Source organism: Rana temporaria, chromosome 7 (assembly GCF_905171775.1).
Source record: "Rana temporaria chromosome 7, aRanTem1.1, whole genome shotgun sequence".
NCBI classification, from domain to species: Eukaryota; Metazoa; Chordata; class Amphibia; order Anura; family Ranidae; genus Rana; species Rana temporaria.
Window position 1 is genome coordinate 172,259,120 of NC_053495.1, and position 131,010 is coordinate 172,390,129.

General features: G+C 44.1%; 2 protein-coding genes and 1 long non-coding RNA gene across 6 annotated transcripts in view; 2 read left to right on the forward strand and 1 right to left on the reverse strand.

Annotated features, from left to right (window-relative positions):
- The window catches only part of ORC1 (origin recognition complex subunit 1), a 38,213-nt gene extending 14,136 nt beyond the window's left edge, over nucleotides 1-24,077 (forward strand). Inside the window, exons 8-18 of one of the 2 annotated variants that reach the window (XM_040360470.1) lie at nucleotides 4,712-4,807; nucleotides 7,409-7,625; nucleotides 9,581-9,675; nucleotides 11,987-12,088; nucleotides 16,517-16,688; nucleotides 16,833-16,940; nucleotides 18,166-18,315; nucleotides 19,901-20,020; nucleotides 21,273-21,439; nucleotides 22,885-22,972; nucleotides 23,721-24,075. In XM_040360470.1, coding sequence (XP_040216404.1) covers nucleotides 4,712-4,807; nucleotides 7,409-7,625; nucleotides 9,581-9,675; nucleotides 11,987-12,088; nucleotides 16,517-16,688; nucleotides 16,833-16,940; nucleotides 18,166-18,315; nucleotides 19,901-20,020; nucleotides 21,273-21,439; nucleotides 22,885-22,972; nucleotides 23,721-23,915 — 1,510 coding nt within the window. In that variant the 3' untranslated portion in view covers nucleotides 23,916-24,075. Of the gene's footprint in view, nucleotides 1-4,711; nucleotides 4,808-7,408; nucleotides 7,626-9,580; nucleotides 9,676-11,986; nucleotides 12,089-16,516; nucleotides 16,689-16,832; nucleotides 16,941-18,165; nucleotides 18,316-19,900; nucleotides 20,021-21,272; nucleotides 21,440-22,884; nucleotides 22,973-23,720 lie in introns of both variants that reach the window. The other variant, XM_040360469.1, reaches the window with a different exon arrangement.
- A 5,970-nt stretch (nucleotides 24,078-30,047) lies between these two features.
- CC2D1B (coiled-coil and C2 domain containing 1B) lies at nucleotides 30,048-93,332 on the forward strand. 3 transcript variants are annotated; one of them, XM_040360473.1, is made up of 25 exons: nucleotides 30,048-30,152; nucleotides 45,537-45,665; nucleotides 48,644-48,782; nucleotides 51,504-51,613; nucleotides 51,695-51,844; nucleotides 60,599-60,721; nucleotides 61,526-61,769; nucleotides 63,496-63,605; nucleotides 64,455-64,530; nucleotides 64,609-64,671; nucleotides 65,556-65,680; nucleotides 66,764-66,836; nucleotides 69,790-69,914; nucleotides 73,060-73,210; nucleotides 73,311-73,483; nucleotides 74,432-74,557; nucleotides 75,561-75,619; nucleotides 78,490-78,606; nucleotides 79,690-79,763; nucleotides 83,517-83,575; nucleotides 85,691-85,742; nucleotides 87,006-87,105; nucleotides 88,715-88,808; nucleotides 88,910-89,038; nucleotides 91,819-93,332. In XM_040360473.1, the coding sequence occupies exons 2-25, from the start codon at nucleotides 45,597-45,599 to the stop codon at nucleotides 91,819-91,821; spliced, it is 2,544 nt and encodes an 847-aa protein (XP_040216407.1). In that variant the 5' UTR covers nucleotides 30,048-30,152; nucleotides 45,537-45,596; the 3' UTR covers nucleotides 91,822-93,332. The 3 variants fall into 3 exon arrangements, with proteins under 3 accessions (XP_040216407.1, XP_040216408.1, XP_040216409.1); XM_040360474.1 differs by having other exon boundaries at nucleotides 30,048-30,144; XM_040360475.1 differs by lacking the exon at nucleotides 30,048-30,152 and adding an exon at nucleotides 38,607-38,626.
- Nucleotides 93,333-118,989: 25,657 nt separating this feature from the next.
- Nucleotides 118,990-121,397, reverse strand: LOC120945915. The gene is made up of 2 exons (XR_005750626.1): nucleotides 119,989-121,397; nucleotides 118,990-119,941 (listed from the first exon to the last, which is right to left on the reverse strand). It is a non-coding gene; the product is annotated as an uncharacterized LOC120945915 (long non-coding RNA).
- Nucleotides 121,398-131,010: the final 9,613 nt, after the last annotated feature.

The following is a 131,010-nucleotide window of genomic DNA, read 5'->3' on the forward strand; positions in this document are numbered from 1 at the left end:
CCTCCCAAAAGGTTCGCAGTCATGTACCCCTTAGAGGAAGAGTTTTCAAAGAAATGGGCTGTCCCTACTGTGGACGCAGCCATCTCATGTGTCAATAAGTCTTTAACGTGTCCAGTAGACAATATCCACATGTTTAAAGACCCTGTGGATAAAAGGCTTGAGACCTTATTGAAGGCATCCTTTGCCACAGCGGGGGCAGTGGTCCAGCCGACTGTAGCCGACCATTGGCGTCTGCCAGGCTTTAAAAGACCAAGCAAAGCAGGCCCTAAAGGACCTCCCAGCCCAACAAGCTCAGGATCTAGCTGACCTACCTAGGGCCTTATGTTTCGCGGTAGACGCAATCAAGGATTCGATCCAACAAGCTTCTCGCTTATACCTATTTTTGGTTCATATGAGGAGATTGCTTTGGTTGAAAAACTGGTCTGCAGAAACCCCCTGCAAGAAACTCCTTACTGGATTCTCCTTTCAGGGAGAAAGATTGTTTGGAGAAGATCTTGACAAATATATACAAAAGATCTCTAGTGGTAAGAGCACCCTCTTGCCGGTTAAGAAAAGGTTCCGGGGTCCCTCTTTTAAGCGTCCAACCTCTCCAGTCCCAGGGCCCTCATTCTCTAGGCAGTATCGACGGCCTCCTGGACGCGCAGCTGCAAACAGGCCACAGGGGCAAGCTGCAGGGAACAAGAGACCATGGAACCGTAAGCCGGTTAAGGCTGCCCCTAAGGCAGCCTTGTGAAGGGGCGCCCCCACTCTCTCGGGTGGGGGGAAGACTCCGGTTCTTCTCGGAGTTGTGGGGGGCCAAAGTTACCGACCAATGGGTTCTGTCCTCAGTGACTCAGGGGTACAAGCTGGAGTTTCGGGAGTTCCCCCCTCCTCACTTTCAAGCGTCAAGACTTCCAGGCGACCCTCAAAAGCAGGCATCACTTCTGTCCGCCCTAGAGCGACTCCTATCTCAAGGAGTGATTATGGAAGTACCAGCAGGGGAGCAAGGACAAGGGTTTTACTCAAACCTCTTCATTGTCCCAAAGCCAAACGGCGACGTCAGGCCTATACTGGACCTAAAGTCATTAAACCGCTTTTTAAGAGTCCGGTCCTTTCGAATGGAGTCCATTCGCTCGGTGGTGGCCGCCCTTCAAGGAAGGGAGTTCTTGGCCTCCATCGATATAAAGGACGCGTACCTGCACGTTCCGATTTTCCCAGGCCATTACAGGTTTCTGCGTTTTGCCCTAAACTATCGGCATTATCAGTTCGTGGCCCTTCCGTTCGGACTAGCCACGGCCCCTCGGGTTTTTACGAAAATCCTGGCCACTGTGTTGGCCATCCTAAGGGAACAGGGCATTCTGGTCATGGCCTACTTAGACGATCTTCTGGTAGTCGACCACTCAGCGGCCGGCTTAAATCAGGCAGTGTTGCTAGTAGTAAACTGCCTAGAGTCCCTGGGTTGGGTTCTAAACCGGGACAAATCGGCCTTACAGCCCACAAGAAGGTTGGAGTATCTAGGTCTAATTTTAGATACAAGACGACAACGGATCTTCCTGCCCCAGTCCAAAGTAGACTCGATAAGGGAATTAATCCAGGTAGTCTTAAGCAGCACAAGGCCATCTATACGCCTCTGCATGCGCCTGTTGGGAAAGCTAGTGGCCACCTTCGAGGCATTGCCCTATGCCCAGATCCATTCTCGAAGGCTACAGAGAGCAATTCTCACGGCCTGGGACAAAAGACTCCAGGCCTTGGATCTTCCCATTTCTCTTCCCTATGCGGTAAGGCAGAGTCTGTGTTGGTGGCTAGTCACAAAAAATCTTCTGAAAGGAAGATCGTTCAGTCCCCCCTCTTGGAGGATAGTAACCACGGATGCCAGCCTATCGGGATGGGGTGCAGTCCTAGACGATTTAACCCTACAGGGGAAATGGTCAAGGGCAGAATCAGCCCTACCCATAAATGTCTTAGAGATCCGAGCAGCTCGGTTGGCTCTTTTGGGCTGGACGGAGATTCTGCAGGGCTCCCCAGTAAGGGTACAATCCGACAATGCCACTGCCGTGGCTTATATAAACCACCAGGGCGGCACCAGGAGTCAGGCAGCCCAGAGGGAGGTAGATCGGATCTTTTCATGGGCAGAAGCCCATGTCCCCTGCATCTCAGCTATCTTTATCCCCGGGGTGGACAATTGGCAGGCGGACTTCCTCAGCCGCCAACAGATGTCCCCAGGGGAGTGGTCCCTCCACCCCGAAGTGTTCCAGGACATTTGCCGGAAGTGGGGTACTCTGGAGGTGGACGTTATGGCATCCAGATTCAATGCCAAAGTAGCAAAGTTTGTCTCTCGAACGAGGGATCCATTGGCCTGCGGGACGGATGCCTTGGTGTGCCCTTGGCATCAGTTTGTGCTAATCTATGCCTTCCCTCCAATACGGATGCTACCCCGTCTTCTTCACAGAATTCAAAGGGAACGCAAGCCAGCGATTCTAGTGGCCCCAGCGTGGCCCCGAAGACCTTGGTACTCCTTGATAAAAAGGATGACGGTAGAGGAGCCTTGGGTCCTCCCTCTACGTCCGGACCTCCTCTCACAAAGGCCATTCTACCATCCTGCCTTACAGGCCCTAAATTTAACGGCCTGGCGGCTGAGTCCCTGATTCTCAGAAACAGAGGCCTTTCAGGGCAGGTCATTTCCACCCTTATAAGCGCAAGGAAACCAGTTTCCAGGTTAATATACTATAGGGTGTGGAAGGCCTATATTACCTGGTGTGAGACCAGGAAATGGGATCCCCGCAAATATACCATTGGGAGAATCCTGGAGTTTTTACAATTGGGAGTGGAAAAAGGTTTGGCGGTCAGCACAATTAAGGGGCAGGTGTCTGCCTTGTCGGTCTTCTTCCAGAGACCTTTGGCTGCCCATTCTTTAATGAAATCCTTTTTACAAGGTGTCATTCGGGTGAATCCCCCGATTAAAGCTCCCCTGTATCCTTGGGATCTAAATTTGGTTCTATCGGCCTTGCAAAGGCAGCCTTTTGAGCCCTTGTCCGCGATCCCTTTGGTCCTTTTGACTAGGAAACTAGTGTTTCTGGTGGCCATGGCATCCGCCAGAAGAATGTCGGAGTTGGCAGCCTTGTCATGTAAGGCACCTTATTTATTACTGCATAAGGACAGGGTCGTTTTGCGGCCGCTTCCGTCCTTCCTGCCTAAGGTGGTGTCTAATTTTCACCTTAATCAAGATGTGATTCTTCCATCATTTTTTCCAAAGCCTTCTTCTAAGGAAGAGAGGTTACTACATTCCTTGGATGTAGTTAGAGCTGTAAAGATTTACTTGGAAGCTACAGCCCAGATTCGTAAGACGGACGTCTTATTCATTCTGCCAGAAGGGCCCAAGAAGGGCCAGGCAGCGTCTAAAGCCACTATTTCTAAGTGGATTAGGCAGACAATTATACAGGCCTATGGCCTGAAGGGGAAAAGTCCACCCTTATCGGTTAAGGCTCATTCCACTAGAGCTATAAGTGCCTCTTGGGCAGCGTATCACCAGGTCCCTATGGCTCAGGTCTGCAGGGCAGCGACCTGGTCGTCTGTCCACACATTTGCAAAGTTTTATCAAATGGACGTTGGGAGGAACGCTGATTCAGCTTTTGGGCAGGCGGTTCTCCAGGCCGCAATTTAACCTCCTCCTGTCCGGTGGCACCTCCTGTTTGTTTTTTTCTGGTTGTCTCCCTCCCCTCATGGAGCATTGCTTGGGGACATCCCATATGTAATGGCTATGCTGCTCTGTGTCCCGTGATGTACGATAAAGAAAAAGGGATTTTTAATAACAGCTTACCTGAAAAATCCTTTTCTTGTAGTACATCACGGGACACAGAGCTCCCACCCCTCTTATGGGGAATTTTGGGATGCATATTGCTTGCTACAAAACTGAGGTACTCCCACTATGGGTGGGGGTTATATAGGGAGGGAACTTCCTGTCGGAGAGTGCCAGTGTCCATCACCTGAAGGTACACTATATAACCCATATGTAATGGCTATGCTGCTCTGTGTCCCGTGATGTACTACAAGAAAAGGATTTTTCAGGTAAGCTGTTATTAAAAATCCCTTTTTCTGTAGACTCGCCACAATACTGGTACTTCTCTAATTGCCTCTGTGTTAGAGGGTATTTTGTTGACGTTGGGAAATGCACTACTCTTTCCTGTTAGCGACCTTTTGTATGCCCACTTGTTTGCAGCATCTAAACTTGCATGGATACTGCTCATGCTTTCGTATTCGGCTTTGACTCAAGTGAAGTTTACCTTTACAACACTAAGGCCCCTTCCACACAGGGCGGATCCGCTTGCAGCGGTCCGCCAGCTCAGCGGGAGATCTCTCCGTTGTTCTCCGCTGAGCCGGTGAATGACGGGTCTCTCTCCGCTCACTGAGCGAGGAGGGGCTTGTCCAGCGCCGCTGCTTGCTATGGAGAGATCGGACGATAACAGACTACATGTCCGTCACAAGATCCAATCCGTCTGATTTTATCAGATGTCAGCGGACATGTCACCACTGACATCCGACACTCCATAGACAAGCATAGTTCAAGTCCGCCAAAAAAACTGACAGGCGGAACTGAATGGTCCGGCAGTGTGAAAGGGGCCTAACAGATGTGCAGTACTAAACAAGCAGGTGCATCCTCCTCCCTTTTACTATTGTTTTGTAGACTTTGAAAAATCTATCACAGCCTGAAATAATTTTTTTTTTTCCCTCTTAGGCCATCAGAAGAAATAAATGGTGAGGACCCACAGACACCACGATCGCGAAGGAAATCTGCACAGGTGTCTGTTACCCGGATTCGCAAACAGATAAAGTAATGTGTATATTTATTAATATGTAATCAGATTCGCCAAATTGTGTTTAACCTGAATTTTAATAGTCCTTTAAAACTATTTCAGGCATAGATATTTTGTTGGCTCAAATCTCTAGCCTTCCTTTTTTTATTTTTTATTCTTTTCCTTTTTTTGGGCTTTAGTTCTCTATTTATGGCTTATTGTGAACACCCCTGCTGGGGAAGGAAGTGGCTTAATCTGGATTGTTTGTCTACAGCCCTGGTCCAGGAGCAATTGTACCTGGTTTACAGAGCAACACACCACAGTAGTAGTGTTCAAAAGGGGCGAGTCAGGCGCATGCTCAACAACGTCATTGCACATGGGAGCCGTTTTTGTCTTTCTCTGAAATTTGAAGCCTGTGCGATCAGCAACTCCCGACTACAACAGAACACCGTTCCAGCAATGGCAGCACCAGCGCTCCACAAGTATTCGAACACTTGTGTTGTGGGTGACTTGCCACTTTGATGTCTGGCCTGAGCCAACATGCCTCTCGGCTGGGAGACTGCTTTCATTTTGGATCGACAAGGCCTACTTACCCTCTGCAGGCCTACTTACCCTCTGCAAGCTATGAAATTACACAGGCAGAGATGTGGATGAGGGAAGGATGTTTTGAGTGGATGCCGGCCCAGTAATTCCCATTCCTTGAAAGTCTTTTGTTCAGGGTGTCAGATTTCTCTGCCTGTGCCGACTTAACTTGGTCTTGTTATGCAGACTTCTCCTTTTTGAAACTTTCCAAGAGATTTCCTTGTCACTTTTTATGTGCAAGGTTGTCTTTTTGGTTGTCGTTACCACACCAGGATAAGGGGATATTGAGGCCCTGGATTTTTTTTTTTTTTTTTTTCTTTTTGTTCCAATACTATTCATTCTAAGAAGAAGGAGCTTTTCTCCTTGGATGTTCTAGCTGTTAAAATTATCTGAAATCTACCGCTTTATTTCAACAGTCTGACTGTTTATTCTGCCTGAGGGTCCTCGTAAGGGTCAGGTTGCATCTGCGTTCACTATTTCTGGGTTGAATCGTTGGTTTGTTTCTCTGACCTTGGTGGCATCCAGGGCAAGGTTCCTCCTGTTCCGGTCAAGGCTTATTCTACCAGCAGTGTCATTGCTTTGTGGGCAATTCAGCATCAAGGTTCCGTTCTAGTTTGTAAGGCTGCCTTCTGGTCTTCTCTTCACACGTTTACCAAATGTTACCTGGTAGATATTCGTGTCTCTGTGAATGCCAGTTTCAGACGAGACATCCTACAGTCAGCTTTGTAGTGGGGTGTTTTTTTTTTTTTTATTTTTTTTTTTTGTCAGTTGTCTGGTTGCTAGGTTTTCCCACCCCTCATGTTCGGTTCTTTGGGACATTCCAAGAAGTCATAAACATGAAGTACTGTGTGTCCTGTGATGTACGATTTAAGAATTTTAACCACTTAACGCCCGCCGCACGACTATTTACGTCCGCAAAATGGCACGGACAGGCAGATGGGCGTATATATACGTCCTTGCCTTTCCGCGGGTTGGGGGTCCGATCGGGACCCCCCCACCCCCCCCCCCGCGGCAGGCGGCTTACCTCGGGGAGCGATCCGGGACGACGGCGCGGCTATTCGTTTATAGCCGCTCCGTCGCGATCGCTCCCCGGAGCTGAAGAACGGGGAGAGCCGTATGTAAACACGGCTTCCCCGTGCTTCACTGTGGCGGCGCATCGATCGTGTCATCCCCTTTATAGGGGAGACACAATCGATGACATCGGACCTACAGCCACACCCCCCTACTGTTGTAAACACACACTAGATGAAGCCCAACACGTTCAGCGCCCCCTGTGGTTAACTCCCAAACTGCAACTGTCATTTTCACAATAAAGAATGCAATTTAAATGCATTTTTTGCTGTGAAAATGACAATGGTCCCAAAAATGTGTCAAAATTGTCCGAAGTGTCCGCCATAATGTCGCAGTCACGAAAAAAATCGCTGATCGCCGCCATTAGTAGTAAAAAAAAAAAAAAAAATAATAAAAATATTATCTATTTTGTAAACGCTATAAATTTTGCGCAATCCAAACGATAAACGCTTATTGCGATTTTTATTTTTTATTTTATTTTTTTTTCCAAAAATAGGTAGAAGAATACGTATCGGCCTAAACTGAGGAAAAAAAATAATTTTTATATATGTTTTTGGGGGATATTTATTACAGCAAAAAGTAAAAAATATTGAATTTTTTTCAAAATTGTCACTATTTTTGTTTATAGCGCAAAAAATAAAAACCGCAGAGGTGATATAATACCACCAAAAGAAAGCTCTATTTGTGGGGGGAAAAAGGCGCCAATTTTGTTTGGGAGCCACGTTGCACGACCGCACAATTGTCTGTTAAAGCGACGCAGTGCCGAATCAAAAGCAAAACCTGGCCTGGGCATTTAGCTGCCTAAAGGTCTGGGGCTTAAGTGGTTAATATGCTGGTATTTTAGGTACACCGATTCTAGTAGGAGCCGGATGCCTTTTTTCGGAACATAATTTTTCTGCTGGGTGGTTGGGGAAATTTAGAATTCAAGTGCAGGGTACTACTAATGACAAGCCTACATAGTAATATTTCTGTTTTTTTTTTTCCAGATTCCTGACAGAGAACGCCCTTGATGAAATGGATGAAAGCGAGGATGATTGTATTCTCCTTGAGGATTCAGCTTTGACCAGCAGCAGTGAGGATGAAAATGATAATGGAGAACAAAGTGATAAGAAAAAGTCTACCAAGAGAACTACTAGAAAAAGAGTAACTCCTCACACCCCATCTTCTTCTCGAAAAACCTCAGCACAAACTCCAAATAAAACTGTAAGTTCCAAGTATTCTGTAGATTTTAGAGAGCTAGTCCACCCAAATGTGGCGGGTAGAACTGGGTGGACTGAGTTGCCCACATACATTCCTAAGATGACTAATGCCGCGTACACACGGTCGTTTTTTGTGAAACAAAACAAAGTTTTTCAAACTTCATTTTAAAAAACGACGTAGCCTACACACCATCGTTTTTTCAAAATGCTCTAGCAAAGCGCGGTTACGTTCAGCACGTACGACGGAACTCTGTTCCATTCAAGCTCGCGTCATAACTTGCTTCTGAGCATGCGCGGGTTTAAAAATGTAGTTTTAAGCGTCGTTTTACCCACACACTATCATTTTAAATGACACAAACAACGTTTTGAAAAACGACATCAAAAATTGAAGCATGTTCGAATTTTTTTTTGTCGTTTTTCAGAAGACATAAAACTGTTTTCCCCACACACGGTCATTTTAAATGACGTTTTTAAAAATTTCGTTTTTTTTTCATCACAAAAAACGACCGTGTGTATGCGGCATTAGTATTAAGACATTATAAACTCGCTCATGGCAAAGCATGTATTAGATACCATGTGACCCCGGAACAAGAAGTTGCCTGTCCCTGGGGCACAAGCTAGGTGAATGAATACACACTAAAACCCAAAAAGTCACCACATTTAAGCTCATCATTACTAGGCAAGGCAAACAAATGACCCAGGCAATAGAGCTACACCAGTGCCTAGGTAAAAACAAAAACATTTAAAAGTGTACTATGCCTTTTAAGAGAGACCTATCATTTGAAAAAGGCAAGTGTAGATACCAAGATTTAGGAGTTAAAGGGGTTGTAAAGGTTTGTTTTTTTATTTTCTAAATAGGTTCCTTTTTAAACTAGTGCAATGTTGGTTCACTTTTCCTTCGATTTCCCTTCTAAATGTTTTTTTTCTTTGTCTGAATTTCTCACTTCCAGTTTCTCCTCAGAAAGCTTGCCCCCCATCACCGAGCCACTCTGGCTGGGGGTTAGTCGGCGTGCTCACCCCCCTCCCTTGGGACTACATCCCCACAGGGAGGGGGCAAGCACGCTGACCAACATTGCACGAGCTTAAAGCGGGGGTTCACCCAAAATTTTTTTTTTAACATTGTCATTCTGACAACTCGACTGAATGTAATCGGCTGTTTCTTTTTTAATTTTATCCCCGTACATACCGTACTTTCACCGCCGCTTACGGGTATGTCTTCTGTGGGACTGGACGTTCCGAATTGATTGACAGGCTTCCGACCGTCGCATACAGCGCGTCACGAGTTGCCGAAAGAAGCCGGACTGCGAGTCGGCTCTATACGGCGCCTGCGCACCAACATTCGGCTTCTTTCGGCAACTCGTGACACGCAGTATGCCACGGTCGGAAGCCTGTCAATCAATTCGGAACGCCCAGTCCCGCAGAAGACATACCCGGAAGCGGCGGTGAAAATACGGTATGTACGGGGATAAAATAAAAAAAAAAAACAGCTGATTGTCATTATGACAACTCGGCTGAATATAATGTTAAAACATTTTTTTTGGGGGTGAACCCCCGCTTTAAAAGGAACCTATTTAGAAAATAAAAAATGAACCTTTACAACCCCTTTAATATAATTCTGCTAAGAAGGTCCTCTTCTAGAAACCTTTCTTATAATGGAAATCTTTGCTGAACCATTTATAAAAATAGGCAATCAAGCGCTAATCTTCTGATGTCATTTCTGTCGGGCACTGACTCTGTAGTAAGGTCCAGAACAAGGACAAATTCCTGTTCTGCTTACTGTCCGAGTCGATGATTCAGAAAGTACCAATATGGTTAGGTCAGTATGAGCCAGAAAACTAGTGTTTTCTGTAATGTCCAGTGATATTTGCATACATATTTCTTTTAATACATGTTTTTAGTAATACTTCTGCCTTAATTGCTGTAAACATTTTATGTGTCTTTTGTGTGTAATCCTCACAGCCACGCTCCAAAAGCCATGTTGCAACTCCCAAAATCCCAGAGCGAAATCAGCCAATCCAAAAGCCTGCCAATGTTCTGGAGGAAGCCCGCATCAGGTGGGATGAATTTGTAGAGTTTATTTCTGAATTAGTTTAGTTGTAGGTTTTTCCAGAAAGTATACCTCCCATCTAAGGGGAGATGCTATCATAGAGACTTTAAAGGTTAAGTTTTCCTTCAGTTGTAACATTTTCCAGTAGCTGCCCCCCCCCCCCCCCCCTCACTATCTCCTGGTGACCGTGAGTAGGGTTTCTTTTTCCCTTGTATTCACTGTCGCATTCAAAGTCGTCAATCTGTGAATGAAGTAACAAGTTCCATCTGCCACATGGCAACCGGCTTGTAGTTCTCAATGGACTGCAAGGGCACTGATCAGTGGAAGTCCTGGTGGTGCACTGACACTTAAAAAGAAAGGGGGGGAAAAAACAGTAAAGTTAGCCCAATTTTTTTGCATAATGTGAAAGATGTTACATAGAGTAGATGGATGCCTAACATGTCACACTTAAATTGCATACGCTCATGGAATGGTACCAAACTTTGGTACTCTTATTCACCACAGGTGACACTTACATTTTTCTTAAAAGGTTGCATGTTTTGAGTTAGAGAAGGTCTAGTGCTAGAATTATTGCTCTCGTTTTAATGATTGTGGGAAAAACTGTGGTTTGAACGTCATTTACGAGAGAGCGCGAGAGAGAGATTTACTTTTTAGTTTTTGATGCTTACTTGTACGCTTTTATCATTTTTTTTTTTTTCACTGTTATTACTATTACAAGGAATGTACACATCCCTTGTAATAGGACTAGTGCATGACAGGTCCCATTTACAGTGAGATCTGGGGTCAATAAGTCCCCAGATCTCAACTCTAAGCTGGGAGCGCTGAATGGGAGTCGGTTGGATGATGGCCCCTTTTGCACGTATATGGAAAACCATTAAAAATAAGTGCCTGTACTGTTTAACCCCGTTGGCTTCGGCCCTTTATGGCTTTAGAATGCCGGGAGTGGGGCTTATGGCTGCTTGCCTGCCGTAATTGGCTGTCACGGTGGTCGCATGAACAAAAAACTCCTGATCACAAGCGGCGATCAGGTTTGCATTGGCTGCCGGGAGCGCGCTCTTGGCACAGCTCTATTGGCGCTATTGCACGCAAATATGCAGCCACTCAGCACCAAGGCCCGCTTGCTCTCTATTTTTTGCATTGTGCCAAAAATCCTAGCCGCTAGAGGCAAATCTGCTGGCAGTCTAAAGATTTAGGGCCAAATCCTCAAAAGAGATACGATGGAGTAACTGCTGTTACGCCGTCGTATCCCTGTTCCTAACTATGGAACTGATCCACAGAATCAGTTTCCCATAGTTAGGCAGAAGATCCGGCATGTGTAAGGGACTTACACTGCCGGATCTTAGGATGCAGCACCGCATCCGCCGCTGGGGGCATTTTGTGTCGAAATGCCGCCTTGGGTATGCAAATTAGCACTTACGGAGATCCACAAAGCTTTTCAGCTTCGTTTTTTCTCCGTAAGTTTAAGTTTGCATACGCAAAATTAGGGCTGCTTTTACATGGTGTAAAGTTAGTACACCATGTAAAAGCAGACCTTTCTGTCCAGCGACACGATTTTTTTTTAAATTTTGAATTTATTTTTTTCCCGCCGTATCTTTTTTTTTTTTTTTTTTTTTTTTTCCCGACGCAACTTTATTGACCCGTCGCAATCCACAAAGCTCGGCGTAACGTAATTTCGCGCTATGCACGTCGGGGAAAATGACGTCTCGAGCATGCGCAGTACGGACGGCGCGGGAGCGCCCCTAATTTAAATGGGAATCGCCCCCATTTGAATAGGAACGCCTTGCGACGGCGGAATTTAAGTTACACAGCCCAAAATTTCTAGGTAAGTGCTTTGTGGATCCGGCCCTTCGGTAGAAATTTTAAGGCAGTGTAACTTAAATGGAAAAAATTAAGTTAGGCACGATCTTTGTGGATTTGGCCCTTACTTCCTGCTCAGGGGCTCTGGGCTTCAGAAAAATGTCATCAACAATGTTGGAGGCAATTTTACAGCACAAACAAATTTTGTAGCATAATTACTAATGTTGAATGTATGTTCCTTGTAAAAGAATGTTGTGTGTGTGTGTGTGTGTGTGTGTGTGTGTGTGTGTTGTGTGTTTTTTTTTTTTTTATTGCGTTAAAGTTCTGCTTTTTAAGTCGAGAACTGTAGTGACAAATATACAAATCTTTACGTTTAATGCAAAAAAAAAAACCTTTTCTCATTTTGGCACTTTTACATTGTTTGAAAACATATTGGTATAAGCTATAATCTCCTTCTTGTAAGGTTTTGCTAATGTTTGGGATGAATGATCACTTTAACTTCATTCCGCTTCTGTTTGCAGGCTCCATGTCTCTGCCGTACCAGAATCTCTGCCTTGCAGGGAACAGGAGTACCAGGATGTGTACAATTTTGTGGAAAGTAAACTGCTGGATGGAACTGGTGGGTAAGTACATTTTTTAGAGATGGTAGTGCATTGCTTTTATTATTGGGTTTAGAGGGATTAACTAACCTATATTGGAATTAAAGCGAACCGGTGCGATCTTTTAGCATGTAAAGGTAGTGGCCTCTAAATGCTGAGTTTAAAATATGCGTCTAAACACCCTAATGTGCATGGACAGATAGGATAACATTGAACTGCTTTTACAGGCAGTGTTTTTTAAGCCCTGTGTGCATGGGCCCTTATAGATTAGTATGAAAGTCAGTAGAGAATCAATCATGCCATTTAACCACCTCAATACAGGGCACTTTTACCCCCTTCTTTCCCAGACCAATTTTCAGCTTTCTGTACTCTCGCACTTTTATTATTTTTTGTTTAATCAGTATTTATTTTGAGACAACAAATGACAAAACATGCCCAACAGATTATAAGGCGCAGGGTCGTAAAGTGATTACTGTATAGTAATCATGTTGAGCAAAGACACACATAGAAAGAAGCAACACCACAGAAAACAAATGGCAGAAGAACACACAAAAAAAGGGGGGGGGCCTGAGGTGGACTGACACCAAAAACGTGTAGGGGGTATGCCCCCATGGTCCGCGATGGGGGTGGGGGCCCCGATCGCCTCCATCTAGCTGCCCCGCACACCAGGGCCACCAAAGCGTGGTGACACACACCCGAACGGGACCACCAGCACCCCTCGGAAACATGGGGCCTGTCCCGCGGGTCCTAGGGACATGTGGGTTGACAGCCCTTAACAGGCCGGCAGGCGTTTCTCAATTGCCAACCATATGTAAAGGACAAAAAATAAATAAAAGGGGGGGGGGGGGGAGACATTCAACTCATAGAAAAGGACCAAAAGTAGGGGGGAAGGGAAGGTAGAGCAGGGGGAAAGATAGAGGGGAAAGGGACATAAGTGCCAGGTTACCTGCAAATTGGGAAAGGGCATCTTCCAAGTCCGCACCGAGCACACCATGCCAGACTTCAGTATCTGTAGACACCCACAGCTCACCAGCAGGTTATGTCATTGCCCCTCACGCTCCAGCCAACCTGAGAGCTTTAAGTGTGGGATCTGCTAACTCTAATAGAGCAACGTCCAGAGTCGAGGGCACATGAGCGGGGTCTGAAACATATTCAGACCAGGGAGCCCAAATGTCACGAAAACGGTCCCCAGATCCCTTAAAGGTAGCCCACCCAATCCTCAGCCTCCCGAACCGCGCTCACTCCGTTAATCCACTCTTCCCGAGAGGGAATCCTGGACGTCTTCCAATAAATTGGAATCAAGCGCCTTGCTACATTTAACAAATGGGGTAGCATGTTTTTTTTTTTTTTTTTATATTGACTGAGCGGGAACGGGGGGACATGGAGGAGAAAGTGACTTCTATTTCTGTCACTATTTTTATTTGGTCCCATAATTCTTCCCAGTAGGGTCTGATCAGGGGGCATTCCCACCAGATGTGAACTAATGTGCCCCTGTGTCCACACCCTCTCCAGCACAACTCGGGCGTTGAGGGGTAAATACACGCTAGATCCGCAGGTACCCAGTACCATCTGGCCAGTACCTTAAAGTTTGTCTCCTGAGTTCTGGAGTCTATAGAGGATGAATGGGTGAGGTGATATAGGTGGGATAACTGCTGGTCCGTAAAAATCAACCCTAGATCCGTCTCCCAACGCCGGATGTATGCAGGCGTGGCCTAGGGAGCAGCTGAACCCAAGAGTCGGTATAGTTCTGACATCAGGTGAGGTGACGGTTCGTCTGCAACAAAAATACGCTCAAATGGGGTGAGGGCCAGGGCCCGAAAAAGCCCATTTGTTCACCCGGGGGAAAACCAACGGAAACCAGCCAATGGAGACATAGGGGGGGCCAGCTTCAGCAGCGAGTTGATCCGATCCCATACTTGACAGTACCTAAGCCATCAGAGGGAAAGTCGCCCCCTATGTTCCTGGGGCAGCCAAGGTGCGTAGGATAAATTCCTACCCGCCAGACACTTCTCCAGTGAAACCCAAAGCTTCGAGTGAGCATGGAATCGCCAGTTGAGTATCCTCTGAAGGGCTATGGCTCTATAGTACTGTCTGATGTCAGGGATTCTCAAGCCGCCACCCCGCTTCGGACGTCGCAATAGTCTCATAGCTATCCTGGGTTTACGAGCGTTCCAAATAAAGTCAGACAACATGCTAGACAGTCGATCAAAAAAGAGTCTGGGCAAGGGGATCGGTAACAACATCTGTAAGTAAAAAAGTATACGGAGTAGGATGTTCATCTTTATGATGCTCACACGACCCAACCACGTAAAGGCCGTTCGTGTCCATTGTGAGAGGTCATCTTTGACCGCCGCAAGCAACGGGTAGTTAGCGGAGTATAGGGTATCAAAGCGATCCGTGAGTTGCACTCCCAATTATCGCAGGGACGACGTTGCCCAGACAAAGGGGAAAGCCCCACAAAGGGTCGTGGCCAAATGAGGTGCCAGGCAAATGGGGAGAATTTCGGACTTCGAAAAATGTATCTTAAAATTGAAAAGGGATCAAAAAAGCTTCAGCATCAGGCTGGGCAAGGAGAGCAGGGGGTCAGAGAGGTGAAACAGGACATCATCGGCATTAGGGGTGCAACGGATCGTCACCGATCCGTGATCCGAACGGGCCACCCCGTTCGGATCGGCACACCCCGCGATCCGCGGAGCGCTCCGGAGCCTAGGCCTAGGAAAGTCCCCGGCTTCGGCCTAGCTCCGGAGCGGCGGCCAGTCTGCTAGCCAGAGCCCAGCGTGACACGCCTCCCCGGGGAGGCGTGTCACGCTGTGCACTGGGCTCTAGCAAGCTGAATGGGAATGTTAGCAGTGAAGCACTGGTGTGAGAGGAGGGGGGGGGGGAAGGGGGAAAAAAGAGCACAATAGCAATTCACAGGGGTGGATTAAAGAGGAAGCAGGTGAGGCTGTTTGGGACTTAAAGTACAATCTTGATGTTTTTACAGCAAAAAATTATATATATATATATATATATATATATATATATATATATATATATATATTTTTTTGCTGTAAAAACATCAAGATTGTACTTTAAGTCCCAAACAGCCTCACCTGCTTCCTCTTTAATCCACCCCTGTGAATTGCTATTGTGCTCTTTTTTCGGATCAGCAAAAAAAAAAAAAAAAGTTCCTTTTTTTCATTGGTCCAAAAAAAAAAATATATATATATATATATATATATATATATATATATATATATATATATATATATATATATATATATATATATATATATATATATATATATATATATATATATATATATATATATATATATATATATATATATATATATATATATATATATATATATATATATATATATATATATATATATATATATATATATATATATATATATATATATATATATATATATATATATATATATATATATATATATATATATATATATATATATATATATATATATAATTTTTTTTTTTTTTTTTTTGGACCAATGAAAAAGCGGACCCTTTTTTTTTTTTTTTTTTTTTTTTTTTTTTTTGCTGATCCGAAAATGATCCGATCCGTGACTCCTGATCCGAGGATTGATCCGATCCGTGAGTTTTTTGATCCGTTGCACCCCTAATCGGCATATGCCGAAAGCTTATGCTCTGTCACCAACCAGAAGGCCTTTAATGTCGGGGGTAGCTCGCACTGTGTGGAGAAGAGGCTCCAGCACCAGGGCGAACAAGAGAGGTGAAAGAGGACACCCCTGCCTCGTGCCATTTCTGATGGGGAATCAAGTCGATAGGGTCGTGGAATACAAAGTTAGGATAGACGTCATCATCCGCGGGCCTAGCCGCAACGACCGGAGCACTGCTGTCAAATAGGACCAGTCCACGCAGTCAAAAGCTTTTTCCGCGTCAGTTGATAATAATAATGTAAGTGTGCGCATCGGGGCGGTTGCGGGCCCAGTGTATAAGGTATACCTCTCTGAGAAAATTGTCCCTAGCTTCCCTACCTGCAATGAAGCTCATCTGATCTAGGTGGACAATGTCGATTTGTGGGGAAATTTGTCATCACTAAAAGTAATGACAGTGACAATTCTGCAACTGAGCAACTTTCAGTGTTTTTGATTTGATTACATTATTGAATAATTTTATTATTATTAGTTATTGTTATTTATTATATTATAATGTATGAATTTGTGTTTCAAACTTTCATACCCGGGATGTCTACTAGACTCTTGGACAGATTTAAGTGAGTTATTCCTAAGAATTACAGGCCTACAATATAAAACGCCAAATTTCCATGCAAAATAATGGTACCGCTTTCAGCACCTAAAATCTGAAATAATCATACCGCCAGGGAGGTTAAATAGTTATGGTTGGATGTGCTTAGCACTAGACTCTTCAAAAGGCTAAGTAAAGTAGATTGAGATCACATTTCCTGTGTGTGCTTGTTAGGTGCATGTACATATCTGGCGTTCCTGGCACTGGGAAAACGGCAACCGTGCACGAGGTGATCCGGAGTCTGCAGCGGGCTGCAGATGAAGATGAGCTGCCGTCTTTCCAATACATTGAGATCAATGGCATGAAGCTGACAGACCCTCATCAGGCTTATGTGCAAATCCTGAAGGTGAGCGAGCCTTGCGGCACTGCAGAGGGCAAATCCACACAGCTGTTATCTATTGTGTAAAATGATTTAGCATGCAGTTTGTGTTTTTTTTAGTTTTTTTTGCTCTGGTGTTTGATATTCATGTTTATCAATATTTCATTTCAGCTCTTGACTGGCCAGAAAGCAACTGCAGACCACGCTGCTGCTCTGCTTGACAAGAGATTCAGCACACCTGCCTCCAAAAGGGAGACCACTGTATTGCTGGTGGATGAGGTAATGGCAATGCATCTGAATAAAAATGTACTATATGTAGCCTTTGGGCCAGTGGTTGCCTTCCGATACTTTTTATGTTGCGGTCAGAAGGGAAAAAAAGATCCATATTACTAGTCACATAGCTGCAGACTTTAGTGATCATTGTAGCTCTAATGCAATATTTTTGTCACAGAATTGCAGTTTCATGCATACTGATAAAATCACCTTTACCATGCCACTTATATCAAATGATAACCTTGGCTTGGGCAAGCTAGATTGCCTTGGATCTTTTCTATTTTTGAACATATATGAAATGTACACTACATTGCCAAAAGTATTGTGACGCCTGCCTTTACACACATGAACTTTAATGGCATCCCAGTCCGTAGGGTTCAATATTGAGTTGGCCTACTCTTTGCAGCTATAACAGCTTCAACTCCTCTGGGAAGGCTGTCCACAAGGTTTAGGAGTGTGTCTATGGGAATGATTCAGCATTCTTCCAGAAGAACATTTGTGAGGTCAGGCACTGATGTGGACGAGAAGGACTGGCTCGCAGTCTCCGCTTTAATTCATCCCAAAGGTGTTCGGATTGAGGTCAGGACTGTGTGCAGGCCAGTCAATTTCCTCCACCCCAAACTCGCTCATCCATGTCTTTTATAGAACTTTCTTTGTGCACCAATCCAATTGATCTGTTTGGTTCACAGAGGAGAATGATGCAGTCTGAGTAATTGTGCCAGTTACAGGAAGGCTCATCTGCAGCCAAGGAGAAACTTGCTTTCTCTCCTTGTACTCCTAGCCGATATTAGAGGTTGGAGATCTGTGCCAGAGACCTTTACTGAACAAATTAGTGTAACATTTTTGATGAAAATTAGGCTGCCTGTCCATTAACAAAATCTATGCAACAGTTTTTGTGTGCATTTGTGACCCCTATGCCTGTAAACCTTGACGGCAAACGAAGACCGCTTTGTACAGGCCTTTGACAGAATTTCCTTTGCATATGACAAACATTAATCTAAGACACATTTTCACTCCAAACAAAGGCGCCATTAACCAGTCAGGTTCAGGTATTACTCTTTTTGCAGAGTTACCTTAAAACAGCTAAGGGGGAATTTATGAATGGAAGCTGCCTGTGTATAATCTGACTCCATTCTTTCTCAGATTTGCCTAGCTGCTTCTGTTTAGCATTGCCCAGCGGTGCAACAACATTGATAAATGATCCCTAATGTGTTTAATATTTATTTTCCAGTTGGACCTTCTTTGGACCAGAAAGCAGAATGTTATGTACAGTTTGTTTGACTGGCCCACTCGGAAACAAGCAAAACTGATTGTACTGGCCATTGCAAACACCATGGATCTGCCAGAGAGGATAATGATGAATCGGGTAGCCAGCAGGCTGGTAAGAGATGCTTTATTTCTTTGTAGCTGGTGAATTATTAAACCAGATGCTCATGGAAGACTTTTACTGTCGCCTTCTTTAGAAGGAAAACTTTAGATCTCAAAAATAATTACCGTACCAAAGTATTGGTATTATGACTTGTGTCAACAGGCTTTTGTTTGCTTAAAGCGGAGTTCCACCTAAAAATGTAACTTCCGCTTAACCCACTCCTCGCCCCCTTACATGCCACATTTGGCATGTAATCTTTTTTTGGGGGGGGAGTGGGGGCTTCAGGAGAAGGGGACTTCCTGTCCCACTTCCTCCTTCTGCCGAGGGGCTGGAAAGGCGATTATCTTAATCGCCTTCTTGCAGCCCCTCTCTGTAGGCGAGCGCCTGTCCAATCGGACCGCGCATGCTCAGTGCCTCTCGCGCATGCGCAGTGGGTGCCCGGCCGTAAAGCCGAAAGCTGTCACTGCCGGGTGCCCACACTAGGAATGAAGACGCCGGCCGGCGAGGAGCGGAGCACCGGCCGGCGCGTCGCTGGAGCAGTGGAGCAGGTAAGTGTCTGTTTATTAAAAGCCAGCAGCTACACTTTTTGTAGCTGCTGACTTTTAATAAACTTAAAAAAAGGCTGGAACTCCCCTTTAAGGCAGGTTTGGTATCTCCATACAGGTCTATAGAAATGCAAAACCTACTGTTTTTTGAAGGGGTAAACTGCAGGCCAAATGCACCTGTCTATAAATTCTGAATGATCTCAGTGTCTCGCGCTGATGCCATTGACACAAGCCCAAAGCTTGTTGACACAGGCCCTTAAAGAGGTTGTAAACGCAAAAAAAAGCCCACTGTAAGACAAAGGTATAATGCATCGCATACTAGCTCATTATGAAACACTTACCTTAGAACGAAGCCTACCAGTGGCGCTCGCACACCACTGAGACGGCAGACATCTTTCCCGGAGTTACTTCCGGGTTTGCAGACATGGGTGCTGTGAGTGGCCAGAGCCGCGATGGCGTCACTCCCGTGCGGAACCTGCTGGTCATGGCACAGTGCTCAGAGGAATGGCACCCTTGGCCGTTCCTTCAGAGTGCATGCGCAAGTGATGTCAGTGGCTGCTGCATGTAATGTAAATATATCCTAAACCAGGGGTAGGCAACCTCGGCTTTCAATCTGTTTTGAAACTACAAGTTCCATGAGACATGGCAAGACCCTAACAATCACAGGCATGACTCCTAGAGGCATGATGGGATTTGTAGTTTCACCACAACTGGAGGGCTGAGGTTGCCTACCCCTGCCCTAAACAGTACATATTTAGGAGATATTTACACTATCTATAGTTAAGCCTTAATATAGGCTGGTCTATAGGTAAATGTCAGCAGAGGAAGTTTACTTCCTCTTTAAGACAGTGTTTCATGTTCTTGTACATAAAATGTACATCGCCTTGTCATTCTGTATTAGACTGTAATATGGAGTATGTTTGCATTCTTTTTACTGAAGAATCATCTTCTTCTAATAACATAGAACATAGCATGAGCTATTTTATATAAAACATGTCTTAATAGTTTAATCTTCTGCTTATTTTCTATCATTTGCTTCTCTCATCTAACAGGGCCTCACAAGAATGTCATTCCAGCCTTACACTCATAAACAGCTGCAACAGATAATCACCTCTCGCCTGAACCATGTCAAGGCATTTGATGATGATGTCATTCAGCTTGTTGCCAGAAAGGTAGAAACTTAAAGATCATCTCCTCTATGTACTGTTTGCACTCAAACTGCAAACTGTTTTTTGATGTAACCATCATTCATGAGGCAGGGTGCAGCAAAAGTACCTGTGTGTGGTGTTCTTCCTTAATTTGTCATAGAGTAGACCTTAGTAACAGACCTATGAACCATAGGATCTTTTCCTCTTCTACATTTGATGACAGTAATGGTGGACTGATGAAATGAAAACAAAGTAGTCATTGCTGTCAGCCTACAATTTTAAAGCACCAGCTGGCAACAACACGCCATGCCTCTAAATACCTCAGACTGTTTGTTTACTTTCCAAATGGGTCATTTGGTGGATATTTTGTCCTGTCCTTTTGGGTCTCTTAAACTGTCGGTACATCAGGATTGATCGCTTTTCAGAGAGGTTATATATATTCTCTCTCTGATCTCAGTGTTTGTGGACTCTAACTTCCCTACAGACTAAATATATGTGGGTTATTTTTACCGAAGAAATGTAGCAGAACACATTTTGTCCTCCATTCATAAACGTTATTCGTATGCAAATTGTTTTAACCTAAGCAAAGATAAATGTATTTAACCCCCCCCAAAAAAACACAGTGGTGATTATATACCACCAAAAGAAAGCTCTATTTGTGTGATAAGTTAATTTCATATGGGTACAGTGTTGCATGACTGCGCAATTGCCATTTTAAGTACGACAGCGCTGAAAGCTGAAAATTGGCCTGGGCAGGAAGGGGGTCTCTAATTTTCAGCACTATTTGAAGCCTGATGGCTGCTTGTTTTAAAATGAAATCAGCACTTTATCCCCAAACGAGCCGAAAAAAGTGTTTTTTAAAAAGCTTTGCAAATCTTACAGAAAGCTTAAGACGCTTTCTACTCGCACTACTCCTTATACAGGCACCCCCTCTCTTTGGAGAACTTTCCAATTGCTTCCTGTTGTGCATCCAAAAGAAAGTCGGAGGAAACCCTACCAACTCTATACACGGCAAAAAAAAAAAAACTTTAAACATCATCTTCTCTATCCAAAAGAGAATAATTGGCTTTAGATGTACTTTTGATTTAACCACTTATTACAACATGAACAAGCATTTTTGGATTTAACAGTTCTAGGACAGGCATTATATGTAGCCTAAATATGCTATAGAGCCAAATTGGTGTAACTGAAGACTCAAATCGTCAGTGTCTTTTACCAGCAATGTAATGTATGTGATACTAAACACTTATGCCCACTTTTTGTTCTGTTTCTGCAGGTGGCTGCATTGTCTGGTGATGCACGTCGCTGTTTAGACATCTGTCGCAGGGCAACAGAGATCTGTGAGTTCTCTAGCAAAAAAAGTGAACCATCCTTGGTAAAAATGCCACATGTCATCTCAGCCTTGGATGAAATGTTCTCCTCCCCTTACATCATAGCAGTCCGGTATGTACCATTGTAAAATGAAACGGTGACCTGATGTTTCATTCTGCTTTTATTGTTTTATAATAGAGTACAAAAGACAATATGAATAAGTACCCATTGTGTGTTTATATATATATATATATATATATATACATATACATATACATATACATATACATATACATATACATATACATACACACACACAGTCACACTGTCTTCACTATTGTGTCTAATGGAAACTAGGATCATTTTTCCAGCATCTGCAGAAAAATATTCAACATGAAGAATTTGGTGAGGTAAATTACCGTATATGGCCCTCCAATGGGTAGGAAAACAAAGTGTTGTAGAGGTGCGCATCTTCACTGGTCTCACGATATCAATTTTCGATTATCTGGTCAACGATTTGATTCGATTCCACGATGCATCACAATTACTGACAATTTCCATAAAAAAATCAAGCTTTCAGAAGAACTTCATTTATTATTTTTAGCTTTTTAAAAAGGACACTCCATGCATATAGCAGAGAGTGCCTAGTTTTGCCAGGTTCCTGCTCCCACTTCTACTCGGGCCACCTAGGCGGCCCCTTCCTCCCTGCAAACTTCTGGAATGTGTCACAGGTCCCTGAAGATTGCCCGGCCATTCAGGACAGGCTGTGAAGCTGCAAGCTGTCACAGCTGGATGCCCACAGCAGTATTGCCGGCGCTGTGGACAGGCAGGGCAGAGAATGGAGGGTTTGGGCCGCCACGTTTAATTTGGTCCCTGCTGTCTTCTGGGACCTGTCTCCCCCCCCTCCCCCCCCCAAGAACACAGCGCGGGGAAAGGACGATTTGCTGAACATGTGCGTCCAATTTTTCCTGGAAAGTGGGATTAGATACCTGGATTTGACAGGTATGTGACCCCCCCCCCCAAAAAGGTACAAAGTGTGACATTGGAAGGGAGGAGGAATATTATATTTTATATTCATTCAGCCCCTGGAATTGTATTTAGGTTTATTAACAGCTGAATATTTAGGTTAGCCAAATAGCATAGGTTTTACTACTCTGGCTAGTATTTATTACTATTGCACAAATAACGAAGCTCTAAGCTGTACCCACCAATCCAGCAGAAAAGTGTAGTCCTAGCAGTGAAAAAAATATGAGGATTAATGTGTGTGAGCTGCTGCATTTGATGCTAGTAACCATTAGAGAGCTTATTATTGTCCATGCTCTCCCACTGCTCGGCTATGCTGTCAAAGCTTGTCTGTGCAGGAAATCACCAGGGCTTGAGCACTATCGCATGAGGAGCATACCATGAATGGATTTTGAATGTGAAAACCTAAACCTTCACATGAGTTTTGAATTTTAGCTGTGAATGGGGGCAGCAAGATAGAATTCCAAGTCTGACAGTAGAAATAAACTTGTTTGTGCTAAGCATAAGATACAAACGTATTGTATATTTTAACTTTGTGAACTGTTCCTCCTTAGGAGCTCTTCTGTATTGGAGCAATGTTTTCTCAAAGCCGTCATTGCAGAGTTTAGAAGATCTGGTCTTGAAGAAGCCACATTTCAGCAGGTGTGTTTTGTAATGCTTATTTTGTGTTGTGCGTTTTTGTTTTATTTAACCACTTAAGGACTGCCCACCACATACTGCTGCAGGACAGCCCTATTGCGCAAAATATACTGCGCAATATACTGTGGCGGCTGCACAACGGGGGAGCCAATGCTCCTCAGAGGCAGAACGGGGATCTGCCAATGTAAACAAAGCAGATCCCTGTTCTGACAGGGGCGTATAGTGCGATTGTCTGTTAGTGATCAGGAACAGCGATCTCTCTGTACTCCAGGTCAGTCCACTCCCCCCACAATTGGAGCACGCCTCCCTAGGACACACTTTCCAACCTCCCCTACCATGTATGTTTAACAGTTCCCAGTGTGGTCTAAATAAAGGAGATTTAGATACTGACTCGCCTACGTTTCAGGTCATTGAATAGGTCCAGTAAATCTTCATGACGTTGCGTAACCAGCGTAAATCCGATAAAATATAGGTACTGTGGCTTGAACACCCCCCTCTTAATTCATTTAGCCATTTTAGATTTAGATGGAGACATCTCATTCCTGGTTCCATTCAGTAACCTTATGGGGGCAATGAACCTGTTGGGACATTTAGAAAAGGAATTACATTTTTTCTTTTTATAGGAATGTTCCAGTTTTAGCATTACCGTTTCAGGTTTTCCCAATATTCCTTCATGACATTCAAATTGCTAATTTTATTTTCTTTCATCCGTTGTTTAAGCTAATGTGACACACGCTGTTTTTGTATGTAGGTATACCACCAGCATATTGCACTGTGTAGGATAGAAGGACTGCAGCCCCCTACTATGTCAGAGACCATGGCGGTGTGTCTAAGACTAGGAGCCTCGCGTCTCCTCCTGGTCGAGTCCAGCAGGAATGACTTGCACCTAAGAGTGAGGATCAACGTCAGCCAGGATGACATTATGTACGCCCTCAAGGACGACTGATCACTTCCACAATTTGTCTAGCTAAAGTTTTTCTAAGAAAGGTTGTAGATAAAATGTGCATCATTTGGTAATAATGTTATTGTGTATATAGTGTTTTTAAAAATGTTTTAACTCTTGTCGTATCCTAATTAATTTATAATAAAGATTTGTGTATGTTTTAAATAGTGGCTATATTTCATGCTGTGCACATTCGCTTGAGTAAATGGCGGTGTATTTAGGTGGTGTTCATATGTTGGAAGTCAGACAGCTCGTTTGCTTACAGGAATAAAACCCTTAAAAAAATGTGCAGCTCCATCGACTCACTGATGAGGAGACACTAATGGGCAGCACCTATGGGCAATGATGGGTAGCACTAACTTAAATCGCTGCTGGGCACAGAATGGCCTCGCTGCTGGGCACAGAATGGCCTCGCTGCTGGGCACAGAATGGCCTCGCTGCTGGGCACAGAATGGCCTCGCTGCTGGGCACTGTTGTGGCTGCACTGATAATTGGGGCACTGAATATCTGTACAGTTCTCCACTGTGAGGAGATGCCGCTGATCAGATCTCCTCAACACTGTCAGTGTGAGGCGAGGAGAGCCGAATGCCGGCACTTCCTTGTTTACTTGTGATCAGCTGTGGTTGGACACAGCCGATCACATGGGTAAAGAGCCACATCCGACTCTTTATCGAGATCAGGGTCATGCAGTGTCCCAAGGACACAGCGCACCCACGATCTGCCTACGATTGTGGTCAGATTGGGTGATGTCACATGTCCTTAGCCCAGAACAAGAGGCATTACCACCTGCCGTGTTTGTCTATACGGCTGGTGGTTGAAGCAGGGACATCTAAACGCAAAAAAAAAAGTAATCTGGGAAGCAAAAAAGTTGTTTATGTCCCAGATGACTTTCCTATTTTTAGAATGGCTAAACAGCACCCTCTTTCCGTTCTGCAGTGCTGTGTTTTCTCACTTTTCACAGGGTCTCTTCACAGTAGGGCTTTGTGTTTGGGCATATTTGGAAAATCTACACGCAGCATTGTCTTTGCATATCCAAGTGTTCACCTCCCCGGTGTAGTATGTGATGTTCTTGCTTGGACGTGTTTGCTAAATGATAATTTTGTTTGGGTACAGTGTTGCATGACCGAGCAATTGTCATTCAAAATGCGACCGCTTTGAAAATTTGGACAGGGCAGGAAGGGGGTGAAAGTGCCCTGTATTGAAGTGGTTAATCATAGGGACAGACACTCCACGATTAAAGTGTTACTAAACCCAAAACCGTAAAATCAGTCTGTATATGCAGTAAAGCATGCTTGTTATACTCGCTGTGAAACCTAAGGGGTTAATCCTCTGCATTAAGGCCATGTTGGTACACCCTGCACTGCTCAGCGGTAAACCTTTTAGGCTTTCAAAATGACCGTAAACATCACCAATGCAAATCTACTATATTTATTTATTTATTTATATACATTCACTTTATTGCTAAACTTGCCCTGAAATTCAAGACGTAGATGAGTGTAGTAAGATGTCCGCTGCTTTCTTCTGACTGCAAGTGTTCTGTCAGATTAGTAAACCTGGTAGCGGTGGACGCATGTGACGGAGCGTCATTTCCGTTACTGATTCTGACGAAACACTTGCCCCCTACATATAGGTCACTGATATCACACTTCTTGGAGGAGACGAAGAACCTGATTCTTAAACACTGGAGAACTTCTAGACCACAATCATTAGAAGAATGAATATTGCAAGCTGATGATGGAAGGGAGCAACATTCCTAAAGCCCATCATTAGGCAAATCATGAAGCCCCGTTGTTAAAGTCGGTAATGCCCTGTACACATGAGCGGAATTTCCGTCGGAAAAAAAGTTGGATGGTTTTTCCGACGGCATTGACTTGCATACACACGGCCACACACAAGTTCTCTGAACTTTCGAGCGTTAACACAGTCACGTACAACACTACAAGGCGAGAAAAAGAAGTTCATTGCTTCCGAGCATGCGTCAAATTGTTTCGAGCATGCTTGTTTGTTTTTTGTTTTTTTCCCATCGGAATTCCATACAGATGAACAGATTTTGCCATAGGAATTTTTTCCGTCTGGAAAATTGAGAACCTGCTCTCTAAGTCCGTCGGAAATTCAGATGAAATGGGCCATACACACGGTCGGAATATCTGATGAAAAGCTCCCATCTGACTTTTTCCATAGGAAATTCTGACCGTGTGTACGCGGCATTAGAGTAAAAATGACCCCCATGGTTGGTGCCTGTGGGATAAAATCAGCCCCTATACTTTTAAATGGGAGTACAAGAAGCACCATCATTGGTGTCAGTGGGATAAAATAATTCCTATTGTTAATATAAGTGGGAGTAAAATCATTCTCATCTCTGATATAAATGAGATAAAATAATTCCCATCGCTGATATAAATAGGATAAAATAGCCATAATTTAGATCGTTGATATAAAATAATTCCCGTCAATTTTATAAGATATAAGAAAACAAAATCGCCATTGTTTATATAAGTGGGATAAAAAAAACAAAACATTAATATATATTTATCAGATTTGGCGACCCTTTAGATTAGGTAACGGAAGTGACGTTCCGTCAGCTGCGCATGCATCCACCGCTACCAAGTCTGCTAACCTGACAGAACACCTGCAGTCAGAAGAAGGCAGCAGCGTACATCTTACTACACTCAGCTATGTCTTGAATTTCAGATATTTTTAGCAATAAAGTGAGCGTATATTAATAAATATAGTACAGTGACAACTATGATGCTGTTTTGATGTTATATTTTGAAAGAAGCTGGACGCCAGTGTTTCGTCAGATTTGGCGACCCGTCAGATTTTGTTAACGGAAGTGATGTTCCATTGCCACCATCTTGCTACACCCCCTGCACTCGTCCACAGCAAAGATACAGTGAGAAGGTGGCAAGCGGACATCTTGTTACACCCACCGGAGTCTTGCATTTTACACTTATTTTTAACAGTAAACGGAGCTCATACAGGGACCCCCGAGTTACGAACGACTCCTACTTACGAACGAGGTGTAAGGCCCCATTCACACCTGAGTGTAGCGTTTTTGAGCATTTTGTCGCACGTATTCGCACTTTTGCGTTGTCCGATGTTTTAGAACTTCGTGGTTTTTATTTTAGCCAATAGGAAAAATGATAATCTCTTTCATCATTTGTTGCTATGTTTGTAGATTTTTTTTTTTATCTTCTTCCTGGGTGAATATTCTATTTCACAGAACAGATTAAAGCGACAAAACGCTCGTTGTCGCGCTAGACGCTTGAATCGAGCGTTTCCATTAGTTTCTATGGGAATTCAAAAACGCACACATCGGCACAATTCGCGCGGAAAAAAAAGGGTCCAGAACTTGTTTGAGCTTCAGGCGTTCAGCTTCAGGCGTTTTGGATTGGAGATGTGAACCATCTCCATTGACAATAATGGATTTTTTCCCCTCTAGCATTTTGTAGCTTCAGGCTACAAAACGCTCAGGTGTGAATGAGCCCTTAGGCCCCTTTCCACTATTTTTAGCGGCGCTATACCGTCGGATTTGCTGCGGGATTTGGCCGCTAGCGGTGCGGTATTAACCCCCGCTAGCGGCCGATAAAGGGTTAATACCGCCCGCAATGCGCCTCTGTATTGCCACGGTTTCCCATTGTTTTAAATGTGAAGGAGCGGTATACACGCCGCTCCTCTCACCGCTCCAAAGATGCTGCTGGCAGGAGATTTATTTCCCTCGGGCTTTTACATTGAGTAGGCAGTGCAGGAGTTTTTCAGGCGGTATAGCAGTGCTATTTTTAGCGCTGTACCGCCTGAAAAACTCCTCAGTGTGAAAGGGGTCTAAGTGAGGAGCTCCAAGAATCCTGCACTCCATCCTTAGCCATCGTTGCACATAAATGCTGAAAAACAACCTAATTACCTGCCTGCCTGTTCCTCTCCATACCCTGCTGTGTCCTATGCCTGTATTGCGGCGATCCAGCACACCCGGTGCCGCCACCATCTTCCTGTCCTGTGCCTTGCTGGAGTGAGCCATCCTGCCTGCCCATCCACAGGCCTGGTACGGTCCGGTGGCCTGCCGGGCTGCTAAAACCGCCTGGTCCGGCCTAGTGTAGCCTGCAGATCACCGCTCTTTCCTGCGCCGCTGTTCCGAATTACAAACAAATTCGACTTAAAGTGGATGTAAACCCCCAATTTTTTTTTTTTTTTTTTTTTTATGTCACAATGTAGAGTGTAAGATTTCCTATCATCAGTGCCCAGTCTTGCCACACAGAGTTAATCCAGCTCTGAGCAATCCTCTTTTATTGTTCAGTAAAAAATTAACAGACTTCCAGATAAAACCCTGTCTAAATAAAAAGTCCTTTCCTCTCTTCTTGCTTTGAGTGACAGATTATTTACATATCTAGCTTGGACATGTTTATCATATGTTATGTTTATCATAATATGTTGCGACCAATAAATGTATAGTGAAATTCTGTATTTTTAAATCCGTCTGACAATTTGGATGTTGAATTTTAAAAGCAGCGACAAGCCTGCTGATCTCACAGGTTTGCAAATGTCACAGAACACCGCTGCTTTGAAAATTCTACATCAAAACAGTCAGACGAATTTCAAAATACGGGGTAGATTCATAAAGAAGTTACGCTGGCGTATCTATTGATACGCCGTGTAACTTCTAGGATGCTCCAGCGTATCTTTTTTCTGTATTCAGAAAACATGATACGCCGGAATTTGGCTAAGATCCGACTGGCGTAAGTCCCTTACGCCGTTGTATCTTAGTTGCATATTTACGCTGGCCGCTAGGTGTCGCTTCCGTCGATTTCCGCGAGGAATATGCAAATCAGGTACATACGGCGATTCAGAAACGTACGCCCGCCCGGCGCATTTTTTTTATGTCGTTTACGTTAGGCTTTTTCCGGCGTAAAGTTACCCCTGCTATATGAGGCGTATCCTATGTTAAGTATGGACGTTGGGCCAGCGTCGAATTTTGTGTCGATTACGTCGTTTGAGTAAGTCGTTCGCGAATAGGGCTGTGCGTAATTTACGTTCACGTCGAAAGCATTGGCTTTTTGCGGGTTAATTTGGAGCATGCGCACTGGGTTTACGTTCACGGACGGCGCATGCGCCGTTAGTCAAAAACGTCATTTACGCGAGGTCATGTTTTATTTACATAAAAAACGCCCATCTTTTCACAATTTGAATTAGGCGTGCTTACGCCAGCGGAATTTACGCTACGCCGCTGTAATTTAGGGCGCAGGTTCTTGGTGAATACAGAACCTGCCTCACTAAGTTACGGCGGCGTAGCGTATCTGAGTTACGGCGGGCTATCTGAATCTTGCCCAATGTTTTTTTAATCCCACTGGATTAAAAAAAACATTGTTGATATAAGTGGGATAAAAAAAAAATCACCATTGTTGATATAAATGGGATCAAATATTTCCCATAATTCATATATTTGGTATAAAATAGTTCTCATCATTGATAAAGATGGGATAAAAAAAAAATCCCATGGTTGATATAAGTGGGATCAAATAATTCCCATAATTAATATAAATAATTCTCCACTCTGATATAAATGTGATAAAATAATTTCCACCGCTGATATCTATGGCATAAAATAATTCTCATCGCTGATATAAATGGGATAAAATAATAGCCATAATTTATATAAATGGTATAAAATATCCCATTATCGATAAAGGTGGGATAAAAAAAAAAATTTTTTTTATTGAACACGAATGTTTAGCATTAATCGATCGCCCTCCCTGTCCCGGATCCTGAAGGACAGACCTCTGGACACTGCAGGAAAACATCAGAAATCCCTGAACTGTCCTACGGGAATGTCAGAACTTGGCAACTTCATGGAGAGGATCCCAACTACATGGAGGGAACATTGGAGCAAATATGGATGACATTTTAATTTTATTTTATTAATGGTACACAGTGCCGAATGCCATTGATCTTGGGTGGTATAAAGCACACGATCTCCGACAATAACACAGACAGTTGTCACAGTACACAGAGAGGAAGCCGCTGTCCGAATCGTGCCCCCTCCTGTCCCCGCACACAGGTGTCACCGAGAATGACATATTCCTGCAGGTGAGCACGTGATGTTTTCCCGGGCGGAGCATGCGCGCTGACTGCAATCACGTGCCGTATGACAGCCGCTCTCTGCTTCCGGGATCGCTCCTCCCAGCAACCCATGTTCCTCCTGACACCCGCCGGTGTTCCGTGCTGTGCTCTCCGCTGACAGGTACTGAGGTACGTTTTACTGACCGGAGACCCCCCTTCCCCGGTACCCCACCACCAAGCATGTGTATCCCCTGTCCTGTCCCACCTGTCACCCTATAACACCCGAAACAGCCCCCCTATAAATATGACATGTACCCAGAACAGTCCCCCCCCCCCCACTATAAATATGACATGTACCCAGAACAGTCCCCCCCCCCCCCACTATAAATATGACATGTACCCAGAACAGCCCCCCTTATAAATATGACATGTACCCAGAACACCCCCCCCCCCCCTATAAATATGACATGTACCCAGAACAGTCCCCCCCCCTATAAATATGACATGTACCCAGAACAGCCCCCCCCCCTATAAATATGACATGTACCCAGAACAGCCCCCCCCCTATAAATATGACATGTACCCAGAACAGTCCCCCCCCTATAAATATGACATGTACCCAGAACAGCCCCCCTTATAAATATGACATGTACCCAGAACAGTCCCCCCCCCTATAAATATGACATGTACCCAGAACAGACCCCCCTATAAATATGACATGTACCCAGAACAGCCCCCCCCCCCTATAAATATGACATGTACCCAGAACAGCCCCCCCCCTATAAATATGACATGTACCCAGAACAGACCCCCCCCTATAAATATGACATGTACCCAGAACAGCCCCCCCCCCTATAAATATGACATGTACCCAGAACAGCCCCCCCCTATAAATATGACATGTACCCAGAACAGCCCCCCCCCTATAAATATGACATGTACCCAGAACAGTCCCCCCCCTATAAATATGACATGTACCCAGAACAGCCCCCCCCCTATAAATATGACATGTACCCAGAACAGCCCCCCCCCCTATAAATATGACATGTACCCAGAACAGACCCCCCCCTATAAATATGACATGTACCCAGAACAGACCCCCCCTATAAATATGACATGTACTCAGAACAGACCCCCCCTATAAATATGACATGTACCCAGAACAGACCCCCCTATAAATATGACATGTACCCAGAACAGCCCCTCCCCCCTATAAATATGACATGTACCCAGAACAGACCCCCCTATAAATATGACATGTACCCAGAACAGCCCCCCCCTATAAATATGACATGTACTCAGAACAGGCCCCCCCAAATAAAAATGACATGTACCCAGAACAGACCCCCCCCCCTATAAAAATGACATGTACACAGAACAGTCCCCCCCCTATAAATATGACATGTACCCAGAACAGTCCCCCCCCCCCCCTATAAATATGACATGTACCCAGAACAGCCCCCCCCCCTATAAATATGACATGTACCCAGAACAGACCCCCCCTATAAATATGACATGTACCCAGAACAGACCCCCCCCCTATAAATATGACATGTACTCAGAACAGACCCCCCCTATAAATATGACATGTACCCAGAACAGACCCCCCTATAAATATGACATGTACCCAGAACAGACCCCCCTATAAATATGACATGTACCCAGAACAGCCCCTCCCCCCTATAAATATGACATGTACCCAGAACAGACCCCCCTATAAATATGACATGTACTCAGAACAGGCCCCCCCAAATAAAAATGACATGTACCCAGAACAGACCCCCCCCCCTATAAATATGACATGTACCCAGAACAGACCCCCCTATAAATATGACATGTACCCAGAACAGTCCCCCCCCTATAAATATGACATGTACCCAGAACAGACCACCCCCCTATAAATATGACATGTACCCAGAACAGTCCCCCCCCCCTATATATATGACATGTACCCATAACATCCCCCCCCCTATAAAAATTACATGTACCCAGAACAGTACCCCCCTATATATATATGACATGTACTCAGAACATCCCCCCCCCCTATAAATATGACATGTACCCAGAACAGCCCCTCCCCCCTATAAATATGACATGTACCCAGAACAGACCCCCCTATAAATATGACATGTACCCAGAACAGCCCCCCCCTATAAATATGACATGTACTCAGAACAGGCCCCCCCAAATAAAAATGACATGTACCCAGAACAGACCCCCCCCCCTATAAAAATGACATGTACACAGAACAGTCCCCCCCTATAAATATGACATGTACCCAGAACAGTCCCCCCCCCCCCCTATAAATATGACATGTACCCAGAACAGCCCCCCCCCCTATAAATATGACATGTACCCAGAACAGCCCCCCCCCCTATAAATATGACATGTACCCAGAACAGACCCCCCCTATAAATATGACATGTACCCAGAACAGACCCCCCCCCTATAAATATGACATGTACTCAGAACAGACCCCCCCTATAAATATGACATGTACCCAGAACAGACCCCCCTATAAATATGACATGTACCCAGAACAGACCCCCCTATAAATATGACATGTACCCAGAACAGCCCCTCCCCCCTATAAATATGACATGTACCCAGAACAGACCCCCCTATAAATATGACATGTACTCAGAACAGGCCCCCCCAAATAAAAATGACATGTACCCAGAACAGACCCCCCCCCCTATAAATATGACATGTACCCAGAACAGACCCCCCTATAAATATGACATGTACCCAGAACAGTCCCCCCCCTATAAATATGACATGTACCCAGAACAGACCCCCCCCTATAAATATGACATGTACCCAGAACAGTCCCCCCCCCCTATATATATGACATGTACCCATAACATCCCCCCCCCTATAAAAATTACATGTACCCAGAACAGTACCCCCCTATATATATATGACATGTACTCAGAACATCCCCCCCCCCCTATAAAAATGACATGTACACAGAACAGTCCCCCCCCCCTATAAATATGACATGTACACAGAACAGTCCCCCCCCCCCTTATAAATATAACATATACTCAGAACAACCCCTCCCACCAAAAATATGGCATATACCCAGAACTGACCCCCCCCCCCCCCCCTGTTTTACATGAAAGAAGACTCGCTCATCCCTAGTATAAATCTCACTCCTTCACCTACTTCTCCCCTCTACAATCAGCATTTTATCTCTGATAAAGGGAACTTCCCTTTCCTGGATTGCAGTGAGTGTATACTGACCACACTAGGCAGTGATTTCATGTGACGGACAGTTTGTACAGCAGAGTGATGACATTTATCTATACTTGCCCCATACTGTACATTCTATCTGACCGTACTGTATTCTTCTTATAGCAAAAGGCTGCTGGAACCTTAGGGACACATATGCTGTCGCCAAACGCCAGGCTTAGAGATAAGTATGGGCGTGTACAGACAGCATACGTCCCTTGGTATTGAGTCCTTGTTTTTCCTTGAATGCCCCCTATGGTCACCCATGGCACACGCTTCTTTGATGCACACAGACACCTGTGACCTTTCCTAGTCATTTGATTAACATCTTAAGAGACCTGGAAGGCTTGTACCTTTAATTCAGGGATATGCAATTAGCGGACCTCCAGCTGTTGCAGAACTACAAGTCCCATGAGGCATAGCAAGACAGCCACAAGCATGACACCCAGAGGCAGAGGCATGATGGAACTTGTAGTTTTGCAACAGCTGGAGGTCCGCTAATTGCATATCCCTGCTTTAATTGGACAGCATCCCCTGAAGAAGCCTGACATATGGGCGAAACATGTTGGGCACTCCATCTCACAGTGCTGTATCCATAAAACTCTATTGATATGTACTTTGCCAGTTGTTCTCTTTTAACAATTTATTCTCTTGTATTTATTTAATCAAGGGATGCGGTGCTAATAATAAGTTGGCGTGCCTGTAGTTATAAAGTCCTTTTCTTCTTATATCATATTGTGTTTTGATTGTATTTTTGTTTTGTTTTTGCAAATGGTGAAAATTTGATATTCTTTAAAGCGTTGTGTTGGTAAATTCTGAAAATATTTCCTGCTGCTCTGTCAGAAGTTGGGTGGCACATAGCAATCAATCGCAATCAATAGCCCAGTGTATTTCATTTATTCTTTTTCATAAAAATATACTTAAAGGGTTACTAAAGGAATTTTTTTCTTTTTTAGCTTTACCTTACTGCAGTCCTGGTTTCATGTCCTCATTGTTCATTTTTGCTTTGATGTTGCTGTAATTCTTCTCTGTTCTGGACACTTCCTGGTTGTCTGTTTCCTGATCACCACAGTACTGGGAGATTTCTCACTGTGGTCACTAATCAAGGAGGTGTGATTACTGTGTGTCAGCACCAATCCAGTTTAGTTTTACAATCCATCACTGCCCTCTATTGGCTCTCTGGCTCTGTACATCAGAGAACCAGGAAACAACAGCAAAAACTAAACTAAACTGTAGGTACATTATATGATTGATTTTTATCTATTTTTAATCATTTTTAAAAGGAATCTGTTAATTATTATGTCTCTATACCCCGTACACAGTCATTTCAGCTAAAAAATGTTTTCCTTTAGTGACCCTTTAACCACTTGGGATCCGCGCTATGGACGAAAGACGTTTACAGCGCGGCTCTCAAGTGCCGGGTGGACGTCCCTGGACGTCCTGTTGTTGTGATTCCCCGTGCGCACCGCTGGGGGCGTGCAGCGGGGAAACAACGTGCCCGGCGCATCACTCGGGAGCCGATGCGTGTGCCTGGTGGCCGTGATGTCCGCCAGACACCCGCGATCGACAGTGACAGCAGGGACGTGGAGCTCTGTGTGTAAACACAGAGCTCCACGTGCTGTCAGGGAGAGAGGAGACCGATCTGTGTCCCTTTACATAGGACACAGCATCGGTCACCTCCCAAAGTCAGTCCCCTCCCCCCACACAGTAAGAACACACCCAGGGAATACATTTAACCCCTTCCTCACCCCCTAGTGTTAAAGGAACACTAAAGGTTTAGATCAATTGATTGCTGTAAGCTAGAGCATTTAAATATCACTTACCTCGTTTTTCCTTTTGACCTCTAAAATACAGTAATCCAGGTTTGAAAATGCCATTTCCTGTCTCTCCTGTTCTTGCTTTCCACCAGCATCTGAGCCGTTTTGCATGGTGGAAAGCAGAATGTGCGCACCCCCTCCCTATGACTACAGCCCTGCGGGAAGATGCTCTCTTATCCCTCACAGGCATGGAGGCTAAGCCTAATGGGAACTGTAGTTCCCATTAGGCCGTGATGTAGCCAGAATGAATGCGCACCGCAAACCAGGAAGTCAGTGAGAATAATGATTCAGGTGTGACGGAGGTGAATAAAACAGCTCGATTTCAACAGGTATCAAACTAGTTATAATGCAAAACATTACTTTTTACTTTATCAGCTACTGTCAGACTTTAATTTAACAAACCCTTTAACCCCTTCACTGCCAGTCACATTTATACACTAATTAGTGCATTATTATAGCACTGATCGCAGTATAAATGTGAATGGCCCCAAAATTGTGTCAAAAGTGTCCAATACGTCCGCCGCAATATCGCAGGCCTGACAAAAAAATCGCAAATCGCCGCCATTACTAGTAAAAAAAAAAAAAAAAAATCATAGATCTATCCCCTATTTTGTAGGCGCTATAACTTTTGCGCAAACCAATCAATATACGCTTATTGCGTTTTTTTTTAATTGGGATATTATTATAACAAAAAGTAAAAAATATTGTGTTTTTTTTTCAAAATTTACAGTTTTTTATGTTTATAGCGCAAAAAATAAAAATCGCAGAGGTGATCAAATACCACCAAAAGAAAGCTCTATTTGTGGGAAAAAAATGATAAAAATATAATTTGTATACAGTGTTGTATGACCGCGCAATTGTCATTCGAAATTTGTCAGCGCTGAAAGCTGAAAATTGGTCTGGGCACGAAGGGGGTTTAAGTGCCCAGTAATGAAGTGGTTAATGCATCTTTTTCTTGTTTATTAAGAAAAAAGTATATTTTTTGTTTGCCAAATAGAAGCCAATATTCACAATTTTTTTTTTTAAGCCTTTCTTGCATGATATGTGCCATTTCCGATGTCCCTAGGGGCGGTAATAAGTGCAGTTGCCATTATTTCACAATGAGATTTATTTTTATTTATTTTTTTATGAGAAGTTTAGCTTATCTTTCTTAACCACTTATCTGCAGGGCACTTTCACCCCCTTCCTGACCAGGCCAATTTTCTGCTTTTAGCGCTGTCACACTTTGAATGACAATTGCGCAGTCATGCTACACTGTAACCATGTGCACTTTTTATAATTTTCTTCACGCAAATAGAGCTTTATTTTTGTGGTATTTAATCACTTCTGTTTTTATTTTTTATTTTAAAAAATAAATAAAGGCCCAAAATGTTGAAAAAAATGTTTTTCTTAGTTTCTGTCAGTAAATTTTGTAAATTAGTAATTTTATTCTTTCACTGATGGGCGCTTATGAGGTGGCACTGATGAGGCGGCACTGATAGGTGGCACTGACGTTCCCTGATAGCTGACACTGGTGGGCACTGGTAGGCGTCATTAAAAAGCGGTATTGATGGGTTTTACTGATGGGCATCACTGATATGTGACACTAAAAGCCAGCACTGACTGGTATCACTAATGGGCACTGATTTCTGGCCGTGGTGGGCACTGGTTGCTGGCACTGGTGGGAAATGGTTGCTGGCACTGGTGGCGCTCTAATGTAATCAGGGCACTGATCATCAGTGCCCTGATTACATTTCTCACTGTCCCCTGCGAGGAGATGCCGCTGATCGGCTCTCCTCGCCACACACTCTGCCAGTGTGAGGCGAGGAACGCCGATAACCGGCACTTCCTTGTTCACATGTGACTGGCTGTGATTGGACACAGCCGATCGCATGATTAAAGAGCCGCGTCGTCGGGTCTTTACAGAGATTGGGGTCGTGTTGGCGGCTATTTACAGAGATCGGGGTCATGCGTCCTAGCAACATGGTGCGATGTCCCTGCGGGTGCACAGGAGTGACCATTCTTGTGCACCATCATATGACGTCCACCCAGAACGAGAGCCGCACCGTCCCGCCATCATTTGGCGGTGGGTGATAAACAGTAGATGATCCGATTGTGTCTGACACTCCTGTGATAACTGTTGTCCAATCAGGCTGTTTTTGGGGGGACTGGTACCTTGTTTACATTGGTAGGGCTCTGTCCTGTGTAAATTCATGACAATTGCTGGGTGCCGTCGGTAATCCATTGGCCGGTGTTCTATCGAGAAGTGCCCGCTATCGAGAAGTGCCCGGCTCGAACTGCACAATGGCTGAGTTTAGGATCAGCTGTTGTGTCGACGAGACGGCGCCTGCACACAATAGCGGCCACTTCTTGATAGCACACAGTGCGCTGCCGAGGCACGTTCATGTCGATGAGGTGCGGATTTTTACATGCTGGGGCCAGATTGTTAAATGATGGGCAGTGCTGATAAAATGGGGGCGGATTTTTAAATTCTGCCCATTGCTGCAAAACACGTATTTTTCTGATACAAAAACCCGCTCTTCAGTTTACTAAACACTAGAGGTCGACTGATATATTGGCCGATATTTGGTCATTTTTGATAAATCAGCATCGGCCGATTATTATCAAAATTAGGCCGAAATTTAACACCGACCGCCGTTCCTCCTCCCACTCAGCGGCTCTGGCACGCATCAAATGCCACGCTGAGTGTGTGAAACTGACAAGTAACAGAGAGGAGAGAGAGAGGAGCTGTCAGAATTGACCTCGATGTCGGGGATGGGTGGGACCCGGCAGCTATCAAACACCAGCCAATGGGATGGTATCTGGGCGAGCCGATATGTGTAGGTGGCCCCGCCCCCTTTCATAAGAAATCCAATCATTGGTGCAATATAGTTCCAACTGCCAGTGCCATCTGTCAGTTCCAAACCAGTGCCACCTGCCAATGCCATCTGTTCCAAACCAGTGCCACCTGCCAGTGCCAACCAGTGCCATTTGTACTGAGGACATCAAGTGTGTGCTAGAGTGACAGGACCAAGCAGGAAGGAGTGGAGTGGGTGTTTTTTTTTTTTTTATATCGGCCATTGGGCCGCCCCAATCTGCTATTGTGCGCAGGCGCCGTCTCGCTGCCACAACAGCTGATCGTAAACTCAGCTGTTCTTGGCACTATTCGATGGGGGGGCACTTCTCGACAGAACATTGGTACCCGGTGATCATCATCTGCTGTGTTTAATAACAGCGTGGACATGCGCGCGCCCCCGTACCTGGAAGTGTCAGATCACTTATACTGGATACGTGATCTGATGCAGCCGATCCGCCTTGCTGCCATATATCTAGACTATACGGTTGGCAAGCGGTTAATAAACTGTTTAGTGTTAAAGCTGGTGGGTCGGTATGTCCTCCTGGTTCTAGTGTTTGTAAAAGGAATAGTTCTCCATGGCAGCACCCATGATTTCCTGTAAACAGAACCACCCATCTCCGCCGCCTCTGTTTTCATTGGTTACAAAGATTCTTAGCTGAGCTGTGATGTTTGTGGAGCTGGTGCATTGAGATTGTCGATGTCTGTAACCATTGGTTATCAGTACTGTATTAAGACTAGAATGATTGTACAACTGAACCAATAGGCCGATATAAGAGGTGAGTACCCCCCCCCCCCCCCCCCATTTTCTGAATGCAGCAAAATCCTGTATTTCTACTTTCCATGGACAGAGACCTTCACTAATCCCTTTACAAAGGTTTTTATTAACAGAATACAAGAAAATAAAAGTTTACAGAGCCAACGGACCATAACCATCACCCAGAGTGCAAAGCATAATTCCGACGTTACCTCTGGGATACATTAAAGGTGCTGTAAAGGTACAATATTTTTCCCCTAAACAGCTTCCTTTACCTTAGTGCAGTCCTCCTTCACTTACCTCATCCTTCCATTTTGCTTTTAAATGTCCTTATTTCTTCTGAGAAATCCTCACTTCCTGTTCTTCTGTCTGTAACTACACACAGTAATGCAAGGCTTTCTTCCTGGTGTGGAGTGTTGTGCTCGCCCCCTCCCTTGGACTACAGGAGAGTCAGGACGCCCACTAACACACAGCTCCTTTCTCTATCTGAAACGTAGAGGGCGTCCTGACTCTCCAGTAGTCCAAGGGAGGGGGCGAGCACGACACTCCACACCAGGGAGAAAGCCTTGCATTACTGTGTGGAGTTACAGACAGAAGAACAGGAAGTGAGGATTTCTCAGAAGAAATAAGGACATTTAAAAGCAAAATGGAAGGATGAGGTAAGTGAAGGAGGACTGCACTAAGGTAAAGGAAGCTATATAGGGATTTTTTTTTTTTACCTTTACAACCCCTTTAAGTCTTTGACTTTGTATATTATTGTTATTTCAGGTTCCTAACCTCATGTTTTGCAATGCTGATTAGACTTTACTTTTGAACATATGATTGTCTTTTTGAAATTTGTTGGCCGCATGACTTCTTTTCTCCCTCTTCTTTTTCTTTTCCTCCTTTTTTTTTTGCTCTTTCTTTCTTAATTTGCTCTTCTTTTTCATCCTGTTTACTTCTGGTTCTACTTTTTCTTTTAAAATACTCTCTTGGTCATTTTTACAATATGCATAGTTGTTTTTGGATGCTCACAGGTTTTTCTTGTAGCATGTTATTATGATATTTGTGTACAGTACTATACCCATCTTGTCTATATTTATCATGATACCCGCTGTATCTGTGTATACTCATTTTCTGTGAAGCTGTTTGTTCTATATTTCATTTTGGAAATTTAGAATACAAAGCTATTTCCAAAGACTGGAATAGTTGCTCACAGCAACCAACCAGATCATTGTTTTCTTTTAGCAGCTGGAAGGGCTTTTTTTTCCTTCAGTTTCATGCACTTATCTTTTCATGATCCTTGTATTTGTGTCCTGAATAAATTCCACTGGATTAAATGTCCATGTGACCTACTTTCCTATTTCCTGTTTCTCCTCTGTCACATGTTAGTAAACTGAGGTTTGTGACCGGTTTTGTCAGACCGGGAAAAAGTGCCATCCCTTTTACATGGATGTAACACAGACGGGACTGTGATGGGAAGGGGACTGCACTGTATGGGGCACTGTGATGTAAAGGGGGCTGCACTGTAAGGTAGAATGTGATGGGAAAGGGGCTGCACTGTATGGGGCACTGTGATGGGAAAGGGACTGCACTGTATGGGGCACTGTGATGGGAAGGGGACTGCACTGTAAGGTAGACTGTGATGGGAAAGGGACTGCACTGTAAGGTAGACTGTGATGGGAAAGGGACTGCATTGTAAGGTAGACTGTTATGGGAAAGGGACTGCACTGTAAGGTAGACTGTGATGGGAAAGGGACTGCATTGTAAGGTAGACTGTTATGGGAAAGGGACTGCACTGTAAGGTAGACTGTGATGGGAAAGGGACTGCACTGTAAGGGGCACTGTAATGTCAAGGGGGGCTGCACTGTAAGGGGCACTGTAATGTAAAGGGGGGCTGCACTGTAAGGGACACTGTGATGGGAAAGGGGCTGCACTGTATGGGGCACTGTGATGGGAAAGGGACTGCACTGTAAGGGGCACTGTGATGGGAAGGGGACGGCACTGTGATGGGAAAGGGACTGCACTGTATGGGGCACTGTGATGGGAAGGGGACGGCACTGTGATGGGAAAGGGACTGCACTGTATGGGGCACTGTGATGGGAAGGGGACTGCACTGTATGGGGCACTGTGATGGGAAAGGGACTGCACTGTAAGGGGCACTGGAATGTAAAGGGGGGCTGCACTGTAAGGGACACTGTGATGGGAAAGGGACTGCACTGTAAGGGGCACTGTGATGTAAAGGGACTGCACTGTATGGGGCACTGTGATGTAAAGGGGGGCTGCACTGTAAGGTAGGCTGTAATGATTGCAGTGCAGTCTCCTTTATATCACAGCTGCCCCCCCTTTCTCTCTAATCACAGTGCCTCCTTTCACTCTCTACTTCCCCTTGTACACAGTCCTACCTTTGACAAGGGCAGAGGCAGGATTCAGCCTGTGTCCTCTCCCACCTTTCCCAACTATGTCATCCTATTAACAGGACAGGCGGCGGGAGGAGCTGCACATCTGAATGTAGGGTGGGAGTTCCCCAACTTATCATAATATTAATGATTACCCGCTTGTAACATGAGGAGGAGGCCCCTTTCACACTAAGGCGGGAGGTGCTGTGGTGGTATAGCGCCGCTATTTTTAGCAGCGATATACTGTCGGAATTGCGGCGGTATTCGGCCGATAGCGGTGTGGTTTTAACCCCCGCTAACGGCTGAAAAAGGGTTAATACCGCCCGCAATGCACGTCTGCAGAGGCGCATTGCTGGCGGTATAGCCGCGGTTTCCCATTGCTTTCAATAGGAATTGGAGTGGTCCTGCTAGCACACCGCTCCAGTGTAGGTCCAGTTTGCAGGCGATATTTTTAGCGCAATAGCGCCTGCAAACCGCCACAGTGTGAAAGGAGCCATAGGTATGGCCACACAGCAGGAGGTGAGTGGTGACTGCAGGTCTGTGATAGCCCTGTCCAAACCTCGATAGCTGCTCACCTCCCGCTGTGTGGCCCGGTTATCAACAGGTCATGTACCGGTCCATGGTTTTTGGATGCCCACTTCTTGCGTCATCGTCCCCCCCTTTGCCATTCAAAAACACTTGATTTCTTTATGGAGTGTTCACCATAAACCTGTTGTAACAGAGCTAAAGTTTCACTCGCAATTTAGAACATGTCGGAGCACGCCTGAGTGCGAATGGCTGTGTGACTCACCACCATTGTGATACGCTGTGGACATTCCGGGAATAAAGTGTCACACCTTATGATATGTTATAACAATCGATGCAGTTAAGCAGTCGCTAGATCGTTATCACAAGCAGCAGAAGGGGACATTCCTTCTGACAGCAATAAAAGTGATCAAAACATTTTTTGTTAAAGGGACAGTGTAAAAATAAAATAAGAAAAAAAAACTAAATTTAAAGTGCCATCGTGCCTCCGTGCTCGCGTATAGAAGTGAACGCATACGCAAGTCGCGCCCCCAAATGTAAACCATGTTCAAGTCACACATGTGAGGTGTAGCCACGATAAGCACAAGAGCAATAATTATAGCACTAGACCTTCTCTGTAACTCTAAACTGGTAACAGTAAAAAGATAAATAAAACATTGCCTATGGAGATTTTCATAGTTTGTTCCCATTCCACGAGCATGCGCAATTTTAAAGCATGACATATTGGGTATCTACTCGGTGTAACATCATCTTTCACATTATACAAAAAATTGGGCTAACTTTTTTTTTTTTTTTTTTTTTTATTCATGTATTTCTTTGAAAAAAAAAAATGCATTTGAAAGACCACTGCACATATACAATGTGACATAATATATTGCAATGATCACCATTTTATTCTCTATGGTCTCTGCTAAAATTTTACATGTACAGTAAAACCTTGGATTGCGAGCATAATTCGTTCCGGAAGCATGCTTTTAATCCAAAGCACTTGTATATCAAAGCAAATTTCCCCATAAGAAATAATGGAAACTCAGATGATTCGTTCCACAACCATTTATTTATAAGTCCTTCAGTTTATACTCCATATAAAAAGATTACAGCAAAGTGATAGGTTGTGTAACCATAAAATGTCCATCCACAAGGAGATTAGAAGCAAAATCCAGCAGGAGCTCCAGAGTATAAAAGAGAAGAGAGGCACCTCTAAGTGTAGCAATAAGTTGCTAAATGTTGTACCTTCATTAAATGTAACCATTTTGCTACACTTAGGCCCGGTACACACGAGCAAACATGTAAGATGAAACCGGTCCGTCGGACCGGTTTCACCGTACATGCCTGCCAGAGGGCTTCTGTACGATGGTTGTACTAACCATCGTACAGAAGTCCGCGCGTAAACAATACGCGGGGCGTGTCCGCGTCGTCGCCACGGAGACGTGGGCGGGCCTGCCATTTAAAGGCTTCCACGCATGCGTGGAAGTCATTCGACGCATGCAAGGCATGGCGGGCGCTCGGTCATGTACGGTAGGTCTGTACTGACGACCGTACATGTCTGAGCGGGCAGGATTCCAGCGGACGGTTTTAAAACACGTTCAGGAATATTTGCCCGCTGGGAAAAGGCCCGGCGGGCAAATGTTTGCTGGAATTCTGCCCGCTCGCGCCTACACACGACCGAACATGTATGCTGAAACTGGCCCGCGGACCAGTTTCAGCATACATGTTTGGTCGTGTGTACGGGGCCTCAGAGTCGGTTCACACTTCCGCGGCACGACTTTGGGGTGACTCTGCAAGTCGTCCTGAGGATGACTTCAGAGGCGATTTACAAAACGACTTCTGTATAGAAGTCAATGTAGGTCGCCCCTAGCCGCCCCCGAAGTCGTACAGGAACCTTTTTCTAAGTCGGAGCGACTTGCGTCGCTCCTATTAGAACGGTTCCATTGCATTGAATGGGACGCGACACGTCAGTTGTGTCGCCCCAGTGTGAACCGGGTCTTAGAGGTGCCTCTTTTCTCTATACTCAGTTGTGACATGACACTACTTGTATATCAAGTCAAGATTTATAAAAAAAAATAAAAATAGCTTGTCTTGCAAAACGCTCTCAAACCAAGGTTTTACTGTAATTTTTGAGGGGTTCGAAGTAATTATCTAGCAAAAAATACAGATTTCTAACTTGTAAGCAACTAGGGGTGCTGAAATTAATTGATGCATTGCAATTTGGGTGTCTCCGATCCGGCATCGATGCGTGTGACCTGAATACTTTGAAGTGCAAAGGAAGTATTGGAAGTCTTTTAGACCTCCGATCCCTCCATAAAGAGTACCTGTCACCACCTATTACTGTCACAAGGGATGTTTATATCACTGACTCTCATTAAAGTGGAGTTCCACCCATAAATATAACATTACATCAGTAGTTTTAAAAAAATGTCATTAGTCCTTTACGAAATTTTTTTTATTTTTTTAGATGCCTTCAAAGTGTTGTTGCTAGGCAGAATAGTTAATCCTCCCACTTCCTGCACCTAGGTGCTTAATGCTTCCTAACCTACACCGCACAGACTCCTGGGAATGTAGTGGGTGTAACTTCCCAGGAGTCTGTGCATTCCCCAGTCTCAAAGAATCATGTGACTTGGACAGCACAGGTGCTGAAACCTGATCTGACACTGCTTGTGCAGCACTGAGCATGTGTGAGATTTGCAAGGCTGAAATCCAGGAAGTCATACAGTCTGGCTTCATGATGCCCACACTTAAGATGGCCCCAGTCAATTTCTATTTTATAAAGTGTCTAAATGCTGTAACAACCTAACAAAACGGACCTTAGTTTACAGACTAACTTTACTAGAATACATTAAGCTTGTGTATTACAGGGGTATTTATATTTAAAAAGTGAAATTGTGGCCGGAACACCGCTTTAATAGAAAGAAGGGGCCAGTAAATGCAGCCCCCTCTGCCCCTCCTATCCAGGTGTACAGGGGGCCACATGGTCTATTGAGACCCCTGTATATACGCCCCTGATGATGGCTTATCTGCGTCTACAGCACAGAAGATGAGAATTACGTTTGCTAAAATGACTGCAATGTGTATAATTGACTTTGGATAGTATTGCTTTCACATTAGTGTCCCTTATGGGACAGTGGGTAAGGCTTCGCTCATGCGGATGTGTACACCTGTGTAAGGGCCACGTTGTATTTGCACAGAATGCACAGGTGTTTCATGCATCTCCTTGCAGGCAGCCCTAATCCTGTCATTTGGGACACAGCGGTTGCACAGGTACAGCCACTGCTCCCAATTTGACATCCATGTGGGTGCATGCCCCTGAATGTAGGCAGTGTGCTTGTCACTGTGTCTGTGCAACTGCTACACCCCAATTGACTAGAATGGAACTGTCTGCATGGGGATGCATGGAACACGTCTTCATATCATGCAAGCATAACAAGGCCCTCACAGGGTTGTATACTTAAGTACACCCATTTGAACAAGGCCTAACTGTTGCAACCCTGGTTGATTGATAGAGTGGTTGCCCAGCCAGCATGTGTCAAGCACAGGTGGCAACTGGCGGTTCTCCAGCTGTTGCGGAACTACAATTCCCATGAGGCATTGCAAGGCTGACAGTTAAAAGCATTACTCCCACAGGCAGAGGCATGATGGGACTTGTAGTTCTGCAACAGCTGGAAGGCCGCCAGTTAGAGGGACATGAGATTGTCACCTGGTGGGACTGAACCATCCACACTGGGCAACTGTAATTTCATATTTGTTGCCAGTTCCACCTGTGCTATATGTGAGATTCTCTAACATTGTTTGTGCCCATGTACATTTCTTGTGTATATGACATTATCGCCAAGCTCTTCCTTCAGGAAGTAAGTTGCATGTTTTTTAGAACTGATGTAAATGATGATCAGGAAACGGCAAGGCTTTAAACCTGTCATTATAAATAACATAACTTTCCTTTTTTGAATCCATAATCCTCTGCAGTGGGAACCTGTTCAGTATTTTACTTCCCTTTACTTAAACTCTTCCTAATAAGCTGTTCTGTTTTCACAGGGCCCTTTGTGTAAGACGTCCGAGACACCCTGCCTGGGGGCAGAGCTTCCATGAGCCGCAATGCTGGGCAGAAGGCCTGGCAAGAAAAATGCCCCAGCCAAGGGCAAAGGAGTAGCTGCAGCCAAAGAGGTAATGCGTGCGTCACCCATATGATGCTAAAAAGTGTCAGAGATTCCTGCATCTGAAGGAACAATACTAACCAGAACAGTTACATTCTAAAAAATCGTCTTCTCATACTGTACCGGGAATCTAAGGGAATAATATAATTGGCTGTTATAGGAAAGTCCCAATCTCCCCGCTTCAGTTTTCCGCACCAGGGATGGAGGCACACTATACGTGAGCCTCATTTTAAGTCCCAAATTCCCCCCATTTTTCATTTATACTAGGGATGGAGGCTTTTCAACAGGGCTGACAGTGTTCCCCTGCCACCCAGATGTTTGGTTTTTGGTTGTTGCTTTTAACCCTGGATGATTTTATACCAGTCCAGGTTTTACACACTTGGTCACGGAGGTCATCTGTGCCCTAGCAACTACACAGCTTGGTCATTATGTGGTATTACCACGGGGTTCGAGCGGTGGTCTCTGCATTTCCAGGACCTCCTTTAGCCTGTTGCTCAGAAGCTGTGATGCGCTCTGTGCGTCCCCCCCTCTCCCCCGGCCCCTCCCCTGGGGCGGGGGGAGCTTCCTGGGGGGGCGGGTGGCGTCCCACAGCGCATCGGCGTCACACAAAATGCCTCACGTGTGTCGCCGCTCTGGCGTCACTAGCGCACGGCATGAGTTATTCCAACTTGGCCGGCATGGTAGAGAAATATGGGCGTCTCTGTGGGCGGGTTTCAGCGGCAGAGCCCCGCCCAGCCTGTACCATGCCAGCGTGACGCAGGTATTTAAGTCAACGTGCACGTGTGTGGGACGGCTATATCCCACCTCCCCCTACCCAGTCTTGTTGCTATCACCCTTAGATGATACACCTCATTGCAGCAGGTCATCTCCTCCAGAAGCTCCACAGGCAAGTCACTTCTAGGTCACTACATATAACAACAACATGTCAATTTTTTGCGGCATACAATGACATGGTGACAATAGATTTTTTACTCTTTTAAGAACCTTTGTGATAGCCATTACGGTTTATCACCAAGACTCCCTACAGTGGCTATCGTTATATCATGCCTTCAAGGGGAAGGGGGTCTTTGTATGCGGTGCCGCCCCCACCCAGCGCACAACTCGAGTATACCTCTGCTTCCGGGACAGACTATTTTACTGGCCCTGGACCTACAGTCTCCACAATTCCCTGCATGAACTTTATGTATTTACTCAGGGTGGGCTATTTTGCCTTTCCCTGGGACCCCTTACCATTTGACCAACTTATTTATTATCATTTTTTGTAGACAATTCCCAGCATCCGCCCCTGAAGAGTGTTTATACACGAAACGCGTCGGGAAATAGGGATGCAGTTTCAGGTCAACACTACATTATCTACTCAGAACATCATCTGCCTAATGAATTTTGGTTTTACTGTTTTTAACATGCTCACCCCTTATGTCATGCTGCTCAGATGTTTCATGATTGTGTGTGTATGTGTGTATGTATATATATATATATATATATATGAAATAGTTTTTTATGTTATTAAGCTATTTATACGACTACGTGATGCCATGTTGATATATTGTGTATCCCTGACATTTTTAACACACACACACATATTATGTGTGTTTGTATGGATTGACAATTATCCTTAATGTTTTTCTCTGTATATGGTTTTGTTTGCTTACATGCATTCTATCCAATTTCTTATACTCAATAAACATACATCTGTATGCAATCTACCATCACCATGTTGAAGAGCCTCATTTAAAGTCCCAATCTCCCCGCTTCAGTTTTCAGTAACAGGGATGGAGGCACACTATATGCGAGCCTCATTTAAAGTCCCGAATTCCCCCCATTTTTCATTTATAGGAAACAGGAACAGTTCTTCCATGTAATGATTTTATGCTCTTTTCTGCACTCAAAGCTGAGCCCCAACCTTATCTACAGTACTGTGATAAAATATATAAGGAAAAGCGCCAAAAGACAGTGATGCAGATACTAAAAGATAATGATAATAATAACTTTGTGAAAATGTCATGGATAAGAAAGATTATCACATGACTGGAGCAGCTTCAGTGTAAATTGATAAATAATAAGGAATAAACCGCGCTAAATGCTACATACAACAAAGTAAATAATGAATCATTAAAATAAATGATGAAACACAAAAAAAAACACTAAAAAACAACAATCGCTGGAAAAAGTCCCCAGTGAAAAAAGTGTTTGTGCTGTTGGAACAGTGTTGGAAGTCTCATACACAGTGCTGTGACTTGAAATATGGATGAAAAAATCCCGTGCTCTTTATGTGCTTAAATAGGGTGCCCCCCTAGTAGATGTGCACGCACCCTTGGGATTGGACCAACTATCGCTAGTTGGATCAAATGCATTTGTGGGGCGACCCCTGTAGGTATCCTCTGGACCGGCTGGGTTCACACTATTGTGAATTTAATGCGGATTTCCCCTCATCCAAATTGCATGACAGGAGATTGTGACTCTCAATGGAGCCGGTTCATCTCTAGAGTGACCACGGAGCGCACTGATGAAGAGTCCTGTGCGTCTTTGGCTTTGTTTCAGGTCCAAATTCAGCTACAAATTCGGACCTGAAATGGTGAATGAGGACGCACTAGACCCCCTGGTGCGAGCGGCGCCGCACACAGTGTGAACCCAGCCTGATGCATATGGCCAGCCTTGGCGTCTACCCCATTTTGCAGTCTTATTTCGCTACCACAGCTGTAAAGACAAACAATAGAATCAGTATATGTGTATAAAGGATGGCAGCTTCTTTCGTGGCACACAAATGGATCTGTGCAGCTGAAACCGCATATGTGTATAAGTATATGTTCTGTGTTTTAGGTTATTTTCTGTCCTATGTTTGTTCTAAAAGCTGATTACTGTAGAGTTTGGTAGTGGTTAGAGAGGTCTGTCATTACAGTTCATGATGGTATACCACTGATTCCATGTGCTTTTAGTTGTTTAAATTCTTGTTTGAGTGTTTTCTTCTCTTTTTTTCCCGGTGTGTAGCTTGGCTTGTTTGTAGACTTCAATCCGGAGGATATGATGATGGGAATCCCAGATGATGCAGACGATGGAGACCTTGAGGCAGAGCTGGCCGCCCTTACTGGTGGGAAAGTGGCACCCAAGGCAAAGCCTAAAGGAAAAGGTGAGTAGAGCTTCAATGGCACCCCTCCTCACCCACTGCCGCTAATTATTTGGGATGGGTAATTACTCTGCCAACTGCATGTGGTCAACTACTTTTACATGTCCAACATTAGAGGTAGGGGTTGCACTGATACTGAGTACTTGCACAAGTTCTCATACTCGTGCAACTGCTCCTGATACCAAAACCAATACTTTTGTGGTGCGATTTGAGCCCATACAAAATTAATAGGCTCATACGCACTGCAAAGAATTGCATATGATTTGAACAGGAATGTGGTGCGATTCCTGTCTGAATCGCATGCATTTTCCTGCGCTGCTCCAGTGTGAACCCAGCTTACCATAGTGACTTTGAGCCTGAGCTGAGTTTACACAGGAGTGGTGCGGGAAACCTCCCTGCATGACAAATTCCACCATCTCTGGCTCCTGATCCTACTGTGTACATGAGCGGCTGCAGCTTGGGCTCCTCCTGCCTCTCCCATGGCTCCCTCCCCCCAGCCTCCAGCAGTTTCAGCCATCCACTGGACCCCCCCCAGACAACAAAAAGCAGCTTTACAGATCCAGGATTTGAAATCCCTCCTCTCCTTGCAGTGCTGTCAGTATGAAGATAGCTTCTGATTGGTCAGCACCTTGACGGTTGGCATGCATCTTTAAGCTGTGTGCCTTTTTGCTCTTTGTTGTGTTTTTTTTTTCACTCTGTGTTATGCTTCTCATTTGCATTGAGATACTTGTTGCATTGCTTGTATTTAAAGCGGAGGTTCACCCTTTAAAACATTTTTTGACACTAGACAAAGTCGTGCCATCCTACCGACACAAGGACGGTGTTTTTTTTTTTTTTTTTTTCAGCACATACCTGTTAATCCCGATTTTCACCTCACGGCGTTCCCGCGGGAGTGGGCGTTCCCAAGCACTGCCTGTGATTGACAGGCTTCCGAACGGCGCATACTGCGCGTCACAGGTTGCCGACAGAACCCGAACGTCGGTGCGCAGGCGCCGTATAGAGCCGCACCGACGTTCGGGTTTTTCCGGCAACCTGTGACGCGCAGTATGCGCCGTTCAGAAGCCTGTCAATCACAGGCAGTGCTTGGGAACGCCCACTCCCGCGGGATCGCCGTGAGGTGAAAATCGGGATTAACAGGTATGTGCTGACAAAAAAAAAAAAAAAACACCGGCCTTGTGTCGGTAGGATGGCGCGACTTTGTGTAATGTCAAAAAAATTTTTAAAGGGTGAACCTCCGCTTTAACTGGAAAATACTTAAAGAAAAATAAAAAAATTACTAGATTAAAAAAAAAAAAAAAGTGAAACTATGGGCAAAATCAAAAATGTCATCTATGATACAGTGTGCTTCTAGCATTAGCACAGCAGTTTTTGTTTTTCCGAGTCCCCCATGTAACATAGTTTTCCCCTTCTGCCCATTTTCACCTACCCCAGTCATGCATCCACAGCTGTGTATCTAGCGCTCCATACACACCCTTATCTATGAAAAAATGGTGACCATTGGGCACCCCTCAAAATATTTATATGGTTTGTCCGTACCCCTGTATCTGTCATAACGAAACTAAAGGTAAAAATAATTGTGACTAGACAAACTCTTTATTGCAGAAGAGATATGCAATGTCTCTTCTGCGAATAAATAAAGTTACCTTCTATCTGCAGTCCTCTGCAGAAAGTACTCTGATCTATGCATGGGCGGCTCAGTTTACATTTCTGGAAGGTTCCAGTGTGCAAGGGTGAATGACTCCCACGCATTCATGGAAGTGATGTCATCCTACACAAGCCAATCATGTCGTCCGAAGACTAACACTTGGAAGAAGCTGGCGAGGAACCATGCAGGTATCAGACCGTTACAGCTGAGGTAGGTATCTCTGCCTTTAGTACACTTTAACAGAATATAATGGCCCAGATTCACAGACAGCGGCGCACATTTATGCCTCCGTAGCGTATCTCCTGTACGCTACGCCGACGCAGCGCAGAGGGGCAAGCATTGAATTCACAAAGCCAATGCTCCCAAAACTGGGCTGGGTTTCCAAGGCGTAAGTAGGCGTAAGTGGAAGTGGGCGTGAGCCATGCAAATGAGGCGTGACCCCATGCAAATGATGGGCCAAACGCCAGACAGATACGTATAATGAACGGCGCATGCGCCGTCCCGTGGACGCATCCCAGTGCGCATGCTCACAATCACGTCGGAACAACTGCCTAAGATCACTGCCTACGGCGTGAACGTAACCTACACCTAGTCATTCACGTCCAACGTAAAATACGTCGGCTTAAGTTCCCTGGTGCAGACCTTTGCATGTCTGCTGCTGAGTTACACCTCCTTTATGGGGCATAACTTTACGTCGGACGTACAACTTGCGCGCACCAGTCGTAGCCTGCGTCGTGCGCACTTACGTTCGTGAATCGCCGTATTTTCCTCATTTGCATATTTGAATACAAAATCAATGGGAGCGCCACATGCGTCCAGCATAAATATGCGCCCACTCTACGCCGGCGTAGGCAAGTTACGCCGGCTGGATGAAGCCTATTTTTAGGCGTATCTTACTTTGTGGGTCCGGCGCACAGATACGACGGCGCATATTTGCACTTACGCAGCGTATCTGGAGATACGTCGGCGCAAGTGCTTTGTGAATCCGGGCCAATATGTTTTGCTATAGCGGTCCTTTACATGCACGCCAGTTCTGTCACTGTGAAAGTCTGTTCTTTATCACTGAAATATCTCTACAGCTCCAGTTCCTATGGATCATATAGAGAAGATGGCACAGGAGTGCATGAGAGACCTGGATGCAGAGGAAGAGGTGGGCGATGATGATCTGGAGGATGACGACGATTTGCTGGTGAGTTTGACTTTTGGTTTTGGTTAGCAATATAGAGGTTACATGTTCGCCGATATATCTTGGTGTCTCTTGTGGTTTTAGGCTGAGCTGCAGGAAGTGATGGGGGTGGTAGAGGATGAGTCTTCTACTGACATACAAGATGTTGAAGAGGCTGAACTTCAGCAAGTGGAAGAAGCAGAGCCTGCCAAACAACTTACCTCTTCAGCTGAGGACCACAAAAGTCCCTCTAAGGTAACATACCTGCACAAGCAGATACAGTCAGATAGACTGAGACTGATGATTGTTAGGGCAGATGTCTCCATAGATTTTTGTTCTATTATCTATAATATTTGCTTGTAAGACTAATTCCGCATACACACGATCGGAAATTCCAACAACAAATGTTCGATGTGAGCTTTTTGTCGGAAATTCCGACCGTGTGTAGGCTCCATCGTACATTTGCCGACAAGAAAGATTTGAGAGCTGGTTCTCAATTTTTCCGGTGGGAAAACTTAATGTCCCCAATTTCAATCGTTTGTATGCAATTCCGAAGCACAAAAATCCTACGCATGCTCGGAATCATTGAACTGCATTTTTCTCGGCTCTTCGTAGTGTTGTACGTCACTGTGTCCTTGACGTTCGGAATTTCCAACAACATTTTTGTGACTGTGTGTATGCAAGACAAGTTTGAGCCAAAATTCCGTTGAAAAAAAATCCACGTTTTGTTGTCGGAATTTCCAATCGTGTGTACGCGGCATAAGACTAAATTTTGCTTGTCTTGCAAAATGCTCTCAAACCAAGTTACTCTCAAACCCAAGGTTTTGCTGTATATGTATCATTTCTGTTGTTCCTAGAGTGAATTAAATATTTTGTTCCCCAACCATATAGTTATTTATATTTACCACTGCATATAGATATTCAAGAACTATTATTATTTTATTTTTTTAAACTTTACATATTAAAGCGGAGCTCCACCCTGAATTGAACTTAATCTCAATATTAATAATGATCCTACACAATGCTTAATTGGATAGTTTCATCTAAAAAAGTTTTACAATACCATCTGAACTAGATAGGCTTCCGGTCTGCAGCCCCTCAGGTTTCTGTCGGGTTTTCTGTTGTTTCCTGTCCCGCGCTGTGTCTTCTGGGTGCTTGAGTCATAGCTCCCTAATTATCATATTCGGCCCTGTTACAGCAAACATCGCGCGACTTCGTTTAGCAGAAAGTGACGCGGATGTAAACAAAAGAAGGAGGGTGGGCCTTTTCAAAAATCTACATTATAGCACAGATACTGATCCTGTAATGAGAAGCATCCAGGGTGGTAACGCCAGCCGTTACTATGGGAACAGAGACGCTGACGCCGCCGCTCACGGGTGCCAGTGCGCATGCGCCAGATCGAGCGGTGGATGCTGGGATTACAGCATCGCCGCATCCAGGAAGTCTCTGCTGGTGGGATTCACAATGCCCACAGCGAAGATGGCAACTGCTGACGCCTGAAAATATAACTTATTATTACAGACGGCTAAAGATAGGGACAGACACTAAACACCAGAAACGTGAGTTTATTTTAACAATGCCATGTACTGTTTAACTAACCCCCCAAAAAAAAAAAGTTTAGGCATGGGAGATCCGCTTTAACTAAATTATACAGCAAACTTTTTTCGATGTTTTTATATGAGTAATCGATTAATTAAAGCAATAATCATTATTTGCCGCCCTAGTAGACATCTGCTTAGATAAAATAAATACATAGGGCTAGATTCAGAGAGAGTTACGCCAGCGTATCAGTAGATACGCCGTTGTAACTCTGAATCTACGCCGTTGTAAATTTAGGCGTATTCTGGAAACCAGATAAGCTTAAATTAGGCTAAGATACGAGCGGCGTAAGTCTCCTACGCCGTTGTATCTCAGGGTGCATATTTACGCTGGCCGCTAGGTGGCGCTTCCGTTGATTTCGGTGTAGAATATGCAAATGAGCTAGATACGCCGATTCAGAAACGTACGTCCGCCCGGTGCATTTTTTTACGTTGTTTACGTTAGGCTTTTTCCGGCGTAAGGTTACTCCTGCTATATGAGGCGTATCCATTGTTAAGTATGGACGTCGGGACAGCGTCGAATTTTGCGTCGTTTGCGTAAGTCATTCGCGAATAGGGCTTTGCGTGAATTACGTTCACGTCGAAAGCATTGACTATTTGCGACGTGATTAGGAGCAAGCGCACTGGGATACGTTCATGGACGGCGCATGCGCCGTTCGTTAGAGACGTCATTTACGTGGGGTCATGTTTTATTTACATAAAACAAGCCCACCTCTTCAAAATTTGAATTTGCCGTGCTTACGCCGGCAGATTTACGCTACGCCGCCGTAACTTAGGGCGCAGGTTCTTTGTGAATCCAGCCCCTGCCTCACTAAGTTACGGTGGCGTAGCGTATCTGAGATACGCTACGCCGGCACAAAGTTACGGCGGGCTATCTGAAGCTAGCCCATAATATAAAGGTAGATTAACCATATTTGCATTTCTTTTGTAATAATAATCTCTTGCTAGTATATGTGTCCTAGAGATCCGAACGTCTTGGATCTCTGTGATTTGTCATAGAGATCCATATGTTTTGGAATGAAGTAAATCACACTGGCTGTTTGGCCGTCACACCCCTCTTTTGTTTCTTTCAATAATGGTGACTTTGCAAGTTAGTTGACACACACACTGACCTATGTTTATGTACTTTTAGTATGGCGCTGTCTCATTGATACTAAATAAGCAACTAATAATGAAGTAAACAATATGGTCAAATGTTTGTGGACCCTCACACCCACCTATATGAGCAAAAGTATGTGGACCCCCCTCCAAATTATTCAGTACAGGTGTTCCCAGTGAAGGGTCCTTCGAAATTTTACAACATACACAGACATTTTAGACAATTGTGCACTTCAACCTTGTGGCAGCGGATTAGTGAAGGCCATTTTCTGTTTAAGCAAGACCGTGTCCTTGAGCACAAAGCTAGGTCCATGAGGATGTGGTTTGACCAGTCTGGTTGGAGAACTACTTATGCATACTCCTGACCTGTTGAACTTTACAGCTGGTGAGTTAAAAGACCGATTTCAAGCCAGGTCTTCTCATACATACAACCTTACTATCTGACCTTAAAAGACACTCGTAAATCTTGTGCCTTCCTAGTAGGGCGGAGGCTGTTATAGCTGCAAAGGGAGGACCAACTCTGTGATAATACCCATGGTTTTGGAGTACCATATCCAACAGGCTCATACTGGTGTGATAGTCAAGTATCCACAAACTTTTGGCATTTATTTTTTTAGGCTTTTGAATGCGTGTTTGCACCATCTGTGTGGGTGTCCTCAGTGAAAGATTTGAATGTGTGTCTTTTGCCTTCTATATTGCTTGAAGGGTATGTAAACCTTAACAATGAACTTCCCTTATTTTCTCTTTTTGGACTATTGAGTATACCTGTTTAATAAGGGCCAGAAAAATCTTGTCAATTGATAACGTCCCATTCTCTTTGCCTGTGTGTAATATACAGCAGGGGTCCTCAACCCCCGACCCGTACCGGTTTGTGGCATGTTAGACACTGGTGCCGCACTGCAGGAAGTGTGCCAAGTGGCTAGATTTTTCATTTACAGTTGCTCACTGACACGGAGGAGGGCGCTGTGGATGATCGCTGGAGAAGGGAATGGTCTTGAGGACACCTGCTGTGTACATGAATGAGCGCTGCACAGCCCTGCCTCCTCTGGTACTAGCCGCCCCTGTGCCTGGCATCAATCTCTACCTCCACCCCATGTGTCCCACCCAGCAGCTTTCGCTCCTAGTGATACACCTGCTACAGGATAGGGGACAGAGGCAGTATGAGATTACAGAGCAGAATGAGGACTCCACTGCTTAACTCTATAGTGGCCGTGTTTTTGCCAGGACAGGGTATCGGCAAGAATAGGGCACTGCCATGGCCCCTACTCGGGTATTGTGTATGCACAGTTCGGCTCTCATGTTAGCCCTCACTGGTGCCACAGGGTCTTATTGTCTCCACTGCTGTATAGGCAGCATATCAGTATTTGCTGCACTACTAAACAGCAAAATACTTGGAGTCCCTCATTCTCATAGGAGAGGAGTGCTCTGACTTTCTCGGCTGCAAAATAAAGTAGGCAATAAATGCTGGAATCTTCCTGATCCTAATGATAACCCTGCAAAACCCCCCCATTACTGACTGCCTCCGTCAACCCTCCTGGGCCATGGAAGAAATGTCTTCTGCTAGACAGGGCCCCGCTACCAAACAGGTTGGGGCGCCGATACACTGTGTGTGTGTATGTATATATATATATATATATATATATATATATATATATATATATATATATATATATATATATATATATATATATATATATATATTGTGACAGGAAGTCAGGTAAATCTCTGGGTGTTGTCACAGACGGGACATACATTTCTGCCTTGTTTAGACAATACACCAATTGTTATTAGGCGTCGGCTGCAAAAGTGGCCAGAGAAGGTCTAAGGGCTTGTTCAGCTGTTCAGAATGAGGCAATTAAGGCCTCTATAAGTAATCCAGAGGATTACCACTGAATTGCTGCATCCTGAGGCTTTGTGAGTAAGGAGAGCAGTGTACTGAAAGTCTTCTGAGGAGGTGAGAAGGTGATTGATTTTTCTGTGTGATAAAAATCAAAAGACAATTGTTTTTGTGCTGTATGACCAGCAGTGTCTGCCCAGCACTAGGCTGTGCCAGACTCCATAGATAGGTTCCTGTGTGGTGAAGGTAGACGCCCCAAGTGCCCAGGGTTTATTTTATGTTTGATTTTGTTTATGCTGTTTGGATGCTTGCACTTGTTTCCAGCAAGATGGAAGAATAAACCAAAATCGTTGTTTTCAACCGTCTTCGACTGCCTGTCTGTATAAATTCAGTGTGTGGTGAACCCATCCAAGGGGTCACACACCTAGCTACCGAGCTAACCCCTTACAATATATATTATAATATAATTGTTTTTATTTTTTTTTGCTTGAGTTCACATCTACTTGGCTGATCCCCAAAATATATATAGTACAAATACTCATTCAGTTTAGAAATGCATAGGTGTTTATGTGACTAGAGTTTACTAAAATGAGGGCTAAAAGACAAAAAAAGACAGTGTCCCTTTTACTATGTGTTTGTATGGCTGTGCATCTGTTGACCAGTTTGATCAAAGTATACGTTTTACATTTATTTTCTGATTCACAGGTTATTTTTAACAATTCCATTTTTAGTTTGAATCCGTTTACTTATAAATCCAGGCTCAGCCGTGGTAACGTTTTTTCCCACTGACTGCAGCTGGTCCGACCACTCCCTGCATCGCGAGACAGAGCGCTTACTGTTCTCTACTACCTCCACTCCTCTCTCCCGCGTCTCTTTGTTTTTATTTCCACCAGTCGTCCTCGTTCAAGACTTTCCCTCACTCGCAATGTAGAACACTCACTTCCATGGGCTGAGATTGCAGGGACAGAAGTTCTCTCCGGCTATTTAGGATTTCTAGTTTTATATATTTATCTGTTAGAGGATCCTAAAGTATTACTGAAAGGGCACAGAGCACTTGACAGCTGATGGCAGTAATCTTTCCTTCTCAGCATGCTACCATATGTTCAGGTACTTTCTCTGCCCCGTGACTGATCTTTTCTGACACACATTAGTGTTCAGCATTTTTATTTTTTTTAATAGATATTTTAAGTATATTAATTATTGCATATATTCTTATCAGAGAGTATGTTCTAGGACAGGGATATGCAATTACCGGACCATCAGCTGTTGCAGAACTACAAGTCCCATGAGGCATAGCAAGATTCTGGCAGCCACAAGCATGACACCCAGAGGCAGAGGCATGATGGGACTTGTAGTTTTGCAACAGCTGGAGGTCCGCTAATTACATATCCTTGTTATAGAAGCTAGTGTCTCGCTCTATTTTCTGTGCATGTATATTTTATATATATTATATACTTTATATTGTGTGTCTGTCTCTCTCTCTCTCTCTCTCTCTCTATATATATATATATATATATATATATATATATATATATATATATATATATATATATATATATATATATATATATATATATATATATATATAATCTTGCTTTATGGTTTGACTCTGTTCAAGTCACACCTGTCTTTTGTGTATTGTGTTGTGACACATTGTACATGTTTACATGATTCCCATTATAACACACATTTTGTTGGAAACCACACCAGCTGCAGCAAACGGGACTTTTTGTTATTCAATGCAAAACAATAAAAACATGCAGATGCGAATAAGGCCTGACTGAGCTGACCTCACCAGCTTTGAGAGCAAGCCCATGGCCATTTAAATAATTGTATATTTAAACCCACACCTTGTAAAACAACCCAATAAGCCTAAAATAGAAATGAAAGGCAAAACATGTGTTTACAGATATAAAAATAATTATAAATACTCTGGGCCAGATTCTCTAAGATTGTGCGGCGGTGTAGCGTAAGCCATTTACACTACGCCGCCGCAACTTACTGGAGCAAGTGCCGTATTCCTCAAGCACTTGCTCCGCAGTTTGTGGCGGCGTAGTGTAAAAGGCCCGGCGTATCCCCGCGTAATTCAAAGGGGGCGCCCCCGTGCCGATCGAACTGCGCATACGCTGGGCTTAAAATAGCCCAGTGCGCATGCTCCAGTTCTCGACGGAAAACGTCAATGACGCAGACGTGTGCGTCATTGACGTAAAGTCGTATTCAAGAACGACTTAGGAAAACGACGTACCCGACGGGAAAAGATGACACGGACCCGACGCCATACTTAACATTGCATACGGCGGACTGGCGTAAGGTTACCCCTCATATAGCAGGGGTAACCTTACGCTTACACAAACGACGTAAGCGACGGCTACGCAACGCGAATTCGTTCAGGAATCGGCGTACCAGGCTCATTTGAATAAACAAATGAGACCTGAACGTAAACGCCACCTAGCGGTCGACGTATTTGCTATTACGGTAGTATACAACCTGAATTATTACCGTAAGAGTAAAGGAAGGCATTTTTTTTTTTTAAATTAAGGTTTTCATTGAATCCAACCACAAAGCCGACTGTCCATCAAAGGAGGCAGGACTTTCTATTAAAGAGGCCGCTGTGTAAACAGGAGATTCTCCTGTAATCAATCTTTGGGGCTCGTGAGTGCATTCCTGGCGAATCGTGCTGCATTCCTGTTAAATCGTGCTGCATTACTGGCAATGGTGAGGCTACATTCATGGCAATGGTGAGGCTGCAGATGGGCACTGACCCTTATTTTGCTTCACAGTTCTTTATTCAATTTTTTTTTTCCTGAAACTTCGTTCTTAAAGTGAAGGTGTGTGTTATACGCCAATAAATACGGTATATCCAAATAACACGCCTGAGCTCATCTCTACTCACACACAGCCACAAAGGCAAGGGAATTCTTGTTGCGCAGTGTATTAGTGCTCGGACGAACACATTTAGACCGAATTTTAATGGTTCAAAGAATGTCGGGCAAAATGGTCGGCCCTCACTCATGTTCACTTTGAAAAAAGTTTGGACACCCCTGGCTTAGTTGTATTCAATAATTGTGGGTCCTCTTCTGCAGCTGGATTTGTGCCTGCTTAGGTGGGCAGAAATATTTTATGACCCCCTATATTTTTTATGGTTGGTTCTGTTGATCGACTTTTTTTTTTTTGTTCTAATATTATGGATCTTTTTGCTCTAGCTAAGATTGCTGATGATATCACTTCTCTGTATTGTTCGGCTTTGTGGTTGGATTCAATGAAAACCTTAATTAAAAAAAAAAAATGCCTTCCTTTACTCTTACGGTAATAATTCAGGTTGTATACTAATAGCAAATACACTAGTTTTAAATTTTTGAAAAATAAGTAATGTCGAACCCCTTGTTTTCATATACTGTATTTATAAATTCGTAATAAAAACTCATGCTTCAACTTCAACTGTTTTCAGCTTCAACTGTTGCCTTTTTATAAATCCTGTATAATAATAACTCTGAGCACAGCCCATTACACTTAAAGTGTTTGTAAACCCACTTGTTAATTGTCAGGCAGGTAAACCCACGTGTCTTCCATAATGTCCACTGTATATGCTTTATTAAAAATGTGCCTCTGTATACCTTCTTTCCATGCGCCGTTTGGCGCTCACACGATCTGACAGCTACAGCGGGAGGGGCAGAGAATCCCTCGCTGACGTCAATCGGGAGGAGAGGATGAGAGAGGCAGCTGGTCACGTGAGCGCCGACCAGTGCTAGGAAATAAGGTATACAGAGGCATTTTTTTTATAAAGCATATACAGTGGACAAATTACATTATGGAAGACAAGAGATTGACTGACAATTAACAAGCAGGAGGGGCAGGCCCTTACATATATTTGGCAACAGCCGGGGGGGGGGACAGAGGAGAGCTGCGGGTGACAGAGGTACGTAAACTGACCACAGTGTCGGGGCCTAGCAGCCATGATAAACCGTGGTCAGTTTACAGGGGGAGGGCAGAACCAGGCAGGATCAGACAGGTATTTCAGGGCCAAATTACACAGCACAAGCACTGTGCTGGTATTCATACTTTAAAGCAGGGGTGTCAAACTTAATTTCATCGTGGGCCGCATCAGCATTATGATTGTTCTCAAAAGGGACAGTTGTATCTGTAAGATTAGATGACCAGTGCATCCCCCTTACATTAGATGTCAAGAGCCACCCCACCGTCAGAAGTTGAGTCCCCCACCCTCACTTACATCACAGTGCACCCCCCTTACCTTATGGCGCTGCTGGGAAGAAGCTGGATGCATTGCTTGAAAGCAGAAAGTAAGGGTCTGAAGGAGGAGCAGAGAAGGGCTGGAGCTCTCCTGCAGCTGCAGGAGAGGTGTGAGGGCCACATGTGTTTGACACCTGTGCTTTAAAGGAACAGAATCCGTTTTTTTTTTTTTTTAGGGTAACAAACATTTTAAGTGTGTCCTTAACTTCTGCTTTATTCCTTCTTTAGACAAGTACAGGGGTGTTGCTGCCAACTCTACAAGACCGGATAACCAACTATCAGACAGCAATTGCCAATGCAAAGCAAGCCAATGAGACCTCCAAAGCCAGGCGATATGAGCGAGGACTAAAGGTTGGTTTCAATATTGATATAAGCCTTTGAGTTAAGACTACTGGATTTTTTACAATACAACAACTCCCTTAAAGTACACTTCCTACTATCCTAAACTGAAGCATTTCCTATGTATTCATAGGACATCCATACACACCACTGAAGAAATTGTGCTTACCAGATCTTGATTCTTGCTCAAAAAATGCCCAGCGATTCTGACAGTCTTTTGGTCTTCCTCCGGGAGGGTGACCACATTGCAGGGCCTGCAGTGAATTCACTGCAACATTGTCCCCCTCAGCAGCTGAACAGGGCTGCATTGCTTTGGACCCTGATGAGGGTGTATCCCCCCTCCCCTTTGCCAGCCAGCATGACCCACGAGGGCAACCTGTATCTGGAGGAGGTGACATCTTGGGTCCATGCTCTGGCAGTGCAAAGACCTTGGCAGTACCTGTCTGTGATCATGTCATGGGGCAAAGAGGACCTCACAGCATAAAAAAGGGAAACAAATAAACCTTGCTTTTCAAGATGAAGGAGAATGTATTATGTTAAACATGTTTTACGTTTTTAAATGTCATGTTTGAATTATTTGTCCTGCTAATATGTTTTAACTTTTGTATAGGAATGCTTTACATGACTAATTGCTTTAGTCATTGTATACAAATGCTTTACCATTTTAATTCATGGAAATTGTTGTGCAGTCACACAACTGAGAATTCAAAGGACATAAAACAGAGACTGAGCTGGGAATATGATGTATCGATGTGCTCTCTTCTTATATAAGATACTATATTATCAATCTGGATATGTCTGTCTTCTAATCTACAGACACTGGAATCTATGTTAAAAGCTGCTAAACAAGGCAAGCCTGTGAATGAGGAGGAGATGCCACCACCAGTGGCCAGTGGGAAACCTGAAACGGCTCCGCTCCCCACCATCACTGCACAGGAACTGGATGAGGCTCCAGCTTTTACCGAACCTTCAGAAACAGTTGGCAGCCAGAGCCAGCCTGTGGATGCGGAAGTACCAGTTACTGCCAGTGGGGAGCCAGCTGTCACACAAGAAGAAGCAGGTGAGGGTTTCAGAACCCATGTCAACAAAATCCAGCTGTCCTTATTTATGAAAGTTGTAATCTTGAGGTTTCCTTTTATTGTTTTCGCACAGTAAAGGACGAATTATACAGGTGTGACGTCACACGTGCATTTTTGTGCGACGCATTTTTTTTAAATCAGATAATGTTTATTGAAAAAAAAAACATACACATACGATTTCCAATGCACTACAAAATACAATAGCCACATAGTATCGGGGACACAGAAATATCAATACAGCAATATCAATCAATATCAATACAGCATTTAGGGCTGCCCTATACATGAAAAATCACACAAGGTGCAACAACCTTTTTTTTTTTTTTTTTTTTTTTTTTTTTTATCTGGCCACAGAAAAACTAGCTGTAGTCTGGGAAGAAGAGGTTATGAGGCACAAATGAAGGCAGATTTGGCTCATTCAGGGAATGTAAGGGCTCATTCACACCAGCACAGTTGTGCAGTGGAAAAAAGAAATGTTCCTGGACTGCCGCACTCTGATATGCGATTTATTGAAACAAAATGAACAAAGGATAAAATCCAAAGCTGTATAACCTCCAAAAATTCATGCAACACTGCAATCAATGGTAGAAAGTGGACATAGGGGACAAACATGTTGCACATCATGGATTGTGCAGTGCATAGCAATACCAATAAAAGAAAGCACTGTGATGCATGTTAACATCGCATTGCAGCACAGCTTGTGTTGTAATGCATACCAGCATGCATTTGTGTGAATGGGACCCAAAGAAAGTTTTTGCTTGCTTTGAGGCATGTGCATCACACTTATGTTGAGACTGTCATATAAGAGCATTTAGTTGTTCACCTCTGGGGGAACAGTGTAGAAGTCTTTGCTTTCAAGAGATGCAATTTTTGATTCCACAACCTTTTCTTTCTGCTGCTTCTTTGTAATACATTCTGCACCATGCAGAACTTAGCAGACATTTCTTACCTCGACAGTTTTAAAATGAATTCGGAGACATAGTTACATCACAGTGATTTGTATCAGAATGTGGCTCCATAAAGCCGGGTTCACATATGTACGAATTGGATGCGTTTTCTTTTGCATGACAGGTGAGTGTGACTGGCTCTCAATGAAGCCAGTTCACACAGGGCCGGGGTGGCCGCAGGCCTCATTCCAAAAAGAGTCCTGTGCGTGTTTGGGTCCGGTTCAGGAGCAAATTCATGCAGAAATTTGCACCTGAACCAGTGAACAGGAACCCACCAAACCACATGCAGGGAAGCGCAGCCACACTTATGTGAACACTAAGAGAGCACTGTGTGGGAATCTTTTAGTACTTGCTCTGTTCAGTAATGTTTTTTTGCAAAATGTTCACATGGAAATAGCTTATCTGTGTTAGTTTTACTATTGAAGGCTAAGTTTGCTTTTTACAAAAACTGGCCACTGCAGTCAAGGGGCCCCAGTAGCTGTAAATGCACAGTGTGGTTTGTTGAAATATAGAAAATAAGATACAGCCAGGTGCTATACCTGTAGGCTTCTTCTGTCACCCATGCTGCTAGGCCAAAATACTGTGTTTACATCCTTATGTATATGTATACTGCAGTGATGCTACAGGCAAGGGTCATTGGTTTCTATGACCTGCAATTAACCCAGGACGCAAGGATGTACACTACTTGGCCTCTTATCTGTATGGGCCAGTTTCTGTAAAAGGATCATTGACAATCTAGTGCTATCTATTGAAACTGCAGAGAGGAAGACCCTACTTGTGACAAGGCACAATGAGTACAAGATGGCGGCGCTGCGGGCGAAGCACCGAGGAGACATTGAGAAGGCCAAAGAGTACATGAAGATTTGCAAGGTATGTGCCATTCACTGCATTATAATTTTGTAAATAGTTTTTTTAATTAACCCCTTCCCGCTGCCTCCTCCTGGCTGTTTCGGTGTATCGAAATGCCAGGGTGCGAAGGTGGGCATTCGGATCATGTGCTTACAGTGATTGGCTGTCACAGCGGTCACATGATCGAAAGCTCCCGATCACAACTATGCATCTGGGAGCTTTCCACCACAGTTTAGTTACTGCTCTGGGAGCACGCAGGGAGTGTGTTCTCAGCACAGTAAACTGTTTACTTATAGACACATATAAAGACTCATGGATACGATCTACATTTAAATAAGTAATTAAAGTGACATTAAAGGAAAAGTATAGCAAAAGCTACGCTTCTCCTTCTCCAGTTCGTTCTGCACTCCTGTGACCCATTTTCAGCCAACAGCGAACTTCAGCCCGCTGTCGGCTGGCATCACAGAGCTGATGCAGGCTCTGAAAAAATCCAGATCATATGGTCGGATCTGCCAGAAGCCTGGGCTGACAGCTGGCTCAGCCTCTCAGCCATCCACTGAGAGCCTGAGCCAGCCCCTCCTGCCACCTCCACAGCCCATCGCTCCATTAAGTGCTGGAGGAGCATAGCATAGAGCCATTGACTGAGAACTGAGCAATCGGCAGTCTTGGTCACTCAGTTCTTAGTGCGGAGCCAGCAGATGCAGTATCAGTTTGATGCTTTATCCACCTAGGTAAGCATAAATGTTTTATTTTTTCTAAATCCTAAACTTCTCTTTTAAGTATGCTATAACATTTACTATATTAAAAGTGTATTCACATCCATAAAATGTGGATTAATTTTAGTACTTTTTTTTTTTCTACATTTTTTAGAAATTTAGCTCTGTTTTAGAAGCTATGGAGTGCGGACAGCCTGTTGATCTTAGTCAGATGCCTCCTCCCCCTAATGGTAGGTAGACGCAAAAGCAGTACACATGCTAAGAATGAACTTCTCTATGGGTTTCAAGGATATTTTTTTTTTCTCTAGACCAAGAAGTGCAAACCTCAGAACTAAGCACACCGGAACCCCAAGATCCCACCACCAGACAAGGTGAGTACTGAGTTCAGCGTGTGCATGGCTGTATTCCATTCAATTTAAAACTGTGTGCTAAAAATTGTTTTTGCATGCCAGCAACTGTTCTCCTTTCTTCATAGTGAGGGAAATAAGCCTTTCACTTCACATTGCAACACGATGGAACATAAGCCAAGTCAGGTTTTAAATTCTCTGAAGATTCTGATTATGGCGATCTGAATGATTCCTCTCCGCCTGATGCGCTCACTGAGAATTTTACAGCCAACATTTACTATATTGGCCCTATATGGGCGATTTTTAAGCAAATTTGATTACTTTTGATTCACTGGGAATCACAAATCTGATCAATAGTGATAATAAAAAAGTAAGCAATCTACCACTTACGAGTTCAGTTGACCACTCTAATTCAGTTGATTGTGAAATCAAAAATGGGCTTGTGTTGATCAAATGTGTCTGTTAATCTGCAAAATTATAATTGTGATTAAATTGAAATGGAGTCAAAAACTGAGAAAAAAAACTGCATCAATCTCTGCATTTGATCAGAGTTATTTCGATTCTGTTCTTTGCAGTCATTTAAAACAACTTTATTATGGCTGATTTATTACTTTATGATTTGTACAAAATATAGTATCTAATCAAAGGTTCTATCATTCAGTCAAACTGCTTTGTGTGTGGTCAGCTTTACAGTGTACTATTATGGGACATTTATGATCAATGTGTCCTTGAGAAGAATTTCGGCAGACAGTTGGTGTTGTCCATGGTAACCAATCAGATTCTGCTGTGTATTCTTCTATATAAAAAAAAAAAGGAGAATTTTATTACAAACCTAGTGTGACAAATTATCTCCTGGGCCCAGTACTAAAGTATTGAATTCACCAAGCTGTTCCTTGTCTGCTCTCCAGAAGCGCCCGCTGTTACGGTGTTACAAGCTCTGCAGCAAAGGATGGATCGCTACAAATCTGCAGCACAGCAAGCCAAAGCCAATGGAGATGACAGGAAGGCCAGAATGCATGAGAGGATTGTCAAGGTATGAGATAGGACAAAACTCATATTAAAGTGATACTATAGGTTTGATTAAAAAATGACAAACATATCATACTTACCTCCACTGTGCAGTTTGTTTTGCACAGTGTGGCCCTAAACATTCTCTTCTGAGGTCCCACGGCGGCTCTTTGGGCTCCTCCCGCATCAGATAACCCCCTCTGGGCAGGGCTCCCCCAACGGGGTTACCTTGCGGGCGCGCTACCGTGTCCAGCATTCGGCGTCGCCGAATGTAGGACTCGACGGCACCCGCATCATTGAATTTGATTGACAGCAGCGGGAGCCAATGGCTGCTCTGCTCTAAATTTATCCAATGAAGAGTCAAGAACCTGTGGAGAGAGCGACAGCGGGATCACGCCCATGGAAATTCAGGGCTCAGGCAAATAAACCGGGGGGGGGAGGCGAGATAGACACTGCAAGGTGTTTTCTCACCTTTGTGCATAGGGTGTATTAAGGTGAAAAAACACGATGGTTTACAACCCCTTTAAGGGCCAGTTTACACCAGAACAAGGTGTAGGAGACTGAGGTTCCGTGCGCATTTCTTACACTGTTTTTAGAACGCACTGCACTTGCGATCTGCGGGTGTCAGTCCTAATGTCGCCTCAAACACAGGTCGCAAACGCAGTGCGTTTGCTTGCACAGGACCGCATGGTACAGTAGCCATTTGCTGACCACAATACGTATGTATACATTGTGGTTTGTAAGTGGTTTACCAGGGGTTATGTCTGAAGCTATAAGCCATAAGTAAGAAGTAAGCACATTTTTTTAGCTTTACAATCACTTTAATCCAGAACCAAAAGCTTTATTCATTGTGTATAAAAACTGCTGTACAGGCTGATTAATCCAGTGAACAAAGCCACACTGATAAAGATAACGTTCTGTTGGCAAATTATAATAATTATTCTTATCATTCATTTATCTCCTTATATGCAGTGCACAAACAATAGTGGTTTTGTTTTATTAACGCTTTCCTTTTCATAAAGGGAAAACTAAACAAAGTATCAGGGGCTAGGCAGAGTACACAAGGATCTGTTTCTTATTAAATGTAACCAAACTAATCTCTTTACAGCAATATCAGGATGCCATTCGGGCTTCCAAAGCTGGCAGATCAGTGAATCTGGCTGAGCTCCCAGTTCCTCCAGGTAACATATTACTTGTTTTGTTCTACATGTAAATTCCATTAACTTGTTTTCTCCACAGGTCAACACTTCTGATTCCAGTGCTAGTTTTTCTTTTTAATCCTTTAAAGCAGTCCTAGTTTCTAAAGTAAGATTAGCTATAGATGGTGTTTTTTTGATAGAAAAATAATGAACGGATTCCCCCATCTACTCAATCTAGGTGAATGGAGGAATCCTCCCGGCTGTGCCACTGTATTCTGACAGCGCGACTTCTCCACTGTCAGACTACACTGATCGGTGGCTGCAGCCAATTGGCTGCAAGTTGCTAGTTAACCGCATTGGGACCGGCCGCACAATGGCTCTCCTGCCCAAATCACTGTAGGTGTACCGCGACTCGCGCAGGCTCAGTTGATGTCCTCCGGCGGCCTGCGTTTGCCTTGTACACAGGGAGAGATGTCTATATAAACAAGGCATTTCCTTGTTCTGACAGGTGACATGACAGGGATCCACTGTTCCCATTCCCCCCCAGTTAGAAACGCTTATAGGGAACACCGTTAACCCCTTCCCTACAAGTGACATTTATACAGTAATCAGTGGCTATTTTTAGCTCTAATCGCAGTGGTCCCAAAAAAGTGTCCGATCTGTCTGCCGCAATGTCACAGTCCTGCTAAAAAACGCTGATCACCGCCATTACTAGTAAAAAAAAAAAATTATTATAAAGATGCCATAAATTTAATCCCTATTTTGTAGACGCTATAATTTTCGCGCAAACGAATCAATATACGCTTATCACGTTTTTTTTTACCAAAAATATGTAGAAGAATACATATTGGCCTAAACTGATAAAGAAATTTGTTTCAAAAAAATAAAAACCGCAGAGGTGATCAAATGCCACCAGAAGAAAGTTCTATTTCTGGGGAAAAAAAGGAAATCAATTTTTATTGGGTACAGCGTCACACGACCCTGCAATTGTCAGTTAAAAAGACGCAGTTCCGAATCGCAAAAACTGCTCTGGTGATTAAGGGGCTAAAACCTTCCCGGGGCTAAAGTGGTTATCAAAAGTTTTCCAACAGTCCTGTTTATTAGAAGTTAGAAGGAATGGTCATAGATGGTTAAAAGTTCAGACGTTCTTTGCCGAACTGGCCTAATTTCAATCCATCTATGGGTACCTTAAGGGCTCTTTCACACGTCCCTTCAGTTTCTTTCGTCCGCTCCGTCGGCTCAGCGGGATCCCCGCTGAGCTGTCGGCGGATAGGGCGGTCCCCGCACACAGTGCAGGGACCGCCCTGTCTGAGCTCCGCTCTGCCCAATGGGGAACCGGATGCAGACGGACCGTCTGTCCGTCTGCATCAGTTCCGTTCCACCGGACGGAAGAAAAATAGGGTTTTCTTCCGTCCGAAAACCGGATCCCGACGGACGCTAGCGGATGCTCCATCCGCTAACGGACGCGTTCCCATAGGGATTCATTACAAGTCCGTTAACGGACTTGTAATAAACGGACAGGCGGAACGGACGTCTGAAAGTGGCCTAAGACTTAACTTCCCAGGAGTGTCAATTCCCTGGTTTCCTGCTGTGCTATGTGGTTTCCTCTACCAGCTGCTGTGTTACTACAGTATACAGTAGTGGTGTAGGGGCTTGGCTGGTTGAATCACGTTTGACATGTGGGACTTTAGTTTACGTGCTCTTCAGGCATCATTTTTTCTTTGCTACTGCAGCGATCAGCAGCACAGGCAGCAGGAGAGGTGAGCATTCCAAGTCTTTGCATAGGACAAGTGTACTTAAAGTTATATGAGCAGGTGACGTTACAAATGTAGCTCCTCCTCCTGTACGCGTTTCGTCCAAAGGGACTTCGTCAGCGGAGACATGTAAAAAAAATGCTGGAAAACGTGACAGTTTTGGCTGGTAAAATCATAAAATATATGTATTTAGATTTTGTTTACAGCCGTGGTTAATTAGAGTTGACAGCCTTCCTATGCTGTTGCCATCTCTGCTATAAGACAGATGGCCCAGTGAATCACAGAGCAATAAAGTGATGGAATCTTCTGTATTATGGCATGGGTTGTCAAGGGACAACTTCGGACCAGTTCACAAGGAGTAACATGGGGAATAAATGTGTGTTTTTTTTATACATTATCACATGTAGCATATTGGTAGTACATGAAAAACAGCATGATGCATTGGCTCATTCTTATTTTCAGTGGCATTCGAACTTGCCTAGGCACTTATATGTGAACTAGTAGTGTGCTGTGGTTTTTACATGCATTGTAGTATAGCAACCCATTCGTAATAAATTGGGTGCTAATGAACTTTAATAGACAAAAAATAAACTCACATTACCCTTTTATTGCATGCAATGTGTTGAGTGCTACTGTACAGTGTGTTGGAGTGGCTTTTGCAATGGATAGCACCACTCTGCAAATGTACCCACTCTCCCTAATGCTGGCCATACACTATACAAAAAATCAGCCGAACCCATTTTCGATAAACAAACATTCGGCCGTGAGCGCAAACGATGGTGCTATCATGTAATGATCGATAAATCATTCAGAGGACATAAATAAAAAAAATTTGATTCTTTTTTTTTTTTTTTACATATACCTAGTGCAGACAGTTCGCACGGGAAACACATTAACCGTTTTCAATTTATCGTTCGTTCGGCAGAAAATTTCCAAACTTGTCATTTGTTTTTTCTGCTCTAAAACGTCCCAATGATTATCGATTTTGTGCCCATTAACTGTCCGAAAAACGAAGAACTGTCTAAATGACCGAATTTCGGACAATTTTTCGTACAGTGTATGGCCAGCATATGAACTCGGAACCCTAAGACATTACAGGTCACCAACGCTCAGCTAATCTATATTCTATTTGGAGTGGACTTCTCTCCTTTTTTGGAGTGAGAGGAAACATTTTATTTCGGCTTCAGTCTCCTTACCACGTAGAAAAACTTTCTTGGTAAAAGAATGTGAATTCTTTGTAGGGTTTCCTCCATTCCCTGGCATGGAGAGCGCAGGAGATGTGGGCAGTGTGGAGAAAGCTTTGGAAGCTGCTCAGAAGTTGGCACAAGCTGGTGAGGACGATGGAGCTGAAGATGAAGAGGAGGAGGTAGGCAATTCTTGATTATTGAATCTCTAAACTATTCACATTAGTTATCCCTTGAATCCTCTGATTTGACCCACACAGGGTTTTGTTTTTCAAGCTCTCTTATCCAGTAATAAAAACTGTAGCATCATACACTGTTCAAATACCCATATGCATACTGTTTTACCTTCCAAAGGTAAAGGCAGTCTCATACAAGCACGCCTTATCTGGTGAGCTCCTTGTTCACTGGACGAGGGGGCAATGCTAATTTGCTGTCAGGTGAGCAGTTTTGAGCTGTAGGGGGCGACATAAGAAGTTGCATTGTTAAACCAGGCAGTTGGTTACCTGTCTGGTTCTGTGGTTTCTGTGTATATAGACTGCGCTGCTAAATATGTGAATCAAGATTATTAAACAGTTTACCACATATATAAAAGTGCAAAAAAATAATAAATGAACAGCACCAAAAATACAACTAAAGTCCAATGTATCAGTAAGTCCCATTGAAATAAAACGTGATCACTTCCAGGTGACCCCACATGGATATACACTCGCCACAATGGATGGGCCTTCTATTGCTAGATAGGTCTCGTTGCACTTCTTTTTTTTTTTTTTTCTTTTTTTTTTGACCCACGGTGTATCTTATTACCAACTTGATCATTTACATGTACCAGGATGTGGTTTCTTTTCAATGCCATACACAACCAGTCAAATAACTGTATTGGGGAAAAGGTTCATTGTGCAAAGCAGACAGTTTTTAATAAACCATATAAAACCTTACAGTTGCACTGCACTCACATGTATATGTGTCCAAAGACTGGCAGCGGGTACAAACAGTGCTTATGGTTAAGATGGCTGCCGCCAGCCCCCAGACCAGAAGCCGGCTTGCGCTCCAGTGATGGGATGTAAGGTATCGACTGCCTCGTCTAGTTTTGTCTGTAATTGGATGTCTACCTGAATGGTTTATATCAGGGATATGCAATTAGTGGGCCTCCAGCTGTTGCAAAACTACAAGTCCCATCATGCCTTTGCCTCTGGGTGTCATGCTTGTGGCTGTCAGAATCTTGCTATGCCTCATGGGACTTGTAGTTCTGCAACAGCTGGAGGTCTGCTATATCCCTGGTTTATATGGTCTTTCCTAAGTTATTTTTATTTCTCTTTTTTTTTATTTTTTTTAATAAATCACACATCAGATTATTCCAATGTCACACATTCAGCCATGCATCATGTGACATTAAGGAGCTGTGGTACATATTTCATGGACTTCCTCTTACACACATTGTTGTTCACAAGAAGAGCTGTGCCATATGACAGAAACTTGAGGTTGAGTCTGAATATCGTGGCTGTTGTGGGAATAAAAACAAACTATTGCTTAATTAGTTCAGGGAGTGAGTTCCACTGCAAGTCTCTGCTTTTCGCAATCCTATTTCTTCTACTTTTTCCATCATATCATTTTTTTACATTTTTTTTTAACATTCTTTACTGCTTGCTTCCATTAGCTATGATCCTTGGCTATGGCATTCTATTCACACAAATTTCATACCAAAGAAAAAATCCAACAGGTTTTTGGAAAGGAGAATGAAGAGATTGGCAGTGCTTGAGGTCTTTGTCAACTGTTTGTTTACTTTTCACTATGAAAATGGGTAACTGCACTTGTCAAGGAATTTTAGAAGATCCTAAGAACTTCTTAAAATGATACCATAGACACAAGCCCAAAGCTTGTCAACATCGGCCCTGAATCTGGTTCACATCTTTGGCCCTGGTGGAGTGCGGTGCATCATTTTAAACCATTTCCTCAGAAAGCCAAAGTCTAAAGTCTAACATGTTTATCAGAATTTCTCTTCGATTTCTGTCGAAAAATCTTCAGCCTGAAGCACGGCGCAGTGGCTGAAAGGGAGCTTTACTGAGAACTTGTCGGCTTTGAGATCTTGCAAACTCCGCAGGTAGTGCCATGGTTGGTATTAGAATCCACAACCCTAGTGCTGCTAGGCAGAAGTGCCAACCACTTAGCCACTGTGCTGCCCCAGGTTACAAACCTATAACTCTTATTCCCTCTACTTTGCTAGCACCTTAAAATGTTTGTGTGGGCTATTTGAAAATACCATTAAAGTGTTTTTGTAAATCCAATAAAACCTTGTATATTCCCTAAAATGTTAATGAAATTTCAAAAGACATTTAATTTTTTTATTGTGCAGCTTTAAAGAGGTTCTAAAGGCTCAAAGTTGTTTTACCTTCATGCATTTCACGCATGAAGGTAAAAAACCTTCTGTGTGCAGCGCCCCTCTCCTAAATACTTACCTAAGCCCAATCTTCCTATGGCGATGTCACAAAAACCTTGGCTCTCCGGGCTCCCTCCCTAACTGAGCCAATCAGGACAGAGTGGGGGCAGGGCCAAGCCGTGGCTCTGCGTGTAAATGGACACGAGGAGCCACGGTTCGGGAGCGAGCCTGTTTGGGTGCCCCCATTGCAAGCTGCTTGCTCTGGTTGGCACTTGGCAGGAGGGGCCAGGAGCACCGGTGTGGGACCCAAGAACAGGAGGATTGGAGCTCCTCCATGCAAAACCATTGCACAGAGCAGGCAAGTATAAGATGTTTGTTTGTTATTTTTTTTTATTCCATTTAATATAACTTTAATTTAATAAAGGGGAGGTTCACACAAAAAGTGAACCTCCGCTTTTTGAATCCCTCCCCCCCTTCGGTGACACATTTGGCACCTTTCAGGGGGGTGCAGATACCTGTCTGAGACAGGTATTTGCATCACTTCCGGGTCTGATCCCCGTGGGGAATCCAGCCTGTGACGTCACTCCCCCCGCTGTCTTCTGGAAAACACTGTTCCCAGGAGAAAGCGGGGACCAGTGACGGTGCGCCGCGATCCTCGCGCATGCGCAGTAGGGAATCGGGCAGTGAAGCTACAAATACGGCAGCTGCTGACTTAAAAAAAAAAAAAACGGCGGAACCTCCGCTTTTTTAAACACTTCCTGTAATGAAGTTCCTTGTTCAGGCACTTTCTGTTCTAGGATGGCAATGCTTTGTCTCCTAATTGTACGCCTGTGTTGTCACCATTTGACATGGGCTTATGGTAAAGACTACAAGTACTTTTAAAAAAAAAATGTTTACAGTTTAAAATGAACATGCAGCATGGAACCTTAAAGTTATGAGTTCTATTTTATTAGGGTGAACAGCCAGCAAAGAAACCTGTCCCACAAAAGCCCATCCTGATTGTCAAACCACAGGTGTCACCAAACCTTCCACAGCAAGATGAGGCACCCCTTAAAACCAAAGGCACTGAAACCACAGACCCCACTGGGGACTTTCCCCCTGCAGGTATGAATAGACATCATGTACTGTACAAGAGCTCTGGGATTCTCTTCTTGTCCAAACACAGCTGACATTTCTGACTTTTGCCTGATTGTGACTCTTTCAGTACAAGAACAGCTGGAATTTCTGGAGAACCGCAGGAGACAGTACAGGAAAGCAGCTCTCCAAGCCAAGCAAAAAAACGACCTGGTCCTTGCCAAAGAGCACATGGTAGTTGTCCGTACTATCCAAGCTTCCATCGATAAAGTCAAGAGCGGGACCCTTGTTGACATTGCCAAGGTTGGTGCATCAACAGACATTAATTTCATTTGTTAACATACACTATATTACCAAAAGTATTGGGGCACCCGACTTTACATGAACTTTAATGGCATCCCAGTCTTAGTTTGTAGGGTTCAATATTAAGTTGGTCCACTCTTTGCAGCTATAACGGCTTGAACTCTTCTGGGAAGGCTGTCCACAAGGTTTAGGAGTCTATGGGAATGTTTGACCATTCTTCCAGAAGCGCATTTGTGAGGTCAGGCACTGATGTGGATGAGAAGGCCTGGCTTGCAGTCTCTGCTCTGATTTTATTTCAGAGGTGTTCTATAGGGTTGAGGTCACAACTGTGCAGGACAGTCAAGCTACTCCACCCCAAACTCATTCATCCATGTCTTTATGAACCTTGCTTTGTGCACTGGTCCAAACCATTTGGTGGAGGGGGGATTGTGGTGTGGGTTGTTCTTCAGGGGTTGGATTTGGCCCCTTAGTTACAGTGAGGGAAACTCTTAAGGCATCAGAATACCAAAACATTTTAGATAGTTTTATGCTCCCAACTTTGTTGGAACAGTTTGGGGATGGCCCCTTTGCACATGTTTTGCTGTATTCTGTCCAATTATTGCAATAGCAGGGGTCACAAATATATGCACTAACTTTGCTGAGAGGCAGCCTGATTTGCATTATGTGGGCTCTTGATTCTATCAGTAACTCGCTTGATATATCCATTTCACCATGGAAATGCACTTTAGACAGCAAACTAGTTGGAGTACTGTGGGGGATTCTTTCAACACTGGTTGAAAATGTGGAAATCGTGCATTATTGGCACTTCCTGAGGATTGTGAAAAACTCTATTAGTACATGTAGAAGATGACGGGATCCATTATTGCAGTTCATGAGCTGTGGTTCATCGTAGGTGTATTGTAACAGAATAGATCATCAAATTATTAATCAGGCTTTGCTTTTTCCCAGATCCCACCACCTCCAGCAGATGAGGACAATGACTTTGTTGTAATAGAACATGAAGATACAAGGTCACCACAGAACTCAGATGAAGTTTACTCTCAGTTGTTGAAGCTTCTTCAAGAACAGCATGAGGTACCTTGCACTAATGCCGCGTACACACGGTCGTTTTTTGTGATGGAAAAAAAACATTGTTTTTAAAAACGTCATTTAAAATGACCGTGTGTGGGGAAAACTTTGTTTTATGTCTTCTGAAACCCATTTCAAACCATGAGCATTAAAGTTGTTTTAAAGGCAGAAGGTTTTTTTTTTTATCTTCATGCACTCTATGCATTAAGATAAAAAACCTTCTGTGTGCAGCAGACCCCCTAATACCTGAGCCCCATCTCAGTCCAGCGATGTTGCACGAGAGACTCGGCTGTCCTGGACTCCCCTCCTCATTGGGTGAGACAGGAGCACAGTGCTATTGGCTCCCACTGCTGTCAATCAAAGTCAGCGAGCTAATGAGGAGAGAAAGGGGGTGGGGCCAGGCCACGGCTCTGTGTCTTAATGGACACAGGGGGCTACAGCTTGACTCGGGTGCCCCCATAGCAAGCTGCTTGCTTTGGGGCTGCTGAACAGGAGGGAGGGGCCAGGAGCACCAAAGAGGGACCCGAGAAGAGGAGGATCTGGGCTGCTCTGTGCAAAACCACTGCATAGAGCAGGTAAGTATAACAAGCTTGTTATTTTAAACGGGAAAAAAACAAGTCAGGACGCCCACTAACACACAGCTCCTTTCTCTATCTGCAAGTAGAGAGCGTCCTGACTCTCCTGCTCGCCCCCTCCCCCTCAAGGAAGGGGGCGAGCACGACACTCCACACCAGGGAGAAAGCCTTGCATTACTGTGTGTAGTTACAGACAGAAGAACAGAAAGTGAGGATTTCTCAGAAGAAATAAGGACATTTAAAAGCAATATCGAAGGATGAGGTAAGTGAAGGAGGACTGCACTAAGGTAAAGGAAGCTATTAGGGGATTTTTTTTTACCTTTACAACCCCTTTAAGCTGTTAAATATGTAGAAAGTATATATTTACAGACTTTGAATTAGATTAATCTTCAGGGGCTTTATGGACTGTCATTTAGTCTTTTTTTTATTCCTAGAAATGTTTGCGGTATTCCAAGCAGTTTACACAGATGGGAAATGTTACAGAAACCACAAGGTGAGTAAAGAGCCTCTACATCAGTAACCAGATCAGTTATAGAATGTAAAGATGGCCATAGACATTAGAGAATGAAGGCACATGTGTCTTAAACCAAAAATCCTGAAGATTAGAATAACACCATAGGTCCTGAAGCCTAGAATAACACTCAGCCCAAAGGGTACAGGACGAAACGCGACGGAAAGGACTACTGATGCCACTGTTTATGATTTTTATGAGCGCTTCTTGCATCACTGAAAATGTGAGTGAATCCCTTTCTTTTAATAAATACTATTGAATAATCCGCAGAATTACGTTATGTGCGCCCCTTCTTCTTTTTCCTTCCTCTTTTAATATGCACTGAATGGATACCCTGATATGATACTTTAAATTTGGAGCCTCTTCGTTGAACCTCCTGTACCCTTTGGGCTGAGTGTTATGCTAGGCTTCAGGACATATGGTACATCAAGATATCTAAGATATTCCTATTGGAGCTACATGACCTCTAACAAGCTAGTTTGACCTAGTGGGTATATGCTCACCTGGGTTTAATCTTTCCGGTAAGCCTTCAGACATTTGGTGGTGGACCTTCTATCAAATTTCTTTAGTCACTAAATTTATTGGACTTTTTTATGTGATTGGCACTTTAGTTTGTTTATTTAATACTTTGCAGCACAGTGGTCACATATGGTGTTAATCACTAATCTTGTAACACTAATTATTAGAGGTCGACCGATATATATGGGACGATATTTGGCGTTTTTTAATTAAAGCGGAAGTAAACCCATCGATGTAACACTTAAACAAACCTGTTAACATTCCCGGCATGCCGGGAATGCTAACTGCACATTGGTTGTGCTCTCAACCAAACTGTCAAACCATCCAATGGCTGGTGTCATAACTGATCACATGTGCAGCTTCATGGCAGTTGAAGATTGAACAAAGGCCAAGATGGCAGCTTCCTTGGCTGAAAAAGATAGGAGGGTTTACTTCCACTTTAATCGGCATCGGCAGATTTGTGCTGTAAAAAAAGCAATAAACTTCAGCAGTGCGACTTACAAAAAGCTTCTGTAATAGAAGTCAATGCAAGTTGCCTGAGAAGTTTCCCCCTCCTGGGCAGCCTGCCAAGTGTGAGAAAAGAATACAGTGTTGCTACTTATCAATGAACTGAACTCCAGGCTAAATCTTTTTTGACACTTGTTGATTACAAGTAAAAATCCTGTATTTTCTGCTAGAAAATCACTTGGAACCCCCAAACATTATATATATTTTTTTTAGCAGAGACCCTAGGAAATAAAATGGCTATTGCTGCAATATTTTATGTCACACAGTATTTGCACAGCGGTCTTTCAAACAAATTTTTTTTGGAAAAAATATGCTTTAACAAAAAAAAAAAAAAAAACTAAACAGTAAAGTTAGCCGATATTTTTTTTTTCATCCAAAAGTTTTGCTTACCTGTTTTTGTTTATTAGATTTTATATATATATATATATATATATATATATATATATATATATAAATAAAATCTAATAAACAAAAACAGGTAATCAAAACTTTTGGATGAAAAAAAAATATAGGCTAACTTTACTGTTTAGTTTTTTTTTTTTTATATATATAATATTTTTTAATTGTTTAATTATACATACAAGTGCACTGATTGGAGGCTTGTTGTGTTTAAAATAAATGTTTAAATTTAATAAATTTTCTGTATTACTTAGCAGAGTAATAATGGAACTTCCGCTTTTCCGAATTCCCCCCCCCCCCCTCCGGTGTCACATTTGGTACCTTTCAGGGGGAGGGGGGAGCAGATACCTGCGTAATCCCAGATTTGCTCCCTCTTCCAGGCATAGATCACCGCTGTGACCTACACCACATCTCGCGCTTACTCCGCCCCCAGCTTTCTTATGGGAGACGCGCAGGTCCCAGAACACAGCAGGGACTAGTGGGATCGCGCAGCGCGACTCGCGCATGCACAGTAGGGAACCAGGAAGTGAAGCCGCTAGACTTCACTTCCTGATTCCCTTACCGCAGATGGTGGCGGCAGCACCCGAGGGAGAGACCGGCTTCGGGTGCCAGCATTGCGGGCACCCAGGACAGGTAAGTGTCTATATATTAAAAGTCAACAGCTGCAGTATTTGTAGCTGCTGACTTTTATTTTATTTTCCGCAGAACTCCGCTGCTTTCACACTGAACCATCATTCTAGCGGCGCTATTTGGCTGCTAGCGGGGCGCTTATATTCCAGCTAGCGGCCGATGAAGGGGTTAAATGCTCCCATGTAGCGCCACTGCAGAATCGCTTTGCAGGCGCTTCGGCAGCCGTGCCCGTTCATCTCAATGGGCAGGAGTAGTGGAGGAGCCGGTATACATCGCTCCAAAGATGCTGCTTGCAGGACTAACTGTTAGATTTTATGAGATGAAGGGGGGGGGGGGGGAATCAGCCTAACATATCGGCCCCAAAAAACGGCATCATATATCGGCATCGGCCAGAGAAAAACCCATATCAGTCGACCTCTACTAATTATGATATCCATTTAGGATATCTCTTTCACATCATATTTATTTAGCGTTACACTTTTCTTTGTACATTATTTTATTTAAAAACTTTCTTGATCAATTTTGCTTTGTTAGCTGCTGTAAGTCTTCACTATTTAGACAGCGCGGTATTGTTTTTTCACATTTCAAATACTCCCTATAGGCAGCAGTAGGTAAAGTTTTAAGAAATTCTGTATCCTTCAATGGACTCCAAGAAAAATGTTAAATGCACAAATCCAATTTTTTGTTGTGTTTTATATTGTTGTTCACCAATTTGACAAACCTGAGAATTTGTAGAAAAAGTAAGAGCTCCTTGGGATAAATCTGCAGCAATGTGTGTTGTTGTGTTCTTGTGGCAGGTTTGAAAAAATGGCAGACGAATGCAAGAAGAATTGTGATATCCTTCACCTATCACAAGCTCAGGGCCGGGATCCACCTCCCTATCATTTTGAAGACAAGACATTGAGAATAGTCCGGTAACCATTTTGATTTATACGGATTGTGAGGAATGTTGAGAAGCCGTTTCGGGGCAGGCATAGGTCAGATCAAGCACCAGTAACTGGGTCAGTAATAGATCAGACCTATAAACGCTGAATGATCAGATCAGGCACGGGTCAGAAGTAACACCATAAATTAGACCTAACTCCAGTAACTGTTTGGGTCAGGCACAGGTCAGATCTAACACTAGTAACTCTTCAGGGCCGTCATAAAACAGATCTAAAACCAGTAACTTTTCAAATCTACAACCATTAAATGTTCAGCTTAGGCATGGGTCATGCCGCGTACACACGATCATTTTTCGGGTTGTAAAAAACAAAGTTTTTCAGGCTCTAGAAAAAACTATTTTTTTTTAACTTCATCATTAAAACAGCCTTGCCTACACACAATCGTGAAAAGAAAATGCTCTAGCAAAGCACGGTGACGTACAACAACATGTACAACGGCACTTTTAAAGAGGAAGTTCTATTCGGATGACGCCACCCTTTGGGCTGATTTCGTGTTAGTAAAAGACGATTTGCGCTTTTCTGTCTGTTACAGCGTGATGAATGTGCTATCTCCATTATGAACGGTAGTTTTACCAGAACGAGCGCTCCCCTCTCATAACGTGCTTCTGAGCATGTGCAAATTTTTCACTTCTTTAAAGCCCACACACGACCATTTTTTACAACCCGAAAAACGACAACGTTTAAAACGTCGTGAAAAAATAGAACATGTTCAAAAAAAAATTTGACAGTTTTTCAGAACCCGAAAAATGCTCTAAAGACCACACACGATCGTTTTTAATGACATTGAAAAAAAAATAGTTTTTTACAACCCGAAAAATTATCGTGTATACGCGGCATCAGACTCCAACACCAGTAACTTGTCAAATCTACAACCATTAGATTATGGGTTAGACTCCAACACCAGTAACTGTTCAGATACAGTGTCTATGTATTTTTCTTTTTAGATATAGTAAATAGTAAAATATTGAAATGAAAAAGTGTAGTTTATGTGTGAGTTATTTGGACCGATTGTTGGTTTGTATATAACTGATGATGATCCTTCTGTCCCAACAGAGTATTCTCGGAGCTAAGTAGTACAGAGATGTTGCTGATTATAGTACGAGGCATTAATCTTCCAGCCCCTGCAGGTGACATTTTTCTTGTCTCTGTCTCTTTCAATACTCCTTTAGCTGTTTATAATGAAATCTGGAGGAAAGCATGTTTGTCTAGCAAACCGCAAATATTTCTCAGCCATTTTCTTATCTTCTCTTTTGAGAGGAGAGGTGTCTTGTCTGTTTTTTTTTTGTTTTTTTTTTAAAGCCCAACTCCAGGCACATGAAAAAAAATACAAATTTTATATGCAAATTTTTGTGTAAGGGATGAGGAATAAGGTGTGAATTTTTACCTTCATTCCTCGCTCCATCAGGGTCCCTCCAGTGGTGCAACTGGTCCCCCCTGCCTCTTCTCCAAGGCCCTCCTGGCTGCAGTCACACTCCTGCCATCTGCAATTTCCCTCCTGCATTGCAAATTATGGATGCCGAGGGACCACCCATAGATCGGAGCGCTGGAGAGCGCCAGAGCTGGCCGGAGTGGGGGTAAGTCTTGTAGTCTTCTTGTCTGCCTCTAGGTGAAATAAAACATACCTGTGCACTGCTTGGAAGGATAGGGGCCCCCACTGCGAGTGTTTTTTTTTTTTTACCCATTCCTGAACTTGGGCTTTAAATAATGTGTATTGGCTTTGTATATTTATTGATTATTATGGTCAGAGCTAAATAGAATTAACAAAAACTGATTTTCTTTTTTTGCCAGGCAAATATGAGATGTTGAATATTCCTTATGTATGCTTATTTATATTCAGCAGGTGGCTTTTTAGGCACTTTCCATATGTGTTCTGTTCCCATCTCCTGTTGTAATGAAATTATATAGGAGGGTTGTGCACTGTTCTATGCAGTTTTATTGGGTGGCTTAACTCCTACAGCATGAAACAGCTCAGTTTTTCTGGATTCTGATAATAGAATTTGTATATCGGTTTATTTTACACCAATCCCAGTTTAGGCACACTTTTTTTTCTGAACCTACTGGCAGTGCCGATCCTGACCTCCCTGGGTCCCTAAGCAAAATGACATGGCACATGACGGCGCGGACGACACCGACATGTCACATTAAAGAAAGTTGAGAAGCGGGGGGAGGGGGTGTTCTGCTGTCGGAAATGACATCTTACTTTAATTTCGAGAAGCAGGGGGTGCTGACTTCTTACCTCTTCTCCCATGCAGCCAGCGAGTTGAGAAGCGGGGTGAGGGGGCGAAAATGACTTCTCACCAGGCGGGGCCTCTAGTAATTTGGGGGGCCCTTTGCAGCTTTGCGGGGCCCTAAACGGCTTGCATAGTTAGCCTATAGGGCGGATCAGCCCTGCCTACTGGAATAGCCTGGCTCAGTCTAGCATATTCGTTGTCTGATTTTTGCTGCCATTCTTAAGCCTTGTACACACGATTGGATTTCCATCAGACAAATCCATGGAATTTTGTGCGAAGGGTGTTGGCCATGAACTTGTTCTGCATACAGACGGCAGAACTTTTTCAGCCACCATACACAAAACAACGTAGTTTTTCTTCTCTTTAGCAATACCCTTTGGGCAACTTCTGCTAATGTTGTGCTATGGTTAGCATTGGTTCGGAGAATGCGTGTTTGTACTTTGGATTTTTTTCCGATTGACTTGTGTTCACGCGATCGGATAATCCAACGGCACACATTTGTTGTCGGAAAATTTGAAAGCATGCTATAAAACGATGGAGCGTACAACCGGTTGGATTTTCTGACAAAACCCTACCATCACGCATTTGTTGTCGGAAAATCAGATCGTGTGTAGGAGGATTTAGGGTCGTTGTCAATGGGTTTTGAGCTTGTGCTAATGGCATCAGTTTGACATCTGGTTGAGACGCTTCTGCTTCAAGTTGGTTTTACATGCCCATATAGGTAGATTCAGGTACGGCCGTGCAATGTTATGACGGCGTAGCCTAGCGTGTTTACACTACGCCGCCTTAAGTAAGAGAGGCAAGTACATGATTCTCAAAGCACATTCCTCCTTACTTAGGGCGGCGTAGTTTAATCGCGGCGGGCGTAAGGGTGCCTAATTCAAATTGGTTGGAGGGGGGCGTGTTGTATGGTAATGAGGCTTGACCTCACGTTTTCTGATGTTTTTTGCTACTGCGCATGCGCCGGGCGCCTACATTTCACAGTGCGCATTGCGGCCAAGTACGCCGTACGGGCCTATTGATTTCGACATGGACGTAAACTACGTAACTCCCGATTCACGGACGACTTGCGCAAACAACGTAAAAAATTCGAACCTCGCGGCGGGAACGGCGGCCATACATTAACATTGTTATTCCACCTCATAGGTGGAATAACTTTAGGCCGCCTAAGGCCTTACCGAAACTACGTAATTCGCCGGGCGTACGTTTGTGAATCGGCGTACAAGCTCATTTACATAATCTATGGAAGCGCCACCTAGCGGCCATCCGAAAAATTGCAATCTAAGATAGGACTGCGCAAGCCGGCCTATCTTAGATATGTTTAAGCGTATCTCTGTTTGAGCATACGCTTAAACATACGGCGGTGTAGATTCGGAGTTAGGTCGGCTTATCTACTGATAAGCCGGCCTAACTCTTTCTGAATCTACCTAACAGACTTGTATAAAGATGCAAAACCGCTTGAAGTGAATAAAAGCGTGTGAATACAGGCTTTTTCTACACTAGAATGGTGTCAGCTGGCGTGTCTGGCATGTCTACCTTCCCTGTATATAAATTGGCCAAATGAGTTCAGCTGAGCCTTTTCCCCTTGATTTTAAGGCTGTCCAAGGCAGCATTTAGGGGCCATTATGCTATACAAGTTTAGGATTTTTTTTTAACACAACGTAGTGAGGTTTGGTTTACTAACATTTCTGTATCTTCCTCTATGCTCTGATATGTGTATGGACCTCAAAGATTGGAGTTGGTTGGGCCCTGTCCTATTACCCTCACCCTGTGGCTGGGGTGTCTGCTAGAGCCTCTTTTTACTAGTGTTGCAGTAACAAGCACAATGTCATTTCGGAGAGACTCTGAATTGTAAATGCCAGTGATAATTGGCACTTCTCTGAACATACCTTGGTACATCAGTCAGATCTTAGAGAAATGTTAAAGGGTAACTCCACTTTTGTGGGAAAAAAAGAGACAAATAATATAGCGTATACAATTGTGACATATTGTAATTGAATGTTCCTTTTCAATCTGCAGTTCTGTGATTTTCTGTAAAACGCCCCCCTAAAAACGTAATTTCCTACTTGTGTGATTGGCTCACTGATTTTCCCACGACTCTGCACTACGATACAAGTCAAATTTTTGGCATCCCCTGCAACACAAATGTCATTTTTGGTGAGATACTCCCAAAGGGAAATAATATTCAAAGGAATGCAAATCCTGCCAATTTCCTCATTAGAGGAAACCCCATGTGACAACACTGACCCAATCACAAGCACCAGCGCTGTCACTGGAGAGGGAATGGAGTTAGTCACACCCTCCCCCACTCCCGGAAGTACTATATTTATTTTTTAGCTGCAAGGGGCTGAACGTAGCAGTGGGGGGAATGATGAAAAATATTCTGCAGGGGAGGGCGGCATTCAAAGCACTTTGTTGTTCTGCCCTGCATGGAACAAAGCAAGATTTGCTTCAATGGCACAAACGCCGGAATGGCCTCTCAGGAGCTGCTGAATATACAGCAAAGTGTGGACTCCATGGTTGTGTTGCACCCTTTGTCACCATATAACTCCATATTTTATATGAAGTTTCTTTTCTCTGTTATTTTTTACCTGTAGTTTTACTTGGTATCCGATGACAACTACCCAATTCTGTTAATCTGTTTCACAGGAATGACGCCCAATGACCTGCATGCGTTTGTGAAGTTTGATTTTCCATATCCAAGCACGGTAAGAAGAGGAAACAGATTATACCTGTGAAATCTCAGGCTCCTATTAACCACTTGACCACTGGGCACTTAAACCCCCTTCCTAACCAGACCAATTTTCAGCTTTCGGTGCTCTCACAATTTGAATGACAATTACTCAGTCATACAACATTGTACCCATTTGAAATTTTTGTCCTTTTTTTCACACAAATAGAGCTTTCTTTTGGTGGTATTAGATCACCTCTGGGTTTTTTATTTTTTGCGCTATAAAAGAAAAACGACAGAAAATTCTGTAAAAATAAATAAATAAAAACTTGTTTCTGTCATATTCGCAGGTTATTTCTCACACACAGCATATGCATACCACGAATGACACCCCAAAACACATTCTGCTATTCATCCCGAGTATGGCGATACCCCAAGTGTGCGACTTTTACACGGCGTGGCCACATACAGAGGCCCAACATGCAGGGAGCACCATCAGGCGTTCTGGAGCACCCAGGCCAATTCTGACATTTCTCTCCTACATGGAAAAATCACCATTTATTTGCTAGAAAATTACATAGAACCCCAAAACATTATATATGCAGAGTATTGGGGGCATTGCAGAGTATTGGGGGCATTGCAGAGTATTGGGGGCATTGCAGAGTATTGGGGGCATTGCAGAGTATTGGGGGCATTGCAGAGTATCGCGCAGGGTATTGGGGTATTGCAGAGTATTGGGGTATTGCAGAGTATTGGGGTATTGCAGAGTATTGGGGTATTGCAGAGTATTGGGGTATTGCAGGGTATTGGGGTATTGCAGGGTATTGGGGTATTGCAGAGTATCGAGGTATTGCAGAGTATCGAGGTATTGCAGAGTATCGAGGTATTGCAGAGTATCGAGGTATTGCAGAGTATCGAGGTATTGCAGAGTATCGAGGTATTGCAGAGTATCGGGGTATTGCAGAGTATCGGGGTATTGCAGAGTATCGGGGTATTGCAGAGTATCGGGGTATTGCAGAGTATCGGGGTATTGCAGAGTATCGGGGTATTGCAGAGTATCGGGGTATTGCAGGCAGAGTATCGGGGTATTGCAGGCAGAGTATCGGGGTATTGCAGGCAGAGTATCGGGGTATTGCAGAGTATCGAGGTATGGGAGGCAGAGTATGGGGTATGGCAGGCAGAGTATGGGGTATTGCGCAGGGAAGGATGGCTGGATCTGTGACTGCAGTTGTCACAGATCCAGCCACAGCACTGCTGACACCCGCTCCCCCCCCCCCCTCTGTACCGAACGGTACAGAGAGGAGAGGGAGGAACCGGCGTCATCAAATGACGCCGGTTTGTTTACAAGTGATCGCTCCGTCATTTGACAGAGCGATCACGTGGTAAACGGCCGCGATCAGCGGCAATTTACCGTCATCCGTGATGCGCCGGGTCTTCTAGACCCGGCGAGCACGGACACTTCCGCGAGCGCGGCCCAGGGGACGCGCAAACGCGGAAGTGCACGAGGACGTCCCAGGGACGTCCTGTCAGAGTAACTCGACCGCGCTGTAGCAGTATTTTTGCTATAGCGCGGTCGGCAAGTGGTTAATGTGTGGAAATTGAATTATGGTGGCACAGTGGTGTAGTGTGTAGCACTATTGCCTAGCAGTAAAAAAGGGTCGCTGGTTTGAATCCCAACCATGACACTACCTGCCTGGAGTGTGTATGTTCTCCCTGTACCTGCATGGGTTTCCTCCGGGTACTCCCATTTCCTCCCACACTCCAAAGACATGCTGGTAGGTTAATTGGCTTCTAAATTGGCCCTAGTGTGTGTATGTATGAATGTGAGTTAGGGACCTTAGATTGTAAGCTCCTTGAGGGTAGAGACTGATGTGAATGTACAATGTATATGTAAGGCGATGCGTAAATTGACGGCGCTATAAAAGTACCTTAAATAATAATAATGTTTTGAAAAGGAACATTTTATTATAAATTATATTTTACAGGATTTATATAGCGCCAGCAATTTGCACAGCATCTTACAATGTAGAGGGGTGGGCAGTACAATTACAATACAGTTCATTACAGTAGAATTAGGAGGGCCCTGTTCATGGAGCTTACAGATTTGAATCTATCTGAGCTTTTAAACGCAGTCAATGTTTTTCTCTTGCAGGAACAGCCACAGAGAAATAAAACCCTTGTCGCTAAAAACACCAACTCTCCAGGTGAGATTATTCAAGTATTTCTGTGCCTAGTGCCATTGTTGGGCAGCGTATGTGTGATTGTTCAGAGAACTAAAAGCACCGCCAGTCAGAATACTGCTGTGGGAAGGTGATGCTGTATGTCCAGAAGAAATCTGAAATCCAGCCTGGAATGACACTGTGGGGGAGATTTACTAAAACTGGTGCACACAAAATCTGGTGCAGATCTGCATAGAAACCAATCGGCTTCCATGTTTATTTTGGTCAAAGCTTAATTGAACAAGCTGAAGTTAGAAGCTGATTGGTTACTATGCACAGCTGCACCAGATTCTGTGTGTACCAGTTTTAATAAATCTTTAGGTCAGTGGTTCTCAACCTCACTAGTGCCGTGACCCCTTGATAAAATTTCCCAAGTTGTGGGGACCCCTAACAGTAAAATTATTTTTGTAGCGTAGCGCTCCCTGAGTCCCCTCCAATCGTACAGTATTAAAACCTCCATATGGTACATTTTAGGATGTACCACTCTTTCGCTTTGTTCTCTTTTCTTTCCCTTGTATCTCTCTCTATCCTAATTTCTTATTTTTTTTCACCCATCCCTCTCTTTTCCTCCCTTCTTTCTTCCTCACCCTTTTTTTTCCCTCCCTTCCATGTATTCTCTATTTTTATTCATTCTTTTACTCCTTAGTGGGGGGGAATGGGATGGGTGGCAATGCTGGGGGGAGTTCTGTTCAGCCAACTTAGATTCTCTTCATCTGCTGATCGAAGAGCTATAGTGGGGATTTTTAATGGCAACTATAATCACAGGTAGTAATACTCACTGTGTCTCTGACTTTGTGGTGTCTCGTAGCAGTGACACCTATGCTGAAATCAGGTCTCCTCCAGCCCCTCCCACCTCACATTCCTTACCAGTCAACTTACCTCTAGTCTCTGCCCCCAGCCATGCCGTGAACTGAATGTGCGGCTGTAAAAAGGCTGAGTGGGTGGCAGTGGGCTCCAGGAACAGCCCAGCTGGGCGGCCACAGGCTCCAGAGACAGCCCTGCTGGGCAGCTGCAAAACAGTTGGGAGAGTGGTGCGGGAACAGCCCAGGATTTAGTGACCCCTGGCAGATCATCATTTGACCCCCGAGGGGGTCCCGACCCCAGGTTGAGAACCACTGCTTTAGAGTTGTGAAACACTGCTTTACTGTATATCAATCTGTACTGTCCTGTCAATCACAGTGATTGAATAATTTGTCTATGGTATATGGAGGTGATGTATGTTCTGTTTTCATGGTCTTTGTTATACAGAGTATGAACAGTCGTTTAAACTAAATATCAACCGCAACCACAGAGGCTTCAAACGGGTAGTTCAGGCCAAAGGCATCAAGTTTGAAATCTTCCACAAAGGGTGAGTGACTGTTAGGGCACTAAATTTCTAAAGCATCATACACACCAGTAGTGTTTTTTTTTCGTTCAACCCAGCAGGGCTGAACAAACAGAAAAAAAAATGTTTAGGAGTAGCTGCTGTACTAACTACCAACTTCCCTGCTGTTTTATTGTGTTCTTACAAGGAACACTCCAGTTAGCGCTTTCAGCCATTGGCTGAGAGCACTGATCAGGAGACGGTCGGCTGACCTTTTTCGGTCATGCCCCTTTGAACGGCCAGATGCTGTCGGCCCGACTCGAGTACACATGGGCCTGATGTCAGACAGTTTCTATTAAACCGGACGATGCCACCCGACATTTGCCCAGTGTACTAGGCTTAGCTCTTAACAAATGCTTCTATAGCGTTAATGCGTTTTAGTACGGATGTTAGACTGGCTTTTTACAAGCCTATTTACAGGAAATTGCAGGAAAGAAACAATTTTAGGTGTAGCTTGTCATGGTGAATGTTTCCTGTGCATACTCTATTAGCAGGGAAGGCAACAGCATGGATTCCTTTACCCCTTGTTTGGCCTCCTGCAGATGATGCTGATGTATGAGCAATTGGCTGAACAAATGAAGAGGAGAAGGGCATCCTGACACTATTGGGTACATCCAATTGATAGGAAATATTCTATAGGGCACTTTCATGCCCTGTATCATCATTTACACACCTACCCTCAGACATTCATGTCTGCTTTCTTCAAACAGCACAAACAGAAAAGTGCATTGAAGGAAGTAACTGCAGGAGACTCTATGCTCGCCTCTAACATTACAGGGCATTAAAAACTAATTTTAACTCCTCACAACCGCCTGCCAGTGCATTTGTGGAGTGTTACTAGAAACTTGAATGGGAAGCGTTGAAAGGCTTCAATTTCCTCCAGACTCGACACAAGGCTTACATTTTGAAGCAACGCTAAAGCTTTTTGTTGTGGTAATATTAACAGCACTGTGTGCTGCCCATGGTATCATTTGCATCAGGGTTGCCAACTTTCAGTAAATTTACAAACAGTTTGTAAAATCCGTAATTCTGTATGTCCATAATGGACATTTATAGACAGATACAAAAATTACGGATTTTACAAACTGTTTGTAAATTTACTGACGGTTGGCAACCTTTATTTGCATAGGCGTTTGAGGAGCATTAAAAGCGCCCCTCAAACACCTGCTATCAATGCCAGTGTGAACTTGGCCTTAGAGAGGATAGTGGGCTTTGACTTGCCCCAAAGCTGTAGCTAGTGTTAGCTTTGACATTTGTCATCATCCTTGTTGTCCCACTTGACAATATAAATGTCAGTCCTTCACTCCAACTCATGGGCTGCACCCCCGGCTCATCACTCTTGGCTTTGGATAAAGTACAAAAGGTTTTCAAGTATTCTGGGCTTTCCTGGAGTTGTGCATATATATTGTAAATAACATGATTGGTAGGTATTTTTTCATTGTTTGCATCCAACTTGGAGCATACCCTCTCTGTCTGAACGAAAACAGAGATACACTGTGGTTCAAAAGATGTCCATCTCATGTCTATGTGCAGCCCATAGACTTGTTCACTTGATCAGATGTTGTTAAAAATACTTCTCTCTCCTCTTCTGCAGAGTATTCTTGTTCAGAAGTGATAAGCAAATTGGGACTGCAAATGTTAAACTGGACAAGTTGGAGACGCAGTGTGAGATTCGAGAGATTGTAGAGGTAATAGTAATATCACTTTATTCCAAACATCTGTTAAAAAAGAAAAAAACTCTACCTTTACAGTGAAATACTTAAGTATATCTTTAATAATCTTATTTCAGGTGTTTGATGGAAGAAAACCAACCGGGGGGAAACTTGAAGTAAAGGTTAGGTTAAGGGAGCCTCTCAATGGTCAAGACCTTCAAACCGTGACAGAGAAGTGGCTGGTGATGGACCCTGTTACAAGGAAGGTAATGGCATCTGGTTAATCAGGCGTTTCTTGCTCAGTCGTGCATAGAATTTGTTGGCATTATAAAACAAAACCCCCGGGTATGAAGGAGCTTCAAGTCATGTTGCACGTGTTTCCATGGTGCAGCTGAAAAAGACTCCCATCTTCCACACAAGAATAGTGGTGGCCAAACAACAATTCCAATCAATTTGGCAATAACAATCAGCTCAAGACAGTAACAGCTTAGATCTTTGAAGTTGATGGTAGGCTGTATTGATCCATATGGTTGTTTTTGTGATCAAAATCTGGTTGAAAGTTGTTAGTTTTCTAGCAATTTTATCAGGCGTATGACCATAAAGTGGCCAATTTGATGCCCATTGCTACTTTCTTGCAAGGGTATTTCACTGTTTAGCCTGGCTTTTGGAGTGTCATGACTGAACCCCACTGGACTGGACATTGTGGGGCTATCCTTTAAAGAGGAGTTCTAGTCTGTAAAAAAATAAATAAGTCCGCTGCTACAAATACTGTAGCTGCTGACTTTTAATATAAGGACATCCTGGGATGTCGGCATCCATAGCTGATTCGTCAATCGCCTTCAGGCGCAGGCAACAGCATCTGTAGTAAGTGAAACAGGAAGTGAAGCCTTGTGGCTTTCGCAGTCTGTTTTCTACTGTGCCTGCGTGAGTCACGTTGTGCTTTCTGAATGGTCCCGGCGTCTTCTGAGACCTCTGTCCCCGAAGGCAGTGGGGGAAAGGAGGAGGGGCCAGAAATGACGTAGATCGCTGTGCATCGATCTTACCAGGAAGTAGGAGTGGGCACCTGTCAAAACCAGGCCCCATAAAAAGTGCCAAATGTAACCATGGAGGAGGGGAGGGTGCAAACAAGCGGAGCTTCCCCTTTTGTGTAGAGCTACGCTTTAAGTGCGGTTCGGGATCTAGGTTCTGAGTATCACGCTTTCCAAACCCTGTTTTGGTAACATGTTAGGTGCAGAGCACTTTCCAGGTCCAGAGTCAATGGCATTGCCTCAACGTTTGCCCTGTCTTTGAATACTCACTATGTGAATGGGCTGAGCACTTGAAGCTACCTGACTGTTTGAATACTTGGTCGCCTCTCAATTTCTTGCTTTCTCATGGTTCTATAAGTAAAGGGGTTAACTCTGAGGGACTGAGTGCTGACTTCATCCACTGGGGAAAGTGTTGTGTACAATTTTGTTATTCATCATTAAAAAAGCATGCCATCTTTCTGTTAAAAAAAAAAAAAAAAAAAAGAATGCCAAAAATGAAAGGCTTCTATGTTGAGGTATGTTACCCAAGAAGTATGTTTTTACTTCAGCGGTCCATCCATCTCCGACTTCAGTCACATCCCATCCTCAAAGTTTCATGTTTATTTCAACCATTCTAGGGTAAGTGAGCTTAGAGCCCCACTCTGTGCCCTAAACAAGACAGGCCGGTGTTCTATCGAAGTGCCCGCTATCAAGAACTGCCCGGTTCGAACTGCGCATCACAACAGCTGAGTTTATGATCAGCTGAGACGGCGCCTGCGTACAACAGCGGCCACTTCTCAGTAGAACACCGCGCTTGCCGAGGCACGTTCATGCTGGTGAGAGGCGGATTTTTATATGATGGGGCCGGATTATTAAATGATGGACAGTGCTGTTCAAATGGAGGCGGATTTTTGATATATGATACAAAACCCCGCCCTTCAGTTTACTAAACATGCCCTGCAAACGTCCAGGAAGAATGGCACAAAAATATGCGTTTTGCAGCACTGCTCATCATTTAATAATCCGCCCCCATCGTGTACTAATCCACCCCTCACCCACATGAACACGCCTCGGCAGCACAGAGCACAATCTGATAGAAAAAAATTCTTCCGTCTGCTAATGTGCGCATGTGCCACCTCGCCATCGCAACAGCTGATCGTAAACTCATCTGTTGTGATGTGCATTGGCACTTCGTCCTGGTCATTTTTCGATAAGGGGGCACTTCTCGACAGAACACTGGCCCTAGTCAGGCCCCTAATGGGATGTCCGAATTTCCTCAGTATGATCAGTTTATAGAGGAGGAACGTGCACATATGAAAAACAGTTTACTTATGAGTGCTGGGGAAAGTGGTGTGCACAATTTTGTTTTTCACCATTAAAAAAACATCTCTTCATTCTCCAGGCAGTCTCCAGTTCTTGTTTTCCTTGGGCCTGTTACCAGTTATTTGTGGTTTCCCACCCCTGTGTTTGACTGCTTTTGGACTTTCCAGCGCTTTGACTTCCTGTGTCCCTTAATAAACCATAAAATCCCTATATTGGAGTACATTGAGAGACGCAGTTCCTACCCCTCCCTGCTTGTGATAACACTGTCAGTACTGCTTTGCTACAAAATTCGAGGAATGCTGGTTAAACCCTGGGCCTGCTACGTTTTTTTTGTTTGCCAATGTCCAGCCCTCATGTAGGTGGTAGCGTAACCCAAAGGTTTAGAACTTCCTGTGTCCCTCTCAAGAAAATAATTTTATGGTGAATAAGGTCCAAGGGTCTTTTCACCAGTCCAGTCCAATGAGGGTGGCTCCTTCCTCTGCTCTGGTGGTGGAAGGTCCATCGTCCTGCACTGAATGATGCTCAAGTAATGTGTGAGTGAAGTTTGGTTCAGTAGTCACCTGAGCCCAGGTGCATGAGGATGTCCTCCTGTCCGTGAGAGCTTGTACTAAGAATAGTGATTGAATAAAGTATAAAAGTCCTAATAAAAATAGGGGAAAAAAAAGGGAAGAGAATGATGTGGTTTTGACTGTAATCCCTCTTATTACCTCTTCTAGTGAAAGTGGTTCAGTAAGAGGACGGCTTCCTGTACAATGAAGACGCTGCCTTCACACACCCCCGTCAGCCTGTTCTTGCCGTGTGTTCCACAGGCCAGAAAAGGAGTTGCATACCAAAGGACTTTCCTGCAGCGTTGAAGCACATGAGAGGAACGCCGTCATAACCGGAAAAAGATCACGTTAATATATCAATGCAGAATGTCCACGGCTGTGCAGCCCTTGCGGCATTAAAGTGCGCTGACCGCTCTACCTTACTAACAGCACAACTTGGCGTCACCCACATGTAATCTCTGGCTTTATGTGTTGAATGTAAATGAAGATCTGTTTTATGATCACCAGAGACCAGAGGACAAGCGTGACACAAATTTCAGAATGTACTGCAACAGAATGCTGCTGCTAGCCTGTGAGGGGTTTCTGTTCCTGAGACCCATAATACATTGCAGCATAGCTTGCCAGCAACATTCCTGATTGTGGATTTGCTTCTGGTGCTGAAACAACGCTGATTACTCAAAAGCTGCACTGCAAAAAAAAAAACACACACATTGTGCTATTTCTAGCTGTTTTAACCAGTTTACAGGTTAATATGTCTGTAATTGATTATTTAGGTTGTCATGGGTTACCATGAAGGAAAGGCTGCTATGTTGAGGTACGTTACCCAAGAAGGTCCATCCATCTCCGACTACAGTCACAGCCCACCTCAAAGTTTCAACCATTCTAGGGTAAGTGAGCTTAGAGTCCCACTCTGTCCCATAGACAAGACAAGGCCAGCCCTAGCCAGTTCCCTAATGGGATGTCCGAAATCCCTGCCGTATGATCAGCTTACAGAGGAGGGACGTGCAAATATGAAAAGAACTTCACTTCCTTTTATCCATAGTAAAGGGAACGATCAGCACCCGCTCATCAGATTTTCCAGCGTTTTGGAATTTCTCTGCAATAACCTTGACTTCTGATGCAAGCTGGTCAACCCTCTAAGGGCAGACGGTTGTCTATCACAAGCGGCGCTCAAAGCGTTCATAACTTGTGTAGTGTGTGTGACCACCCTGTGACCGAGCAGGGAAATGATCATCTTTGTAAAGATTATTTTGTTCCCTTATGCCTGTACCAATTGAAAAATATTCTCATTTTCTTTAGAAACTGAACATTCACAGGGATCGGCGGTATTTCTAAAGCCCACATTTGAGTTCTACTTTCACATGCTTTATAACTTCCTGCTGCTGAAATCTGACAGATTAACCAGATTACATTTGGTGCTTCGATCTAGCGTTTTCATGTTGTGTCCAATGGATATCTTGCCCGCTTGAAACAGCGACTTGCCTGGATCAGAAAGGACTGTAACATTCTTCTCCAAATCTGTCATTTCTACATGGTGTATACAAACGGGGCAAATGTGGATGTACCTATGTTTTATCAATGGGATCCTGCAATACAGTGCAGACACAAATGATTGCTGGCATAGAAAACATAAGAACCTGTACAAGCCTAGTGGAACAAGAGAATAAATCGTTTGGAAAGTTGATCATTTCAGATTCCTGCTTCACGATATCAATGTTACATAGTTAGTCTGGTTGAAAAAAAAGTCCATCTAGATCAGGGATCTCCAAACTATGGCCCTCTAGCTGTTTAGGAACTACAATTTCCATCATGTCTGTGAATGTCAGAGATTTACAGTGCCTCATGGGATGTGTAGTTCTGCAACAGCTGGAAGGCCGGAGTTTTGTAGATCTCTGATGTAGATCAACCAAAGGTAAAGGTAGAAGATTAAACCCTGAGGGCCCTTTCACACCTACCTGTTCCATTGCCATGTGTTACTGTGCACATTAACATGCAATACATTAAAAAAGCTCATTCATTTGGAATGGGTTGGAAACAAAGTAAAAGCAAGAGTTGCACTGTTTTTTGTTTTGCTTGATAGAGGGCATGAAATGCACTACATGTTCCTTGTGGTGCTCGGGAATGCGGGTCCTTGGCACCAACTGGATGTTGTATTCTGGTGCCTTTCTAAATGAAGGCACCGCACAGAGTTCCAAAACTCAAAAGTGTGAAGGGAGCCTTGAAGTGGACCTTCAGTCATTTTTTTCAACTTTCCATCTATTAAATCTTCTGCCCTTGTTGTTTTAAATTTGTATAGTAAAACTTTTACAAATTATGTGAGCAGACTGTTGTTCCTCTTTAAGGAAACTTTTGGTGAGTCATGAACTCTAGTGCTTTCTGTATCACTGACACGGTACAAGTAAGCCACTGAAATCATCTCCTGTTATGAATACTCATTATAAGTTAGTGACTCGGAAAGTATTGAAGCCAATGGATAAATGACACCCAGACAGCTTGCATTTATAGAAGGAAGTCTACAGTGGCAGACTATTTATTTCTCGTTCACACAGGGTGTACTATTGTGTATGACTTTACACCATGCTTACCGACAGAGGTGTCCCATGCATCCCCCCTGCAGGTAGTCCCATCGGTGTATATTGGGTCATTGTGTCCCAATATGACATCCGTGTCCAGCAGCTCTGACATTTTTGTGGGGGATCATTTCTGTGCAAGACTTTTACAATTATTTTCTTGAGTTGTAGAACTGGCTGGTTCTTTCCTGTGGCGTTAAAGTGATTGTAAAGGTTTTTTTTTTTTTTTTTTTTAAATTACAAATTTGTTATACTTACCTGCTCTGTGCTATGGTTTTGCACAGAGTGGCCCGTTCCTTCTTTTTTAGGACACTCCTGGCTCCTCCTCTTCATTGGGTGCCCCCACGGAGAGCCGCTTTCCATTGGGGCACCTGTATAGGCGCGCTCCTGAGTCCTGCTGCATCTATTGACCCAGACAGCAGGACTTTGCCCCGCCCCCGACTCCTGTGTCACTGGATTTGGTTGACAGCAGCACGAGCCAATGGTTCCTGCTGCTATCAATCTATCCAATGAGGACCCAAGACAGCAACTGGAGCTCCTGTGCTTGTCCCCGTTGCTGGAATAGAATGCCTTAAGGTGAAAAACCTTGAGACTTTACAACTCCTTCAGGTAATACCCATTTGTTTCAGCAACAACAAACAAAATTGCACGTTTTTTTTCAGTAATGATTTCCTGCACAGATTACAAATTGCCCAGGCGTGGGTTTACATTCTGCACAAGTCCCTGTGGCGTAGGTTATGTCGCACATAATTTATAACAGCAGCTGTGTGGATTAGTAATTTATGTGCATACGTTTGCATACATTGTGTTTATCAATTATTTATCCCCCACTGTCAGGTTTTAGTATTTCATAGCACACAGTATGTTGCTAAGCTGTCCATTTGCCTGCAGATATACAGAAATAAACATCTGCACACAATGGCAATTCCTTGCACCATTTATTGTGTAATCGCGTTGACGCGTTTCACATGAAAGTGTGCTTAATCATGATGATTGTGTCCTTTTGTGTCACTTGTTCTTGAACATTACACAATAAATGGTGCAAGGACTTGCCATGGTGTGCAGCCGTTTCTTTCTGGATTTCATGCATTGCGGAGGGGATCCAGGGCGGGCACCTATGGGTGGAGACCATTACGCTAAACCTCACCTGGAGCGGCGTCTCCTCCCACTATTGATATCTATAGATCTAGCTTCTCCAGACTTTTCCTTCTTCGAGAAAGGGGTCAAAGCTGCAGCAGAGTTAGCCACCTACAGATCTGACTTTTTGTGATCCAGACCACTGACCGGTGACAGTAAACAACTTGTTGAACAGCTGTATTGTTACACTTACAACCTTGGAACAATTGCATATTCCATCATGTCCAAATAATGTTTGACTGGATAGCTATTGGACATTGAGGCTGGTGGTGAACCATACATTGGTGGATTTTCTGAAGGTAATTTCTTTATCGTTACATCACGGGACACAGAGCGGCATTCATTACTATATGGGTTATATGGAGTACCTTCAGGTGATAGACACTGGCAATCTCAAACAGGAAATGCCCCTCCCTATATAACCCCCTCCCATAGGAGGAGTACCCAGTTTTTACGCCAGTGTCTTAGGTGTTAGTCATGGTTTAGCTTGCCTCCGCATCCTTGGGATTAGGTGAGCTAACCGGTTCTGTCCAAAAAAGCCTCAGCGCTAAAGTGGTCAGTAACCGGACCCCAAACCCTTGGGGTATAGCCCATAATGCTTTTCTTTTTAGAGAGCTGGACCCTGGGCCCAGAACTTAGAAACCTTTGGGTGCCTAATGTTTTCTGTTGCCAGAGTGCTATATGGGCCCAGGACAGTGGATCCTTCATAGGAACCCAGGGCCTGAAGGTCTAGACATCCCCACCGAGATGGGGGAAGATTGGGCCTCTTGCTTGGCAAAGTCCTGCGGCATGGAGCAGGTAAGTGAGGGGAAAACTTGCGGAACTTGGTTCTTAGCAGGTTTTTTCTGGGGGGTCACAGGGGACATGCCTAAAGTTATGCACTGCATCTGGCAAACCAGTCACATATCATAAAGATAGGATGGCTCTATATGTATTATTCCCCATAAGATGTGACCTCCCTTGTAGTGTTGGAAAAGCATTGAGGCCTGTGTATAAAGTGTATGTGTGTGTCAGAGAGCTGTGCTTACCTGCAAGCCTCCAGGCGATGCTCCATTCAGTCTTCCTCCTCAGAGCCTGCAAAGCAGGCAAAACGCTGACCTCCTCGTGGTTCCAGGCTGCAGGCTGCAGTTTGCTGGAGCAGAGAGGCTCCCTTCCCCCCAAACCCCCCCCCCCCCCCCCGTCGGGAGGGGCATTTCCTGTTTGAGATTGCTGGGGGGGGAAGGGCGGGTCAGTGGCTTAAGGAAGGGGCGGCCCTTCCTTGTTTGTTCCATATAGCTCATTCAATACTTTGGAACTGGGGAGGAAAGACCAGAACGGCAAGCACGGGGCGCCGAGGACACACAGTGGCCAGAAAGAATATTGCAGTCTTCAGAAAACTGTTTTCAAGCCTAGGAATAGGCTGTTTCTTTTCCATCTCATAGTTTTTCTTGCAATACTACTCAGGGGGACAGAATGTTTTTTCTTTCCTAGATTTGAAAAAAAAAAAGATTTTTTTTTTTGAAAAAAAAAGTGTCATCTAGGGGAGAGGAAGCATTTTTTATCCCCCAAACAAGTGTTTGGGCATTTAACTATGTATAAGTCCCAGGTACCAATAAGTAGCAGGTGTACCTCGGTATTGTACCATGGCATCAAGAAACAAGTCAGAGGGTACAAGAGGTGGGGATTCCCCCAGAGAGTCTGAGGTCTCGGACAAAGCTATGCTGCTGCTTTCCCCACAGGGAGCCTTGGGGCCATCGGGATCTGGGGCTGGAGCTGACGCGAGTCAGTCCAACCCTAAGATGGTCACGGAGGAGGTATTACTCACCTCTTTAAAAGAGATGCAGAAAAGCATGGGAAAAATGATAGCCGCAGCTATGCGGGGCAGTAAGCGGAATAGATCTCCGTCGCCCGAGCGCGGACCCTCAGAGGAGGAGGTCCTTTCCTCAGGGGAATTGGACGACCTCTTGGACAAGGACCAAGTAGGTTCAGGGATCGAGGATCCGGATACAGAGGAGTCTGGGGCAGTCTCCCTGAGGGAGAGCTGGTGGATTCAAGGATTGTCGGACTTGGTCCATAAGGCATTCAACTTGCCAGTACCAGATCTCCAGGTATCGACGGTTTCAGCTTTGGGCTCACTGAGGGCGCCTCAAAGCAATGCTGTGTTTCCGATCCATCCTCTATTAGAGGGAGTTTTGTTCCAAGATTGGAACAAGCCAGATAAGATCTTCTTACCACCTAAAAGATTCTCTGTCCTATATCCTATGGAAGATAAATTTTCCAAAAGATGGGCTACTCCTGCAGTGGACGCAGCCATCTCATGTGTTAACAAATCGTTAACATGCCCTGTAGAAAACATACAGGTGTTCAAGGATCCAGTTGATAAGCGCTTGGAAGCACTACTTAAGAACTCCTTCACTGCTGCAGGGGCAGTAGTACAGCCAGCTGTGGCCGCGATTGGGGTTGCTCAAGCATTATCGGATCAATTTAAGCAGATGCTTAAACTTATTCCTGCTCAGCAGGCAGAAGAATTTTCGGATGTCCCTAAGGCCATATGTTTTACGGTAGACGCAATCAAGGATTCTATCCAGCAAGCGTCACGTTTATCGTTATCCCTTATCCATATGAGAAGACTCTTATGGTTAAAAAGCTGGGAGGCTGAGCCCCCATGCAAGAAGCTCCTGGTAGGGTTCCCCTTCCATGGAGGACGACTCTTCGGAGAAGACCTAGATAAATACATTCAGACCATTTCAAACGGCAAGAGTACTCTCTTGCCAACTAAGAAGAAGGTTCAGGGGCCTGCGTTTAAACGACAGTATTCCCCTGGGCAGGGGCCCTCTAATACTAAGCAGTATCGACGGCCTCCTGCAAAAGCAAGCTTCGGCTTCAACAGCAGATCACAAGGACAGGCTGTTAGAGGCAAAAGGCAGTGGTTTCGCAAACCAGCAAAACCAGCCCCCAAGCCAACCTTATGAAGGGGCGCCCCCACCCACGAAGGTGGGGGGAAGGCTGCGACTCTTTTCAGAGATTTGGGAAGCCAGCATTCCCGACGAGTGGGTACGGTCTTCCGTGGCCACAGGCTACAAACTAGATTTCCTAAGGTTTCCTCCTCCTCATTTCCAGGAGTCGAGGATTCCAAACGATCCGGAGAAGGGAGCCGCATTAAGATCGGCATTAGATCATCTACTTTCCCAGGAAGTAATAGTAGAGGTACCAGTCCTGGAACAGGGGCTGGGCTTCTACTCCAACCTATTCATCATCCCAAAGGCCAATGGAGATGTCAGGCCAATTTTGGACCTAAAGATGGTAAATGCATACCTAAAGGTCCGCTCATTTCGGATGGAATCCGTGCGGTCAGCAGCTGCCACACTCCAAAGGGACGACTTCATGGCGTCCATAGACATAAAGGATGCCTACCTTCATGTTCCAATTTATCAGCCACATCAAAGATATCTACGCTTCATGGTGGCTTCACGTCATTTCCAATTCGTGGCGCTTCCCTTCGGGTTGGCTACGGCCCCCCGGGTGTTCACGAAGGTCCTAGCTCCAATCCTAGCCAAGCTAAGGATCCAAGGGGTCACGATCCTAGCATACCTGGACGACCTCCTAGTCATAGATCACTCGTCTCCCGGCTGGGAGCGAGCAGTGGCCCTCACGGTCCAATACCTCGAGAGGTTCGGCTGGGTCCTAAATCGAGAAAAGTCATCCTACTGGTTCTAAGCAAAAAGGAACCGACTATTCGCCTAAGTATGAGGTTACTAGGCAAGATGGTGGCCACATTCGAGGCGGTACCATACGCCCAGAGCCACACTCGCATCCTGCAGGCAGCCATTCTGTCAGCATGGAGCAGAAGGCCACAGGCCTTGGATATTCCGTTGCCGCTCTCATCAAGAGTCCGACAAAGTCTGTGTTGGTGGTTAGACCCTCAGAATCTACTGAAGGGGAAGTCTTTCAGCCCAGTGGCTTGGAAGATAGTGACCACAGACGCCAGCCTGACGGGCTGGGGAGCAATTTTGGATGGTTGCACTCGCCAAGGTACTTGGGCAAAGCTAGAGAAGCAGTTGCCCATCAACATCTTGGAGCTCAGAGCTGCTCGACTAGCCCTCAGGGCTTGGACGTCAAAATTGCAGGGGTTCCCGGTGAGAATTCAATCAGACAATGCCACGGCCGTGGCATACATAAATCACCAAGGGGGAACCAGGAGTCAAGCCGCTCAGAGAGAGGTGAGCTTGATTCTCCTATGGGCAGAGGCTCATGTGCCCTGCATATCGGCAATATTTATTCCAGGAGTGGACAACTTTCAGGCGGACTTCTTAAGCCGCCAGACTCTATGGCCGGGGGAATGGTCTCTGCATCCACAAGTCTTTCAAGCACTCTGCCAAAGATGGGGAGTGCCGGACGTGGATATCATGGCATCGAGACTCAACAAGAAGCTAGACGGGTTCATGTCCCGCTCAAGGGATCCGATGGCCTGCGGAACCGATGCGCTGGTTTGCCCTTGGCATCAGTTCAAACTGCTTTATGCGTTTCCCCCGCTCCAGTTACTACCCCGCCTGCTGCGCAGCATCCGGGTGGAGCACATACCAGTTATCCTGGTAGCTCCAGCATGGCCCAGAAGGGCATGGTACTCACTAATCCTAAGGATGGTAGTGGGAGACCCTTGGACTCTGCCTCTAAGGCCAGACCTGCTATCGCAAGGTCCGATCCTCCACCCTGCCTTACGGCATCTAGATTTGATGGCCTGGAGGCTGAATCCCTGATTCTCAGGGGTAGAGGTCTGTCTCAGAAAGTAATCTCTACCCTAATCAGAGCCAGGAAACCGGTCTCTAGGGTGATTTATCACAGGGTCTGGAAGGCCTATGTAGGCTGGTGTGAGTCCAAACTTTGGCTTCCTCGCAAGTTCACCATCGATAGAGTTTTAAGTTTTCTCCAGCTAGGAGTGGATAAGGGATTGGCATTAAGCACAATCAAGGGACAGATCTCAGCTCTGTCAGTGTGGTTTCAGCGGCCGCTGGCCACCCACTCGCTGGTTAAGACCTTCCTTCAAGGGGTCTTACGTATTAAACCTCCTGTTAAATCCCCGCTTTGTCCGTGGGATTTAAATCTTGTTCTGTCAAGTTTACAGAAACAACCGTTTGAGCCGTTGGCTGAAATTCCTTTGGTTTTACTGACAAGGAAGTTAGTATTTTTGGTCGCCATAGTTTCCGCAAGAAGAGTATCGGAACTGGCGGCCTTATCCTGTAAGGAACCATATCTTATTTTTCATAAGGACAGGGTCGTTCTACGCCCTCATCCTTCCTTCCTACCGAAGGTTATATCCAGTTTTCATTTGAACCAGGATTTGGTATTACCATCCTTCTTCCCTAAACCTACTTCCAGAAAGGAAGGGTTGCTGCATACCTTGGATATTGTCAGGGCCATGAAGGCCTATCTTAAAGCTACAAAGAAGATCCGGAAAACAGATGTGCTGTTCATTTTACCGGATGGGCCCAAGAAGGGGCAGGCAGCTGCAAAGTCCACCATTTCTAGGTGGATTAAGCAATTAATCACTCAGTCCTACGGCTTGAAGGGGTTGCCTCCTCCAGTATCATTAAAGGCTCATTCTACTAGAGCCATGGGCGCCTCCTGGGCAGCACACCACCAGATCTCTATGGCTCAAGTTTGCAAGGCGGCAACCTGGTCTTCTGTCCACACATTTACAAAATTCTACAAGTTGGACGTAAGAAGGAATACTGATACTGCCTTCGGGCAGGCAGTGCTGCAGGCTGCAGTTTGAGACCCTCGGATTCCGGGGGCTCCTCTTTTTTTGAGTTAAATTTAAAATTTAAGATTATTTTTCTCAACTAAGTTGGATTTATTATGATTTGAGTATATCTCTAAATTAAATCCTTTTGTCTTGGAGATGTTCTCCCTCCCCTCATTGTAAGCATTGCTTTGGGACATCCCATATAGTAATGAATGCCGCTCTGTGTCCCGTGATGTAACGATAAAGAAAAAGAGATTTTTAATACAGCTTACCTGTAAAATCTTTTTCTTGGAGTACATCACGGGACACAGAGCTCCCACCCCTCTTTTTGGGGACCATTTTGGGAGGCATACTGCTTGCTACAAAACTGAGGTACTCCTCCTATGGGAGGGGGTTATATAGGGAGGGGCATTTCCTGTTTGAGATTGCCAGTGTCTATCACCTGAAGGTACTCCATATAACCCATATAGTAATGAATGCCGCTCTGTGTCCCGTGATGTACTCCAAGAAAAAGATTTTACAGGTAAGCTGTATTAAAAAATCTCTTTTTTTTCACATATTGGCCCCATTAGGTCTGATTCACCCATGCCTCTGCTTGTAAACGTTTGTTTGAAGAGCAGTGTGTACAGCAAGCTTTTACATAACAATTAGCAGAGTTTTCATCCTGAATCAAGGCGCTTTTATTATAGCAATAAAGCACCCCATAGAACCAATTCAGGTTAAACCCTGGATCGTTATAGGTGTGCTGTGTGTCACTTTAAAGAGCTGCTTGCAGGCTTTCAGCAAGCTTCATGCCTGCTAGCAACTCGTTCAAAGGGACAGCTGGCACTCTTATTAAAATGTATTTAAAGTGTTACTAAACCCACATAGTACAGAACCTTGGGGGCACTCTGCACATGCTCAGTTTTGTGTGTATTGCTATAGCTTTTTTTTTTTAAGGGGGCATGTGATCAGCACAGGGCCAATCAGCACTGTCCAGACAGGGGTCCTGCAGCCTTATAGGAAAAGCTTTAACCAGACACTGATAGAAGTCACATGGCTGCACTAAGAGGGTTAGGAGTCATGCCGCCTAATAGGACAAGTCAGAGGAGAATGAGAACTCATCCTACAAGCTTTAACCAGACACTGATAGAAGTCACAAGACTGCTATATACTGCTGATGAGAAAGAGTATTTAGCGGGTTACAGGTGCATCTCAAAAAAATATCATCAAAAAGTTCATTTTTTTCAGTAATTTTATTAAAAAATGAAACTCCTATATCATATAGATTCATTACACAGAGTGATATATTTCAAGCATTTCTTTCTTTTGATTTTGATGATTATGGCTTGCAGCTAGTGGAAACCCAAAATTCAGTATCTCAAAATTAGAATATTACATAAGACCAATCAAAAAAGGAATTTTTAATACAGAAATGTTGGCTTACTGAAAAGCATGTCCATGTACAGTATAGTATGCACTCAATACTTGGTCGGGCTCCTTTTGCAGACACAATGCGACATGGCATGGAGGTGATCAGCCTGTGGCACTGCTGAGATGTTATGGAAGCCCAGGTTGCTTTGATGGCAGCCTTCAGCTCATCTGCATCGTTGGGTCTGGTGTCTCTCCTTCCTCTTGACAATACCCTACAGATTCTCTATGGGGTTTAGGTCAGGTGAGTTTGCTGGCCTATCAAGCACAGTGATACCATGATCATTAAACCAGGTATTGGTACTTTTGGCAGTGTGGGTAGGTGCCAAGTCCTGCTGGAAAATTAAATCGGCATCACCATAAAGCTGGTCAGCAGAGGGAGGCATGGAGTGCTCCAGAATTTCCTGGTAGAAGGTTTTGCTGACTTTGGACTTGATAAAACACAGTGGCTCAACACCAGCAGATGGCACGGCTCAACACCAGCAGATGGCACGGCTCCCCAAATCATCACTGACTGTGGAAACTTCACACTGGACCTCATGCAACATGGATTCTGTGCCTCTCCACTCTTCCTCCAGACTCCATTAACTTTCATCCAAAAGGAGGACTTTGGACCACTGAGCAACAGTCCAGTCCTGTTTCTCCTTAGCCCAGGTAAGATGCTTTTGATGTGGTTCAGAAGTGGATTGACGTGTCCTGGATACAGTCTTGTCTATATTCCCCTTGCGCATGTTCCTGAGAACAAGGCTCATTGATAGTGGGTGCTGCAGTGACTACCTGCTGGTTACTGGAAAAAGATAAATGCACATATTCACCAGCACACTAAGGATCCTTAAGGTTTTTATTGCACAAAGATCACACAAGTGCAACATTTTGAAACCTCACAGGACCCCTTTGCAAGGCATGTGATGATGAAGGGGGTCCTCCAAGGCTGCGATACATCTGTGCGTGGTGGGTCTTGAAGCACTGACACCAACGGTAGTCCACTCCTTGTAAATCTCCCCCAAATCCTTGAATGGCCTTTGCTTCACGATTCTCTCAAGGCTGTGGTTATCCGTTGCTTGTACACCTTTTTTTAACACACCTTTTCCTTCCATAGTTTTTTTCCATTAGAATGCTTGGATACAGCACTCTGTGAACAGCCAGCTTCTTTAGCAATGCCCTTTTGTGATCTACCCTCCTTATGGAGGGTGTCAATGACTGTCTTCTGGATAACTGTCAAGTCAGCAGTCTTCCCCATGATTGTGTAACTTACTGAACCAGACTGAGAGACCATTTAAAGGCTCAGGAACCCTTTACAGGTGTTTTTGAGTTATTTATCGGATTAGAGTAGGACACCATGAGTGTACAATATTAAACTTTTTCACAATATTTGAATTTTATGAGATACTGAATTTTGGGTTTTCACTAGCATCATCAAAATTCAAAGAAAGGAATGCTTGAAATATATCCCTCTGTGTGTAATGAATCTATATATTTCAGGAGTTTCACTTTTTGAATTACTGAAAAAAATTTACTTTTTGATGATATTCAAAATTTTTGAGACACACCTGTAAATTTACTGAAATACCGTAATTGCATTTCATGTTCTGTGTACTGTGGGAGACCAGATATAGTGAATGCAGGGTCTTTGGATTAGTAACACTTTAAAGTATATGTAAACCCCAATATTAACTTTTTATTTTCTCCCTTTTGATTGGGTAAATATACCATTGAAAGTGTTTTGTTATATGTGTTCAACAATACCTGTTGATTAGCCGGAAATTGTGGGAGTTGATCATTTCCTGTGCTGTGATCCGTTTCATTGTTTTCAGGTCTTATAGGCTTACAGAACACCCTCCCTCCCCAATTTTATGCAGAAGAGATTTGGAGGTGTTCTGTAGTTATGTGACAATGCTGCTCCATAGATATGGTACAGTGTGTGTGTATTCTGGGACAGAAAGTGTGTTTCTCACAGGATCACTGGGTGAAAATAAAAATAAAAAAGTTTGAAAACAGAAGCTAAAACAACTTTGGACTGGAAAGATGCACGATATTAAATGTTTGTGGGCATTACATACGCTAACATCTGCCTAGGTGGTAACGGGTACTTGTAACGCTATAGGAAAGCCAGTTTAAATGCTTCCTTTACACGCTGCCGACTAGTGTTTCCAAAGGCTTTCTTATAGGAAACATTCCCAAAGAGTGCATTTGGTGGTAAAAAATCGCATGACAGCAGCTGTTTTTCCAATAGTGTAGGTCATTGCTTCCATCTTCTGATTACTATTACATGAATGGAGTCCTAAAGGTGAAGTAGACAGGATTTTGTATAATCTTTACTTTTACTGGAACCTTGCTCGGGAATAGCTGAGCCAATTAATTTGGCACTCGCCAAAGCACACCTAATCCCACTCGGCAGCAAGTTTTCAGCGTTAGATGGCGTGATCATAGAAGCACTTGTGCTATGAGAAGGTTCAGCACTGCGTGACCCATTTGGCAGGGGAGGTTCTAGGTTCTGCATAAGAATTGACCTCCTTTTCCCTGGAAGTGCCTTTAACTGAATCATTCTGTTGACTCTGGGTCATTTAGTACCATTAAGGTAAGTCTGTCACAAACCGTTCCTTTCAAACTGGTCATATATGAAAATATGTATAAGCAGTGTTTACCAGTGTGCTAAAAATGAGCTACAGCAGGGGCAGGCAACCTTAACACTCCAGCTTTAGTATAACTACAAAGTCTTGCCATGCTTCTGGAAGTTAGTCTTGCCATGCCTCTTGGGATTTGAAATTTGACCACAGCCAGAGTGCCAAGGTTGCCTACCTTTGATCTAGAGCAGGGGTCTCCAAACTTTCTAAACAAAGGGCCAGTTTAATATGCTTCAGACTTTAGAGGGGACAAGCTGGTTTCAGTGAGACACCCCATCATTGGTGTCAGTGAGAGGAACAGTGACACATCACTGGTGTCGGTGAGAGGAACATTGACACATCGCTGGTGTCGGTGAGAGGAACATTGACACATCACTGGTGTCGGTGAGAGGAACAGTGACACATCACTGGTGTTCGGTGAGAGGAACAGTGACACATCACTGGTGTTCGGTGAGAGGAACAGTGACACATCACTGGTGTTCGGTGAGAGGAACAGTGACACATCTTTGGTGTTCGGTGAGAGGAACAGTGACACATTACTGGTGTCGGTGAGAGGAACAGTGACACATCACTGGTGTCGGTGAGAGGAATAGTATCCCATCACTGGTGTCAGTGAGAGGAATCGTATGTCATCAGTGGGGGGAATCGGGCCACCAAGGACCAGATAAAGCCAAGCCAAGGGCCATATCCAGCCCCCAGTGGTTTGGAGACCACTGATCTAGAGGTTATGACAGAAGAAACTATATTCAAATCTTAACCTTTCCTTTTAATGTTTACCTTAGCCCCACCCCCTAAAATTGGGTAATGAGGCCACCCAACACATTAAAGGACCAATGGGTAGGTCTTGGGGCAAAGCTCAGCTTACAGGGAAAGTTAAGATTTGCATGCAGTTCCAGCTGCCTGTAGCTCTGGCTCTTTGAATTGTATTGTCATGTTCCCCTTGAAGATTTATACTCTGTTTATATCATAGTGTTTGGATCGCCCAGGTTTGTAACAGAGTTACTACAAGTATGTTCTAAGTTATTATTTTGTCCGTTTACTTAAAGACAGGTTATAAATGTACAAGACAAAGGAAGGACGAGTCCTACAGACAAGGACCTTTTTTCGGTATGACATGCCTTGTAGGGTCTCGGAGCGGGTGTTAATATTTTATATTTCTCCTTCCACCATAGTGGAGATGTTTGTGCTATGTGTAAAATGTCAATATTTGGACTGTTAATGGAAGCCATTGTTCTTATTTATTTTCTTTCTGGTTGGTAGGACACAGAACTGTATTTACTGTATACATAAATAAATTTAAAGGGGGCACCTTTCACATCTAAATAAGTGGTGTATTTTTTAAATACAGAAGTTCAACAGAACTGCATTGAAAATACATGAGCTTCCTGGCTGAAGGGGTGGGCAGAGGGGGCTGGCTGCCCGGGACACAGCATGTATTGTAGGGATGGGGGGGGCCCACAAGTTCCTTCTACTATAAGGCTGACAGCGGCATCCCTTTTTATAGGGATTCACAATCGATGACGTCACACCTACAGCCACCCCCCCCCCCCCTACAGTTGTAAACACACGAGGTCACACATAAATTATATAGAAATTCCATATTTGTGTGGGGCTCGTCCTAGTAATAAACTAGTAGTTCTCATCTGGAAATTATAGGTCAGAGGTTAGGATCTATGTGAGGAGGGAAACCCCTTTTGTTTGATGGAAGGTCAAAAACCATCCAGTTTTTTGGGGGAAATTCATAAATTGGGTTGTAGAAAATACAGTGTTCCTGTTTGCAGTATAAAATAAAATATTTTTATTAAAGGAAAAAATACATTTTATAGTCCAGTCAAAAAGTCATGTTACATAATGATTGTACGTTACCAAGGAAGCAAGCAAATTAAGTTTTCCATCAGAACAAATGAGGTATTGTCTTCTATCATCTGGTGTGAGTGGGTTGGGGTGCCATGCAGTGCTATCACATGCTAAAGTCCCTTCTAAGCAACATTCTGTACATGGGTGAAAAAGTCCTAGCAACATCTTATTAGAGCTACTGATCCTGGGCCACACATCTAATTGCTGCTTCAACTATTAAAGTAGAACTCCAGACAAAACATACGTTTTGGATACAGTGGGGGGAAAAGGTTGGAACCTTTAATTTACTGCTGTCTGTGCCCTCATTGGGGAGGTATATTTTCACTTCCTGTCTTGTCATCAGGACAGGAAGTGAGGAGAACAATTAAAAAAAGAAAGAGACACTAGAAAGTTTGCATGTAGAAATGTTAAAATTTCTCTCAGGTTTTTGATGTCCGTCCGCCCGCCCGTTCTCCTGTATTACCAGCACTGAGAATGATAAGAAATGTAACCTAGTGTGGCTACAGAGCTGAAATAACCCTGACATAGGATGCTACCCTCCTCTACTTTTCAATAGAAGTAAGAAAATTGTATCAGTACTTACCGCAAGTTTCCTTTGCCCATATCATGGCAGCTTATTGTCTCTCCACCCGCTGTCAACCCACAGGACTGTATAAAAGTATGCAACATTCCCTCCAGTCATAGATCCAGTCATAAACAGAGTAGGGAAAATGTGCTGCCATTATTAGGTGCCAGGAAAAAAAAAATATTATATGTATTGCTACAGTTTTCCAACAGTAATATGGCAGCGTACATATAGTAAATAACTACAAAGGGAGGGTTAGATGAACACAATTATAACGAAAGGACTGGAAGCGGAGGCATATTTGACTTTTAGAGATTAGTGTGGACTGTGGGTTGGCAGTAGGCATAGCAACTACCCTATGTAAGCTGGATTGGCACCAGGAAAAATAAAATTGTCTGAAGTTCTACTTTATTATGTTTGATGGCTAAAGAAAAAAAGAGCATCAATCCAATGGAATGGGGTGGAGCCAATTCAATGGTAGGCTGATTGATGAAACGTCCAGGAAAGGAAAATTACTGTAAGTATGGATAACAATTTTCTGGATGCTTGGAGTTCATTAGGGTGGAGCCAACCCAATGGTAGGCTGACACGATGAGCCTCCAAGAAAGGAAAATTCGGGCAAGTATGGATAACAATTTTCCATATGCTTGGAGTTCATTTGGGGGGGAGCCAGCTCAATGGTAGGCGGACACAACGAGCCTTCAAGAAAGGAAAATTACGGTAAGTATGGATAACAATTTTCGGTATGCTTGAAGTTGATTGGGGGGGGGGGGAGCCAGCTCAATGGTAGGCTGACATGACAAGCCTCCAGCAAAGGAAAATTATGGTAAGTATAGATAACAATTTTCCCTATGCTTGGAGTTCGTCATGTCAGCCTATCATTCCCTCAGCTTTGCCAAAATGGTAGGCTGACATGATGAGCCGCCAGGAAAGGAAAATTATGGTAAGTATGATTAGCATTTTTCCGTATTCACTGTAGGGAGTGCAGTTCTTGGCTTGTATCCTCACTCATCTATTGTCCGGTAGAGCATCCAGCTATAATATGGTTGACTACTAGGGGCCTAGGTGGCAGGTTCTTTTGGAAGAACTCATTTGGCACACTGAAGCAGGCTTTAGAATGGGGCATCATCAGATTAAATCAGAGGTAAGAATTGCACCCCTTCTTCCACGGAAAATAAATGGTTTTGCTGAAGTTTTTCATTAAAATGATTCCCTTTAAAAGCTAATAAAAAAGATAAATAATTTAACAGACACTTCTATGGTTTCTAAGGGCAGAACTGTTTATATCTCTAAATTTCTACTATTAACAATACAGTCTCTACTTTTGAACCAGGGATAACATCGAATACACAGTTAAGCTGCTTTCTTAAGCTAGCCACATAGTATCAATGTGCTGTGATGCCCCTACATTTGCATGATGGGCCCGTCAAGCCAACCATCTCTTGGGTCACAGGAGGAGAACATGAATTTTTATCTGTAATTTAGACAGACATGTAGCCATAGCATGGAGTTGGATTAGCCACATAGAGCTCAGTTTTTGTTTTATTTCTCCACACTTGTACAGATGTGCAATCGGCCAACCAAGGTCAAACTGTACAGATTTACTTTGAAGAGTCCCTAAATGAAGACGCTATTGCTGAAACACGCAAGTTCTCTGGCTGACTCACACTTTCGATACCTTCTGATACACAGAACAAGCATTCAGCCCTTTGAGCCAGACTTTAGGATCTGCATACTTGTTCTCGGTCAGTAACTGAAGTACCTAAACCTCTGGATCAGCATAACAACAAGGCAAATAGCCTTGCAATCAGAAACCGTGGCCTCCATACTTTACTATAATATAAACTTGTTTGGGGTCTGGTTTATTGTAGAAAGGTCTCTGTGTTACCCATACTCCACAAAAAAAATTCTCCTTTCAGGTTTCTAGTGCAGGTGAACTAAGTGGAAGAAAAAAAAAATTTAAATTTACAAACGTGGGCTAAAGTTGAATAATCTGGTTGGTGCCAATGGATAGAAATACATGTATGATGCACTTTTTCAGAACTGCGCTTTATTGTGGTGGGTTTATGAAAACTGCAGCAGTTATGGAGCTCTTGCTCATAGTCACAAATACAGCTGGTCTGGCCAAACAGTGGGCTCAGCACAGACCACTGGGGCAATTATCCATACAGCCCCCGGTTTCTGGCTTACCCGAGTATCCCTATAGATACAGTTCTCAGTTTTACATTTGTAAATCAACCCCAATGATCCTACTCATGTTCCCGGTTCCATCAATCTGCTCCCCCTTTTCTATACATGTGAAGTTTATTGGTAAAAATCATTGGGTGCTGTGAATGAACACAGTATAATCATGCAAACTCGTGTTGTGTTAGTGCATAAATAACAATGAACTCCATTCCCTTTACAGCTTGATATTGGTACATTTCATGCAGGAAACAAAGTGTGAACTAACCCAGGTAAATTGCCATTCTTGGTGAGTAAACTTCAAATACGGCAAGAAGAGGCAAGTCAGGCTTGTCAGGAACAAAGCCATAACATGGTTGTTCAGTTACAAGAACATAAGAGTTTAATACTGATATTAGGTTTCTTGTCAGTGTAAAACATTGCTATGATTTATCTTCTAAAACTAGCTGCAGTCATGTAGCTTTACCTGACTCCAGCAGGTCGTGTGCCTTTTCCACCGACTACAAGAGTGCATCCACTCTTTAAACAAACCTGTGCCCAGACTATGCATGCTTAAAGTATTCACTTATTTGGAACAAGCAATAAATTCAAAAACAAACCCTCATTCATCTCTGTATGTATAAGCATTGGGAAGAAAATAGTTTTAAATTTCAGTGAAATCGTAGCTATATTTCTACTGCAACAGAATCTTGGGGACCTCTAATGTAAAGAATCTGCAGGTGTTTTGAAGCTGTTAGAAATGGACTGAAATCAGTGCTGGAAGCCTGGTGTTCAGGGGAACCATGCAACCCTCGCAGCCCCAGCTGGTAGTAGTCTGTATTTTGGTGATTATTGTAGCCAGTGAAGAAAAGTAGCTTTTAAGACCCATACACAAGATCTGACTTTTTGACAACAGTCCGACGGACGTGTTTTATTGTACATTCCGACCGTGTGTATGTTCCATCGGACAATTGTTTTCGGTTTTTGAATGGACAAATGTTTGCTGTGCATGCTCTCAAACTTTCTGGCAACAAATGTCCGATGGAGGATAATCCTATTGTGTGTACTCAAGTCCATCGGACAAACACGAATGCTGAGAACCAATGCTAAAGATTAGACAATAGCAGAAGTTTCCCAAAGGGTGGTGTTAAAAGTTGGCTGAAAAAGTCCTGCCGTGTGTATGCATACCAAGTTCACGGCCATACCCCTTCGGACCAAAATCCACAGAAAAGTCAGATAGAGGTCCGATCGTGTGTATGAGGCTTTAGACTGGCTTTTTAGTAGTTACACTTTTTGCACTAGTTCCTTTGCTCTTATATATTTTTTCTGGTTAATCACTTTTCTCCTTTTAGGACTCAGTCACAATAGCTACTGCATTGCAACGCAACGACTGGTGCGTGATGCGGTCCAGCCAAACCAGTGAAAAGTTAATGTGCAGATGCCAGTGATTTGCACCTTTCTAAAACACATTTTATTGAAAGGTTACAGTGACATTTCATAGAGTTCTACTGGCTAGCATGCAATGTGCTGTGCTGGAGAAAGTACTTTTTTCAGTGCACACCACCGCAACACAGTGTGAACCGGACACACTGGAGATGAGGCATTTTGCCTGGTCTTGCGGTGGAGATGCAGAGGGACTGTGATGGAAAAACCACCCAACACAAGTCCCACCACACCTGGTTCGAATTTGTGGTACAAATAAATTATAAGGGGGCTGGTGGGAGAAGACCAGGAATGATTGTAAAGGGGCTGTAGTTCATGTCACATGTAATGTGTCTCCATTCTCCAACACACTCCCAGAGCATATCTGTGGCCTCTGACTACCTCCTGTTCCATGTCTGGCAGCTTTCTGTAGCACTACACTCACTGAATATTATGTTCGGCCCTTTGATGAACATATAGTTCACATATATGCAAATTGGATGCATTTTAAACCACATCAAATTCTCATGACAAAAAAAAATACCCTACCAGTGAGACCCCACACAGTAAACTGTGTGGGGTCTCACTGGCCGGCCGTTTATTATTTTAAAGGACTCCAGATTTTACCAAACATTAATTAACTATGTTTAAACACATGCAGCAGTATATATTTTTTTTTTTTGTCTTACTTCTTCTGATTTACCCAAGCCTTCAATATGCAAATGATCCCCCCCTGTTAAATGGAATAATGACATGTCAGCATATAAGTCATGGCTGTGCTACAGGAAGATGAAGCCACAGCAACTCCTATAGGACTGCCAGTAAAAAAAAAAAATTGGTTACCTTACACTCCTGTTCACACACTGCAAAAATTACCCCATGATGCTGTTTTAGTGCTCCAAAGCCTCCATAGAAGTCTATGACGACACTTGCTTATAGTATGTGATGCTTTTGAGAGGCTTTTATTTAGCTTTAGAAGTATTGCAGGTATGCGATATCCCAGGATGCACTGGAAAACCAACACGCGAACCGGAAAGACATCAACGGCAGTCACTTCCAGTTTGTGTGTATATACTTTAAAAAATGTATAGTGTTGGCATCACATCTGGTTTCCAGTGTGAAGTAGCAGGAAGGTGGAAGGTAAACGGTGTCCGGACTTGAGCGGAGCAACTAGCATACGGCACTCATGGTGAGCAGTGTGGGAGTGAGAAAGGGGAAGGTGAACGGGGACCAGAGCCGAGAGTTACTAGTGTGTGAAGGGTATCAGCAGAGCTGGAGGTGCTACTAAACTGGGGATCTGCTGCCGGAAGGTACCAATGGGTCAGGGTTCTACTGGGCTCTCTTTTTTTTATATGCATATAAAAGAAAAAAAAACACACACACACACTGGGCATTTACCAAGCTTTAAAAAAGCATGTTTAAGTGGTAGGCGTCAGGGGCGGACTGGCCCAGGTGGAAAAGAGGACATTGCCCCCCAGGCCGCTCACATTATATTTAAAAGGGCCGCGGTCCGCAGTGCTGTTTTTTTTTTTTTCTTTCAAAACTCGGCAGAGGCGGCCGCCGATTGGCTGGCTGGCTGGCTGCTGCCGCGCTGCATTGTGGGAGTTGTAGGAAGCCAGGTCATGTGGCACGTCAGGGGAGGGTCAGGGCAGGCGCCGTACATCGTGGGCTGGCTGCAGAGAAGAGGCCGAGTCAGAGAGACTGCACACAGCTGAACCAAAAGTAAAGTAAGGTGCCGTGTGATGTCTGAGTCTGACTGTGAATGTAATGATGACATGCCAGTCTTTAGCAGTGCTGTGATATCAGCTCTCCTCCCTGCATGATCTTCCATCAACCTCCATAAGTTTGTGACCCCTCCTCCTTCTAGATACTTGTCGTCTTGCTCACATTCTCCCTCACTTGTTCCCAGGACAGTCTCAATGCAGTCACCCCTGTACTCTCCTTCTCTGCCCCATAGTGGATTGTTCCTCCAACTCACTGCCCCCAGGCTGTGTATTCCCCCCCCCCCCCCTCTCCCATTCTGTCACCTACATTCAGGTCTTCTATCTTATCGAGTGCAACTCCTCACTCTCTCTTCTAGTCTCATTTCCCCCTCAATTCTGCTATAAATCTCCCATTCCCCTATCCAATGTAACTTCTACTCCCCCCTCTACACTATCATCACCCCTTACACACTCCATCCCCCTCTACAAATCTCTATCACACTGCCCAGACACCACTAATTAACCCTTTACTGACTGATCTGGTTAATGTGTCATTTTCTATCACCTATAGCTTAGATCTGTCATTATAGGATTCTTAATGGAGTCTGAGCACTAGTCCAATTGCATCCATAATTTCACATTCACACTTGTGCAATCACAGACATCGCATGTGATCCGCACCGCATTGCCATGCACATTACATGCGATGTCTGTGCAACTGTATGGCTGAAATCACATTTACACCAGAATGGTGCAGGACTATTTTTTTGTGTCCACACTGGAATAGGATCTCATTGGGTGTTGACACCCATGCGATCCGATTCCTGTACCATTTTATAGTTCACACTGCAACCTGCGAACCAATCAGGGGGTGTCATTCGTTTTCTATTGACACCCGCAGTGGTTCGCAGATGTCAGTGTGAACCATCTGTGATTCAGGTGTGATGTGGGAACCCGCACAGGATTCGCAGGGTATCCCACATCACACCACTGTGAGCCCATTTAACTACATTTCAATTGTTTTTCATAATTGTTATTAAATATCCATTGATTTTTTTTTTTTAAGCATTAATCCTGTGTGTGTGTTTGGGGGGGCTCGCAATCTCCAAAACCAATCTCTCTATGGGATCAGCCATGATCCTTCTCCAGAATTCAACTCTCCCACCCCCCTCCAGCAGACCTAATCCCCCTGTGCACCCAGCAGCTTCTCTTCTCTCAGCACACAGGGGGATCGTTTCAGGATAGGGGCGAGGGTGCCTTCCTGAACCTTGCACTCTGTATGTAGCATCCTCCTGAGCCCTGCACTGTGTATGTAGCATCCTCCTGAGCCCTCCACTCTGTATGTAGCATCCTCCTGAGCCCTGCACTGTGTATGTAGCATCCTCCTGAGCCCTGCACTCTGTACGTAGCATCCTCCTGAGTTCTGCACTCTGTACGTAGCATCCTCCTGAGTTCTGCACTCTGTACGTAGCATCCTCCTGAGTTCTGCACTCTGTACGTAGCATCCTCCTGAGCTCTGCACTCTGTACGTAGCATCCTCCTGAGCTCTGCACTCTGTACGTAGCATCCTCCTGAGCCCTGCACTCTGTACGTAGCATCCTCCTGAGTTCTGCACTCTGTACGTAGCATCCTCCTGAGTTCTGCACTCTGTACGTAGCATCCTCCTGAGTTCTGCACTCTGTACGTAGCATCCTCCTGAGCTCTGCACTCTGTACGTAGCATCCTCCTGAGCTCTGCACTCTGTACGTAGCATCCTCCTGAGTTCTGCACTCTGTCCGTAGCATCCTCCTGAGTTCTGCACTCTGTACGTAGCATCCTCCTGAGTTCTGCACTCTGTACGTAGCATCCTCCTGAGCTCTGCACTCTGTACGTAGCATCCTCCTGAGCTCTGCACTCTGTACGTAGCATCCTCCTGAGTTCTGCACTCTGTACGTAGCATCCTCCTGAGTTCTGCACTCTGTACGTAGCATCCTCCTGAGTTCTGCACTCTGTACGTAGCATCCTCCTGAGTTCTGCACTCTGTACGTAGCATCCTCCTGAGTTCTGCACTCTGTACGTAGCATCCTCCTGAGCTCTGCACTCTGTACGTAGCATCCTCCTGAGTTCTGCACTCTGTACGTAGCATCCTCCTGAGCCCTGCACTCTGTACGTAGCATCCTCCTGCATGTAGCACCAGCATACAGGAGGCACACTGACCACCAATATGCTGGGCCAGTGGTTACCTTTTATTTATCTCATGGATGAAATGTGAGAAATAACGTGTATGTGTGTGTGTGTATATATATATATATATATATAATCATAAATCATTCCATAAACACATAGCACATACACTGCATATATCAATTGAGGAATATATGCTTATAAAATAGTATACCATTTGCCGATAAATAAAAAAAATATATATACAGTGAGGAAAATAAGTATTTGAACACCCTGCTATTTTGCAAGTTCTCCCACTTGGAAATCATGGAGGGGTCTGAAATTGTCATCGTAGGTGCATGTCCACTGTGAGAGACATAATCAAAATTTTTTTTTCCAGAAATCACAATTTATGATTTTTTAACTATTTATTTGTATGATACAGCTGCAAATAAGTATTTGAACACCTGTCTATCAGCTAGAATTCTGACCCTCAAAGACCTGTTAGTCTGCCTTTAAAATGTCCACCTCCACTCCATTTATTATCCTAAATTAGATGCACCTGTTTGAGGTCATTAGCTGCATAAAGACACCTGTCCACCCCATACAATCAGTAAGAATCCAACTACTAACATGGCCAAGACCAAAGAGCTGTCCAAAGACACTAGAGACAAAATTGTACACCTCCACAAGGCTGGAAAGGGCTACGGGGAAATTGCCAAGCAGCTTGGTGAAAAAAGGTCCACTGTTGGAGCAATCATTAGAAAATGGAAGAAGCTAAACATGACTGTCAATCTCCCTCGGACTGGGGCTCCATGCAAAATCTCACCTCGTGGGGTCTCAATGATCCTAAGAAAGGTGAGAAATCAGCCCAGGACTACACGGGAGGAGCTGGTCAATGACCTGAAAAGAGCTGGGACCACCGTTTCCAAGGTTACTGTTGGTAATACACTAAGACGTCATGGTTTGAAATCATGCATGGCACGGAAGGTTCCCCTGCTTAAACCAGCACATGTCAAGGCCCGTCTTAAGTTTGCCAATGACCATTTGGATGATCCAGAGGAGTCATGGGAGAAAGTCATGTGGTCAGATGAGACCAAAATAGAACTTTTTGGTCATAATTCCACTAACCGTGTTTGGAGGAAGAAGAATGATGAGTACCCAAGAACACCACCCCTACTGTGAAGCATGGGGGTGGTAGCATCATGCTTTGGGGGTGTTTTTCTGCACATGGGACAGGGCGACTGCACTGTATTAAGGAGAGGATGACCGGGGCCATGTATTGCGAGATTTTGGGCAACAACCTCCTTCCCTCAGTTAGAGCTTTGAAGATGGGTCGAGGCTGGGTCTTCCAACATGACAATGACCCGAAGCACACAGCCAGGATAACCAAGGAGTGGCTCTGTAAGAAGCATATCAAGGTTCTGGCGTGGCCTAGCCAGTCTCCAGACCTAAACCCAATAGAGAATCTTTGGAGGGAGCTCAAACTCCGTGTTTCTCAGCGACAGCCCAGAAACCTGACTGATCTAGAGAAGATCTGTGTGGAGGAGTGGGCCAAAATCCCTCCTCCAGTGTGTGCAAACCTGGTGAAAAACTACAAGAAACGTTTGACCTCTGTAATTGCAAACAAAGGCTACTGTACCAAATATTAACATTGATTTTCTCAGGTGTTCAAATACTTATTTGCAGCTGTATCATACAAATAAATAGTTAAAAAAATCATACATTGTGATTTCTGGATTTTTTGATTATGTCTCTCACAGTGGACATGCACCTACGATAACAATTTCAGACCCCTCCATGATTTCCAAGTGGGAGAACTTGCAAAATAGCAGGGTGTTCAAATACTTATTTTCATCACTGTATATGTCCCCGGTTTTCATTTTAAAAATCTTGTCACCTTATACTAAGGGGGGGTTTGCACTGGGGGTGTTTTCACTAAGGGGGGGTTTGCACTGGGGGTGTTTTCACTAAGGGGGGGTTTGCACTGGGGGTGTTTTCACTAAGAGGGGGTTTGCACTGGGGGTGTTTTCACTAAGGGGGGTTTGCACTGGGGGTGTTTTCACTAAGGGGGGTTTGCACTGGGGGGGTTGTACTAAGGGGGGTTTGCACTGGGGGTGTTTTCACTAAGGGGGGGTTGCACTGAGGGGGGGGGGGTCACTAAAGGGGGGTGTCTGCACTGAAGGGGGTGTGAACTGAAGGGGGTCTGTGTAACATGCAGGGGGTCCAGAGCTGTGGGGGCTGTGTAATGTAAAGGGGTCCAGAGGTGCAGGGGGCTGTGTAATGTAAAAGGGGTGCAGTGATGCAGGGTGCTGTGTAATGTAAAAGGGGTGCAGTGATGCAGGGTGCTGTGTAATGTAAAAGGGTCCAGAGGTGCAGGGGGCTTTGAGATGTAAAGGGGTCCAGTGATGCAGGGGGCTGTGTAATGTAAAGAGGTCCAGCGGTGCAGGGTGCTGTGTAATGTAAAGGGGTCCAGAGGTGCAGGGGGCTTTGAGATGTAAAGGGGTCCAGTGATGCAGGGGGCTGTGTAATGTAAAGAGGTCCAGAGGTGCAGGGTGCTGTGTAATGTAAAGGGGTCCAGAGGTGCAGGGGGGTATGTGATGTAAAGGGGTCTAGTGATGCAGGGTGCTGTGTAATGTAAAGCGGTCCAGAGGTGCAGGGTGCTGTGTAATGTAAAGAGGTGCAGAGGGCTGTGTAGTGTAAAAGGGGCCAGAGGTGCATGGGGCTATGTGATGTAAAGGGCTCTAGTGGTGCAGGGGGCTGTGTAATGTAAAGGGGTCCAGTGATGCAGGGCGCTGTGTAATGTAAAAGGGGTGCAGTGATGCAGGGTACTGTGTAATTTTACAGGGGTCCAGTGATGCAGGGGGCTGTGTAATGTAAAGAGGTGCAGGGTGCTGTGTAATGTAAAGTGGTGCAGGGGGCTATGTGATGTAAAGGGGTCCAGTGGTGCAGGGGGCCACTTGACTGGACTTGCCCCCCAGGCCTAAGGCTGCCAGCCCTCCCCTGGTAGGCGTGTTAAAATCAAAGAAAGCGTAAATGAGCCCTTACACAGTATTTTCGTATTGGTGCTGCAAACATTCTTTTTTTTTAAATACCACCAGCAAGTGGTGGAAAGATAAATAATACCTACAGGAAACAAAGGGATGCTGGTTATCATCTATGTTTGTATTGCATATACTTGGCTGAAATATGGTAGAAGTGCCACATTGAAACATTTCTGGCACCAGGTGAACCCCAAAATAGTATTTTCACACAGGAAAGGTTGACTGCCGTTTCTCAATGGCAGTGGGACTTGAAGATGAATTTCAGAAATGGTCCAGCTTGAACCAATGTAACTATGTATATACCATACCTGGCTGATCACCCTGGAAGCTGGAAATCACTATAGTAGACATTAGTGATCTTCAGAATCTCCACCTTGTCAAATCAGTAAAACGTTTTGCATCCATTAAAAAGATGCAAAGTGTTCCCTGAATGGAGGCCAATGCCAAGCGAGCAATCGCCTGTGTTCATTAGGCAGCCACTCGCACGGGACCTAAAAGTTAGTGGAGATCACTGGAGTTGTAGTGCCTGCGACTTCCAGGGAGACTGGCCAGGTATAGTGTATGCATAGTTTTATTGGTCCAAGATACCACTTGCAATGCAAACATATCCATAACAGGAATTCATCTGCCATTGAGAAAAAACAGAAACCATCCTTCCTGTGTGAAAATACTATTTTGGGGTTTACCTGGAATTTACCATTAAGACTTCCTGGAGTTCTTCCATAAGGTCTTGTGACCACTCTAAACCATTAATGCGCGCCCCAACTATTGCTCCACAAGGATCACACAATGAAAAAAAAAAAATAGACTTAACATTTGCCCATCCCTTTCTTATCCTAGGATTTGTCCTACAATAGAGACAAATGTGTGACAATATCCCAGACATGAATGTTTTTGTCATTTGCTCGCAGAAAAATAATGGTGGAGTCACAAAATAAAAACGAACTTCACACAGGAAAATAAAAGAAAAGAAAAACAAATTCAGGACACACAAGACAGATGGCATGTTTAATTGTTCAACAGAGAAGACATTATCAGACTTACAAAGGCATATAGGAAATCTGAACTATAATGTCCCAGGGCTCCAAAGTGTGCGAGAATCGGCATCGTAGAAATCATGGTCTGTATTTACACACACAGTCTGGCTGTAGCCTGCAGGATTCTGGGAAATGGCAAAGGATGCTGGCAAATGAGAAGGCGCTAGATCAATAGCTTCCAAGTAACTAAGAAATGGCATAAAACTACATCATCAGCTATTCATTGCATATGTTCAGAGTATTACATATCCCGAGACCCAACCCACGCCTTAATACTTCTACACAGAACACCAGCGTGATTACAGGTCTCATCCGTAACAACTTGACAGAAAGAACAAATGTTACAATGACAGCTAAATAATCGAATGAACGCAAAGGCTGCCCAATACTTTTATTTGTTGGCCCTCTGTGGAACTTTATGGCTGTAGATAGTTCGATATGGTCCATCGCCCCCCAGCTCTGCCCATTCTTTGTTTTAGCAGCTCGTACAAATACATCCCACAGTCAGCCAGTATTGTAATTTGAACTGCTTTACAGAAGGTGGAAGGAGTTTCCCCCTTTGAAATGATAATGTCATGCGGTCATCTGAAACATTAGACAATAAGGGTTCAGTGTTTTCCACAAGAACTTCATTATGGCATAGAAGTAGTCTCAGCAGGTCCAAAGATTCATGTTAAAGAAAATGTATGCATCAGACAGATTTTGCAGGACCATCTGGCCGAAAAGCACTACTCTAAGTCTTGTAATTTTGGCTGTGAGCTCCACCCCTGTATGGAGCCCAATTTGTGGGTGTTCCTATGGGAGAACTCCAGCAAAGCCAAGAAGCTACTGCCTTCTTACTGTCATTCTTCTACTCTCACCTCCAGCTACCAATTATATTCTACTTTCCCACCACCTTTGCTCAATCACATTGTTATAGAATTCCTTTATCTTCCTCCCCACTTTTGCTCAATCACATTGTCCTAGAATTCCTTTCTCTTCCTCCCCATACACTATCAATCTTGCTCACCTTTTCCTGTCATTCCCTCTGTATGGGTAGCATCACACCTTTGAGAAGCGCCCTGTCAACCATGCTAGCTCAGCACTTGGATCACCTAAAATGACAAAAAAATAGTGCTACATGCACTTTGTCCCCTGGGGGACAGGAGTAACCAAGAACATGTTTGGCGAGACTTCTCTAAGTCAAGCCACAATGCCAGGTTTATAACAGCAGATCTTTAGAAAGCAGGACCTGTGGGAGAGGATAATACAAAAGGCGTTCCTAACCTGTGTTTTTCAGTTTGCTAAAAATCCCCTTTAAACAGAAAGTTTCAGAAACCATCAAAATACAGAGGAAATACAGTTTATATTTATACACCATTACAGATGCTACCACCATATTTGTCCATATGCTTAGATATACATTTACCATATAAATCCTAATGTGTAAACTGTAGCTGGAGATATCTTCTTATTTCTACCGTGACACTTAATCGTACTTGTTCAAACAACATGGTGTCACTAGAGGGCTGTGGACAAACTCTTACAACTAAACCAATCTGCAGTTGACTTTTTAGTTTAGAGGTGAAATTCGGGTTAACTAAGGAAATTGGAAACAGAAGTAGATGCCTAGACACAAAGTGCCCCTGGTCTTCCTCGGGTTAAAAAATTGATTACCAGCCCAATCCATTAAGTGCAATTATTGAACATCAGGGCTTGCGCATGCACGCTGGACTTCTATTAATTTCTATGAAGAGTTCTGGAGTACAAACTTATACTCCTAACTCTCCATGTGAATAAATGAAAATGCAGAGAAAGAACAGGTCCTGTTCAGAAGAATTTGACAAGCTTCTTTGCAGCCTCTTTGGGCTTATTCTCACTGGATCAGGGATAAGAGTATAATGGCAGGCAGGGGGACAACATTTAGAACTTTAGCATTTAAAGTGTTACTAAATCCACAACAGTAAAATCAGTCTGTATATGCAGTAAAGCACGCTTGTTATACACACTGTCGAACCTAAGGGGTTAATCCTCTACTTTGTGTAAAAAGGCTGTTTGATCCCGTCTTCTCTGATCTGCCCTTTTTCCCACTGTCCCTGATCCACCTACTGTTAGTACAGAGCCTTGGGAGCACTCTGCACATGCTCAGTTTGGTGTGAGAGTTATTGCATGTAATCAGCACAGGGCCAATCAGCACTGTCCAGACAGAGGGTCAGGGTCCTGCAGCCTCATAGGACACTCATAGAAGTCATAAGAATGCTATATACTGCGGATTAGAAAGGGTATTTAGCAGTTTATATTTACTAATATAATTGTATATCTGTGTACTGTGGGAGACAAGATATAGTGAATGCAGGGTCCTGCACACTTTAAGGGAAAGAAAAACAATTAAAAGTAAATACATTTTTTTTGTATAAAAGTAGTACTAAAAGTATATATTTTTAAATTAATGCATTCTCTGCATTAAGAGCCTTGTGGGGGCGTCGGCGATAAAGCGCCGCTAGTTTCGGCCACTAGCAGGACGCTTTTAACACCCGCTAGTGGCTGAATAAAGGGTTAAAAGCGCCTAAAAAGATGCTGCTTGCAGTACATTATTTTTACGCCTCGCAAGCGCACCACTCCAGTGTGAAAGCACTCGGGCTTTCACACTGGGATTGCAGATGAGGCATTTTACAGGCACTATTTTTAGCGCTAAAGTGCCTGAAAAACACCTGTGTGAAAGGGGTCTAAGGTAAAAAATTACCCTCTGTCTGCCCAAAACCCTTACTCCCCCAAACCTTAACACTTATCTGGCTCCATGTCACCACTGCTGCTGCTGTCAGTTAAACACCTGCGAGGCGGGAGCAGGTGTACGACTTACCGACACCGTCTGTGTGTGTCTTCGGTTGCAAAGAATGCAACTGAAGCAGCAAGTAAGAGCTTTAGTGGGGGACTGCTAGAAGAGATTGCAAGTAGCATGTAAGTATCGCCTCTTCTATTTCTGAAAAAGCCTTAGCATCACTTTAAAGTGGATGTAAACCCTCTCCTATTTCCAGTGAAGTGAACAGCCTCAGATGATACACAGAGATTAAACAAATCTCCCTACATAAGTCTTACATGTATATCTGCAGTCTTTTCCTTTCTACAATCTTTAGAAAGTGCAGCTGGTGTTACAAATCTTGTTTCCTCATTCAGTAGTAGGAGGGGAGTGTAGGCATACGCTGTGTGAGAGTTGCCCCCCCCCCCCTTCCACATAGGCAGAGTGTAACGGAATGACCCGTGACAAACAGAGACTTTGGAAGGATGAGGGGTACTCCTGTGCCAGCGTCACTAATAACTCTAGTGTCTAGGGTCACCCTGTGTCCCTTTTGGGCATAGGGTGATTGAGAAATATTAATTAGAAATTACATGAGATATTACAAGTGTTGATTTCATGCTGACCCACAACCGGTCAATAAGAGTGTCTACTTCAATGTTTAACCTAGGCTGTTGATATGCTAAGTCTGCTACTGTAGTGATGAAAGCATTGATTGCATTCTGTTGTCCATTGTGAGTATGCTAATACTGTTTTATGTGTGGAATGTGACTTCTCAGCTATAGTAATTAGGTCATGTTAACTCGGTGCCAAAACGTCTGTCATAGAAATGTGTATTCTGCATGTGAATCACTTAGTATCAGAGTCTGGACGTCTGTGGAAAAATTAGCTTAACGGGATGTCATTGTCTAAGAGAGTGTGTATTTAAGTGATGTGTGGGTGGAGAGTTCTTTGTACCTTTGATTACTGTAATATGTTGTACTGTATATAAGACTGAAAGTTACCATTAAAAGTGTTCATACATTTTGAAGCAGAGAATAGAGCTGTCAGTCTCATTTTCTGGGGAATTGATATGGATCGTGTCTGCTGGTTTGTCGGTGTGTCGGATAAGCTGTCGTGGGTTGATGGAAGGTCGTAAACGGTGGTGACCGTTACACAGAGGAATAAAGAAACTTGCAGAGCTGCAATCTGAATAGACAAGCTCTCTGCTAATCTGTCTCTAAATAACCTCTCTGACACAAATTTTCAGCTGTGTTCATCTCCTGTGTCTGTGAACTTGTCAGAAGTTATCATGAGGATAACAGAGGAACGGAGCAGCAGAAAGACACAGGACTTGGGGCTTTGGAGAGAAATAAGTAAACACCACAGATGTGCTCAGGTCAGATTTCATGAATGGGGTTTACATCCACTTTAAGTAATGAACATTTTAAGAAGGGGGTTATACATAACAGCAATCTGTTTTTCTTTTAATGATTATGTATACAAAGAAATAGAAATGCTGGTTTACAGTCTTTGCTTACAGCAAATAACGGAATAATCCCATGCACTTGTGAGATTATTATACCTTCATGGTTTAGCCAGTTTTAAAATATGGTGCATGAAAATCACCAGCCTGCTGCAACCAGAAGAGATATTATGTAACACTAGAATTGTTATTTGGCACTGAAAAGCAACCAATGAATAAAAAAATAAATACAAACGTATGTATTGCTATATAAAGGGGATACTACAGCCCTAAACCAACATGGACAGGAGCACACAAGATAATTTGTGACCGGGGGGGTGGAGCCATTACCCATTGTAACCTGCATGAATATCATGGACACCCCGGCCCATATTCTCTCTAAAAATCCGCGGGCTGCGCTTAAGGCACTTACACTCCGCTGTCCCAACTTACAGGAGCAAGTGTTGTATTCCCCAAACACTTGCTCCATAAGTTGGGACGGCGGAGTGTAAATGCCCCGGCGTAGCCTGGCGGATCTCCAAGGGGGCGGCTTGTATTCAAATTAAGCCCCCGATTCTAATGAACTGCGCATGCGCCGGGCTTCAAAAAGCCCAGTGCGCATGCTCCAGTTCTCGGCGGAAAACGTCAATGACGCCGACGTGTGCATCATTGACGTAAAGTCGTATTCAAGAACGACTTACGGAAACGACGTACCCGACGAAAAAACACGAGGCGGACCCGACGCCATCCGTAACATGGCCTACGTGGGACTTGCGGAAATTTACTCCTCATAATAGCAGGACTAAATTTCCGCTTACGCAAACGACGTTAGCGACGGTTACGCGACGCGAACTCGTTCGGGAATCGGCGTAGAAGGATCATTTGCATACGCAAATGAGTCCTTCACGTAAATGCCATCTAGCGGCGGCCGGCGTCATTACATTTAAGATCCGCCAGTGTAAGTGACTTACAGATGGCGGATCTTAAGTGTATCTATGCGAAAATGATTCTAAGAATCAGGAGCATAGATACACTGGCCAAAAAAGGGAGATACGATGGAGTATGCTGAGATACTCCATCGTAACTTCTATGAGAATATGGCCCATCATCATTAACTTTACCCAATGCAGGTAAAAGCACAGAAAATGAGTACTTGTAAGCTCACTTGTGGCGTTTTTCCTTTGAATACATTATTTTTGAGTTACTTGCAATGTGCCTTTGAACTTCCTTGAAAATTTTACCGCTTTCAATCCCTTGCACAACCCCCTCGTTCCTTGCATGTCATCCCCACCTCTGAGAATGTCTGTGCTGGTCCAGCTCCTACCCTTCCTCTCACCTCCTGACAAAACTTTTTCTTAAAGTGGAACTTCAGTCATCTTTCCATCTTTTAAATCTTCTGTCCTTGTTTTAACTTTGGATAGTAAAACATTTTTTTTCCTGCCAGTAAATACCTTATATAGCCCACTTCCTGTTTCTTGTCTGGAAAAAAGCCTAGGCTTATGACATTATACACAGCGCTTTCTAAATCTTGTGAGAGTTTGCCAGGAAGGGAGGGGGGGGGGGAATGAGTCATAAGAGCGCCAATGACAGCTACAGAGCTGGAGGTGTGTGTCGTGTGAATCCAGGAAGTGGACAGACAGCAGCTTCAGCTGCCCACAGTTAAAATGGTTGCAGCCAGACTCAGTGGAGGAAGATTTCTGCAGCATATTTGGCAAGTACAGGATCACAGTATTTATAAAATAATATGAAAAATGGTTGGAGGGAAGCCTCAGAATGGCAAAGATGTTTTTATTACAAACTATGTGAGCAGACTGCAGTTCCTCTTTAAGTAGCTGTCAAAGAAGGAGGCAAGGGAAATACTACAGAGTGACTTGTGTGATAGCTCGGCGTCTGCTGGGAGCTGCTGATATCACATCTGAGGCCACAGTGCCCGGCAGCAATTTCAGGGCTTTTGGATGTCTACACAAGGGAACCCTTTTACAGGTAAACAACATGTCTAAAATAGATTAAATTATTATTATTATACAGCTTAAATTCACATATAATGTTATGGGAAGATGGATGGTGAAAAGATCTGCTGAAGGATTTCAACACTCCGACTCACTGGTTGCTTTGGGCTGCAAAAATTCCACTCTCTATCAATCAGACCAACGAGGAAATACGGACTCAGGCACCAAGTAGCTAACCAGTCTTGGGACACCGATCCCTACAGAAATTCATGAATAAATTCTGGTTAAGGTCCCTTTCACACTGTGGCGGGAGGTGCGGTGGCGATATAGCGCCGCTATTTTTAGCGGCGCTATACCGTCGGAATTACAGAGGCCCATTACCGGCGGTATAGCCGCGGTGTCCCATTGCATTCAATGGGATGGAGCGGTAAACACACCACTCCTCTCACCGATCCAAAGATGCTGCTAGCAGGACTTTTGGAGCGGCCCCGCCAGCGCATCGCCTTAGTGTAAAAGCACTCTGCCTTTCACACTGAGGCTGCAGGGCAGAAGTTTTTCAGGCGGTTTTTAGGCGCTATTTTTAGCGCTAAAACGGCTGAAAAACTCCTCAGTGTGAAAGGGGTCTTAGCCAATAAAATGGTGCATACAGAAAAAGCAGGTATATCTTAAAGTGGAGATCTTCCCACCACTGCAAAAATTAAAAGCCAGCAGCTACGCTTCTTATTGCTACTGGCCAGACGGTCCGGGTAAAGAGCCTGGGCGGGAACATCAATACCTGCGGCTGAGCCTCCCAGAAGAGGAATAGGATACCTGTGAGAGACTGATATCCTGTCCCCCCTCCCCCCGAAAGGTGCCAAACATTTTTGGGTGGAACTCCGCTTTAATATGGGTCTACCAAGTGTGCTGTATTTTCCCTTACATAAATCCATCCACATTTCAGAATTCTATTTAAAAAGAAAAAGACTGAATCCATTTATTTTTTATAAAACTATATTATCCGTTGGAAATTAAAAAGTGTAAAGAAAATGTAAATTGAAATACCGCATAATAGATTGATGTAATTACTGTAAGCCAACTGTAAATTAGATCTCATATCTGTAGCTGAAAACTGGCCTTTTAATTTTTGGCAATGGACTTCATCCAGATTAGATGCCAAGACCTGTAAGAAAACAACCGGCTCCGGCTGATGAGGTCATAGGTCATTCTTTGCATAATTCCATCAGAAGCTGAAAGTACATGTTAGTAATGTGTAGTGGAACAGCTGGATAAACTAGAACAGTGAAAGGGTTTAGAGGTGATCTCCAGTCAAACACTAAAACATAGCATTTAAATCTGATTTTTTTTTTCTGCTTACAGTTTGCCCTCCTGGTGTCCCTCCTTTCCTCCCTCATCAACATGCAAATAAAATAATCCATTTATGTTAGTGACACAATCACAAGGTCTCTGTGCTTATGTATACAATGCAGGCAGATGATGGCTGATGGGAAGGGCAGGGCTTAAAGGGGTTGTAAAGCTATTTCCCTAAATAGCTTCCTTTACCTTAGTGCAGTCCTCCTTCACTTACCTCATCCTTCCATTTTGCTTTTAAATGTCCTTATTTCTTCTGAGAAATCCTCACTTCCTGTTCTTCTGTCTGTAACTCCACACAGTAATGCGAGGCTTTCTCCCTGGTGTGGAGAAAGCCTACTGAGGAGGGAGGGGGCGAGCAGGAGGGTCAGGACACTATCTAAAGGAGCTGTGTGTTAGTGGGTGTCCTGACCCTCCTGCTCGCCCCCTCCCTCCTCAGTAGGCTTTCTCTACACCAGGGAGAAAGCCTCACATTACTCATAACCTCAGGAAGTGAGGATTTCTCAGAAGAAATAAGGACATTTAAAAGCAAAATGGAAGGACCCCTAATGGTAAAATTATTTGCGTGGCAAGACAAGTAATTTGCGCCCCTAACCCACAGACATATAGCGCTCCCCGAGTCCCTTCCACTCATACAGTGATAAAACCCCTTATGGTACGTTTTAGGATGTTCGACTCTTTCTCTTTGTTCTCCTTTCTTTCCCTTGGATCTCTTCCTTCACTAACTCCTTGGTGGGAGGCCACAGGAACATACCAGCTGGGCGGCCACAGGCTCCAAGGACAGCACTGCTGGGGGGCCGCAAAAGGCTGGTAGAGCGGTGCGGGCTTCAGGAACAGCCCAGGATTTGGTGACCCCTGGCAAATCATCATTTGACCCCCGAGGGGGTCCCGACCCCCAGGTTGAGACCCACTGCACTAGTGTCATCCACTCGTTTTGTGATTAAACATTGTGTAAACATCTAACAGGGATTGGTCCCATGGAAAATGATGATCCCGATTGTTTAAAATCCTGATTATCCTATTCAAAATAAAACTGTTGCCAAGGTTGTCTCTATTACGGTTTTATATTCCTGTACTACTGTATTGTTCCCCCCCCAGGTACCAGTCTAAGCGGACGCCTCTCCACCATGGTGTGAACCAGGCCTAAGACAAAACCTTGATATTAGGAGTTCAGTGACTGATTTTGTTACCTGAAATACACTTAAAATCGGCCCATCACAATAACCACAGAAAATGAATTCTTCGAGATTTGGTATTAAATGTACCTGCACTCACTTCTTTAAATAACCAAATGACTTTCAAGGGAAAGTGTTTCACTTTTTTAAATGAAAACATTAGATTGGCGTAAACAATCTGGTTACAAAATTCTAGTTTTATGTATAATTTTTAAGTATATTTGTAGAAGGGGAAGCCATATTTAATAACTGCTTTGTGAGCATTCAGCCCTGGGCACATACTGCCCTAAATGTACATACCGTTAGGTGCTCCGCCAGGCCCCTTCTAGTCGAAACTATCAGGCTGTCATAGCATTTGACAGGCTGCTGGCAGCAGGGATGGAAGGTGCGCCTGTGCCCTCCAGCCACAGCTAATTGCTGAAGTCTCCTGCACTGGGGCTAAACACCCAGGCCCAGATCCACGTACCTCGGCGCATCTTTAAGTCCGGCGTAGCGTAGCTCAGATACACTACGCCGCCGTAACTTACAGCGTATTTTCCGTATCCACAAAGATTTTGCGCCGTAAGTTGCGGCGTAGTGTAACTGTGTCGGCGTAAGGGCGCGCAATTCAAATGGATAAGATGTGGGCGTGTTGTATGGTAATTCCTATTGACCCCACGTAAATTACGTTTTTTTTGAACGGCGCATGCGCCGTCCATGGGGGTATCCCAGTGTGCATGCTCGAAATCACGCCGCAAATAGTCAATGCTTTCGACATGAACGTAATTTACGCAAAGCCCTATTCGCTAACGTTTTACGCAAACGACTGAAAATTTGACGCTGGCCTGAAGTCCATACCTAACATTGCATACGCCTCAGACCCAGGGGTAACGTTACGCAGAAAAAAACCTTACGGAAACGACGTAAAAAAATGCGCCGGCCGGACATACGTACGTTTGTGGATCGCCGTATCTAGCACATTTGCATACTCTACGCGGAAATCAACGGAAGCGCCACCTAGCGGCCAGCGTAAATATGCACCTAAGATCCAACGGCGTACTAAGACGGATCTAGCCCACATTCAGTCATATCTTGTTTTGTGGCCACAAAACAAAGATACAACGGGGCATCGTAGAAATTACGCGGCGTATCAATAGATACGCCAGCGTAATTTCTTTGTGGATCTGGGCCCCAGTGAGCATGAGGCCTAAGAAAGAAGCAAAGTAATTGCCAATAAGGGCATCCTCTGGTGGCCAACCTAAAAATTTCCATATTGAAAACAAAAGCAAACATATTAAAAGTGGAAGTTTTAATGTGAAATTCAGATTTAAAAATGACTTAATGGTAAACATGAATATAACGCAAACTATTCATTAAAATTTCCCTTTATAGAGGAGTTTCTGCCGTTTCACAGCACAGACCTTAGGAAACCAAGACAGACAGCCAGTAGAATAAGTCCTACTATGACGTTAAGTGGATACACATGATACATAGCCGTATTAGAAAGGTTTTCTTGTCTGGGGAATTATCTGGCTGGCCCACCTCTTCAATCTATATGCAATCTCCCCAGATTTAAATGTATCACGCCTTCCAATAATTATAAGCCATAAAATCTATGTTTGCACAGAATTAGCGTTTGAGCTACAATCCCATTCGCCAGATGACCTCAACCGATCACTACACAGAGGAAACCTCCTGTTAGCACAAAACCATAGACTAGTCCATTTGACCCTTCTAACAGTCATGATACATTGGAAACACCATTTATTAGACTGTACTTTTTTCTTCCCCCCTACTGCGTACCCATACTGTACTTGTCCCCCCCCCCCCCCCCCCCCCCAATACTGCATCCAAACACAAATAGCATTTTCCATAAAGTGTTGGCCCCTAATAAAGTCTTAAACACTGTCATGATTCTGTGGGTTATAAACTATCCTTTACACACAATTTGGTTTGACCAAGCAACAAGCTCTCCCCCACCCCTTTCCCCTAAAAAGTGCTCCCAGCTGCCGTTAAGAAAATGTGCAATATTCAGAGCAGGCACTACTGCAGCTCAATATTCAGAGCCGGCACTACTGCAAGCTCAATATTCAGAGCAGGCACTACTGCAAGCTCAATATTCAGAGCCGGCACTACTGCAGCTCGATATTCAGAGCCGGCACTACTGCAGCTCGATATTCAGAGCCGGTGATCTGCCGTGCTGGTTCCAGGTATCACGGAAGTTCCAGCGCATGCGCGAACTGATGCGCAGAGATGGTTCCAGCCATCGGGAAAGTTCCTTCAAGCACTGCGCAGGTGCAAACTTGCTGACGGAAATCCCCGAACGGCGGCCGGCATCCAGGGCGACGGACTTAGAGGAAAGTGGCCAGTCGGCCTCACGTCCTCGCTGCGCTCGGACGGCTCGCTTCGCTCGCTCGGCCTCCTGGCTCTTTTTTTAACATCCTCCAATCCACGGGGATGTTAAAGAATGAGCCTGGATGCCGGGCGAGGTTCGGGGATTTCCGTCGGGAAGTTTGCGCCTGCGCAGTCAGTGGAGGAACTTCCCCCATAGGGGAACATTGAGGACAAGTCACCGGCACTACTGCAAGCTCAATATTCAGAGCAGGCACTACTGCAGTTCGATATTCAGAGCCGCCACTACTGCAGCTCGATATTCAGAGCCGCCACTACTGCAGCTCAACACCAGATAAAGGGAAACAAAGAGCACAGAATTTAAAACAATTTAAAACAGCCCCTTCTTCACAAAGTGTTAACTTACTTTATAATGTGACAGCCAACATCACTCAATGGATGAATGCCCGACTCTTTAAAATAGGGATGGCAGCACCCTACTTACCCTCCTCCCAAGAGCGCCAAACTTGAAATATATATAAAAAGCCAATACTGTTTTTAGATTTGGAAGAACAGCGAATTGTTAAATCCCTTCAGGTTTTTTTAGCTGGTTTTCACTGGTTGATTTCAGTTCCTGTCTCATAGACACAACAGGAAGTAAAGAAAAATCTCTCCCAAATGAGAAACTTCTGTTGTAACAGCAACAAGTTTCCCTAATGGAAGATTTCTACCTCTTTAGTCCCTGCTACAATGGTTACTAGGACAAAAAGAGAGGATGAATCTCCCCAGTGGGGAAACCGACCACAATAAAAGCCTGCCAGGGGAGCCAAACTTTTCTATGTTATGCAAAACGAAACAAAAACTTTTTGGCTTTAGATACACTTGAAAGCAAGTAGAAAAGGCATTAAGCAAATAAAGCCAGTCCAGTACGGAGTATCTAAGGCATGCCCTTCCTCCAAGCCACAA

Coding starts and splice junctions, on each gene's coding strand:
- CC2D1B (XM_040360473.1), top strand. CDS start 45,597: ATGCTGGGCAGAAGGCCTGGCAAGAAAAATGCCCCAGCCAAGGGCAAA. Junction 63,606..64,454: donor AGTACATGAAGATTTGCAAG/GTATGTGCCATT, acceptor TACATTTTTTAG/AAATTTAGCTCTGTTTTAGA. Junction 75,620..78,489: donor AATGTTACAGAAACCACAAG/GTGAGTAAAGAG, acceptor TTCTTGTGGCAG/GTTTGAAAAAATGGCAGACG.